At 36.7% G+C, this 117634-nt stretch overlaps 4 protein-coding genes and 1 long non-coding RNA gene across 6 annotated transcripts; 1 reads left to right on the forward strand and 4 right to left on the reverse strand.

The window, feature by feature from the left end:
- Nucleotides 1-6343: 6343 nt before the first annotated feature.
- Nucleotides 6344-12989, reverse strand: LOC120463649 (chitinase-like protein 3). The gene is made up of 11 exons (XM_039652907.2): nt 12745-12989; nt 12088-12147; nt 11185-11217; nt 10820-10988; nt 10500-10547; nt 9747-9912; nt 9557-9648; nt 9407-9464; nt 7775-7963; nt 7588-7668; nt 6344-7502 (listed from the first exon to the last, which is right to left on the reverse strand). The coding sequence occupies exons 1-11, from the start codon at nt 12758-12760 to the stop codon at nt 7164-7166; spliced, it is 1251 nt and encodes a 416-aa protein (XP_039508841.2). The 5' UTR covers nt 12761-12989; the 3' UTR covers nt 6344-7163.
- A 752-nt stretch (nt 12990-13741) lies between these two features.
- slc48a1a (solute carrier family 48 member 1a) lies at nt 13742-18074 on the reverse strand. The gene is made up of 3 exons (XM_039652622.2): nt 17825-18074; nt 16897-17064; nt 13742-16781 (listed from the first exon to the last, which is right to left on the reverse strand). The coding sequence occupies exons 1-3, from the start codon at nt 17952-17954 to the stop codon at nt 16645-16647; spliced, it is 435 nt and encodes a 144-aa protein (XP_039508556.1). The 5' UTR covers nt 17955-18074; the 3' UTR covers nt 13742-16644.
- A 1761-nt stretch (nt 18075-19835) lies between these two features.
- Nucleotides 19836-56594, forward strand: rapgef3 (Rap guanine nucleotide exchange factor (GEF) 3). 2 transcript variants are annotated; one of them, XM_039651645.2, is made up of 28 exons: nt 19836-19992; nt 27058-27128; nt 33060-33104; nt 41587-41693; nt 41900-42021; nt 42205-42385; nt 42877-42961; nt 43055-43115; nt 44527-44603; nt 44728-44874; nt 44955-45067; nt 46120-46202; nt 46316-46394; nt 46516-46666; nt 47737-47819; nt 48271-48301; nt 49593-49671; nt 49799-49936; nt 50045-50142; nt 51678-51803; nt 53167-53348; nt 54077-54167; nt 54599-54649; nt 54727-54814; nt 54897-54961; nt 55069-55123; nt 55497-55568; nt 55658-56594. In XM_039651645.2, the coding sequence occupies exons 1-28, from the start codon at nt 19950-19952 to the stop codon at nt 55774-55776; spliced, it is 2643 nt and encodes an 880-aa protein (XP_039507579.2). In that variant the 5' UTR covers nt 19836-19949; the 3' UTR covers nt 55777-56594. The 2 variants fall into 2 exon arrangements, with proteins under 2 accessions (XP_039507579.2, XP_039507580.1); XM_039651646.2 differs by lacking the exons at nt 19836-19992; nt 27058-27128 and adding an exon at nt 28867-29007.
- Nucleotides 29001-37169, reverse strand: LOC120462945 (uncharacterized). Its single transcript, XR_016148147.1, has 3 exons — nt 37059-37169; nt 30938-31070; nt 29001-30154 (listed from the first exon to the last, which is right to left on the reverse strand). It is a non-coding gene; the product is annotated as an uncharacterized LOC120462945 (long non-coding RNA).
- A 591-nt stretch (nt 56595-57185) lies between the features above and the next one.
- Nucleotides 57186-109110, reverse strand: itga5 (integrin, alpha 5 (fibronectin receptor, alpha polypeptide)). The gene is made up of 30 exons (XM_039651644.2): nt 108697-109110; nt 93569-93699; nt 87104-87207; nt 86513-86636; nt 86361-86422; nt 86214-86259; nt 84907-85035; nt 84741-84785; nt 84283-84326; nt 84037-84090; nt 82647-82699; nt 82354-82562; nt 81295-81495; nt 81163-81208; nt 80686-80799; nt 78962-79017; nt 77866-78023; nt 76766-76903; nt 73397-73464; nt 71377-71524; nt 70632-70724; nt 68485-68564; nt 67883-67963; nt 67656-67761; nt 66265-66423; nt 64803-64910; nt 61574-61687; nt 60395-60496; nt 60188-60310; nt 57186-58799 (listed from the first exon to the last, which is right to left on the reverse strand). Exons 1-30 carry the CDS (start codon nt 108891-108893, stop codon nt 58719-58721), a joined length of 3174 nt encoding a protein of 1057 aa, XP_039507578.2. The 5' UTR covers nt 108894-109110; the 3' UTR covers nt 57186-58718.
- Between the last annotated feature and the right edge of the window lie 8524 nt (nt 109111-117634).

Genomic DNA, 117634 nt, shown 5'->3' on the forward strand with positions numbered 1-117634 from the left:
AAATCTTTTGCCACTCCGTCAGGCTGAGGGGGGTTGTTCCGGCGGGAAAGTGACGTCGATACATATCTATCGCCGCCTTCACACTGGCAGTTGAAATCAGCTCCGTAATACGCAATACGTTCCCAACGGACGTCGTACTACACAGTGAAAAGCGTCGGACGCGGGTAGAACAAAAATGGCGGAGAGATTAAAGTTTGATTCTGTCAGTTCTGTATGATCTCTCTGATTAGGGTTATGCTGCGTGAGGAAGTTGCTCAGGACGTTGACATGTCAGGTCGGCTAAAAAATGTGATATAGTGGTCATTAGTTCAATGTCTACCTTCAATTTAATTGTATTAACTGCCCTTATAAACGTTAGAAAGTCATGAAAATAAAAAATGACATCACAAATTATCGTTATAAAATCAATATTTATTTTATTAAAAGTTAATAATTCAGGTTTGTTTATCAGTACCATAGCAACGCTCAACTTCCGCTGGAATTGTCGGATAGGAACCGTCCGTAGCTTTTCGCAAGAGTTCAAATTTTTGAACGCATCCGGATGACCAACGGACACGATTTTCTTCGCACCGCACTCGGTCGGACCCATTTCGGACCCATTCGCATGCGGTCTGCGAATCTCCATAGGAAATGAATGACTTCCGGTCGTTTCGCAGCCGCATCGGAGCTGATTTCAACTGCCAGTGTGAAGGCGGCGTATGGATGCATTCCCTATACTCTTTTGAGTACTGTGAATTCAAGACATACTTATGTCACAATTTTTCGCCTGCTATTAAGCCAAGGACGTATGAGATATCAGATACAGCCCAGCTCAAAGAAATGAAACGACTGGGAATGTGTACGGATATTCAAATAAAGTAGGCCTACCTACATCCGACACTGTTGTGAAAGTTCATGCTCATCTCATGTTTTGTTTTTTGTGTGTGTGTCTATTATGTTCGCTTTAATAAAAGGGGATTTCAAATACATGCGCTCCCCCCGCGAACGGGTCTCCAGGGAATGTTTAGTTTCATTAGATGATTTTACCTGATTTGTTCATAATTTCATCTTTGACATCTCTCGGGAACCCACGCGCATGTAACACAGACAAGTCCCGTCTGTAAGCCATCTCCCACTCACGTACACTGTTGAGATTACATCTGTGATTTAAAAGCAAACTTTTTCAACCTTATGTTTCTGAAGTTGTGTGGCGGCTTCAGAACACAAAGGAGTCTCTTCATTGAAGTTTTACTCAAGCTCTCCATGTTGACTTGACAGAACCACAGTGCCCTCCAGTGGTCCAGATAAACACTGCAGATCATATTTGATCTATTTTTTGGTTTGTTTGGTTTTTTTAAATATAATCTTACAGTGTGTCGCTGGATTCGCCAAGTAGAATTTTGGTTAAAACAATGTACAAACAATAAAGTCTAAGATGATAAAAGAGATGTGTCTCTTTTTAGAAATGTAGTCTTAGATTTCATTTTTGAATAGGCCGTTTATATTTTCTGCAAACTCAAAAAATTTGAGGGTGACCATCACGTAACCTAACGTAATCATTTTCATATTTTCGTAAGTCATATTAATGTAATTGTTTTTACAAATATTATGATTTTTTTTTTTTGTATCATATTCTATATAACGTATATTCTGCTATTGCTGGTTCACATCACTTAACACACTATTACTCAAATAACTGCCTCATTATCGGGTCTAAATGTCAGAGAAAATGAACTTTTATTGATTACCACAGCTAGTTTTGGTAGAATGGATTGCAGCCACAGAATCCGCCATCGTGACCTCACATGCAACTGAAATCATTTTTTTAAAGTAAATAGCTGCATGGCTCACTATGGTCACTCACCTCCATTGCCTCCTGTGCTCACTGCATGCAGTCTATTGCATCTAGTCATCCACAAAATATATAAGATGAACGATAATCAGATGAAGCTGTGCTTGACAGTAAAAGTGGACACCATGTGTGTGTGCATGTGCAAGATAAGCGTGTTGATGGGGAAAACGGGCACATACACACCAAAGCAGAATCACGCTGGACTGGTTAGCATCAAACAGCCATTTCATTATGTTTCAACACAGCTATCTGCACTCATTACCACAGTAAACTCGGTTATGAGCATGGAGACGGTTTTTGGAGCAGTGTAATAATGGAAATCACCCCACTACGTAATTAACCACTCAGCACATACAAGCATGTTACAATATTAGCATGCATGGAGGCGACAGAGTGTGCATTGACCTCTTCATATAGTTCATAATGAGATCCCTCGGGTGCATGTTTACAGCTTTACACGGTCCGTTTGAATTTCTGTCCGGCCTCTGAACAAAGCCCGGGCCACCATTTGCATTAATTAGAAGAAGATATCTTTAACATCTGAATTTCATGATATGCTGCCAATCCTTTCAGCTCAACTGAAGAAAAATGACATTGGGTTCAGTTCAGTTCAGAAAGACAGAGGCTCCTTGCCAGCTCTTTCTTCTCTGACGACGAGTTCTTTTCTCAAGGATTTCTCTTGATGCTTTTTTTTTTTTTTTTTTTTTTGTTTACACAAAAGTCAAGAGCTAGAGACACTGAGCATAATCAGGCACATGGCACTTTGCAGAGAATTATGTATCACAACGCATTCTCATCCTTGGGCGTCATCTGACGCTTTTGACAATGCGTCTACTCTACTCTATATCCAACGCACATGGTACCATTTAGCGTCAATATAACAGTCTCCCGTTATATTATGGGTAGGGTTAGGCTTAGACCACTAGGAGGCGCTTTCTGGCCCATATATATCTGAGTCTCATATATCAGAATGAACGAATCTTTTCCAGAGTCAATTCGTTCATTTCGTTCGTTGAATGAACCAAATGACAAGAAAAAAGATTCGTTCATTTTGATAAACAAGTTCAAACAGGAGAGTCACGAACGCGCATCACAGAACAGAGCAAGTCGACCATTTGAGCTTATAAAACTTAAACTTTGTTATTTTTTTATGAGCGATCATTTCGCTTGATAAGACCCTCATTCATCGTTTGAAGTCGTTTAAAGACCTTTGAACAGTTTGCAGTTTGCACTGAAACTGTCTTTTGGACCTTGAACCGTTTGAAGTCTATTATATGGAGAAAAATCCTGGAATGTTTTCATCAAAAACCTTCATTTCTTTTCGCCTGAAGAAAGAAAGACATTGACATCTTGGATGACATGGGGGTGAGTAAATTATCAGCAAAAGTGTTTTTAAATGTGAACTACTCCTTTAACTTTAATGTTTAAATGTGAGGAAACCCGTTGCCTTAAAATTAAGTAATAAACTTAATGCGTAATTGAAAAAAAAAAAAAGTTATGTGCTCATTTTCCTCACTTTTTTAATTTCGCTCAACTGAGCCTGTACCAACCCGATCTCAAGGCAATTTGTACGAATTTTACGAGGTGGCTAATTCGTAACAATTTGTACAACCTCACTCGTACGAATTAGTACGATTTTTGCTAAATATTTTACGAGTTGTCCAATTCATATGAATTCGTAAGAATGACTTACCCCTGACCCCGCCCCTAAACCTACCCATCACGTGGGTTTAGACAAATCGAGTGAGGTCGTATGAATTAGTATGAATTAGCCACTTTTTAATCATTCGTACGAATTGGTCGTGGGATAGCGTTGCCTGTACCTAGATCGTAGATGTTTCTCCATTCAAGTAGATTGTTGCATTACTGGAAACAGTTCCCTGGTGGTGTTTTCAAGATGGCTGCAGAGTAGACTGACTTGCCTTAAAGAGACCTTCAAACTCGTACCATGCGTTTCTGCCTTTTGAACGTGATTTCACAAAGTACAACATGTTACTGGATCAACATCTTTGTTGATTCTGGAACAACTTTTCCATCAACCAATCAGATTTGAGGGACACGTTCACACTTTATGTCAAGTTTTAGCTTACAATCACAGTTAGGTGCTTTTACATCAGTTATTGACATCATTTCTCTCTGATTTTAGGAATAACTTATTGTTAGGGTTAGGTTAGAGATAGGAATGTTTTACTTGGTGAAACCTCGTTCATCGCTCGGGCTACAAACATGATGAAAATCATTCAGCTTAATAAGGAAAGGTGTGATTTTTGGGAGTGATTCTTATGATTTTCGACTGCTAGACACTAAAAGAGGTGAAAAGTCTCACAGACGTACACTCTCTTCAGAACAAGTAAGCCCCAAAACACCACATAACATGGTAAAACGCCACTCGGAGCAGCATAGCAACTTCACATAAACAACCATGTCATAAATCCCTTTCCTCAGAGAATTTCATTTCTCATATTGGAGCAAACAGACAACTGAGTTAATTGTATGCTATATGATGCATGGCCCAGTTGCTCATGTGGACTTTAAGCAATTAAAAATCCTCTAACCAATTCCAGAGGCATTGCAATTTTATGCCTAAATGAATTACTAATACCATTCATGGAACATTTATTTGCAATCAGACCAGTGGAATGAGACAATGGACAACATAAATTATAATATTAGCCAACCAGCAATGTCCAGAATTGGTTTGTAATGGCCAGAGATTTATAGCACCATATTCTGTAAACAACAGATTTTGTCAGGAGAAGATCTGTACGATTAATCACACTAGTTGATCACTGTCCAAAGGTTGTTTGATTCTGTGTGTCATCTGTAAGTCTGGCTAAAATGAAGTGGTTTATTTATGCTGTCAGCTGCTTGTTAGGGTGCTGCAAATTGGAATTTCCATTTTAATGAAAGGACAGAGAGGACCATTTCTCAGTGCTGTTGGTTCGTTTTAGCCTTGCGTATGAGTTTAATGTACTTCAAACACTCAAAGACACAATTAAATTGGGACTATACTGTATCTTTATCAAAATGGCACTGGGCAAAAAACGGTCCCAGAAGACAATTATCTTGTCCTTCCAATTTCCCCTTCTCTAATTCACTTGACAGAAAACGGACAAATGGTTCAGAAGAAGTTAAATTGTTGCCTGGTTTTGTCATTTCACAGTGTCCTGGCAGAAACTATAATTTAATAGCTGCCCAACGTGGGATATGGATCACTTGCTCACACTGGGATATTGATTAAATAATCTTGTAGCTTTTTTTCAAAAGACATTTTGAGTCAAATGTCATGCAGATGTGAGAAATGAGGAGATATAATTGACATTATACTCTTAAAGGCATGCTGTACTGCAGGGTTATTCTCAAATATGATGGCAAACATCTCATTTTTCGCTTATGAATATATGTCAAGTATGGTTTGACGATGGATGGATTGAACCAACTACGGAGCCCCTAAAGGGACATGGTGAAAAATATGAGATGGGAGGGTAAATACTGTATATGTAAATGCTTTTGTTTTCCCCTGAGAATTGCGTTTGCTCACAAAACGTCTGTATTTGCGAGAGATCGGAAGGTTTCTCGGATGAACGCAAAACATTTTTGCGAGTGAACGCAATTAGCCTTTTCCTACCATCTCATTTTTTTTTACATCACCATATCCCCCTATGGGCTCCCTATTACTCATTTTGTTTTCACATGTGAAAAATAAGTGTAAGGTTTAACAAATGTGCAAGTAATATTAATAATTACTGTAGTAATAAAAACAATAAAACACTTGTCCTTTGTTTTTTGTTATTTCTCCATCAGTGTTAAAAAAAAATGGAAAAGTAATCTTAGAAAACACCATCTTAGAATTTTATTTGAAAAAGTACTTGCTTCTGTGTTCCAAATAAGAAAATAAAGTAAAATATGATCTAAAAATAAAATATGAATATGAAAATAAATAAATAATCATAATCATTTTTATGGGAGAAAACTGAACTGAATTAAAAAATGTGCATTAGCACAAACACATTCTCCTCTAAAAGATGCTAAATGACAATCATCAGCCTGTGATGCAAGGAACGTGTTCTCGCACAAGGAGAGAATGGCCTGTAATTTACACGAGTCTCCAAACGCTCCCAATTAAAGCCTAAAGCAGCAGGATCCTTGTACATACCCACTGTGCCACTGCACTTCTGAGTCACAGGCAGCCAGAGAACCAGGTGTGTGTGTGTGTGTGTTTGTGTGATGTACCCCAGGACGTCCAAGTAATAGCCTCATAAATCTACTCATGCATAAACTAGCAGTTCTCCCCGCCATTGGGCCAGCCATGCCTACACCAAACGCAGAAGCCAATCGGCCTCAAGAGGCTCGATCTCTGGATCATCCAAGCCTGGTTTTAATAAGCTTTTGCTGGAATTTCGGTCACACAATTATAGCTTTGTGGATGTTCCTCAACTCAGATGACATGCACAAGCATGAAACTCTCACAGCTTTGCATTACGGCGCAATAAAAGAATGGGAAACCTCTCAGACTTTTGGGCTATACGTATTTATTTCATAATGCTGTATTGATCTGTTATCAAGCTCTCTGACACACAATAACACAATATCTGTGTTATAACACTGAAAAGCATGATTATATTGTTACATTCTCATATTAAACAAGGTTAGAAATGAGGGAGGGTTGGGGTTAAAATCCAATGAGTGAATTTCAAGAAAGGACAGGCGTCCAGTTCACCATATAGAGGATTTCCATATTTTATGCAAATTTCATACATAAACAAATATAGTGGGATTTTCTGCATTTATGGTTTAAAAATACGAAATATGTCCCCAACAAGGGTTCTTCAATGAATCTCAGCCATTTCCACCACTGATAATAAGCAATTAGTGAAGACATTAAAACAAAAAATCTCATTACCATAATGCAAAACAAAATGATTCTAATTGCTTTGAAGCAAAAAACATAATTCTACACAAAACTACAGTGCATAAAAATGATCATTACAGTAATGCAAAAAATATATAATTTACATTACCACATTGCAATGTCATTGACATAACTAAAACGCAAAAAAAAAGAAGCTCATCACTATAATGCTGAAGAAGTAATATTTAAATTGTAATTTTTTTGTGATTTATAATTTATATAAAGTTTGATTATTTTGCCTCAAACTTAAACAAAAGTAATATTCAGACGTTGTATTATTAATATCATATACGTATTATATAATACATATATTTGGTTATTTATACTTACACTTGCCAAACTTAAAACACCACCTTTGGATGGATTTCATAAACTTACATCCTATGCAATTTCACTCCATGCCCTGCTATTCTTCCCGGGTCATTTGCTTTGAGGAGTTATTGGATGGGGGTGATGGTGATGGCGATGGCGATGATGACCATGGTGATGATGTCCATCCCTGTGGGAATGATGTCTGTGGTGATGGTGATGACCAGTATCATGGCTGCCATGAGGAAGATGGGAAGAGCGATGATGGTGGTGGCTGAGGTGATGTTCCCTTCTGTGATGATGATCATGACGCCCATGATGTGAATGCATAATCACTTTTGATTCAACAATTCTCCTTTCATCTTGATTAATGTTTACACATATGGAGTTAACAAAGACATCAAGATCTATGAAGACAACCCCTACGCCACCAAAGCCTTCCTGGAGCACCTGGACATTAATAAATACAATATCATTACTTGTACTGTTTAGAAGTTTACATTATGTTACTGATTTCAAAATATACTTAACTTACCTCCTTAACAAGACTATGCTCATCTGAAAGAACTGTTAAAGTAATAAACTGCTCTTGTCCACTTTTAATGACCTGACAGACCTGAAAGGATAAGAGTTTCAGATCATTAAACAATTTTGCTTAAGCTCTCCCTGAGGAAGCTAATAATTAATGCTAAGCTAATGTCATCTATGGTTATATAGCCTACCTGACCACCCATGTATAAGCCCAAAACATGGGTGTGATTCTTCTTTCCTTCCTCTGAATTCATGTCATCGTGTGTGGAATGATGTCTATGATGATGCCTTCGACGTGACCTCCGGAGAAATCCAGGCATGACTAGATTGAGCTTTTGCAGGTCAACTTGCTGATCCTGCCAGTGTTGGACTGATTTGTTCTATAAAGTAAAAGAAATAGGAGTTAAACACAGAGTTAGAATGCTAATGTGCTAACCAGGAACGTTCTCAGAACTTTGGCTAACGTTCTGGCAAGGTTCTCTCAAAGTTATGAACAAACGTAACGTTAATAGAACATTAGTTCTAAGTTATCTGTTTTTTAATAATGATCACAAAAAGTTGACGCATAAACATCATTTTTTTAATCATTCATGGAACTTTTTTTCTGAAACGGCATAGTGTCGGCCCAGATCCGGGCCACATCTGGTACATGTGGATTTCAACACGTACCAGATGTGGGCCGTTTTTATTATTATTTTATTTTTATTTTATTACTTGTTTTAGAACGTTCAGAGACAATTTAAAAGTAACGTTTCCATAACGTTTGCAACATTTCAAAATGGAATGTTCCTTTAAAGCAACAACAAGTAACTTTTCCTCTGCGGTCGCCCTACAGGTTGGAAGCGGAATTGTTCATTACCGCTGTCGTACATAATTTAGCCTACTATCGCACGCACACACACGCACAAGCTCTCTGTTTATACAGCACCGGCTCAAAAGCTACCCGGCTGCTAGGTATCTTACATGTAGTTGTTGTCTACTGTCGAGTACGCTCCACCTATCGTGGATTGTAACATTTGCCGTAAAGCAAGTAAAATTTGTAGTTTTCTTATGTCGTATTCGGACTACATTAACGCGACCCGATCTGACAATCTTATAGTGTGGATATATCAGATAAAGGACCGGCATAAGTGCATTTCACCATGTCGCGACTTGATGAACCACTGAAACGATTTCGAAAACATTATTTTAAAGTAAAAATCTTACTTAGTGTTGCTTTAAAATTCACATAACCCTTTGTTGTTTTTCATACATTTACAAAAAACTGGACATTTTGAATAATTAGAAGTAGCGTTTTACTCTTAGAACATATTTTTGTTAACTGGGTAACAACAAAATAGGACTTACATGAATATTACAGATCTACATACTACTTGATCCTGCATTAATATTTAGGCCTTGTTTCCACCTGATATTAAGATGCGCTTTGTTTGACCGAATCACAAGTTCACGACACTTTCGACCACTTTCAGAGGCATTGCTTTCATAGTGTAAACGCTTTTGTGGTCGAACAACCACAAAAGACCGCCTCCCCTCCACCTACTGACGTAAACACTAGCCTCAACTTTGTCGGCTGGAGACCCAATTTTGGTTTGAAGATGAAAAATATACCAAGCACAATGTTCTCTGATCATTCCTGATTTGTAACACACACTCTCACAGCGTGAATAAACAGTTACAAATGCAATTTTTTCCTTTTGGGAAATGCTATTAGTGGTAGAAATGGTCTTTGGCCTATTTTGGCCTCGTTTATCCCGTGGGATGCGATAGAGTAAAAAATAAATGACTGTCATAGCAAATTGTAATAAATGTGAGCAATTTACAATGTATAGTCCATCATTTTCAAGATGAGCAGGCAGAATGGAGATGAAGTCCACATACCTATAAAAAGAAATGATAATAATAGAAAAGAATTATAATAATAACAACTGAGCAGAAGTGAAATATGAATGGTGCATAAGAACGAGACTCACTGTGAAAGTGTTGTACTGTTGTCAATGGCCTCTAGTACAGACACTGACAAAAGCAGAGGCTCTGTTTCTTCATCAAAAGCGCCTTTTAGACTCTGCAGACAATATGGAAGTTTGTGATTGAAATATATATTTGTTGTTTCTAACGTAAAACTCATTAAATGGGGATTTGTATGAAAATAGTAGTCCTTGCCTTAAGGAAATTTGAGAACAGCTCTTTGCTTCTGGTAGATGCGTCAGAAGTGAGGCCGTCCGGCCAAATCACGTCTAGACCGTCTAAACTCTTGTCCTTCAAGAATGTCAATACCGTTTGAGTGAAATTCTCAACACTGCCCTCATTAGCAGACATCAGATCCAACCTAAACAGCACCAAATGGAGTTTGTATCAGGTGATGCTAATGTGAAAAGTGAATACTTCATCCAATGAATCCAATCAATTTTTTAAAAACTCAATTTTTTTTCATCAGTAAGTACATTTAAAGTGGTCCAAAAAACACCGTTTTCAATCTTAAGGCCTGTTCACAGCAAGGATGATAACTATAATGATAACAATAAAGACTGTTTTAAAATCATTTGAAATAAAATAAAAATCAGATGAGTCCACCAGAAGTTAATGATAACGACAGAGAAACAATCTTGGAATCACTTTTACAATACTTTCTGATTCTGATACTTGCTGTTTTTATTTATTTATTTTTTCTCCCTTGTTATTGTATTTTATTTTGTTTTCAAAAGCCTCCCGTGGACAGGTGTTGAAAATTAGCATGTATACTATAATCACTAAAAACATAAAAAAATGCATATGGCTCGTCCAATGTAATTGTATGTCCATTTCAAATAAAGATAAATAAAAAAAATAATAATAATGACCTGATGAATGATAAAAAGCTAATATAGTTACTGTTACAGTTATTATGGTGTGATTTTAGGTTGAAATTTTTGGTACCTTGATGATCTCACTTCCAATCCAAGCAAAATCTTCAAAGTTGGATTTCTAGGGAAAGATATATATTTCTATGAATATATATATATTTCTATGAATATATATATATATATATATTACATTAGTTGTGGTCAAAATGGACAACTAACTGCTGAATAAAGTTTACTGAAAACAATACATGCAAAATATATACAGTATGGATGGATGGATATATGATTATGTTGCATGTGGAATTGAACAAGTGGTTGTTTTATAGTCAATTTGTAAAAATGTCAGAACAGCAGTCAAATAATGAGTCTAGAAAGAGATATCAATAATCAGACCTCTCCTTCATCGATCTAAGGATAATGCGGTCATCTTCCTTCAAGCTTTGGCGGTAAAGGTCTTCCTCACTGGAGATCGAGGGGAGAATGATATGAGTGCATGGGCCCTCACGTGTGCGGTGTGTTAAAACATCCAGATAACAGGTCAGTCTGTGATTCCTCTGCGCACCTGAGATGGACGAGTGAAACAGAACATGTTCTTGTTATTATCATCATCACTCTGAATGCCTTCAGCCGCAGCCTAAGGTTACTATTTCAGTTAAAGCTTGTTCTGCCTCTCAAAAGTGTCCCTCTCCAGTACTCTCTAATCTAGCAGCGGTGTGTTTGTACCAAATACAATGTTCTCCTTGAAAGGTGGCACTTACCCACTGAAATCACCAAGCAAAGGAATGCAAAAGCTGAAAAAAAAAAAACAATAGGAAAATCATTATTAATAACTTGATACATTCATCGATATGCATGATTTTCTATGAAAGATGTTAAAAAGTAGTTTGCAACAGTTGTTTTTTAGAGCCTGTGGCTGTTCCAGTGTTCCGGAAACCTGCATTAATAACCACTTCCTGATGTCAGTGTGAGTGCTTTTACAGAAAATATCCAAATGCACAATTTTGTTGCAACGAATAGCCAAAAAATAAATACACCATATTAGATGCAATACCTTTACTGAGTCATTTTATGTTATTTGATTATATTTTGTGGTATGTGACATAAGAATCTGTTATTTTTTCATTTCATTGCAGATTCAAATTCAATATCAGTGAATAGCTACTTTAGATATTAATATATACTGCACTGTTCAAAATGTTGTGGCTGGAAAGATTTTTGTAGACTCTTATTTAAAAAAAGTATTTGCTGTATATATTTGTACAGTAAAAGTAATATTGTTAAATATTATTCAAATTGAATGTATTTTTTTTTCTATATAATATATTTAAAAATGTAATTTATTCTTGTGATGCAAAGCTGAATTTTCAGTATCATTATTCCAGTCCTAAGTGTCACATGATCCTTCAGAAAACATAATGATTTGCATAAAAACAGTGCTGGTTGTTATTATGGAAGAATAGAAAGTTAAAAAAAAAATCATTTATTTAAAATTGAACATTTGATAAATGTAATGTATTAAATTTACTTTTGAACAGTATTGTGAATTTAAAATATGTGGTTTAATAACAACATTTAAATGTCAAAGGCACAATGGTTTGAAGATCAAAAATAACAGCCTCAAATTAACATTTAAAATACAAAACAACGCAGAGTATACTTGCCTCTGATGAGCTGCATTATGCCTGAAGTAATCGTCTGGTGTATGGTCTGATAAAAGCAAACTGCAAAATAAACATACAGAAACCACTTCCTGTCAACACTTGTCCCTTTTACACTTTGCGGATGACAAGCCCACATCCTGAAGACTAGTGTTGCACATGCACGCCAGGCCTGTGTTGTTTCTACACGTGCTACATGTTAAAACAATATGATGATTGCATTTGCAAAAATTGCATAGTTACAGCACAGAAGATGACATTTGAAACTAATAAACTTAAGCATTTTCTGCCAATAGATTTCTGATTTATTATATTAGGTCTGCAATCTCTTCTCATGCATTCATAGATCATGTATTACGTGATTACATAAAAAAACTTGCAGTGCAATTTCAGTTTTACAACGTAGGCTAGGTATCTTGAAATTATGTCATGATTCGATTACACTTCATTTTAAGGTGTTTGTGTTACAGTGCAGGTTACTGTGCAATAATAATTTACTACGTGTTACTTACATTAGGGTTAGGGTTTGGTGTTTTCTTAGGGTTGCATGCCAATGTCTAGCTATTACTACAGTAAATGTAACATGTCATCATGTGTAACCAGGACACTGTAAAATAAAGTGTTACCAATGATTCTTTAAGGAGTAGCAGGCCTACTTACATGTAGCTTCTGACATTTAGCTCATTTCGAATGGTTTAAGTGAGAGATTTCACATTCAGGGTTGCCAGGTGTGCGTAACAAAACAAGCCCAAACAAAAACAGACCACATCCCAACAACAAAGCTCAAATTAAGGCTCCCGATGATCCTCCTTCACAAAACTTAACATTAGACACAGTTTTATCTTTGATAGAATATAAAACCTTTCAACACAAGCATTTTAGTCGAAAGTAAATGACGCACTATGTCAAACATTTAACCCGCGGCGACAGTTTAAAAGTAGACGAATTCAGCGGGAAAAAGCCGGGTTTGGCAACCTTTCTGATGGGCTTAAGGACGGTGATCCCTTCTTCACTCCACATTAGGCTTTGTGTCTTGATACTGCTCGAAGAGCAGTATATCGCCACCCCTTGAAAAGGGGGTGAAAATCTGTTTCAGCCTGTATACATCCTTAATGTAACTATTTGTATTTAAAGTTTACATTTGAGGCACAATGGTGCGTCAGTCCTACAAAGCTATAACATAGGCTACATCTGTTTAGTCAATGAGTCTGCAGATATAAGCCGCAATGTAAAGTTATTTACAAGCAAATGTTTGAATGCTAAAATTTAAACGGAAAACATTTAGCCTACCACAAAACACTCATGTGGAAGCTTAGGTGAAGTAAAATAATATTATGAACTACTGCTCCCTGCTGGTAAGAAGAGTAATATCCTCAAACATACAAAACATTACATTTAATAGCCCACTTCAGACATTCGACTGACTATAATTAACTTTACTTTGCACACAAGTACGTCAATTTATTCTACTAACCGTTAAAACGTTACAGTCTACTAGTACTCTAATAAGAGTTGCAAATTAGTTGATGTAGTTGCAACGACTAAAGAGGACTATCGAAATGAAGTGTAATCAAAATTACTACTACAAAGTGCATGACTTTAGATCACTTTGTACATCAGGCACTCTCCAAAGTGAAAAATGAGGCAACACACAGGATTTGTGGTAGAGATTAAAACTACTTTAATCCCCTTAAATGTCCCAATGTAACAAGTACTGTGCAAATTTTTAAACTGCAGGGAGTTTAACTGTAATCAGGAATAAATTTGCATACATCTGGTTAAAAGCAAACGTGATACAAAACTGCTTCACATACATGCTATAGAGTAAAATATTATCTGAAAAAAAGTTTGTTTTGAATGTGACCTTTTCTATTTGTTTAAACAAATAATACATTTAACATTTCTATGTGACCTAGTGCAATGTGATCGTGTTTTGTTACTTTCTGGCTCGTAAAAAAAATTATTATTTGACTATAAATTGTCAGTTCACAAACCTTCAAATCAAAACAATGTTTTTCTTCTCATTGAGATAATTATCAGGGGATACCAAATTAAACGTTGGTCTGTTTCTCATACAAAGCTATATAAGCTATATGTATAATATTGTACTTAGAATTTGAATGACATGACAGTGAATAAATTACTGATTTTTTTTAACTATTTCTTTAACATCTCAAATCAGACTCAAGCAACCACAATTAATATCTGCTCAAGAGACAGAACACAATCTTTCAAAGCACATGAATAAATAAAATAAAAAAACATAAACACATACTTGTTTTGTCTGGCAGAACATTGTAAAGAAAAGTAACATTTCAGATGACATAACATGGATATTTAGCATTCAACAATATTGTGAATTCAGCTACAATTTAGTGATTTAGGCCTATATGTAACTTAAAACAACATCTGCAGATGCCCAAGCACCAGTTAGTCCTTCATTCAATTTCTCCATCACCCTCACTAGTGGCAAAGAGAGGAACTGCATAATAATAATAATAATAATAATAATAATAATGCATCGCGCGGAACGGAATGCTAGTCATACTGCCAAATATTTACAGTACTATGCATATAAAGATAGTATGAAAGAAAGTATGCAAAACAGAAGGCATGATGCAATAATCAACTTGGAATGCTACATTGTCTTACATGAGCGAGTAATAAATAATGCATGATCATTTTCATTTTTGCATGCCTTGCCCTTTAGTAATCTGATCAAATAATGAGTCAAGATGTTAAAAAAAATGCCTTTTTTTGGGCAAACGATACTGTTCAAAAGTATAGGGTTCGAAAGAATTTATTAATACTTTGATTTTTTTTATAGTACTTTAAAAAAATCTTTTCTTTTTATTTCTTCCACAAGGATGCATTAAAACGATCAAAAGTGACCGTAACGTTTTTAAAATTGATACAAAAAAATGTTTCTGTTTTTAAAAAAAGCTGTTCTTTTGAACGTCCTATTCAGCAAAGAATCCTTAAAAAAGCAACAAAGTGTTTATAATGAGCAAATAAGCATTTTAGAATGATTTCTGAAAGATCATGTGACACCGAAGACTGGAATAATGATGCTGAAAATTCAGCTTTGAATCACATGATTAAATTACATTTGTTCAGCATAAGAGACTTCTTTCATATTTTTTTTAAAAACATATTACCGCCCCCCAAAATTAAAATTGGTAGTGTACATACTGTAGAAATAGTAGTACGGTAGTATGCTGTTCCAAACACAGTCACAAATAATTCTCAACTTCCAATCATAAATAAAACTAAGTATAAACAACGTTTAAAAAGCAATGATAAATGTCAAACAATAAAGAACACTGTCTGAAATCTATAGCAACATTAAAACCAACATTAAAGTCAATTTCACCATCGCTCCTAGATGGCCTAACAGCTCTGCAACAACTTGTCACAACAGCAGTCCCCTCAAAGCAACTTTTTTATACATTATATCTGCCCCAAATGGGTTCACAGTAGTAAACTCCATATAATTTGTGTGGTTTCCTATGGCCAGTGGATTTTTTTTTCAATTCTTTTCAATGGGAGCACTGCAAATTTAAGAAAGCCAGCAGCGTGACGAGGCGGGGATTTTTTCTCGTCGCAGAGATTTGAAAAATATTTAGGAAAAAAAAAAAAGATGCCACCACACTGCACAGCCTTGTTGCAAAAACTGCAGAGATTAAAGTTCCCAAATGGGATAACCTTTCACGGGTGAGAATGTTTGTGTTTTAATATGGATTAACTCAATATTACAGGTTTTTATGGTAACTTGGCAAATATGGTAAGTTTTTAATGTCATGTTAGCTGACATTTGCGTCTTGTGTTTGTTTAGCAAAATCATCTGCTGTGCTTTGCAGACATAGATATTCATATATGCATATAACTACGATTGCAGACCCAGTCAACTTGCTCTTGAGAGTTCACAGACCAGCTTTGATCATTCCAATATGGCGGACAGCTTACATATAGCGGCCCACTGAAACAGCCACTAATGAAGAATCTATGTATGTCTATGTATATGGATGGACACATGAATAATCTTCAAAGATGCCCACCATGTAAAATGACTAGCCTTCAAGGGACTTTGCCAATATGCATCAGGGGTAAATAAGATACAAAGGTGTCTCTTTAAGAGTACTGACCCAGTGACAAGTTTTTGCACCTCAAAATGTTCAACCTTTGCATTTTTTTTCCGGCAGAAAAGGGGAGCCATCACTTCACACCTGACATTTGTAAAGAAGTTGCCCTGAGTAAAGTAACAACTACCTGTGAACACATCCTAGTGTATCCACTGGCTTCGAAACACTTTGACCCAATGTCAATATCAATCCCCCTATTAACTCAAAAAGACAGGAAAGAGGCAGATCACCAACTTCTTACTCCAGGGCCCGGATCTGAGGGGAAGGAGGGGCTGAGATTTGAAGTCTTTTCTGTGAAAGCAAGGAGGCCGTTAAGACGGTATTAAAAAAGGAGAACCATCAATCCATCCTTCATCTCCACATCGGTGGCTTCACCTGCCAATCGCAACTACAAATCCTTTGCAGCTGAAGCAGCCAATCAAAAGTCACTAAGGATGCTGATGTCAGCAAACTCCTGGCGGTAACGGAAAGAGTACATGCCCAGCAGGAAGGCCCATTTAAGAGTCATGAAGCTCCACACGGCCGACAGATAGAAGCTCTTGGGGTCAGTTAATGCTGAAGACAAAAACATACAGAACGGATTACAGCCAACACTATAATCTTGCATTATTACAGATTTTGAGTGGGGAAATATTTTATTCGACAAAGATGTCCATGTGAAGGTACTTACACTGCTTTTCTATAACGGCTAGAGTTATGAAGGTGGCAAAAGCAGAAACAGCCAAGAGGGAGAAGACAGAACTAACAAACATGAAGAACTTGAGTCCCTTCAGCCATGTGCGCCAGTAGTCCTGAATGTACATAATGTGAGTGACCAATGCCCAGAGTGCCAGAACGCCTGTAGATTTAAACACATACACACTTTATGAGATTAATAACCTATCTATCTATCTATCTATCTATCTATCTATCTATCTATCTATCTATCTATCAATCAATCAATCAATCAAAGGTTTATCCAGTTATAACACATTCAGCAATTACAATTACAGTGGGACCCAAAAGACATTTTTATCTCCGCTATTTCCATTTTTATACCATTTCATATTATAAATAATATTCAAAACAGCATAACAATTTGAGTGAAAATAAAACTCACAAATAAAACTTGCACAAACACTGTTTATTTGAGTCGTTGGTGAAAATTATTTAATATACATTATTAAATATTGTTGATTACTTTTATCATAGCTTATTTTTTTTTAACATTTTCTGTTCAATCAATGACTTTTGCAGCACTGCATGTAACGTTACTGTGTTTCTTTAATCGCCTCTCTGTCTGCGTAGGCTACAGATGGTCAAATATCTGCATATTTGCGGGTTATTATATCCAAACTCAATCTAAGAATATAGCAGGCTGATTTTTTGAAAGACATAAATAATATAATCACCAGTTGTATCTGTATTGGAAAGGCAAACCTTCCACAGCAGACTTATTTAACACAATCATGTGACAGCAGATCGTGTCAACCGCAAGATCACACAATGCATGCAATTCACCATATTAAAAAATCATGACAGTAACAGAAACACAATGTGAAATCTTTATATTTGACAATGGATATGTGAAGGCTGTGGCCTTGAGTTTATTTCCAGACCTGATAATCCGCCCATCGCCGCCGTCCACGGTTGTTTATAAACCACATTCCACACGATAAACGCTGAAAACCCCACCAACATGCCGAATGTGGCATAACCTACACTAATATAAATTCTGTTTGGACCCATTAATGATGTATAAAGTAGCGCAATAAAGCTGTAGAAAGAGACTGGACAGAACGATTACAACATCGACGAAGGATTATGCAATTCACCGCTGCTTATTCGTAAACACGACTTTACGACCCGGAAGAGGTCCGCGTATCACCAAAGCAACCATAAACAACCATAACCTCGCAGTCCCCGGATGTTCAGTTAAACAAAACGTTTTATTGTATTTAAATATGCATTTTAACCAACAAAATATGTTCTATATAATATCACGGAGTCCTTAATTCCATTAGTCAACATTGGCTACTCACAATCTGACAATGTGCAATGACGCATTAAGTTGGTTCATTACTGAATTTAGTATTTACTCGTGAAAATTTAAATTTACAGGTTATGCATGCTCATTAAATACTCATAGTTTATTTTAGATAATGACATTAGGCTATAATAGCATGGGTATAAAATGTGACCGAAGGTTGCAAAATAATATAATAAATAGTAGGCTATTACAAAATAATACAATATTTATGAAATGTGGTAAGCACTCTTTTTTTTTTTCATGTTTAATTGTATGAATGCACATGACAGCCAGCCTATAACTTTATGTTCTTTCTAGGCCTAATGCAGAACAAACATACAAAAGGTGATAATCTAAAACTGAGGAAAAGTGTGTCAAAAATGTAGTAATTTATCAATAAATGCTGCGTTAGAGCCAATAGAGTTTCTCAACCGGTGGGGGGCAAAGGATGACTTAAATTATTCAAATTATGAATTTAATTAATAAATTAATAAAAAAAAACAGAAACATAAAATGGAGACATCATATTTCTTTATTTCATTTCACCTCAATAACTATTGTCTCCAGGTTTGATGATGAATGATTTTTTCATAATTATTCCAAGAATACTTTTATTTTAAAATTGTGTTGCACAATGGTGGGCCTTTAAAGATTGAGAATTACTACAATAAGCAATGTCGCACATTTCTCTTGTTGTTTGTGCCGCACTGAAGATGGTGGTTTTAATCAGTTTGATCTTTTCTCAGTGGTTTTAATCTGAAACTCCCTCTCAGAACAACAGTAGGCTAATTGTGAAACGAAGCATTTGCAAAAGCATGTTGTAAAGCTGCAAGTGATCATTGTAGAATAGAAGAAACACTATACAGATTTTATCACAGCTGACATCATTCACAAATTTTCCCTCGTGCATCTTCACTATCCTTCAAGCATATGCATACAAAGAGCAGAATGACATGCCTTTATACTATATTTAAAACACAACAGTCAATTAAAAATGATTAATTAAACAAAAAGTGATATAAAAACTGGGGAAAAGTGTGTATTATTAATTCATTAGCTCCACAGACACTATGACATATAACAAAGTAGCACTTCGTTTTATAGTCCTATTCCCCACTTATAATTATGAGTAATAACTTACCCCTAAACCCAAACTTATGTTGTTACAGTACTTTATATACCCAATAACGTACTTTCTTAGGTATAAAACAAAGTGCAACCCAACAGTATAAACAGAAAAGAGTCAGATCCATTCAGATTCTAAAAATCTAGTAGTGTTGACCATGAGCACAACATTTTTGGGTGCACATGTAAAAAGAATGAAAGTCCAGTGTGAAGCGAACTAAATCAAGGGGTCACAGATGTACTTTGGCCTCACTTCCCCCAGACAGTCACCGTGGATAACTGAAATATTAAGGCTTTTACCCCTAATTCGAGGAAATGGAAGACAACAAGTGTCATCAAGCTTCTCGACACACCTTCTCAAGTCAACCTTTATGAAATAAACACCAGGCCACATTTTATGTCACCAATGAGAGCGCAGCAGGATGCCGGTAACTCGCGTGGCTTCAGTGATTCCAATGAGATCAAAACTCAGTGGTTTCCTCTGTCTGCTTCACAGGCAACACAGAGACACGAAGAGATCACACAGAGATATATGCATCGCCTTAAAGACAAGAAACCCGAGACTGTCCAGACAAAAACTATTTGGAGAAATGAACACACTGCCAACATCAGATATACCAGACATGGATACAGGTAAGTGTGTTTCTGAAATATATCACTGAAAGATGCAACCCTTTACTTTGTGTTTGAGACAATGTGTGATTTTGTGTAACATCGCACTCTTATAAAGGTTCTTTATTGGCATTGGTGGTTTCGTGAAGAAGCTTTAACATCCCCTTTCGTTCCACAAAAGGTTCTTTATAGTGGAAAAGGGTTCTTTAGATTATTCAAATGTTCTTCAATCACACCAAGACACAAATTGTTATTTTACTGAAATATTATTAGAAAACCAGAAATGCTTCTTAATGGCATTGCTTTGAAAGCTGCCTTTTGAGAGTGTACAGTAACTTATTGACCCTGAAAAATGACTCTAGTTAAATAATGATTAGATCATTATCATATTTTTTGATTAGTGTTATATGTAAGGTTTCATTAGTTAACTACATTAGTTAACATGGACTAATAATGAACAGCATTTATTAATCTTTAATGTTAATTTCAACATACAGTACTTATACATTTTTTAAATGAAAAGTTGTGTTTTTAATATGAGCTAATGCACTGTAAAGTAACACGAACAAACTATGAACAGCTGTATTTTTATTAACGTTAACAAAGATGTATAAATACTGCAACAAATGTATTGCTCATACTGTAGTTAGTTTGGTAATATTTTAATGGGACAGTTACACGTTACTATATGTATTTACTAGTAATAACAGTAAATTAGGCATGATTACAGGTAACTAACCCTAAACATAACCCTAATCGTAACTCTATAGTACGTAAGTACATATTAATCTGTTATTTGAGTACAATGTAACTGTCACCCTAAAATAAAGAGTAACCGTTAGTTAATAGTTAATGGTTAACAAATGAAACCTTATTGTAAATTGTGTTTACAGTGTTTTTGACTAATTTCAAACACATTTAGAATAAAATTAATTTAATTTAATTAGTTTAGGTGTGCCTATGACACATGAGTACTTGACTACAAAATATTTTACAGTGCTGATAGAAAAAATGGGCAGATTTGCCAACATTTATCCTGAAACATGAAACAATTGTGTCTCAAATTGGTTGAAATGTTGCCCATGTGTGCGTATTTAATAATCTTCAGTCCATCAGATGGCTAACTGTTGGAAATTCTGTGGGCCAGTGATTCATCGTGATGCTGGGAAAGTTAAGCGGCTTGTAGGTGACAGGTGGGCACGAGAGAGAGAGAGAGAGAGAGAGAGAGAGAGAGAGAGAGAGAGAGAGAGAGAAAGAGAGTGCGAGAACTTGCAAAAGCCCCCTAAATAGCACACAGGAAGCAACACGATGGTAATGTGAGATAGGTGTGCATTTAAAACATCTCCCTCCCAATGCTTTCATCGCTTCATATGTCACTGGACTTCCAATATAAACACTATATCCTTCCTGCATGGGCGCTGAACATGGGAAGGAAAGGCTGATTTGGAATGACAGGATTTATGAGCATGCAAAATCACACAGTGTTCTGGAACTACAGACGGATGGCCGAGAAACCGAAACAATCTTCATGCTCATGAGTGCGATGCTCAAGATTCCAGTGTGCCAGGACATTAATGTGTGTGATTTTTGTTTCGTTTTTAAATTGTGTCTACAGGGAGCTGATGATTGATTACAAAAGGCTGTGATTTGTTGCAGGAAGTCCTACACCCTTTCCCATAGGAACTGTGTTCTTTCTGTGATGGGAAAGGTTTTATATGTAGGTACTGGTCTGCCAGTTAAAACTAGCTGTATGTGTATATTCTGGGTTGGGTGTTTTATGCAAATACAGAATATAAGATTCTTAAGACATTCTGTAAAACATCTTCACAAAATTGGCTCCTATTTATCAAGTGTGTAAAATGTAGTAGCTATAAACGCACACTAGAGGGCACACCAAGTTGTTCAATTGCTCATTCTTTTGGTTATTGATTTGAACGAACCCCTAAACTCCCTAATTGGCCCATAACATAACCTGTTATGCTACCAACACTGTAATAAAACCTCAAATTGATTATCTGGCTTAATGTTGTGTTCAAATTTTCAGTCACACATAATATATTAAAATCTCATTTTAAAACGATATGTATTTAAATATATTTCTAGTAATAACACTGCAAAAAAATCTTTTCATGATTAATAATTTATTTAGTTCAGATAACATATAATTTTGAGTTTCTGATGATTAAATCATTCTCCTTCATTGTATCAACTCACTTTTTCCATTTCAATGAACTTACATTTTTAAGGTAACCAGGTTACTTACTTTTTTAAGGTAAACCAACAATATATTTTTACAGTGAATAGATATAAATTTCAAATGATTAATATTAATTTAATAAATTAAATTTTATAATTAAATAAATACATTAAATTTATATTTAAGATAAATAGGCCTATGGAAATACATTTAATTTTAATTTACCGAATAAATAAATAAATTGATTTAGTCAAATAAATTATAAATAAAAAATAGATTGCCTATGTTTGACCTTTATTCACTCTTAAAAATAAAGGTTCTTTATAGGCATATATATGTTGTTTTTTTGTTTTTTGTTTTTTTTTAAAAAAAAAAGGTTCTTTGGATGATTAAAATATTACTGTTCAGTGTTCACTGAAAGGTTAGGGAATCAAAAACGCATCTTTTTAGAGTTGCAGTGAAAATAATGGTTCTTTTATGGCATCGCCTTTCTGAACCTTTATATTTGAGAGTGTTTTACCAGGAAAATAAAAACTATTGATATATTTAAAATGTCTTTTACAAGAGTCCTGGCCAAGACATTACAAAAAATAAGACACGATACATGAAAACATCAGCACAAATGTCAATAAAATATTTAACATCACGGTCACCTCAAACAGCGGTTTGAGACAAAAATGGGCTTTGCTAAACATTTCTTCTATTTCTAAGTGAACTAGGGTGTTAAAAGCCTATTGTCTATGTGTGAGCTGATCTAAAATATCTTTTGTTCTCATCGCAGAAACTACATATCTAGAAAAGGCATCCACATCTTTACATCTCACCTCCACACAAACACATTTTGACCCTCTAAAACAATGGCAGACCAAGTGTCTCTATCTGATCTGAGTTAAAACTCTTTATCACTCTTTATCAGATACAAACTACCACGTTCAAGTGCCTTGTGAGGGTCACATGCAGGAGAACTGGATTCCTGGGTCCTGTCATAGGCAACCACTGACACACACACACACACACACACACACAAACATGCAGAAATACACTTTGAAATATGCAGAGAAAGTCAGGCGCACAGCTAAAAGGAGCGATTGTGGATCGCCTTTCTTTCATTTACTGAGGCCTTAGGGTTTATATCATAAGTTACTGTGTGAAGTGAGAAGTATGGAGGATATACGTGCCAGAATGTTATCGAATTCTTTAAACAGATCTTGTCTGCCAAGAAGAAAAACGGATTTGGTAAGAAAAATCTGATGCTGTTCTATTGAAGTGAATGCCTGTGCATGATCAGTTCACATAGCAATGAGTTTTTCTACTTGAGTGCACAAATGCATGTACTGTATGAGTACTTGCGTATAGCACTTTCCTCAAGCAGGGTACAAAATATGACTTGGTACTCAAAATAATAGTCTAAAATAGTCTGTAAAAGCAGGTACTTAGACCTCCTGATCACCAACCTAATATTATAAGCAGCTGCATGTTTTCATGCTTATTTCATTTATATGAGGTTTGAAATATTTACAATCATGTTGCCAGAATTCAGGACAAAATAAATATTTAATATTTCATTAAATGTATAAAATCTGGATGGATGGACAGTTTGGGGTTTATCTATATGCTCTGTAAATTAAAGAAATGTATATATTCATGATTGAATGGTTGAGCTTGACAAATTATTTATTGACTTTTGAAAAAAAATATATAAAATGGAATAAACTGAATTTGAATGGAATGGAATTGACTTGCCTTCTAGTTAAGTTATGTTGTAAAAAAAGGTAATTAAAGGAGCTAAACGCAAGTCTCTGAGTTTTTGCAGAACTACGCCCCCTCTGGCGACAAGCGAAACTGCAACCAGAGCTGTGCGCGTTCATGGAGGAACACACACACACACATACGCACGTTTGCACTCGCTGTTCATAACTAAGGAGCATCAGCCGCACACTGTGCGGCACACATCTTTTGTTACAGTCATAATGAGGTAATACAGTAATAAATCTGCAAGTCATTTAAAATATATGAAAGGAAAGGCATTCGAGTAAATTACACACTTGTGTGAGAGGGGGAAACGGGGGTAGTAGAAAACTTCGGTTTTTGTTTCCATCTATCTCCCTGTGCTTACTGTATCCACTTATGATTGAATTATTATGGAAACACGTTCAGTTATCACTTTGTATAGGCTATGACCCGTTTGAGCCCTAGAGACGACCGGAGATCTCTCCGTTTGTTGAAAGCTTCCCGATGTTGACTCTCGTCTTATTCCGACGCATGGCACTGGAGTCTGGACAGACAGAAGTTTTATTTTCTGTCTCACGTGGAGTTTGCGTTGGGGTTTGTAATGAGCTACAAGCCGGTCTCTTTCCGCGCCATATACAGATTTAATGAAGTGCACGTCACCGAAAGCAACAGATATGAGCTGGATTTTATTAATCATCGGCTAATTTCAAAATCAGCAAAGACAGCAATAAGAGAGATCGGCAACAGAACTGGTAAGATCATTTCATTTCTTTACTTTTAATGAAGATGGTAGTGTTAAGCGTCTGCGACTTACTTTCACTAATTCACTTTGATTTGCGATAGATTGCGGCGCTTGATGAAGGGGCTCAGCTCAGCTGCTCAGGTGATGCGCGTATATGACTAAAATATCATGACATATAGCTTGGTTTCAACAACCAGATGCATTTACACTTGTCCAGTTTCGTCTGGAATACGGCACAGACCACGTCCTCAAGTGGTTTGAGCGATCGAATTCAAATCCGTCTCGAATGCGTTTCGGAGGGCATTTACACCCTGGTCTTTTCACGATCGAATAGCTATCCGATCACAGAAGACACATGAAGTGACCAGGTGTAAACAGCCCCTTTGAATCCATCGTCTACTTTTGTGGAAAGCTGACTAGAGTTGTGTCGCTCGAGTTGTCTTCTCTGATACGGAGAACGGCGGCGAATAGCTACACGAACCTGCCAGACATAGCCAGGCGAGCGTGAACGCGCATGACGTCACGCCCAGTCTCAGATTCGAGCCCGAATCCCTCTTATATATTTCACTGTACAGGGTTATAGAGGCGATCGCAGTGATCAAAGAAGGGCTCATTCAGCCCATCAGGCGATTGTTTAAGCACGTATGGGTTAGAAAACGGCTATTTTTAACATGAAAAGTTGCGCAATGCACCTTTAAGGAGGTTACCATAGGCTATTCTTATGCAAAATCAATATTATATTCTTAAACAATTTACTTATCTAAAAATCAAGGTATAGGAAGCAAAATATGATCATTGAAACTAAATATTAAATTCAAATATTACTTTTTTGTACTTGCATGCACTTAGAGTGTACCTATAAAGTACTGGTTAATATAAGATATGTTTAGGGGTAAGTTCAGGGTTAGCAGCTATATTACCCAGAATTACTATAATAAGTACATAGTATGTACATGGGGAACAGGACTAAAATAAAGTGCTACCTAAATTCTTGTTAATTAGTTAGTCATTAAACTTGTTTTATGACATTTAACATCAGTTAAACAAATTGTGTCAAAATCATATTTTTGCATGATTTTGAATTCATGAACTCTTGACGTGTCCATGCAAAACACAAAAAATATAGATATTTAATGTTTAAAACAAGCCACTTTTCAGGTTAATGTAATAGGATTTGAGCCTCTAATTCTTTTTAGTCATAGAATTCAAAGTGTGCCATTCATGGATACTGTACATGCACACAACTTTGTCAATCTCATGCTGAAACACAGACTGCTTTATCTCCAGCAGTCTTGGAGAAAGATGTTGGTTTTGTGGGTCTGTTTCTGCAGTGCTGCCAGACAGAGATAATATACCCAGGGACAACAGTTGAGAAAAATTTTGAGGCCGTCGTTGAAGAAGGCAGGTGAACAGAGCCAGAACAGGGAAACTGCTAATTCAAGGAATCTTTGCAAACAACCAGTTACAACATATTAATCATTCATTACTCCCAGCCAGGAGTTTAGCATAACACATTATCACGTAATTAAAGCGGTTAGTGTTCCGAACTAATTTAGCGCAAAAAAATGTGAGACCTAATACACAGCGTATTGCGAGACACAACTTTTCTGTTGCTGTGTTTCCCCAAAGCTTCACATATCATTGCCTAATGAACATGCATATGCAAAAAAAGCATCAAAATAACTGGTATTGCACTATTTTGGATTGAGGGGTGGACCAGAAATGGCTGATAAACTCCCAAAAACAGTCTCTGTGTTGTTATATTTCACTCCTCCAGGAAGGGAAGATACTCCTGAAACAATAGCCGGGGTCTAAACAAATATTATGTAATGTTCCCTGACCTCCAGCCACATGGACATTCTCAAATTGAGACAGGTTTTAAGATCGCCCCCCAGCGTGACCTGTGACTATAGAGAGGGCGTACAGTATTGCCCACGTTGGGATGATGCCTATTGAAGTGAATGAAACTCATTCCTCAAAAAAGTCATAAATTTTTTGGTATTAATATTGGACATCTGGTTTAGTATAAGTGCTGTTTCAATCCTTATGTGAGCTGGTCACCTATGCAGCATATTTTGGCATTGCAGCATTGCTCCAAATAGTATATATATAGTTCTTTTTGTAATGGATTTTACATTAGGAAATCTGTATGATGTTTCTTTTTAGTTACAATGCAGTTGCTAGACAGTGCGATTTTGGAACAGAGCTAGAGTTTCTATTTTTGGGAACAACTTACAATAAACAATACTTTCCATCAGAGTTCACAATATCCATCCACTGGGTTTGTGGGAGTCATGAGATCTCACAAATCATGAGCATGAGATGGGAAATAAAATGATGTAACAGTAAAAGGAGAGCCGATTGAATCAAACAGCACTGACTTCCTTTTCTTTCTTTTGTGTCTCCTCATCCTCAGAGGCTCCTGCAGCAGTCATGTGTTCGGCAGACACAATCTTCCGGTCGTCCCTGCGCTCGTCCCTGGAACAGGTACAGAATACAGATCACTAACTTATTTTATATGTCTAATGTGTGGTCAGAGTATCTTTATAAAACATAAACTCAACTATTAATTGCTTTTTTACTATGCAATGGGATAATTCATGGTTATCTCATGCACCAACTCTAAATCAAACACAGCAACCCCAGTTGTGCTACATTGTAAACATTCGTAACTCATTTTGAAAAGGGGGAAGCGTGTTCAAATTTCAAAAGGATTTTAAGCAAAGTCGGGAAAATGTGTCCTATTCAAAGTTTGATTTCCTTTTAATTGACTGTTTCACCTCAACCTTGGCACCTGCACCATAAATAAGGTGGGTTATGGACACGCCCCCTGATCCTCAACCCCTCAAGGTTTATCATGCAGCTGGAACACACAGATAAGAGAGCTGAAGGAGAGACAGAGTGTGTTATTGAGTCAAACGCATTATTTTCCCTGCTCTAGCGTTTCTTTTACTGCTTGATGCAGGGGTCTGTAAAGCTAGGTTCTACATATCTGGATGCAGACGTAATAATCCTTCAGTCTATGAGACTACGTACATGGGAAGCTGTGTTTTGTTCTGCTTCATAACCTCCTTTTTCTGTCTCTTAAAATGTTTATTGCTATGTCCAAACATTTTATTATGCATAAGAGATTATTCATTCATGGCATGCACATTCAAATGTTTAGATGTGTCACACAACATATTGTAGGCCTATATTTTAATGTACAGTCTGTATAGGCAATATAAGAAATAGCATAATAGCAGCTGTCACTGCCTTTGTACCTTATTTACACCTTAAGGGTATAAATTAGTACCTTTTGAAAGGGTGCTACCCCAGTGACAGCTTTTGTGTAATTCACATTCATATTTTAATGTAGGCTACATAATTTACTGATCTGTTAAGCATTATATTCAGAGTAGTTTCCATGTTTTAATATATCATATTGTAACTGATTTAGTCAATGTAACGACCATAATGGTCAATACATTGTTACTTTAGCATCATTGTTTTTGCATCTTTTATTAATATTTTGAATTCGTTTTTATTTTGATATTTTCCATTTTAGCTAAAGTTATAGTCATTTTTAATGTTTTTGACATTTTTATTAGTTTGTGTTTTTATCCCTATATATAGCAATTTGATGTATTTAGGTAGTAGCCTACATATACCAACGTTAGACTACATGAAACAAGAAAAGTTGCCTTGGAAAGTAGCTGAATATTTCAAAGTTAACATTAGGCCTACATTTATTTAATGTAACAGAATGTATGTTACATAAATAAATGTTTTAGTAAAAGTCCCTATGATGTTTTTGGGCTTTAAGGATGAATGGTAACTAACCTTACTGTTGTTATCTAGACAATTCGCGTTTAAAAGTGTGCCTACATTTCCCACGAAGTGAATGTCATTAGGAAGTTTTACCTCGATTATTTCACACAAAGAATAAACACCAAACGAAAACAAAGGCTATATATACGATAGTAAAGTTAGTCCGAATAAATTTGATGTAAACAAACACCTGCGGAAATCAAAGCGGACGCTGGTTAGTGCAGTATGAGGCGCGCGCCCTGACAGGGGCGGGAGCGGGAGCGCGCAGGCTCGTCTGACAGCGAACAGCAGGTTTTTAATGGCATTCGCAGCCTGGACTCACACGCACGTAGGAATGCAGCGTGCCGGTCGGGTTGTCTATAAGCAGGGGTTGTCAAATCCTTATTGGAGATGTAGTTTTCGCCATGTGTTGCTGCAACAGATGATCTCGAAGTAAAATTATTTGTGATACATCGGACTTGACTGAAACATGCATCTCTTTCGGAGTTGTAATTACCGAATCTTTCCCGATCGCTGTTCCAATGAAAAAACACCTCAGATCCGAGGAATCAGCTGGGTAAGTGGGCATATAATACATAATAATAAACATGTAGAATTGTTATTCAAGAGAGAGGGAAAGGTTATGACAACTTCTAGGCTATTATCTGGTTATTTAACGAAATATGAAAAGGTTTGAAAAGATTTGAAACATACTTTCAAATCATTTTAAATGTTAATAAATTATAGTATGTGAAAATGTTGCTTTAAAAACCTTTCAATTTTGATTTAAAGTGCCAAATGTTATCGCCATGGAGAAAGAATATTTTGTTTACTTATTTTTTTTTTAAGTTTTTAATAGGCTACATTAGAAAATATTAGGTGTCTGCTTTTCTTCGTTTACACATATCCACAAAAGGCACCCCTTTCTTGAAATACCTCAAACAAAGTTTTCTATTTTTGAACGTTATAGTGCATTTTTTTTAGAGCACCATATTTACTGTGTTATAGCTAATAAAGTGCATTAGCTTGTGTGTTATGATGTGTTAAGTGTGTCAATGCCAAATGATGTAAATCCAGAGACACTTTGAACATGAACCCAAACAGCCGGAGCTTTGGATTTTTGTTGTAGCCTAAATGTTTTTCTGTTTACATGTTGTTAAAGGGTTAATCAAGGATGAGTTATTTATAGCGTATTGTTCATTGTCCATCTTAAGGTTTGTTCCCTTATGGTTTGGAAAAGAATGTGCACAGGAAGACCCACACCGCTGTAGACCTTAGTGAACAATATAGTGAACTTTAGTGAACTACAGAGTAAATATCATAAAATGAGCATGTTTTCCCAAAATGAAGGATGTAAATTCAAAAAGACGCTGATCTCTTTTAGATTACATTCATTTCTTAGTTTTGATAATTTGACTTTCGTGACAATATCAAAAAGAAAATACTCAAAACACGAGATCAGGAAACATAGGGCACTGTGTAAACCTTACGGGTGATTTCCCATTCCCATATCACATTAACACTATTAACTTGAACATACACTTTCATACTTATTCAAATACATGTCAAACAGATGATCCAATCAGGAAACTGTTTCTGCTCTGATGATTGTTAGTCGTGGAGCAGTGGTCTTGTATGTCGGGACCCAAATGTCCCTGTCCTATACATTCCAGCAATAAGGGTCGTGACTCGGGATGAAATACCTCACATTGCACAAGGACCCCCTGAGAAAGAGATAAAGAGGCTCATTTAAAGAGAATGTGTTATGTCAATGTGCCATGGTCTGCACTCCATCAGGGTTGAAGTGGGGTTTTTTTTCCTATAACTGATTTTTTTTAGTATATTTCAATTGAAAACCACCGAACCTCAGCCTGAAATATCAGTCTAAGACCATCCTGCACTGATCATACTATAATATATTTGTGTCGACCTTATAAGTAGGATTCTAATAAGAGTTAAGATAATTAGGTATTTAATTTAAATGATAATATCTATCTATCTATCTATCTATATAAGAAATGAAGGCACTTGTCAATAGCATTTGACGATCAGGTGATCTCAGACACTTCCCAGCACCGTCATTAGACTTAGAGTCAATATCTTTGTGTAATTTCCCTCTCGTACCGGAGCATGTGATCCAGTCGGCTGCAGTTTCACTCTACACAGTTTACTCAGTCAACAGAGCCACAGGGTGGAGAGATCTCCACGCTGGCTAACCTTATACAAAGGTAAATCAAGCATGAGGATGCAGTGAACCTGACCACCTGAGGATCATCCAACCATTTTTACTGTCTACTGCTGCGGTTGAAAGGGAAACCAAGCAGGGAAAATGCTGGGGGGGAAAACCAGATCAGCTTATCCCTATAAGATCTTATTGAGAAATGATACATCAGCCTTAAATGTTGGTGCTGTTGACTCAAAGCTGATAGGTTTTATGTAGGCGTCTGCTGTATTAACTCCCTGTGTGGTGTGGTGCTTCCAAGAATAGTAAAAAATCATTTACTCACCTGCATGACGTTCCAAACCCATGGCTGACTTTCCTCTGTGGGACACCAAAGGTGATGTTTAGCTCAAACTGGTCTCGTTTAGTGGAATCCTATTGGATTTGAATGACATCAGTGTGAATAAATCATGATAGATCTAGAACAAGAAAGGAGAAAGCCTTAAGTATTATCATAATAACCATGAGCCATTGTAATTGAGAGGGGAAAAAAAAGATTAGTTTTCACAAAAAACTATAAAGATACATTATCAGGGCAAGCCCCAAAATAGATGGATATGCTTCACAGAATTAGTCAGCAGATGCTGAGTAACACCTGCCATGGAACGGAGGCTGACAATGCCTCATAAAAACAGAGTTATGAACTCTCTGCCATATGAGCAGAAGGGAATCAGGTAGAATTTGGTCAGTTTAAGACTGTGGAGATTTTCTCTTTATCTGAAGTCTAGCAGCATCTCAACTGGTAGGTCAAGTCGGTTCACCTGACATCATGGTAACGCCCCCTGTAGCTATTTTCTAGTCGCACAAGTACAGCTCGCGTCTGTTTGAATAAGACTGAAATCTCCAAGCTTGCATTTCAGTAACATTTCAAATCAGAGTATCGTAAATTCTCCCTCAAACCAGGCTAAAAGGGCTCAGTTTCATTAGTGATTTTTTTAAAAATGTAATTGCATTGCTCATTAATGGTACTGTATATGACTTGGTTCTTTCCAAATGTGTCAAGGTTTTAGGCTGAGAGTTAAATTGCATACAGAGATTTTTTTCCATACAATACTAAACTTATGCAATTGTGAGGTTTTGACAGTTAAAGAGCTGAGAATACTACACTGGTTGATAGCTGATAGCAAAATAAAATGGTTTGGTTGGAATATTTAATAAACTTGCATGCTTTCGAGCATGAGGTGTTTATGGCATTCTGTGGTACGCCGAATCCATGTGGTCCTGGTTATCCATCTGTACAATGAGATATGATGCATTGTCCAGAGATAACCCTATAGGTCAGATCATTTCAGAATCAATCGCTGAAACGCATTTGGGCATCTAAATCACTAGTGGTTAACAGCTTAACATTAAATATTTAAACGCACTTCATCCATAATTCTCTCTTCAGGATTGATGCTCTATTTTCAACATGTAAAAGAGAGAGATGCTCTTGGCTCTTGATTGCAGACAGAGATCAGAACTGATGGCGATTGTTGTTAGTTAATAGCTGGACTGAGAACCAAAAACTTGATTGCCTCTTGAGCAGGAATCCCATCAGATATGCATGATTACAACCTGTTCATTCTCAAGTATGTGGTTCAGTTCAGATGGATGAAATCACTCGAATGCATCCGTCCTCTTTTTAAAGGCTCATTTCAGTGACTTGCATATATATATATATATATATGCACACATTTTGACATTTAGTTATTAATATATATATATATATATATATATAATAGGCTATTATTTTTATATTACTACCAAATATTGTATTATAAAATATATTTTTTTAATTGTTAAATGTTTAAAATTTCCATAATATATATATATATATATATATATATATATATATAATAGGCTATTATTTTTATATTACTACCTAACATTGTATTATAAAATATATTTTTTTTAATTGTTAAATGTTTAAAATTTCCACAAAATGCAGATTAGCCGTATTTAATTAGTCTTCTGTTGTGTAAAACAATGCCCTTATCTACCCCATTGTTTAATGTTTTGCATTTTGCACAGCACTCAGTCAAGCAAGTTGTATTGTAAAGACAAAGGCTAAACTTCTGTCCTTCCTCCACCTCTCAAACTTATGGAGCCAAACATTCCTCTTGAATTCCTATGTGAACCTTAATTACATTGTTGCTGTTAATTAGTCTTGCTGAGAGGGAGGCAGGTGGCAAAGATCTTGTGCAGGGCTAGTGTCAAATACCACACATGATGGCATTAGTATGGCATGTCTTCTGACATTCTTTAGCCTTCTGTGCCTTTGTGTTGCCGTGTCTTAATATTTGTGACGCCGTACGTGACGGACAAAATGGCATTTTGCCAGTGACGGATTGATCTTATAACCTCTATAATACTTTGAAACTAGATTTTCGTTAACACTAATTCTCTCTCTGTTTTCCTCCTCACAGACACCTCTGCCAGACGCTGTGGATACACAAGACACCATCAAACAGGTATGACGGTCTTTGAACAGTGGCTTGGGTTTAGTATATTTTAACAAGCCTTAAAGGGAGAGCTCACCAGCCAAAAATGTTTACACGACACTATTTTCAACTTGTACAAACTACAAACCAAAAACTTAATATCGCCATTCATTTACACAACGTCTCAAAGTACAAGTTTTTGAAAATTATATCGTTATTGTTTCAGTGTAAACTGCAAAAACTGTGACTTTGCATGCGTATTATGCGTTCGGTCTATAGGCGCGTAATGTTTCTTTTCAAATTGACTTTGATAACTATACTGGCCTGACAGCATAATACATCGTTTAGTTTTCGCGGATCTGTGTGAACGGAGATCGTTTCAACAACGTTGTCGTCTGTACTAATCTTTCCATTTTTAGTACATTGCTGTCATGTAAATGTACAGTACCCTAAGGGCCTTATTTTAACGACAAGTATCAAACGCGAAACGCAAGTAACTTTGTGGGCGGATCTTAAGATCGAAACATATTTACGGGAAATCGCAATGGAAGACGATTTCGATAGATCGGAATATGTTTAGTGAAAGGTAAAACTTCCGAAATTTTTCAAAAGCACCACACAAGTATCGTAAAAGCAGCCCATATGACTCATTCACTATAATCCAAGTCTTCTGAAGCCAAACGATAGCTTTATGAGGAACATTGAAGTTGCATTAGTCATATGGCTAATTTTTTAAATACTTTTAGACTTACACAGAGCTAAATGGTAATGGAATTTTTAGGTGATCTTCCTCTTTAAATAAGCTCTACTATGTTCCAGCGTGTTCCTACAGGGATGTGTGGCATTGCATACTCTATCTCTTTAACAGAAAGCATGCTTTTATCTACACACCTCTGACCTCTGTGTGTTCATAATATCATGCTCGCAGAGATTGTAGAGGGTGGCGCTCTGTACAATTTTCTTGAGGATATAAAAGGGCTGATGAAACTCTAAATAAGGTTTAAAACACAACATGCTAAATCTTGTGGAGACATTTTCCTGCCCTACACACCCATATGTCACAGAATTCCTCCAGAATGTGTGAGGCCACAATAAATAGATAAAATAGATTAATTTTAAACACATTTTGTTGCCGTTTTTGACAAACCACCACAATTACTCCTATGAGTGATCAAAACACAGGTCTGTCATTTCATTTCAAGTGCCATTTCAAGTGGATTTGCAATATTTTGTGCAATTAAAATGCATATGTAATGTTTTCAAACTCAATTTAAAACTAAAGTAGTATGATTACATATTTTACTGATCCTTCACAGCTATTTCACTACCCCAGACGATTCTAGAAATGCAGTGTCATTTTTTCTCTGCTATGATACATGTCCCTTCAGTATCATCATGTGAGGCCCTGAGGGAAGAAGCCACTGTAAATATGTTGTTCTACTGGTTCTGCCTATCTCAAATACAGTACATCTTCAAAATCTTGATAAACTAGGTCAGTAGCTCTAGATCAACTTCATGCGAGTATCAACTTCGTCCTGTTTTTCATAGGAGATATATAAAACCAATTGAAACGGTTGTTGAGAGGCTTATCTATCGTTCCTTAAAGTATCGCCAGTGATAAGTGAGACTTATTTGAGGGTACATCTGGAAAGCTATTGTTTTTATCCATTTTTTTTTTTTTTTTTTTATGATATTTTTTTTTGTTTGTTTTTTCATTTATTGTTTTTTATGAGCAGCTGCCTAACCCATTTTAAACCTCAAATGAGTCATCATAAACACTTATTTTCTTTGCACACACCTTTCTGTTCTTCGCTTGTTGTGTGATTCTGTATTGAACACAAAAGGGGAAAAATTTATAAACCTGAGCTTGCCGTTTGTTTTTCAGTAGATGATTTTAAGCAGACATCTGGGCTTGGATATTTGGGTATTGGTTGTGTCCAATGGGAGAAAAGGCAATATTGCCAAGGATTTGAATGTGGTTTATCAGGGCTCTGGAGGACGTTTCATCTGTGGAATGCTCTCAGGTCCTGGAGTGTTTTTTTTTTTTGTGGGCACAAGCGATTCCTGGAGTGTGTTTCTCTGAACAGACAGAGAACAAGGAAAGCTGTATTCATCTGAGCCCTCTGATCTTTTCTGTTATTAGTTGGGCTTTTTAAGGCAAGCATCACTATTATTATCGTTCTAACTTAGGGAAATAAGTAGGCTTTTCTAAATGAGGGTTTATTGTAGATTTACATTAAATAAGGAGGAACCTGAGACATTTCTGAAGACCAGGGGTGCGTTTCCCGAAAGCATCGTTAGCCAACTATGGTCTCAAGTTCCGTCGTTATCAGCATAGTTCAACGAGTCGGTGTTTCCCGAAACCATCGTTCCTTAGAACATTCGCAAACAGCATCGCAAAGTTGTGTGGTTTGAACAACAGCTCTCGAGGCATCGTTTCTATATTGCATGACATTTGGAGGTAATAAATCCTTATCTTGAGCAAAATAAGCAAGCTGACATTCAGTACAACCGGTGCCTTTTATTTAGAATAAATACAAATGGAATTTACGTCTTTTAGTTTGTCAAAAGATTTAAAGTAACGTGTTTGAAGAGTGCGCATGTGCGAACGTGCTCGTCTATGAGCCAAACATTGAGTCTGGTAATAAAGCAAAATAACTGAGAACAATTAGAAATAGTCCTCGCCCAGATAGCAAACTGACATTGAATCGACGTAGAAACGACGTTTCTCATGACATCGAAACAACGTTGATCTGACATTGTTTTGCTCAGCGAATTAACGTTGAACCAACGTCAGACGCGCCATTATTCAAAACTAACAGAAAATCGACGCAGTTATTTGCTTTCCTAACGTTGAAACGAAGTTGATTTTCCGTTAGTTTTGACTAAACTGACGTCTGACGTTGGTTCAACGTTAATTCGATGAGCAAAACAATGTCAGATCAACGTTGCTTCAATGTCTTATTTCCACGTTGATTCAATGTCAGTTTGCTGCAGATTACATGTTTGTAATTTAAATTAAAACATCTAGCGTTAATTGGATCTCAAACAGTTTCATTAAAAGCAGTTATTATTCCACCATGTGCGAAACCAACGTGGTTGAACGATACTTTGCGACCGGTTTCGGGAAACAGTCGTGACTAGCTAGTTGATTTCACCAATGATGCATTGTACTATGGTAGCGAAGCAGCGAACTACGTCGTTGTATGGAAACGCACCCCTGAATGTAAGAGATTTGAGGGTGGGTTTCTTTTGACTTGGGCCTGTAAGCAGAACATCTTAGCAATCAAATAACAATGTGTGTGTCTTAATAAGCTATATATTTTACTAGGTGGTGAATCAGTAGTGTTCACGAATTCGGGCACTGGTAAGGACCCTGGCTCACCACTATTTGGGTCACTGATGGCTCTATTTCCAATGGCATGGCAATGTCCTCATTGTACAACATAACTATTGGTATTTATGAACAACATCAGAACTGGTATCTTTTTTTTTTAATATGTTATCCAAAGTATATTATGATAAATATTCGTTTCATATACATTCAACATTTCAGCTGTAAATAAATTATAAATCTTAGCTAGGTTATGTTCATAATGATTAACGGATGCTGATCCGAAAACTGACTCAAAAACCGTATCATGATTAGAACCGTGGGTTTTGTGATCCGGTGAACCACTACTTTTTGGCTTACTTTATTTACGTTATTTTTTATTTTATGACACAATAACTTTAATCAACTTAAAATAAATAAAACATTTGAAATTATTCTTTGGCAACTAAATTAAATCAGTTTTTCATCAAATTCTTTTGATTTTATTTGAATTAACAAATTGAAATGTTTTTTTTTTTCTAGTTTTAGTTAATTCTAACATTCCTGATATGTTCATAACCATAATGCATCCTGAGTGGCCTCAGTGTTTCTAATGTGATTCCTGCCCACCTCTATTGTGAGTGCAGTGTGTGTTGTACGGAATGGCTCACCAAGGTCACGCCATCACGACTGCCTCCGCTGTTAACGTCGCCCACTGATGGAAAACACAGCCTGTTTCCTCCCCACATAACAGAGGTGGATGGGTCTGCGCTGCTGCTACTGTAAAAACCCAAATGCATGTGGGTGACTAACACTTGTATACAAAGGAAGCTCCAACAAAACTTAATAGATGAGGTATTGTGTTAGAGGTTTGCAAAGCTCAGTAGGGTGAGGCTCTGTTGTGTTGTTGAGCAGCTATTCATATTCATACAAACAGGGCTGAACAATACATGTTTTTTTCAGCAGTTCAGGTGGTGTAATGTACAGTTGTTGTGGTGAACAGTACTTTTTGTCAAATTATCTGAACTAGAACTACTTGAGCCCTGGTTTGAGGACATTTCAGTTGGAAAGTTCACACTATGTTTAGAAACCTCTGTGGTGAAACATTAGCACACATCTATGTTGCACAGTAAGTACTATCATGTTGCCTTTCTACATTGTTTTTGGTGACTGTTTGTATAGCAGTCTAAATATGCCACCCTCTCCCTCTGGACAAACCCTCACGTGGAGATGTCACATTAGCAGTGTTCAGTGTTGTTTGGTTGGAGCTTTCCTGGGATCCTTAGGCACACCTGAGAGAATCAGAAACTATATATATATATATATATATACACTATAAAAACCTGAAGGTTTTTGGATATATCTATTATTTCACTTCGCAAAATATTTGGCTTACAAAATGTGTTTCTGCTATATTTACTGTACACACATATACATATACTGTACACATACATGTATATATTACAGTATATATGTGTGTGTGTGTAAATACTGTATAGAAGAAACACATTTTGTAAGCCAAATATTTTGCAAGGTGAAATAATAGATATATCCAAAAACCTTCAGGTTGTCAAACATCTGTGGAACATGTCCAAAGTTAATGTGTTGAACTTATATACTACCTTTCAAGGGCCAGTAAAAAAAAAAAAAAAAAATACTCCTTTTAGCAAGAATACTTAAAATTGATCAAATCGGACAGCAAATAATTTTATATCATTAAATTTTTTTTTTTTAAATGCTGACTTTCTAGTCATCAAATAATCTAGAATCGTGATTTCCACACAAATATTAAGCAGTACAGCTGTTTTCAACATTGATAATAATAAGAAATTTTTCTTGAGCACCAAATCAGCATACTAGAATGATTTCTAAAGGATCATGTGACACTGAAGCCTGAGCAAATATGCTTTTTTATGTTTCATGAACAAATTACATTTAAATACATTACATTAATATTTTAATATTAATAGTTTGTGATTAAATAAATATAGTCTTGGTGAGCATGAGAGGCTTCTACAGACCCCAAACTTTATAGTATCCACTAAAGTGACCTAAGAAATTGAAGTTGAAATAGGAGATTGACTCAAGTGTAGCTCTTTGTTGTCACAGGTGTCCTATGATACGTGTATTCCCAGGTGTTCAGCAGTCAGAGTCAGTGCTTCACAGTGAAGTAATTATTCCCAAGGAGACTGCAGAATGCTGGGAATAGGCTGCCAGTTCCCATCTATACCCTGATCTCCAGGGACAGAATCATGAAGGAGGAGATGACAGGGGAGAGATTTACATGCTCAGGGTCTGCAGACACAGTGTCTGGGCACACGCTGTGTAAAGTCAGCTAGATGGAGAGTTCTGCTCTGTGTAAGCCTCGGAGGATACAGGCTAGATGGAGGTTGACCACATACTAATTAACTTAAATACTAATCACCAAATGAGTTACATTAACAGGCATCAAGAGAATTATAACTCTGAAATCGCCCCTGGATAATGTGGAGTGGAGAATAAGCACTGTTCTTGTGGAGCGTTTAGTGAAGTGGACTTGTGAGAACAGCAGCACTGTATATTTTGCCTCTTTTTGGACTGAAAAGACGGGTCAGCCGATCCCTCACGGGTCAGAAGCCAATTACATCACCGTGACTGAGCGACTGGGCCAGGGGCCTTCAAGAAGAGGCACACGTCACCGCCCTCAGCAACAACCACAACAAATAAAGTGTGAGAAATGAAGGCGATTCAAGTTTAAGACCTCATTCTGGGACAAACTGCTCTGCAGAGGATACAGAACAAACAAATAATGGTTCAAACTTTCCGGAAAATCACATGAAGAATGATAGGGTGGAGCAGAAGCGTGTGTCCCAAATCACATTCAAGATTGCAATAAGCGTTTTTAGGATATTGCTTGTATATTTCCTGAAGATTTTTAATGTGCTCATGCTTTTTGGGCTAATATTGCCTACAATGAGTTTGTGACTTTCTCTTTTGACTTTTGCTGAAAATTCATTGCTGAATAAATTACATTTAAAAATATTAAAATAGAAAATATTTATTTTTAAAATGTGGAAATATTGAACACCACTGTTTTTTTTTCTGCATTTATGATCAAATAAATGCATAAAAAGATTTTAAATAAACATACTGACCCCCATCTTCTGACTAGTAGTGTATGTACTTTTAATTTTGGACCAATAAGCAACCACATGGCAATGCCCTAGCAACCGCTCACAGCCACACATCACCCTTACATCATGACAGCCAGTTTTGTGGCCATCACAACTCTCATTTTCTTCAGTAAATGCACAGACAGTTATCAGATTTACTTTGGATGCAGTGCTGTTTTCGGCCTCATGCAACAGCTTGAGGCGTTTGGCTTTGAACTTGCAGCTTTTGATGTTCTGAAGCATAAATGTAAAAATTAGGTGTATTTTGGTGTGTGTGATCTCTACTAAAACCACTTCAATCACTTACATAGTGAAAAGACCAGGATATGTTTTGGATGCCGGTGTCTTTAAAATATTCTTAACTAGCTAAACTAGCAAGCTTTGTTTGCACCAGCACTAAAACCAGTTTGGAACTTGATGCATTTTTAGCATGAAAATCTTCCAATATTTAGCTTAATGCAATGCATACCATCCCTACTCGTTTGTCTTTGTGTTTGTCTCCACTTCGACAGTTTTTACATTGTCAATACGCCAAACCAGTCTTATCATTTTGTGTCTTGGCAGGCATGCAGAAAAAAACGCTGCGTAGCAACAACGGTGGCATGCTTGAGTAGTTCAATAAACCGTAGCCTCAATCAATGAGGTCGAGTTTTTACACTCCAGATTTCTCAGTCTGTTTGGTAGTTGGAGCGGGACGCGCCATCTGCGGGGGGTCCAACAGAGCTAAGGGTTGGAAGGGAGGAGACGAAGAATGAAAACAGAAGTCCTGACAGGGAGGGATGGATGAAAACAGAGCAAGTTATTAGAAGGAAAACAGACGAGCGGAGAAACAGCTTTCACACGGGGGAGGAGTGTAAACGGTAGCGATCTTTGGTTTGGTAAATTCAACTCCGGAGGAGGAGGAGGTGTTGGAAAAAATGTGACACATTCTCACCCGCCACTCACCTGTTGTGTTTCTATACAACTCGAAGAATCATAAAGGAATTTTTCTGTATGAACGCAAACAAGAGTAAACTTTCCCAGTCTTCCTATGGAAACGAGCAAACTTTCATCCAATTCAAAGACAACATGAAACCACAATTACACTGCATTTAATTCTTTCCCTGCTATTGGCCAAAATATCCGTAATTTGTGAGAAAACGCTTCCCCACCATTGACGGAATTGTCCAGGCTTCCTTGTTTTCACTGTTATATGTTAAGGAGCGCTAGTACGCAACTTCTGAAATAGCAATGAATCTCCTGATCAAAACACAGGAAAACAAGAAGCAGAAACAGGCAATATCACATGTAAGGAGATGCATATGTAAAATAACGCGATTATCATCATTAGACCGGAAAATCAAAACTGCCATAATGTTAAGAATGAAATGCGAGCTTTATGGGACTTTGCAAGCATTAGTGGTGTTGATGGACTCGATCTACTCCAGCTATGTTTTGATCATCGTTCTGAATCTGATCCAGATGTAGTTTTTTGATAAAAATAAAATAAAAATTTTGCTTCTTTATGTTGCTTTTTTAAAATTTTTATTTCAAGTGTTAAAAGAATGTATGGAAAAAAAGGTTTTGTTTAAAAGCAGGGGGTCTGTTCTTTCGTTTCATATATTGAATGTTCAGGTATTCATACAGCAATGTATTCTGGGGGACATGAAGTTAAAACCGCTGGTGGGGAAAGAGTTAACTTGCATAATGTGGCATACTTTTGAAAATTCTGCTGGAAATATTTATTGCAGGTTTTTGGGTTTAGTTTTTGATGGGACTTTTTAGTTGACTGGGTTGATGTTGTTTAATAGGATCAAACAAAATAATTATCATTCTCAAGTCATTAAGAAGGTCATTAAGAAGGTAAATGGTGTCCATTTTCATTTCACGTCTTTAAATATTATTCAAAGACATTCAAAACTTATTTGAAACATTTCTAAAACCTCAAGACATTTAAATAGTATAAAAAGACATGTGAAACATTAAAAAAAGTAAAGATATGGCTTAGTGTCACCAAACAAAATTACATAATGACAGTAAAAATGTTTCTTACCTTTTTTCTTGTCAGTTTTTGTCCGAACGAATCCTGAAGGCAGCACGGGTGGTGTACATCACTCTGTTGGAGCGTAATCCAGGCTTGATAAGAGACAGAAAACACCATCTTAAGACCTACAGGTGAAACTTCCACTCCGTATTTCATGTGCTTGTGCCAAACTTGTTACATTTCTGATCTAAGATTATATTTCATCTAACCATCCCCACTCAGCATCAAATAAATCAACTGATTCTGTATCAATCAACCACAAAGACACGCGTGTAAACACTTTAAAATCACCACTCAGCTTTTTGACAGCTTAATGGTTCTCCGGTTTGTCCCACAGACAGTGCAGCAGTGGGAAGGAACTTGTGGATTGGCTAATGAAACTCAATGATTGTTTCCAGTCACGGAGTCAGGCAGTCGGGATGTGGCAGGTTTTGGTGGATGAGGGCATTCTGGTTCATGGTGAGTGAGTATTAACAATTTCTTTAGATGTCTACATGTTTTTGTGCAAAAAAAGATGAAAAAAAAAATGGATTCCATCATTCATGTAAGTTGTATTTACCACAATGCAGCATGTTATGGTAGTACCATGATGTCTGAATATATTGACTAACTGACAACCAATGTCTCTGTCAAAATGAACAGTGAAACAGGAGTTAAACTTCCATGACAAAGACACACAGTTTTACCGCTTTGTGGAGGCCGACTTTGACCTTAACAACACAACTATTGAGAAAGACTCCAAAGACGATGAACTCCAAGAGAGTTTATCGTTACTAGTCCAAATGGGTCCAGATGCTCTTCTGACTATGATACTCCGTAAATGGTAAGACATGAGAAATTACACTAGAAAAGAACATAAACTTATTTAAAATTGTTTCGTTTAATTAAAATTGAAATACCCAATATGGATTCAAGGTTACACTTTCTTTGATGGTCCACTTTAGACACTCTATTAACTCTACTTACTTATAGTTAGTAAAATGTCTGTTGGGGAACCATCAAATATAGTGTTATTTGACATGTTATATACAGTTATTTGACATGTAGTTGCAAAGTTACCTAGTTATAGTTAGTAGAATGTCTAAAGTGGACCATTAAAATAAAGTGTTATATAAAGTGTCCATTAGCTTAGCAACATGCTAATATCAGACTCCAAACTAATTCAGTTTTCCATGGCAAATTCTGTGACAGTTATAGTTGTTTCTACATATTACGCTGGGATAGGAGAATTCTAGTAGACACACTTCACGTTTAATCTCTATTATAAACAGCATAAGATTTCTGTGTGTAATAATTTGTGTGTCCACGTCTTAGCCCGAACCAGAGAACTCCTGATGACCTGGAAGTTATTTACGAAGAACTTCTGCACATCAAAGCTGTGGCCCACTTATCTACATCTGTGAGTCAACACTCGCTGACACCCGTCAAGTTTGTTTGCGGCAAAACTCTTCATTCATCCCTCGTTTCTTTTATCCTTCACTCTTTCCCGTAGGTTCGGAAGGAGCTGGCAGCAGTGCTGGTTTTTGAAAGCCATGCCAAGGCAGGAACAGTCTGTGAGTGTGAAAGCAATGATGACATTTCATTAATGGTGGGCGGGATGAAGGAACGTTGCTAATATTGAATTAGCGCATAGCCAGAGTAAAAATGAGCAGCAAACCTTCTGGTTAGGCACTAATAGCAATGAGATGAATGAGATGATTAAATCATTTTATTGTGTAATTCCCTTGTTACACGATGAATTGGATGATTGACATCGTAATATCAAGACAAAGGAAAAACGGAAAGCACTTACTTTTCTGGCGTGTCATTCATGCACAGTGAATAGCACGAATAGACTCTGATGAATATCTACTTGGATTGTTTATTCTGACTTTTTAAAATCTGTCAAGATTCATAAACTCATATTATTGTAGATTAGACTCATTTTTTATTTTTGAAAGCACATTAACGCTGCATGTTTTATCCTGATATTAAGATTAAAAGACTTTTTAATTGATCCAGTGGACTCTCAGTGGAATTTTAAATTGTTAGTAATAATTGGGTTTATGAAACATAAAACTTTCTTCTATAATGGAACATACTGCTGAGTGAAACAGGATATTCAACAAGATAAACAAAAATTAAGGACGAGTCTTGATTTTATCCACTGGAATTTCCAACTTCGATACGATACCTTGAAAAATATTGATTTTTCGATACCACGGGGAAAAAACTGCCATACTAAGATATTTGTTATTATCTCACAGTCTTGACACTTTGGGTAATTTTGTTGCAACACACAGCTTAAACACATAACAGTGAGGATTTATTTGAATCATTGAAATAAATTAACAAAAAATACAAGTAAACAGACAGTAATAAAATAAGAAAAATCAACAAATCGCAAATGATAGCATAAAGAAATACAGTAGAAGCAAGAGACAAATGAAAGTTTTTTCAGGTGAGTCTAACAGAAATTAAAATAATCAAATGTGAAATAACACTGGATAGTCTTCATTATTAAAATTAAATACAGATTAATGCTTACAATTAAAGTTACAAAAGTTATTCAGTCAAGAGGAAAGAGTGACTTTCTCTTCGTCTTTTGTTCTCTGATTAACAGTACAGACAGCAGCAGGATTATTAGGCTGCTGTCACTTTAAGAGCTTACGCACGGATCCAATGTAATGTTACACAGAACATGCGTTTTCACATAATGTATGTATTTGATTGTTTAATAGCATTAGAAGTCAATTTGATATTCGTGAGCTATTTGAGAAGCAGCTGTATGTGAGCGCCACTAATATAGTTAATTGGTGCTTGTGCTTTTGGTGTGAGCACGAAACCTGCGGGAATGATTTAATCGGAGCGAATGAGACAAGTGAAGTTGCGTCATTCCTATGGAATGAACTGAAAACACTCACTCTGCTCCGCAAACTAGTTGCAAGTTTGTGTTTATAATAATGCGTTTTGTGTTTATGTCAGTGTTCAGTCAGGGGGACAAAGGGACTTCCTGGTACATCATCTGGAGAGGCTCTGTTAATGTCATCACACACGGCAAGGTAGAACCATTAAGCTGAGTGACTATAAAGTCATTGAGTTTAAATATAGATACTCACATTGTTTGAAGGTTATTCATACTGTTCCTCTTAAGGAAAGATGATCTTGTGTATGTGTGTCACACAGGGCTTGGTGACCACACTCCATGAGGGAGATGACTTTGGGCAGTTGGCCTTGGTGAACGACGCCCCTCGTTCTGCCACCATCATCCTAAGAGAGGACAACTGCCACTTCCTGCGGGTGGACAAGCAGGACTTTATACGTATCCTCAAGGTAGGTTTCGTGTGCATAGCCTAGCATCTGCGTGTGCGGATGTGTATCTATGGTGATCTATAACCTGAATGTAACTGCAGGATGTCGAGGCCAACACCGTCCGCCTGGAGGAACATGGTAAAGCGGTTCTGGTCCTTGAGAAGAGCTCGGCGCAGGAGTCCACCTATCAGGGAGGATCAGCAAGCAGCAACAAGTAAATGATTCTGTCAAATAATGTACTAAATTGCACATCTCAATGAATGTAATTTCTGCACCACAATTTTGTTTTATGTTCAAATTTTATGTAAATACTATATGAGCATAAACATTATACACTTTTAATTCTTATTATTACAGCATAGACTACCATTCAAAATTTTGGTCTCGGTATAATTTTTAAAAATGTTTTTCAACTTTAAGAAGTCTCTTATGCTCCCCAAGGCTGCATTTATTTGATCAAAATACAGTCAAAAATAATATTGTGAAGTATTCAAATGTAGTTTATTCCTGTGATGGCAAAGCCGTCACATGATCCTTCAGAAATCATTCTAATATGCTGATTTGCTGTTTAAGAAATATGCTGTTCAAGTGCTGATTAATATTTTTGTTTCAGGATTTTGTGATTAATAAAGTCCAAAACAACAGCATTTATTAAAAAAAACATATCTTTTGTAACATTATACATGCATTTACTGTCACTTTTGATCATTTTAATGCATCCTTGCTGAATAAAAGTAGTCTTTTTTTTAAATCTTACTGACCCCAAACTTTTTAACAATAGTTCATAAAACTGTGTGTTCATGTTTTAGCCCAAGCCAGAGGCCCTTTCAACATCAAAACTTAATAGATTTTAGCTCGCACAGATGATTTAATAAAAAAAACAATTACTTACTAATTTGAACTGCATTTATTTAATGTATGATAATAACTACTCACAGCATTAAGCCCATTTTAGCAAGCATGTGAGAAAATTAAATCAGCCAATTCAAACGCATCTTCACAAACCATTTATATAAAATCAGCAAGTGAAACGAGCCCTGAATAATAAATATCCAGATTAGGAGTTCACATTTACAAACGTCTGCAGTGAAAGTGCAACCACAGGTGATTCATGTAAATACTTCACCTACAGAAGTGCTTATTGTACAATGAAATGCAGGCTAAATCATTAGTCATCACTATTATTTGATTTCAAGTGCATTAAACCAATGAATGATGGAAATGCAGGACGCCTAATTATCGATTTGAATGATCCACCTCTCGCAGGTACACAGTAATGTCGGGAACGCCAGAGAAGATCCTAGAACACATGCTGGAGACGATTAAACTGGAAACCAGTGATTTTATAGGTATGGAAGACCCATGGTTTGTAACTTATGTAACATATGAGCTTAATAAAACTTAAAGAAGTCTACCATTTGTTTGTTAATGAAGTTTACGAGTCTGTTTTGTGCTTCTACAGATCCCAGTGTAAGTGATTTCCTCCTAACGCATCCAGTCTTCATGCCCTACAGTCAGCTCTGTGCAGCCCTCCAGCATCAATATCCTTCTTCTACTACAGGAAACACTGACAATCTGCTTCTTTTTGATATTTCTGTTTTGTTAATGTTATTATATTTATTATGTTTTGGTCAAATTCTACTCCTTAACCTGCATTTGCACCTACCAAGCGGAGCCATCAGAAGGCTCAGACCTGGAGAAGGCAGCGTATGCTCTCAACACCAAGCAAAAGGTTGTGAAACTGGTGGGTCATTGGGTGGCTCTGTTTGGTTCCTTACTGAGGGACAATCCTGTGGCCTTTGAATTCTTAGAGGTAAAAATGCTGTAGTACCATTTTTCATGTATTTTACGTTTCACAAGTTTAGATTTTGATAGCACGGTACTTCATTAAATCAAAACCAATCATTCTTAATGAATGTGCCAGGGCTTATTGTGCATTTAAAGGGTTAGTTCACCCAAAAATGAAAATTCTGTCAGTATTTACTCACCCTCATGTTATTCCAACCCCGTAAGACCTTCGTTCATCTTCGGAACACAAATTAAGATATTTAAGATATTAAGATCGCTCCTGCATACAGTCCATAGGCTTCTTGAGGGACTGGCTCTTGCCGTCCCCGAAAAGTCATAAAAGACATTGTTAAAATAGTCCAAGTGACTACAGGGGCTCAATCTTAAGTTTATCAAACGACGAGAACACTTTTGTGCGCAAAAAAACAACAAAAATAACGACTTTATTTCAACTATTCGTTTATTTCTCCCTCTGCGCGAGTCAGCTAACTAGTTTAATAGCGTAAGCTTCTGTTATTGTACGTCACATGCATCACACACACATGACCAGCGTCGGCCAATAGTGAGCCTACGTGTGACGTAGCTCTACGCAATCACACTACGTTAACTGACTTACAGGCTCATGGAGAAGGAAGTGAATAGTTGAAATAAAGTCGTTATTTTTGTTGTTTTTTTGCGCACAAAAGTGTTCTCGTCGTTTGATAAACTTAAGATTGAGCCCCTGTAGTCACTTGGACTATTTTAACGATGTCTTCAATTACTTTTCGAGGACAGCAAGAGCCAGTCCCTCAAGAAGCCTATGGACTGTATGCAGGAGCGATTTTAATATCCTAAATATCTTAATTTGTGTTCCGAAGATGAACGAAGGTCTTACGGGGTTGGAACAACATGAGGGTGAGTAAATACTGACAGAATTTTCATTTTTGGGTGAACTAACCCTTTAATAAAACAAAATGATATATATAAAACATTCAAGCCTCTGAAATGGCTTTTCTGATAACATAATGTTGCCTGGAAAAATATTAATCAACAATGTCATAACCTAAAATGTTGATCCTGAATTGAAATAGCTCCATCTTTGTGACTTTATGATAGAAATTCAGGGAAGGGGTGATGGCTGACTCAAGACTTTCCAGCATGCTCAAAGAACAGCTGAGGGACAGAAGGAAGACAAAAATGTGAGTAAAACATTTGCCAAGGTAGCCTACATTTGTACACCTGCACATATACAGTTCTGTCATGAAACTCTAGATGGTGCAGGCTAATTGCAATCGCATCATTCTTTATAGGGAACAACTGATTGGATCTTGCTGTATCAGTAGTCATAGTGTGTCGAAGTTATGACATCACTTTGTAGGACAACTCGGAAGTTAGGTTCCCTCGATCGGAAAGCTATGCGTTTTCCCCATAGACTTTTGGAAAATCGCAAAAAATAAGATCTGTGTTTTGTTCAACAAAGACTTGTGACCATGTGCACGTAAAAACTCATTTTCTTGTATAAATTGCACGATAACACACAATGCGTGCTAGAGACGCATTTACATGAGAACAGGCTGGTCTTCTACTGTATGTCATCAAACCTCTACTTAATCCTACATTTATTGCTACTCCCTATTTTACTCCTTACAGAACCGAGAATGGATGTCAAACTCTGACGAAGGTAAGAGGCACTGGTTTCTTAGTCTAATGTGAAACTTAAGAGACCAACCAATAAATCCTCCTTACTTTATGACACAGCATAATAAACAGACTCTCCAGTGGAAAAGTCAACATCTCTGTGGTCAGAGGTCTTTAGACACATTCAGAGAACTAAACAAAAGTAAATCCCTTTCTGACAGAGCATTGAATTGTACACTAAAAGTAGGTCAGCTGTATCCATGGTCACATAAAACCCAGCCATCCATTATATAGTTTGCACTGTATTTGGGAACAGGTGTTTAAATAACAATTACATATATGTGTAATACATATAGTGCAACACTGTTTCCTGCACCACTTTGCCCTACTTCTTACACTAAAAAAAACAGCATTAAGAAAAATAAAATCGCATATTACCTTAAATAGTTGTGAATGTGAGTTGCATTGTTATGCAAAGGAACTTAAATTCTTTAAAGTTTAAGAAAAGTTTAAGGAAGCTGAAATTGCAAATTTTAATTTTGTACTCAAACATTTGAAATATTTGAGTAAGCCTAATTCATTCATCATATAATCTCAACTTATTTTTAGTAGAGGAAACTTGGCTATGTTTAACTAGCTAATTCAGTAAATGCTCAAATCCCAGCCCAGTTTCAGTTAACTTTAAGTTTGAAAGAAACAAGTTCATTAAACTCAAAACAATGAAACAATTCAGATTACTTGAAATGTGTCAGTTTTGTGAACTCAAAAGAAAAAGAAAGATCTAAACTCATAAGTGTTCATTTGTTTGAACTAATTCGTTTAATTTAAGTTTACCATACTCAAACCAAGCGTTGCGCGTTAGGGTTTACGGCATGTTTTGTTCCTGAACGAATAAGTATTTTGGATTGATTAAATCCCTTGTTCCATTGCTAAATGAACCATCGTTTTTAAACACATCAGTTTCATCATTAAGACTACTTGCCACCACCCGTGTGATGTGGTATTGTGTTTATATGGTGTGTGCATGTAAAACAATTCAGTAGGAAACACTGTAGAGCAGTAATGTAAAACATTGTAGGAAGGCATCCAAACAAATGGTTTTAAAATGCCACATTGACCATCCTTCACTGATACCTGATCTTGTGTCTGATTCCTCGCATTCTTGGAATAAGACCCACACTTATTTTCTCAGGCACAGAAAGTCCATCATACCTAAGATCATAAATGCTGTCCATGTACTTCAGACACACAGTCTTTCTGTCAACACACGTTGAAAACTGCCTTTTGAAGCCCTGCAAGCTCTAAAATCCAATATCATCATCTGTTTGTTTCAGCTAAACCGAAAGTTTGATTGGTTTTCTGCTTACGAAGAGCCAGTGGGAAAATTAAGGTCGATTAAAGCTCAAGATAAAGGTTTGTAAAAGTAAAAACCCATATTATACAAAGAGCACATAAAACAAGGATAATATCCATGTGAAATTGCTCGCATTAATCAAAATGGAATTTCCCTAATGAAATGTGTTCAATTGTCCGTTTGCAGTCTTGTATGAGATCTTTAAACCGGATCATAAGGCTGTCACTGTAATGCTGCCAGTCGATGCTTCAGTGAATGACATCTTGACTACATTAGTGGATCCTGAGAGAAACTATGTGCTGGTCAAGATGAATTCCTCTGGAGGTAAGCTATGAGATGCCGATGATTTGGCTTCAGAGTTTCCTCTGACCGTGCCAGAACTGCTGCAGAATTTTCATGTGAGCAAAGTTTCTTCTGCTTTGCTTCTTGCAGACAGAGTCCAGCTCAAGCTGGAGACCACGGCAGTGTCTGCCTCTTTAGGAGTGAACGAGAGGCTTTTCCTCTGCTCTGCCAGCCAAGTGGAACAACTGGTGAGAGATGCCAATTGCTGATTCACAGTAAAAGATCCTCACACTAGTCATACAAGTCAGCTGTAAATATACATAAACTGTGATAAATTGATTGTTCACATAGGTTGAAACTTTGCAAAAACTTTTTTTTAAATATTTAGTTCACCCAAAGCAACTTTTTTTCATGTAATATTTGTTTATGATATGCAATTATAATGAGTGGGGACTAAAACTTTTAAAGTCGTCTTGAAACGCAAGTTGTCATAGTCTTTTATTCCCTATTGTGGCATATATACAAATGAAACTGCTTCTCAAACAAGAAAAAATGTTGGGCGGGACTTGATTTGATCCACCGGGAATTGATCAAATAGTTGGATTTTTGTGGTTTGCTATTGATTGATCTCATGTCATGGTCCCGCTCTCACGCCAGTAAACGCCATCAGACAAGAGATGTTGCTGCAATAGGGAGGGGATATTATTTTTGATAAAAGATTATGAGGGCACACAAATAAAAATAAAATAAAAAATTATGTGCACAGATACATTTTTACTTGACTTCAAGCTTCAAAAAAGTATGGAAGCTTGTTTCGGCCACTGAATAAAAAATAAATAAATAAATAATTGCGACTTTTTTTCTCACAATTGCGAGATATTATTATGAGAAATAAAGTTGCAATTGCGTGATATAAAGTCAGAATTGCGAAAGTCGCAATTGCGTGTTATAAAGTCAGAATTGTGAGAAATAAAGTCAGAATTGTGAGAAATAAAGTCACAATTGCGTGATATAAAGTCAGAATTGCAAGATAGTCAGAATTGCGAGATATGAAGTCAGAATTGTGAGAAATAGTCGCAATTGCGTGATATAAAGTCAGAATTGCGTGATATAAAGTCGCAATTGCGTGATATAACGTCAGAATTGCGAGATAAGTCACAATTGCGTGATATAAAGTCGCAATTTGCTTGATATAAAGTCAGAATTGTGTGATATATAGTCTGAAACTCTGAATTGCGAGATATAAAGTCAGAATTGCGAGATATGAAGTTAGAATTGTGAGAAATAGTCGCAATTGCGTGATATAAAGTCAGAATTGCGTGATATAAAGTCGCAATTGCGTGATAAAGTCAGAATTGCAAGATATAACGTCAGAATTGTATGATATAGTCGCAATTCTGAGAAAAAAAGACAGAATTGCAATTTTTTTATCTCACAATTCTGACTTTTTTTCTTACAATTGCGAGTTTACATCTCGCAATTCTGACTTTATAACACATAATTGGGAGTTTATATGTCGAAATTCTGACATCTTTTCTCAGAATTGTGAGATATAAACTCGCAATTGCGAGTTATCAGGCCAATTCTAAGGGGAAAAGCTTAATAATCATACTAAGTGATGATTTTTGAAAATGTAAAAGTGCAGAAAGTTTTCTGTGATGGGTAGGTTTAGTGTAAGGGGGTAGAATAAACACTTTGTACAGTATAAATATCCTTAAGTCTATGGAAAGTCCCCATAAAACATAAAAACACAACATAAATATGAATGTGTTTTACCCGACAGACCCCCGTGAGCGAGCAGCTGGTGCCAGAGAAGAGCACCATGGACACTCTGGAGCAGATGGGCTCCAAGGACATGGCCAGTCAGCACACCAGCTACGACTGGGAACTCTTCATGGCCATGCATGAGGTAACAGCCAAACCAACAAACAAATTCGTCACTGGCACAACAAAATTCATTGCACCTTTCATGGCAGTTTACCAGATAAAGAAGGAACATTGAACAACATGACTACTGGTAAAATCTAATCACTAGCATTGCTAAGCATAGTTAGAGCGTCACATCAGTGTGATGCTTCTATGACATAATGCTGTAAATATTAGTGTGTACTTGGCATCTCACACAGACACAAATTTCACGGTATCTGTTCGAGAATCAAAAATGTCAGAGAGATTGAGTCACTGAAACATTTTACCGCCGAGACGACATCTGAATCACATGCCTGACTTACACCTGCTGGGTAAACAAATATCTGGAAATTTGCAAAAGTGCATATCAGATGAATGCAAGAAGGAAATGAAGTGGACACATGTGACATTTCAATGACTATTTGTTTTACATTCAGAACAATCAAAAACATTCCAAGTAAAAAAAAAAATAAATAAATAAATAAAAAGCAACTCTTATCTTGTAGAGTTGTACTGATAGTTTATTTAAAGAACAAATCGTTTATGAATGGGAAAAAATGACAATTATTAATCTGTTTTGTAAATATATACTAGCGTTCACAAGATGTTTTTAAGGTTTTTGGAAAAAAGTATCTAATGCTTATTGAGGCTGCATTTATTTGATCAAAAATACAGTAAAAATAATTGTGTAATATTATTACACTTAATAATTTTTTGATGTTTTTTTTTTTATTTAATTTATTTCTGTGATGGAAAAGCTGATTTTTCAGCATCATTACTCCAGTCTTCAGTGTCACATGATCCTTTAGAAATAATTTTATATGCTGACCTGGTGCTCAAGAAATATTTCTTTTTATTATGAATATCAATTTTGAAAACAGTTGTGCTGCTTAATATTTTTGTGGAAAGAAACCGTGACTTTTTTTTCAGGATTCATTGATAAATAGAAAGAACAGGTTTTATTTGAAATATAATTGTATGTAACAATCTAAAATTGCTGTTACTTTTGATCAATTTAATGCAGCCTTGCTGAATAAATATATGAACATAATATATATTGTTATTATATATTTATTTTTAATATATTTACATATTATATTATAACACTAAGCACAATGCAAAGTGGAAAAATTGGTTGGAAAAGTAATAAAAAGTTCATTAAAAAGTTATCAATAAAATTAAAAGTTTAATAATAAATAAACAGTGGTTGCCAAGCAAAGTCTCAACTTTCCACATACAAACATAGAATATTTATATCGACATATAATGTACTCCAAATAATTTTAAAAAAATCATTAAATTGGACATTTTAATTTAATACGGAATCACGGATTGATGGTAAAGTACTGATTGCTGTACTACAGGTGGAGCTGGTCTACTACGTTTTCGGACGGGAAAAGTTCCCAGGAGCCACTACGGCTAACCTTGAACGGTTTGTCCGTCGCTTTAACGAGGTTCAGTACTGGGTGGTGACTGAGCTGTGTCTCTGTGAGGACCTGCTGAAGAGAGCCATACTACTGAAGAAGTTCATCAAGATGGCGGTTGTGTGAGTACAAAAGCAATTCACAAGACAGTCAGCTGCCATACAGTACAGCACACACACAGGCGGAGGATATTCCACATCTGTCAGTGGTTTAATCATTAATGCTACTACTACAATAGTCTCTCTTTACGTCATAGTCATACTATTGCATAAGTTCAGCTTCGCGACATCAATTTGACTCACTGTATCTATAAATTTACATAATCTTTAAACAAACTTTTTGTGTTCATTTTGTGTTTTGCTGCTCTTCAGCTAAAGCACTTGTAGAAGAGAATGTGCAAATTATACCAATAGGCTATATGTTAGTTATAAATATTTTTTTTTAAATTGTATATAATATATAGCATTTTTACAGAATTTATTTAACAATGATTGGTTGTGTTAAAAAAAGCCTAAAAATTCTGAAAACATTTATTTATTTATTTTTTACAAATAAACTAGTGTTAAAGTCAGCATGAAACTGAAGTTGCAATAGTCTTCTGTGTTGTTATGAATATCTGAGAATATTCTGCTTCTAGAACAAGAAAAAGAAATATAGGGTGGGACTTGATTTTGTCCACTAGGAATTGATTAGATGGTTGTGGTTTGCTATTGCTGTGATGTCCACTGCCTCGCACCAGTAACTGTGTGTGACTTATTCACAAATAACGAGTTTTGTAATACCACACCACCAATAATTTACAGTGAAACTGTACAGTGAGCTCATGGGCATCTGATTTGATCTATTTCAGTTTAAAAGAGCAGAAGAACCTGAACTCATTTTTCGCGGTGATGTTCGGCCTCAGTAACAGTGCAGTACAGCGGCTCAATAAGACATGGGAGGTAAGGACAAGTATCTTATCTTAGTCTAGAAAATAACCTTTTGCTGTTTTATTTCTGTGTAAAATACCAGCATCAAAATATTTTCAGTGATAACTAACACATATTGAAAGACCAATCATTTAAAAGTCTTTGCATTCACAAATGTGACTATACTATATTATCATAACCCTGCTCTTGAATAAGTTATGTCCAACTTTATCCACACAGTGTATACTCTATTACTCCAATGTAGCAAATCTCAACATGACTGTATCGTTGCAAAATGTAAACTATATTATCAGCCAGCTCTAATCTGCTAAATGCGGCTAGAACATAGACATGAAGATATCATGAGCATTAACATCATCACGGTTGTCTGTAAAGCTGCTTTGAAACAGTGTTAGTGTGAAAAGCTCTATGCAAATCAATGACTTGACTATCTTAATGAACAGAGACTCCCAAACAAAACCAAGAGGGTCTACTGTGCATATGAAAGACTGATGGTAAGAGCAAATGTTTACATGGTTTTGTAAAGATATGTCTATGTACTATTTGAAAAGTAATCATCTATGTGTTGTAGGATCCATCTCGTAACCACAGGGCCTACAGGTTGGCCGTAGCCAAACTCAGCCCTCCATACATTCCCTTCATGCCTCTGCTGCTTAAAGGTACTGAATCTCATTGACATTACTTACTATGTATGGTGGATAGCAGTCAACTTAATCATCACTTAACCCTGTAACGTTACAGATATGACGTTTATCCATGAGGGAAACCAGAACTACACTGATAAACTGGTCAATTTTGAGAAAATGGTGAGTTTGGAGTGAGCGTATTGCATTTAATTGAAATGATACTTTAAATTTAAACTTCACGCCTTAGAAAAAAAACTTTTAACAAGTGTTGTTTACCTTATTTTCAGCGCATGATAGCCAGGACATTGAAGATGATTCGAGAGTGTCGAAGCCAGCCTTACGGTACGGCTCCCCCTAGTGGAGTGAATCACAGGACGCCACAGTTTAAAGAGATAGTTCACCTAAAAACGAACATTTTGTCATAACTTACTCGGCCTCAAGTTGTTCCAAACCTGAGTTTCTTCTGTTAAACACAAAAGAAGATACTTTGAAGAATGTTGGTGATCAAAGAGTTGATGGTAGCCATTGACTTCCATAGTAGGAGGAAAAAAACAAGTCAATGGCTATAGTCAACTGTCTGGTTATCAACATTGTTTTGTGTTCAACCGAAGAAAGAAACTTTGGAACAACATGTTTAACTCCCTCACGTTCAACAAATAATTCTTATCCGAACTCTGCAACTAATAGATATTCTGTCAATTTTGTGCTTTTGCAGTGCCTTCATCTCCACAGAAAGGCTTGACCGAGAGAATGTTCTTGGATGCCCAAGCTATACGAATATCAACATGTATGTGGTTTATTTTTCCTCAAAAATGATTTTAAAAAACAGTGGAATAAATCAGCATGATTTTGATTTCCCTCTCTCATATCTTGTAGATTCAGAGCAGTCCTTGACCCTGCGCAGTGGAACCAATGTAAGACTGTACATCCAGAACCTTAAAGTGATAGACAATCAGAAGAAACTAACTCAGCTTTCCAGAGCCCTAGAGCGCTGACACACCGCAAAGACTGCTTTTCTTCTGTCCGTCCTGCTCCATATTGGAGAAAAAATGACTGAGGGAATCCATGATCACCTTATGTGTGGTTAATTGGTGTTAATGATCACTCACTTTGTCAAGTGCTGCGTGGACTGTGATAAGCCGTGAATTGGCTGAGAAAATGCTGACATTTTTTTTTTTTGGATGCCTTATCAGAAGTGTTCTGATCTGACTGATGTGACCGTCTAGGCCGTATCTGACACACTACACCATGAGCAAAGAATTTCACTTTAGTGCTGCTGGCATGAACTGTTATTTACTAATATATAGAAATATATATTGTATGACCATGTTGATTCTGACTACTTCTCTTCGCCATTCTTTCCAAACTAGCAACACTGGCTTAGGCGGTGTTGTAGATGCATAAAGTGGTGTAAAGAAGTTGTTTTAGGGACAAAGCACTGAAAAATGTCTTTGTAAATAAACATTATATAGACATTTCTATGCGCTAACTATGGTGTAAGCTGAAAAATAGACTAAACCACTGGATCATAGAAAATTAATGCACATAAATGCATTGTCTGTCAGCACTCATTCCATATGTAACAGTATTATGGCCTGTTTGGAATATTAACCTTTGAATTTCATAGCAAGCCAGCACTGGCAAACAGACTGTACAGATTTTAACTAGCTGCTGTATATAAAAGCCAAATAACACCAAAATATTATGAAGAGAGCACAAAAAGTTTTGTAGACATTATATATGAAAATATATATCTTATGCATTTTTTTCTAATGAAGTGTTTATTTTTTTATAAATAAATTATTGAACATTTGTGTTGCAATTTCTTTTTTGGTTTAAAATATATTGTGCGTTTATGCACTATCAAAACCCACATACAAATTATTGCCAAATCATCTAAAAAAAAAAAAAAAAAATCAGTAAGAAGTTGTTAAAAAAAAAACTAAAAAAAAATGAAAGATTTATTTAAAATGCAAACTGTAAATACAAATAATTACTTGAACATCCCTCTGATTCTCCCCAATATGGGGCGATGAAATACGTCAAATCAGTATCAGCTGAAAATTAAAATAATCTCCTCACCAAACATATTTACAACTCAAAAAAAAACACAAACAAGGTTTGGGGCAGTTTTTAAAAATAGAAACAAAAAAAAATGAAGACATACCCAGTGTTTCCTCCCGCCTAAAATACAAAAATCACGAGGCTAAAATCTAACTTTTGGAGGAATAAATAATTTGTTAAAAAAAAAAATGTACAAAAGAGATTCAAGTGGTGTCTGACAGTTTTTGGTTGTGTACCAATTCAAACAACCATATTTGGTTGCAAAAACCTGCATATACAATAAATGCAGTTCAAATTTTCACATTCTACCAATAAAATCTAGACCTTTTTGGCAATTAAGTCATGTTTCTGTATTTTTAGACTACATTACACTGTTTTCTAAACATCTGGGCTAATTTCAACCCTCGAACTGGGTGTTGTCTTCAAATAATCCTTATTTCTGAGAACCTTACTAAAATATAGTATTAACATACACGACAAAACAATTTAAAATGAACTTGGGAAAAAAAAAAAAAAATACAACAATATTGCACTTCCATACAGATTTTCCTACGCATCCCACAGTTCCAGCTGCTTTCCCTTTCTAGGCGACTCGCTGAAACAGGAGATTCACGATGGGTGATTGCATTTACTTCCTGTCCAATTCCGCCACTTCAGCACCATGATGTACGGAGGCGTTTCCACTCTGACTTTAGCACTCCACAACAATCTCTCACATCCATACGCACACAAAACGGACAAAACGAAAAAAGTATACAGGTGTATTTCAACATTCAGTCCCTGGATGAGGCCTGCTGCCTTGGAAGAGGTTTGCTTTCAGTTCATTTTGCACCAACATTTTGTGGAAAATCTCCGTTCAAGTCCACAGTGGTTCTCCCTTCACCCACAGACGTTTGGAGGGACGACCCTTCCGCTCTTTGGCCCAAGAGTCTGTTAGAGTAATGGCAAAGCACAGCTCTGCTTCAAGGCATTGGTGAGGTTTCACAGGCTCCAGTTGTGTCCCAGATGACTTTTAAAAGGCGACGTTGCCACTCGCTACCACCGAGATAACAGGACAGAAACGGCTGACATTCAGTAGGGAAGAACGGACGCCTTCCCGCGATGGATCCCGATGATATTTTCTGCGGAAACGCGTCACTCGATCCCCATCACCTGAGAGTGAAACCAGCTTGGCTTGTTTTCTTTTGAAGATACAGAGGTGACTGAGCTGAAAACATCTCATTCGAAGTGAAAACCCATTCCAATAGAAATCACATGACAAAACATAAAAACATTTCAAATGTCTTCATAAAAAAAGAAGAAGAAATAAAAGACAGCAGGTAAATGGAGATGAGGGTTCACTTTCGAAACACAATAAATGAACAAAACCTGTATTAGTATCTTTGGTTGATTGTGAAATACTGCATAGTTCTTTTTTTTTGGGGGGGGGGGGGGGTTTAAACGTGTGTGTGTGTTTAGTGAAATAGCACTCTAAAAATGAAAAAACTGTTATAAATTGAAACATAGTCTTAATGTTAGTGCAGGTTGTGTCTGTCTTGAGCATTTGCTGCCGGGCAAGGCAAGTGAACCTGAGCTTTGGTTTAAGATCAACACAAACTGTTTGTAAGTGGTTGGCTATGAGTGGTGGTTAAAAATGGAAACCCACATCAAGGAAATTCAATAAGATAAAATAAACTATGTCAACATTCATTTGGCTTTAAGTCCTCAGGGTCTCGTCATCTAGTGCAGTACAGTGAAGATCCAGTGATCTTTCCTCCGTATTCCTCTACTGCAGTCTAGTCTTTGTCTTTGTTAAACAGCAAGTAACCTTCTCTTTGGATGATCTGGTTAAGAACATTCTTTGGGACGAGGTCTCAGGATGCTCTTGGGTAGTTTAGGCCTCGGATGCAGCCTGAGGTTTGAGCTGGGCTTTTTCCATGGCGGTGCCGTATGGAGTTCTCTTGAAGAAGCCGAGCTACAGGAATCAAGAAGATGAGAAAAGCGTTATTTACCATTGGCTACATTGAGTACTGTCAAATCAATTAAATCGCGATTTATCGCATCTAACAGATGCTAGTTAAATTCTATTCCTATTGTGAAGAGTAAGAAATAATTTACAACTAGTTACTAGCTGGCCCAACAAAGCAGCATTATTTTAATATAATTGAGATACTATTGTAGTTTTTATTAATATATTGAATCCGCTTTTATTTTTAGATTTTCCATTTTCATTTGAAACTTAAATAAAAACTATATAGGCATTTAAAAAAATAAAAACTATATAGACATTTAAAAAAATATTAAAAATTACAAAAATACACAATAAAATCTATCTAAAATGAGTTATTTTAATAAAATGTATTTTCTTATATTTTATTTTATTTCCGTTAACGCGTTAACTTTATTTCATTTTTTTTTTTACAAATTAGTCCTCCTACGTATAACTGATAAGAACTTGTTTATGCTTAGTTATACTAGTCTAAGAATAAGATTTACAATTAGTTACATTTTTTTTTTTTTACAAAATAGCTGTTACAAAATAGCCCGACTACTTAGGCTGTCAAACGATTAATCGCGATTAATCGCATCCAAAATAAAAGTTTGTGATTACATAATATATGTGTGTGTACAGTGTATAATTATTTTATATATATAAATACACACACTTGCATATATATATATATATATATATAAGAAAAAAATATATAAATAATTAAATATAATATCAATTATATATAAATATATGTACACAGTTAATGCATGCAAATATTTCTTAAATATATACATGCATGTGTGTGTATTTGTATACAAAATAATTATACACAGTACACACACATATATTATGTAAACACAAACTTTTATTTTGGATGCGATTAATCGCGACTAATCATTAGACAGCCCTACAAAAGATAAATAGTCTGACTACAATAGATTCGTTTACAAGCTAGTTTAGCTATGGTTGATACAATTTAGTTTTATGGTTAGCCACAAGTTAGTTCCATTAGTCAATTGCACTGAATTGGTTTACGATTAGTTAAAAGATAGACTAAGAATACGATTTTTGTTATGATTAGTTACAAGTGTTTCTTAATGTATAGGATAACATTTAACTTAAAACTAGTGACTAACTTTTCTAACTACAATTGTCAACTAGTCTGGCAACAATGAACAAAAATTAGTTTACAATTAGTAGCAATCTACTTCTAGGATGAAGGATACGATAGTCCCATTATAAAAGTTACATATGCATTTATGATTAGTTGTAAGTTTTAAAATGGCTTTACAATTGGTTGCAAACCATAGGAAAATCCTTTGTCTATGATTAGCCATCTTGAACTAGAACTCAAAATGGCAGACACTGACCTTGTAGAGGACATAGATCAGCAGTGCGAGCAGCAGAAGGCCAGCGAGAATAGCCAGAATGATGATCCACAGAGGAACAGCGTATGTGCTGTCTGGCTTATTCCAGACCACAGGAGTCACCAACTACAAAACAGAGAAAAGATGACCATCACTGGATGAGTTCAAATAAGATGATGAACATGAATGAGAATAGATGAGGACGTTTACCTTTTTAGCACCGCTAGGAGTCACCTTGGGCAAAATGGCATATGGCATCTTTTCCACTTTGTAACTAGCAAGGCACTCCAGAATAAAGCTTTTATAAGTATTCTGCAAATGAAAGCACAAAAATTGCATTTGTAACCTCGATATATGAATGAAATCGAAAAATTAAAGTCTAGGTTTTACAGAAAATAAATAGACATTATGGATAATCTCTATGTTTTGAAATAAGACAAGAAAATAATGATAATAATGATATTATTGATAATGACAATATTTTATTTTGTACACTGTATAACTGTAATTTAGTTGTTTTTACAGTTGTTTTATATTTAAAACTTTTACATTACGACAAAACATTACGATTTAAGAGAAAATACATATTAAAATATATATATGCAAAGACGTACACACACGCACACACTACATTTATAACACCAAAACGGGAAAGAAATAAAAAAAAGTCTAGGTTTTATAGAAAATAATACATTTTTAATAATATTCAGAAATCTCAATTATGTTGTTGAAATAAGAAAATAATAATAATACTGTTTTATTTTGTATATTGTACAGCTATAATTATGTATTTTTACTATGATATTTTTATTTACATGTTTAATTCAGAACAGTTTTTTAAAAACAAATATGTAAACATTACAATTTAAGAGAAAATACAACTTCAAATCACACACACACACAAATGGTAAGCATGTAAAACTGGCTGAGCATTAATTTGAATGTGCCTAGTTTCATTTATCTAACAATCCCACTTGCATCCAGATGGGGGCGTTATTGCTTCACTGAATCCCAGTGTTTCAGCCTGGCTTTGGTTCTCACAAAACCCCTCTGACATTCCAATCCTCTGAGCTCTCAGGATTTCTCCTAATGTATTTTCAATGCACTCACTTATAAGCTTTGTATTGGCTAGAACAGCAGAGAGCATGTTAGGCGTCTCTCAAAAGAGCTCCTGTTTGGAGACATCATCTGACTCTCTTTAACATACATGAATAGAAACACTCACAGGAAGCAGTCACACTATACATTAAAAACTATAATAATCGATTTAACCTGTATAATCATGTTATTTGAGCCTTAAATAAGTCTAATAAGCTTGTACATGCTTCTATTGCAGTATTAGTAAGAGACGACAATTTTGGACTGCTTGCGCCAAGGTTTTCCGCTCACCTCCATAAATGTTTCTGCCCAGATTCGCGAGCGAACATGCAGTATGGCACTCGTCCCTCGCTCCAACAGGCCAACGTTACACGTAAGAGTCCAGCAATCCACACTGGAGCAAGACTGGCACATCAGAAAAAAACAGGATGACAGAAAAAAGTTAATAATCAGTTTACAGAACATTTTAGCTCATGACATAAGCTTTAATAACTGCAATTGACACTGAATTGCAATGATGCTAAAAAGACATGCCCTTTAAACAAACACAGATCATGTGAGTTCAATTTCCAGCCAGAAATAAATTAAATTACCATAAAAGCATGCCTGGCTGTCATTTGAGACACAAGCATTAATTAAAAACCCAACAATAATTATGAATGTGAAGATCCGGATGGAGAGATGGGACCATGGGACAGGCATTAGCGTCACGAGCCAACGGCAGTGACAAAGGACCTAATGTTAGCGTCTTGTGCATCGACTGCTTTAAATTAGTGGCGAATCGCTAGAAGAGTCACAGGACTGTAAAATCCTGCATACAGTTGCCTGAAGTCAGATTCCAGCCCACAGATGCAATAACATTTAGCTCCTTGGTTTTTACAAGCTGTGCATCAGCAGATCCCTGTAACATCAAATTCGTTTCATTTGCCAATAAGATATAATATAATGGTCAAGTCCATTTATCTTTTTCAATTTTTTTGTATATTTGGTAACACTTTACAATAAGTTTCCATTAGTTAGTGCATTAACTAACAATAAGCAATTCATGTTTTAGTATTTAATCATTTTTGTTAAGGTTAGCTAGTAAAAGTATAACTATTCATTGTTAGTTCATGTTAGCTAATGAAGCCTTATTGTAAAGTGTTAAGATGTCAATCCTAGGTGGGACCTTTTGAGTCCTGTAACACATCTCCACTGTTCACTAACAGAACATGTCAGCTCTCCCTCCACAAAATTAGCACAAGGCGAAGAAATAAATAGCCCTCTAGGAACACTTCATCAAGCAAGAGATGATAAATGTGGGCGATTGAGCGCAACAGGCGACAAAGCCCTCTTTCTTTTGGTCAGGTACAGCTACCTACAGCTGGACTACACAACCAGCTGCTGTCTGAGAGAGCCGGTAGCTGGAGCGGTTAATGACGCAGAGAACTACGGGGAATTAGAGGGTAGAGCGAGGACATTTCGGCAGACCCATCACTCTGGAGAGTAATGAGGTCATTAATGGTCACGCACATACGCAAGCACACAAATGCGCACACATGCACCTAGACCGACCAAGCAAAACATCTTTAATGGCGGCCAATCAGTCAGAGTAGATCTTTGACCCTGTGTGACTTGACCTTCTTCTGAGTTAGTACACTAGTGAACGAAAGGGCTCGCTGCATTCTCATGACCTCAGACGCCATATTGGACGTGTTTGTTCAACATTTGCATTTCTCAGTGAAGGAAATCCTGAATTTATGCATGCAAAATGGTGGCAAATATTGAGATAAATTGAGAAAACGACATGGGTTATGAGTGAATGCAAAAGCATTGAAACATTTTTCCTCCAATTTCATTTTTTCATCAGTTTGTTGCTTTGGGATCTCCGTACATTTAACCCTCAGGTGCTCTTCGGTCATTTCTGAATGATTTGAATTTCTAAAAATTACAGCTTCATCGGAATGTTATGAAACTTGGTGACTTTTATGGCATTATGTATGTGAACACACAAAAAAATTGAGGTCATGATCCGAGCATGCTAAGTGGTCTTAAAAAAATAGCCACACTTGTTGTCTTTGGTCAAAAATGACCCCCATAGGAAATGAATGGGAAATTGACAAAAACACAAAAATTCACAAATATTTATTTTTTTATTTTTTTTAAATAAAAAATCGTTTAATAAAAAATATATATTCAAATCCACCAAAAAAAAGTGTTCATAAACATCTGGGGAATTCACATGCTTCTCCAAAGAGAGCTGTACATGCCATCTAGTGGTTACACCATGATTCTACACTTTTTCTCTATACTGTAACCAGATGGTGCTAATTTTCTTCACATTTTTTTTTTCTGAAGGCCTAGACTCTATATTAAACTAAAATACTGCATTAATATATTTTTTTAAAGTAATATATATATATATATAAAATATATATATATATATTTCCATGGAAAAAATAGACCATAAATATTGCATAAATATTAATAAATTCAATCAAATTGTCTCAAAATTCTAAATTACAAAGAATAAATATTATAGAACAAAAATAAATTGCATTGGTTTTACTGGGATGGAAGAAATTTAATTTTTAGGTGTCCGGTCACTTTTGACCGGGAGGATAACAAGTGTGACTCCGAAACGAAGAGCACCTGAGGGTTAATACTGAAAAGTACTGATTAAAAAAAAAGATTGACCATTTTACCTAATATTTGTGTGGGATATATATATTTTATAATTTTTTTTAAGTTCTGGCTTCAAGTTTTGTTTGTGTTCAATACATGCTCTGCATTAAATCACTGAGCCATTTCAACTTTTGCTGATGATAGTTCCTACTCTTTTGTTTTCTGCCTGCGATACGTCACTTCATCATTGTGTATCAGACATTGCAACCTTGTGGAATAAAGGTCAGTTGCCCTTATTCAGTCATCAAACATTCAATTATTGTTGAGCAGAAAAAAATATATTTACACTATTACACACCTCGGGTCATTAGTGAGTGACCCAATACAAATTTGATTGAGGAAAATTAAATTGATTGAGGAATACTAAGAAAGTTGATGTCTAACTAAAAAATGCATAAGGAGGAGGGTAGTGAATGACGTCCCAGGTCACAAAAGACCTGAGGTATGTGTTTAAGGGTCAAGAAGGTCTCTCAGCATGGCCGAGCTAGTGTTTAGCTGGTGTCCCACTCTGACCAGCTGAAAAGTTTCCAAAACCCACTCCAAAATCAGCCAACAGACCAGACGGACAAGGTTAGGAGACCAACTAAAACCAGCAAGCCAGTTCATGATGGTTTTAGATGACTTTTCAGCAGGGAAGTCATTAGTTTACCAACTCTGGAATCAATTGCAAGAAGTGCTAATTGGGTTCTTTGAGTTGCTGACTATGCAGAGTGTTTCAAATTACTCGCTTATGAGGTTTTGGTTGAGAAGACAGCTCCCCATTTAGGCATCTGAACAGAGCTAATGTTTCACTTGCTTTCTTTGTGTTTTGCCTTTTTATAAACTTTTTTCCCTCTTCACATTGAAGAAATCTCACCAGATTGGTCAGCTGAGACAGCTCGCCCTTGTGCGTTTCCCTCTTCTCGATGTGGTGTTCCCGTGCCGCGTCTCGCAAAGGAGTCTGCTCGGTAGAAGACTGCTGGAGCTAAAGACAGAGTGAGAAAGAGGAAACAGAACATTGAATGGAAACTCGCACACGGACATCACGGTTCAATCTGTACTGACGCCCTCTGACTCAACACTGACATTCAGCCGTGAGCTCAACGGGAGGGACACAACGTGCAGGACACAAGGGGTATTTTGCAACAGATGTCTGAATTTTACTCAACTTCTCCATTGTGTAGACTCATACACTCCTCAAAACCAAGAAAACACCCTAAACAGCATGAGAAACTGAACAAACAACCACTTCGGAGAGGAATTCTGCACAATCCCAGATGTAACAGCATTTTTGTTTTACTATTCATCCAGACGCCCGTCAGATGGGACAGAAGTGTTGTTGAGGGGTCTTTCATAAGAAGCTCTGATTAAGCTGATAGCTGTGTTTATATAGACAGCAGTGGAACGTGAAGAACGAAGGGAAGCAGATTGAGATGGGAGTATGGCAGGAGGATCAAAGGCTGGTTTAATGCCCTTGGGTGGGGCTGTTCTAGGGACAGGGAGGACATATTAGGAAATATGGATGGATGGGTGGTGTGTTCATGTGTTTGGCATATGTTTTTGAGACTGTATTGGGACATACTGGGTGTTACTGACAGTGGATGTCACTTGAGTTCAAATTTAGCTTGTCATCAACAAGCTCTGTCCCCTTTAAAAGCAACTGTTCTCCTCATGTGACTGCAAACGAGTCTCATGTCTTATATCTTTACAGCTTAAATTGCTACAAATTTACATCTTAAAAAAAAATAAAAATCTCAAAAATATTACACAAAATATTTAATTTTTCTCCTATGAGGAAAATTAAACATTTTTGAACGGAGGCTTTTTGCATGGCTATTTTCATTACAATTAGGCACACTTTTAAATGATCATTATTGTAATTTACTCAGATGTTTTAAATGTAATTGTAATAGTAACAGTATATATATATATATATATATATATATGTGTGTGTGTCAACAAGGCCAGCAACAAATACAACCATGGTATATTATAAATCCTTTTTGTTGTTTTTTTTTTTTTTTGGTTTGTTTTTTTGTATTACAATATAATAATGAGAATGACATTTTTCCATTGCGTTAATGAGAATTCTCATGAAAATAATGTATTCAAGCCTAAGGGGTCAACAAATAGGCTTCATTTTTCATTTTGACTGATATATGACCCAGAAACACGATCCTAATAAATTTAATTTGATTCACACGTAAACAGTACTTTAATTGAAAAGCCTGATAGATCAAAGTCATGCACATAATGACAGAAAGCACTCCAGAATTAAGCTCTTCATCAGGTGAACCCTGATCAAATCTCTGTCCTGCAGTTAACCCAGGGCGTCTTACCTTGAGGTTCAAGGGGTTGACTATGTTGTGGGTGGTGCAGTTAACAGGCCCCTCCGTCGTGACCTCCAGTGGGTAAATGAACCTGTTACTTTGAAGTCTCATGGGGCATCTGAGCTGAAGTAGAGTGTGACTGATGCGGCTCGGCCCGTTGTTCACCAACTGAGAGAGAGAGAGAGATGAGTCAAGTGTTGTCATAATAAACCCTTTCAACCGCATTGGTTTAACATCAAGGTTGCGGCTTTGTTATTTTCATAATTACACGTACGCCATCACAACCTACAGATTTAAGTCGTGCTCCACAGGTGTTTCTGTAATCTCTGCTCATCATAAAAGGATGACTTGATGCCTTGTGCTATTTCAGGACCTATGTGTAACTGTTGGAGATTCTCCATGACAACTTCCCCATGTATAAGTTGTTTGCATGACTCATCTGCAGAATCCTGGCAGAGAGTACTTATAAAGAAACCAAACTGCAAGCAGCAATTACAGCGGCACTCACTGACATAAAAAAAGATATATATGAAATGGACTTAAAAAATATAAATTGCATTTTATATTATTTTTTTAATATTAAATAAAATAACCTAAAATAAAAAATAAAATTAAATGTGAGTGTTTATATCATCTTTATAGCATCTTGCAGTTGATGGAGATTTGTGGGATGCACATCCAGGGCACGAAGCTCCAGATCCACCACATCCCCAAGATGCTCTATTGGGTTGAGTTCTGGTGACTGTGGGGGCCATTTTAGTACAGTGAACTCATTGTCATGTTCAAGAAACCAATTTGAAATCATTTGAGCTTTGTGACATGGTGCATTATCCTGCTGGAAGTAGCCATCAGACGATGGGTACATGGTGGCTATAAAGGGATGGACATGGTCAGAAACAATGCTCAGGTAGGCCGTGGTATTTAAACGATGCCCAATTGGCACTGAGGGGCCTAAAGTGTGCCAAAAAAAACATCCCCCACACCATTACACCACCACCACCAGCCTGCACAGTGGTAACAAGGCATGATGGATCCATGTTCTCATCTACCATCTCTACCATCTGAATGTCTCAACAGAAATCGAGACTCATCAGACCAGGCAACATTTTTCCAGTCTTCAACTGTCCAATTTTGGTGAGCTCTTAAAAATTGTAGCCTCTTTTTCTTATTTATAGTGGAGATGAATGGTACTCGGTGGGGTCTTCTGCTGTGTAGCCCATTCGCCTCAAAAAATTATAAGGGCAGACATTTTAAGTCCTGCAAATTTAACTGCTAGTTGCTAGGCAGCCATACATCCCAAAATTGTACCATAGTGATTTATAGCCATTACTCTGGATTCCTATCAATGACAGGCCATTCTGGCTTCAAGTCCAACTGAAGGATTCAGACAAGGTCTTTACCTCGTAAGTGTGCTGTACGGAGGGTCCGACATCCTGTTCAACCATTACATTCTTGGTAAACTTCCAGTTTGGTGGGGGAAAGAAGACCTTGTCTGGTCTGGAAACGCTGTAAAACGAGAGATAATGAGAAAATGAGAAGGTGAGGGAACAGGGAGAGCTTCATAGTGAGAGTTCCAGAAGAGCTATGGTCTTGTGAAGCACTAAATGGGTTCTGCATGTGAACTCACCCCTGCAGAATAACATCAGACTGGACCACCACCTCCAACTTGTAGGGGACGACTTCACTCTGGGAGTTATTCTCATTCTTACTGCAGATGGACAAATGGAGAGCTTAATAAAGAGCAAATTTAAGGGCATGTGCAACTAACCTGACCGTATAACAGATGCATGATATAATGATGCATAACAGTCTGACTTAATGTAAAAAAGAAAAGAAAAAAACCTGTATTAATTATATTTTTAAATAAATCATTAAATAAATTTATTTAATGTTGTCAATCATATATTTTTAAAATATTAACAAAAACGTGCATTTATTTTATTTCTTAAATATGTACATGTGTGTGTGAAACTATATAAACAAAATAATTTTTGAATGCAATTATTTTTAATGCGATTAATCGTTTCACAGCCCTTATGGATATATTGACATGTATACATAAACTATATTATTTTTAATATTTTATAATTCAAGCAGAATGATCTGTTACTAACAGAATTAAACAGTTATCCACGCTACTGTATAGATTTGATTTACTGTACAGTATAGTGTGAAAATAGTATTTGTTTATAAGCTGTGTTTATTTGCGTATATTCATAAGTTTCGTACCTTCGGATCTGTAGGTCAAACTGCACAAATTTGTGTGTGTCCTTGAGACGTGGTACAGTGAATCGTAGTCCGGCCCAAAGCTGCAAAAAATTAAATAAAAAACATTTCCAAATCATATTATCCCATAAGGATATCCCATCAAATCAACTTTTTCCACCATAAATATATATATATATATATATATATATATATATATATATACACACACACAATTAATTCATCAGAAATTGAGCTAAAACGACCAAAAAATTGGAGAAAACACAAGCAATTTATCATAAAGGAGCCAACAATATTTGCCATGTCACAATACTGAATTTCAGCCGTCCGTGAATTACCCCAGAGAATTCTCTACAGCACGCAGAACATACAAATCACCCATAATGCACTGTCTACCATAGCAACAGAATGGATATTGAGGTTGGTGGAATGTTTCTTTCCTGTACTCCATCCAAAAAACACAAGTGGAAACATTAAAATGTATCCTCTCTCATTCATCTTAGTGATGTCATGTTTAGCTGCACTGTCAAAAGCACTCCAGTTAGTTACTACCCTCATCCCTAAAGTGCTGAAGTCACCTACACAACTCCAGACTGCATGGGAGTTCCAGCCTCCCTTTTATAATTGTGGTTTTATGCTCCCACCGCACGCACACACACAAACTCTGGCAATAATACACGAGCTGCTCGTTTTCACTCCACTCCATGCGTGAGAGTTTGCGTGTGGGTGTCTGTGCGCGTGGGGGTAGGTGTGATTTCTAAATATCTCATTTAAATAAGATACGATTACAGATACAGGCCAGTTGTTGCGAGAAACCTCTTTGGTGGTCCTGGAATCTAAAAATAATGACCTAAATAAAGCTAATAATAGAATTGCTGAGTAAAAAACAGCCAGGTGACCTGCCTTGAACTAATTAGAGGAGTGTTGCTGCACTGACGGAAACATACAGAGGTCTCTGGAAACATATTGATTTGGAGCAGTTTGAACAATCACCCAATTATATTCCATCTCAGCAGACACATTAAAAAAACACAAATCCCTCCATCTTCACACAGTGGCATTTTGGAAAGGGGAACTCCACTCAGGGTAGAGCCTATGACTGTCACTTCCTACATCGCTAGTGGGAACTTCCTGCCTGTCCAAACATGATCCAACACAGTCCTTAACAAGACCCCCAGACAGCACTATGAGCTGACTAACAGGTTAGGTGACTAATAAAGGTTACATGACTAACAGGACACAATTATGGTTGCTGGAGGTCTGGATTTTATTTGGGAGAATGCCAGTCGTCAGTAATCGGAATTGCCACTTTTCCAGATGTTTTTGATTACTGGATAATGATAACTGGATTGTTAAAAAAAAATAATTTTATAGAAATTGCACACACAAAAAGCAATTTCTAGCCAAGGAAAAATTGTATAGTTCAGAATAAATAGAACTATAAATTTAGAGACAATAGAGATATATAGATAGATGTGGATATATATAGGACGACAGACAGACAGACAGACGGATATAAAGACATAGATAGATAGATATAGAGACATGGATAGATAAATAGATATAGAGACAGACAGACAGACAGACAGACAGACAGACAGACAGATAGATAGATAGATAGATAGATAGATAGATAGATAGATAGATAGATAGATAGATAGATAGATAGATAGATAGATAGATAGATAGATAGATAGATAGATAGATAGATAGATAGATAGATAGATAGATAGATAGATAGATGAACATACTGTAGAGATGAGAGAGAGAGCAATAGAGAGGTAGAGAGAGAGAAAGAGACGATAGAGTTAGAAATATTTATAGAGAAAGACTATAGAAGTAGATATATAGAGAGAGAAAGAGACGATAGATGTAGATATAACGACAAAGAATGTAGAGATAGATGTAAAGACGATGTATGTAGAGACAGACAGACAGATATTCTCTATAGAAATGTATTTTCCATGACATCATACGATTCTACACATTTCCATGACTGTCAAAGTAACAATTTTACAATTTTCAAACACACTGGGAAACTAGTCTAGATTCAATCACATTTGATAAAAGGTGCTTTTTCAATCACAATGTGAAACCTCAAGTCAATCTAGTGTGTAAACACACAAACAGAAAAGATTAAGTGTCCTTACGCTGGTTCCTGATTTCATGGGGTTCCCCAGGTCACAGCTGAGGTAACGGGTCTGATTTTCCGTCTCATAGCTGCAGGTCAGCTGGGTCAGACTCTGTCCAGAGAAATAGAGAAAAAGACCTGTAAATTTCAGAAAACACACTCACACCATACTCCAGACTTATGTCTTGACAGTTTTGCTCTAAATTATCCTTAGGAATGAAAATATGTTCAGGACAAGTAATTCATTAATTAGCCCTTTTCAACGCCCATGATCCAGACACTCCTTCCTTGAATGGTCATCTAAATTTTAATGTATAAAGAAAATAATAGTATTTATTTTTTTAAAGACATCTTGTTCACCAAATTAGATAACTGATTACTTCATTGTCATTGTACTAAAGCAAAAATAATTATTCAAATTTTAATATATTACATTTTATCTATCATTTAATAAAAAAGGATTATTGATAATAAAAATATTTTCATTAAAAAAATCGTGAAATTAAACACAAAAGACTGAAATTGTCCCACGGTTGCCCAAACCGGCGCATTAAAACACCGACCGCTGTCAAGTTTTGCCTCACTACAGAATTTCTCCTCACATGTCTGCATTAATAAAACACACATCTTTTCTTGAGTATCAAAGTAACAGAACAAAGGTCTTTCTCAGCTGAAATGCTGAACACATGTAGGAGTTAATGGACGGGATCTGGCACACGTCCGTGTAATAGGCAGCACCTGGAGGGAGGGTCTCCATATCTCACCTCATTATTGCGGGCTATTCCGCTGTAGTCGGCCTCTGGTGGCAAGACCACATACAGCTCGGCTTCATAAGCTCCGCCTCCGTCGTTCTTCGCGTTGAAAGTCAGGGTCAGAGAGTTGTCATCGCCCATGTACACTTCCTTCCTGTCCCTGCCGTAGCCAAAACATGAACAAAACATTAAACTCTTGCCTTGGCAGCTAATTTACCTTCTATAGGGTCTGGGTCTTCTATACAGCTTATCAAGTGCTGATTTAATCTTAGAGCAATAGTACAAACATTGTGGGAGGAGTTATTGGCCAATGTTTATTTATACAGGTAGACTTTTGTTTAAATCTCTAACCCTGAATATAAGCAATAGCTTTAGTGCGTTAACAAGCACAACTAATCAATTAAAAAGATAGATATACACCTAAATTTAGAAATTTTGTTGTAAAGTATAAACCATGGTGGAAATAACCATTCAAAAGTTTGGGGTGGGTGTGATTTATGCTCACCAAGGCTGCATTTATTTGATCAAAAACACAGTAAAATATGTAAAATATTATCGCATCTAAAATACCTGTTTTCTATTTGAATATATTTTAAAATGTAATTTATTCCAGTGATGCAAAGCTGAATTTACAGCACCAGTCTTCAGTGTCACATGATCCTTCAGAAATCATTCTAATATGCTGATTTGGTGCACAAAAACATGTCTTATTATTAACATCAAATTTTTTAATGACCAGAAAGTTCAAACAGCATTTATTCTCCTGTTTTTGACTAATCTGTGCTAAATAAAAGTATTAATTTCTTTCTAAAAAGAAAGTGTAATTCTGCTGATCTAGCGGTGAAATATCACCCAGATCTTTCCAACAGGAAGCCCTTCCTCCTGCATTACACACACATTTCCTATTAAAAACCCCTAATTTCCATTGTAGCAATAAAGTTCAACATGCAACGACAAAGACTGTGAAACATTCCGCAAAGTTCCCTTTTTCTATTCCTACATGTTCCCTCCCCCCCTTTCTTTTCTCTCTACATCTCAGACACAATGAGAAATTCCATGCGAGGGCCACACAGACGCTTCCAATTACCGCCTGGCCTCGTAAAGCCATGCTGGGGAAGCGGCACACACTGAATTCAAACACTGGCACTCGGCTGGTGGGAGACTCCAACCTACATGGAACCCGTCGCTTGCTGCACTTTCATAACAAACCCCTTCAGATGGGCACATGTGAGGTTGGGGTCATGTCACAAGAAGGTCAAGATTTACATTCAATTGCTAAATATCACGATCCTCACAACAAATTAACACCAGTGAGCTCTAATAATCACATGGAAGTGATTCAGCGCAAAAAGTTCATTTGAGTGAAATGGAGAACTTGGCTGGGTTTCCTCAACATGGACCTGGGAAGCAGATGCTGACAGTGGTACTAAAGAAAAGCCATGTTGTCCCGGGCATTCTCTGGGAAGCTGTCGAGATGTAGTTTCACGTTTTCTCCTAAAGAATAAGCGCTCCAGGGAATCGCCAATTCGCATTATTCCCTCTGCTTGTTGAATGTCAATCACTCTGCGAAGTGAATTAATGCCCTACGCTGTTTCATAAATATGTGACCTAAGACAAATGCAACAAATATGTAATGTTTTTGGTAAGGCGCATTTTTGCGGTCGAAGAATAACAGCAAATGCAAACAAATCGGTGTATAAAAGACTGCAGGGAATTTTTTTGTTTTGTTTTGTTTTAGCTAGGTCAGCCAATCCCAGCACCTGTTGCTTAGCCTTCCTTCCTGTTCTTCCCTGAAGTCAGTGTGTATCTGTGCATGTGTGTGTCACTATTCTCACCTGGGAAAACTGGGATTTTCTAAAAGCTGTAACTCATCACATATTATCTAAATATCTTATCTAAACAGTAGCTGGAATAACAATTGTTCATTTCTCAAGCCTAAAATCATTCTACTTTATATGTGTTACTGCAAACTTGGCAACAAGCAAAATAACCCCTTTGTTTATTTTTTTGGATTTCTTGCTAATCATCTTACCCGTGCACGGAGAGTTTCAGGTCAGGGACGCAAATGTTGTCCTCTCCACAGTCCAATAAAATCTGGGTCTAGAGCAGAAGCCAGAAAAAAGTAAAGGCAAGTTACTCCATGTCAGATTATTGTATTGTCAATTTGCAACCTATTATACTTTTGTAATGTGACTTATTTCTGAGTAAAACAGGGTATTACATGAGAAAGAGAAACCGGATTTGGTCTTTCAGAAATTGTTTGGATGGTGAATATTGGGCAACCATAAATGAAAACAGGCAGCAGGGTTGCCAGGTCTGGTTGCCTTGACCCTTCCCCAAATATCAAAACTCAAAATATGCCACTCCCTAGAAACTAGAAACATATTTTACAGTTGCTGTATGCGTTATGCACAATTCAACTTGAAAATCACTATATAGCAGGAATGAAATGCTGTTTTAAGTCTGTTAAAAGTCTGTTTTCATAAAAGAGCTCCCTATCAGTGCCCTTACTCACTTAACTCATCTAGCACAGTTGTATCATTGTTAGAATGTAAAATATCTTAATACAAGCATTTCGGTCAAATAAAACTAAAAAAAAATAATATTAATAATCAACCCGTGGCAAGTTCAAAAGTATACTAATTCCGCGTAAAAACATCTGACATGGCAACCCTGCCAGGCAGATCTATGTAAATTCAGAACAAATGTAAGCTTTTAATTTTGTTTATTACTAATTATTTTGTTTATTATTGTAATTACAAATGTATTCCAAAATACAAAAAAAGCTATTCATGCCAGTGTTTTAATATATATCTGAATTAAAATTAATTTTGTTTCCAAATTTGAATTTGGCATAATCTTTATTATTATTAATATTGTAGAAAAAATTAAATAAATCAAAACACAGGGTCCATTTTAATTTCATGTTGGCTTTAAAGGTAAACGTAGTAACTTAGCCATTCATTTATTTATTAAGATTGTGATCTAAAAATAAATAAATAAAAAGATTCTTTAGCACCATTTTTTCCCTCATCGAACACAGAATGACTCCAATGTCATTCAAACAGGCATACAATTTGCATAACCAATAATGAAATTAAACATCTCTGTGCACTTCACACAGAAAAAAAAAAATCCAATAAACCTATTACAACCCCCTATTAAACAACTGCAGCTATTTTCAAAAATCCAAGCAAAGTACTCATAATAAGATATTTGTCAGTTGAACAGATGTTTGTCAAGAGCAGATGTGTATTGGCTTCAATAATGTATAGAGCTCATTTAAAGGAATAAAAAGCTATGGCGGTTCGGTTCTATCTACCACCAACATCCACATCAGAGGCTGCCAGTGCCACCCCTAAACCGCATGCTAGCTGCAGGCGACACCACCCAACTCTCACCACACACACAAATATATTGCATAAAGCACACACACATTAAAGAGAGAGAATCCATATCCATATACAATTTATGAATGAATCTAAAACATGGAGAAAAGGGGAAAGTCGTGCAACGGCTAATTGCTTCCACCTGATGCCGTATTTCCAACATGTGCGAGGATGACGCAACATGACGATGAGGATAAAAAAATAGAATGGGAGATTAGAAAGGGCAAAGTGGCTTCCCTGTAATCAGCAATCGCTGAGCTCTAATTACAACCCACTCCTTTCCACAACTCCGAACCTCCTGGAGTGGGTTGTTTGGGTTCACTAAAGCAACCAAACAATTAGAAGCCCAAGAGGAGATACAAGAGGAGGTCTCATGTGCATATGTCCAAGCTGACCCCCAGCCAAAACCACCGTCAAGTGTTTACGGAAGTGTCAAGGTCTGCAAACAGCATGATTGGGTCAGCAAACTGGAGGGCGCCGAGCAAGATCACTCACAACATTTATCAAAGGAGGCCCAAAACATCTCTCATCAAAAGGCAAGATGAATATGGAGCCTCACATTAATAGTCCCATGCAAATAAAAACCACATATAAGCTTTTTTTTGCCATATATATTCATTTATTCCATTAATTCTTTAAAAGAAAAGCCTTAGAAGTTCGGCATTATCTCTTACTTTTTATTAAGAAGAAATATAATTTAATTAAGAAGTATTTTATTACGTTGTATAAATGTAATGCTCTATTATATAAATAAATACCCACAATGTTTTAGAGTAATTATAATTAATTATTCATATTAATAATATTGTAGTTACCACAATATATTTTCATGGAGTATTAATATTGTAAATATCTATACAAATAAAAAACATACACATATATACATCCACATATATATATATATATACATCCACACATATATATATATATATATATATACACATATATACATATATATATATATATATATATATACACATATATACATCCACATATATATATATATATATATATATATACACACATATATATATATATATATATACACACACACATATATATATATATATATATATATATACACATATATATATATATATATATATACACACACACACACATATATATATATATATATATATATATATATACACACACACACATATATATATATATATATATATATATATATATATATATACACACACATACATACACATATACATATATATATATTTATATATATATATATATACACACATACACACTTTAATTTTCACAGTATTTTTTGTTAAACATATGTAATATTCATAATAATAGTGTAATATTCTTAATAGTACTCCTAATAATAATAATTATAAATAACAATAAATAATTACTAAATGATATTTTTAGTGTAATCAAATTTTAAATTGAAAATAGTTTAACAGTCTATTTTATTTATGTTTATTTATGCATTTTAAATCAAATGAAACCCACATGAACAAGAATTTTCCTTTCGATTATCATGGATAAACTCGTTTATCTTGAATGAAAGAGCTTCCACTTGGCCCGAATAAGCGAAGGTTTCAGAAGTTCGCTCCATCTGCGATGTTTCCAAGACCTCTGATTAGATTGACCATATGCAGAAACACAGCGGCCCATGTGTTCGGCACAGTCTCAATGACTACCGAGAGAAAACTGCCGCCCAAAACGTTAAACCTAAACAGACGGCATATGGCCTGTGAGGACCCGCCCGGAAAAAAACAGAAATCTATTAACCCTTTATACACACAAACACCTCTACGGTGGAGTTTCCACAATGCCCAGTGAGCTTCTCCTGGTGGGACAGTGAAAAGTAGTCCGCTCTACACGCTACACATTTCCTCCGGCTCTCAAACGGCTTTCCAGACAATTTGGAGAACATCCAAGATGTATGTTTTGATAATCTCATCATGAAAGGGGAGAAGAACACACCGCACCATGCAATATCTCGGTTTACTCCTGCAAAGAATTGTGGGATATGTACGTACTTTCTGTTCGATGAGCTCCGCCGTCTGGTAGTTGAGGATGGGCCGCAGGCCGTGTCTGTCTGCCGCGGATTGAGGGTTCAGGCTGAAGTTCAGCGCAACGAAGATGGGAGACAACTTATCCCTGAAGTCCTTCTCATCCTACACTCCGAGGAGAACAGAGTGGAAGTTTGTGAGAAAGGTCAGAATGCAGGATGAAATGACACTCTTAATCCCTCGCTGCATTTTTTTGTGTGTTGCCGCACTTATCTTACTTATCTATACTTTAAACAATTATCTTTTACTAAAAAATGGAAAAATCACTTCAATGGTTTTCAAATTTCCATTAGTTAAACCCCGCCTACTCTTAATTCTCATTGGCTCACAATCCCCTTGTTTATAAAATGTACATTAATCAACAAATGTCTTCTGAATGCCACATTAGGACATGATTACATGCCTAAATTTAATAGATTAGCAATAGAGAGTGAGTAAAATCATGACAGTGAACTATCCCTTTAAGTTATATCATGAGATCAGTATCGTGTATCGAACCAAACCATGACATACCATAAAACTTCAAATATTAGCCGAGTCCCAAATAGAAGCTTGTCTCTTTTATAAAAGCTCTTTTATAAAATAAAAGCTTGTCTCTTTTACACCCCTGGTGTGATTGCAGGTTTGGGTAAATAAAAGCCGGTCTCAAATAGAGGCCGGGTCTGTTTTTTCAGTTTCGGCTTGTAATGTATTTAATCTTCTAAAACTCGTCAGATTGTCCGCCAAAGCAATTTTTTTTGTCCCACCAAAGCCTTTTTTGATCGGTGAGTGAAGTAGAATAGATCCATCTCCCTCGCGCATATTAATCAAAATCATTTGATCCAATAGTAAACAGTTGGAAGCCCACCGTTTCATGTGGAGCATTAGGAGATATTTAGAGACTCTAGGCTTACACTCAATGAACAACATCTCAACACTAAATTATAAAGGCCTGTCTCATATAGACGCCCGTCTCAAATACAAGCCGGTGCAGTTCGACGATTTGGGAAAATTAAAGCCCGGGCTATTACTTGACGTTTTACAGTAAGTGGATTGTTATATTTCTAGTTTTGTAGATAAAAACTCACCCGCAAGTAGATCTTAGTGTCGCTGCAGATCCTGCCTCCATTTGGCACAGTCATAGTCCTCTTCTGAGCGGGAAGATGGGTGTCTAAAAACAGAGCTCTCCGTACGGCCCCCTTCTGCTGCTGCTTCAAGCGGTCCAGCTGAACTTCAATGTTAAACTCTAAAAAACAGACCCATTAACAGATATATTTAGAAGTCTTTTGGTCCGCACACAGGTGCAGGACGGCACCAAATCTCAAAGCCGATTGGTCAGATCAGAATTTTGGCAAGAGTGGAAAATTCCCCCAAACGTTTAGGTTTTATCATCATCCAAAACTTGAAAAGAAAAGCCATTATACTTTTGATGGGCATGAAGGAATGTGCATGCCATTTAGATGTATGTTGGGCACCTGTGCTCAACATACTCTCAAGTGTGTGTAGTGGGTGTTATTCTTCACACATAGTCTAGGCCACTAACGCCAGGGCATATGGTGGTATCATTAGCACGGGGGGGAATAGAGGTATGGAAGGCATTTTCTGCCAATTAAAAAAAATTAAATGATAAAAATGAAAACTAAAACCAGATTAACCATTTCATTATAGAAAATTGCATGCTAAATAGAAAATTTAATTAAATGAGTTTAAAGGTGACAATACATCATCCTTATCAAATTGAAAAATAAAATGCAATTGGTGATTTAACAGCATGATGATGCATTGTCACAGTGAACGTTAAAATGAAAGCTAAACCATTTCATTTTCAATTTCGTCACATATTGTGCGTACAGTTTTCCATAATAAAATTGTTATTCTGGTTTTAGTTTAATTTAATTGATTTATTCAACATTGGCATAAAATGCCTTCCATACTGAATAAATACATTGTGAAGGTTGCATATGGACAAAGAAAGGCTTATGGATGGGAAACAGAAATATTAAGCAAAGCTCTGCAAAAAACAACAACATTTATTTTAGGTTGTGAAGAAATTAAACCTATATTAACTTTCCGCTGCAACGCTTGGGTGTTGCGGGTGGTTGCTTATCTAAAAAGGAATATTATTTAAGATAACTTTGTAAAGAGGATCCTATAGGTACGTGAACGGGAGCAGATGTGGCTTACCGAGATCATTTGGTAGGTGCTTCCCATTGGCTGTTAGGCAAAAGCTCAGGTTGACACTGTAAGAATCACAGCAGACAAATGATGAGAAATGAAGTGGACTTATTACAATGAAGCATTAGAAACACATTGGTTGCATCGCTTTGGCTGTGAAATATTTGCTTTTATCGTTTTCTCATGCCAAATGGCTTGGCAATCTGAAGAAAGGACGGAAGGAAAGGGGATTTAACTGATGCAATGTACCTTTCAAAAGTTTGGGGTCGGTACGATTCTTTCATGTTTTTGAAAAAAGTCACTTATGCTCACTAAGTGTGAGCATAAATACAAATCAAAAATACAGTAAAAAAAAACATAATATTATGAAATATTATTAAAATTTTAAATAGATAAGTAATCTATTTTATTTCATTCCAGCATTTTTCAGCAACATTACTCCTGTCCACAGTGTCAGAAATCAGAAATCATTCTAATTTAATATTTAGAATGTTAATATTTAATATTTTTGCGGAAACCGTGATACATTTTTGTCAGGATTCTTTGATAAATAGACATTATGTATTTGAAATAGAAATATTTTATAATATTATAAAATGTCTTTAATATTACTTTTGATAAATTGATTACATCCTTGCTTAATAAAAATATTAATTTAAAAGAAACTGACCCCAAACTTTTAAAGAATAGATGACTATCTGATTAAGTTAATAGCAATGTATCCCTCTATTTCAGAGTAATAAATGGTGGTGTAACTGAACGCAAGCAAGAAAGAAAAATATTTTGAAAATGAATGACAATTTTAATGAAAGAATGAAAACCTTTTAAAAAAGTACTAAAAAGGTTTAAAAGACAAGTTTCACAAAATAAGAGAGAAAATGAAAAAATACAATAATAAATATATAAGAATAAAAAGAATACACAAAACAAAGAACACAAAAGAAACAAGATACAGAAGGGGAAGAGTGAAAGAGTGAAGAAAAAAAAGAAAAGAAAAAAAAAAAATCACAATCCGGGCTACTTCTGACCTGTGCAATAAACACAATGTGTTCCCATGTGTGTTTCTAAGCCTCAGAATACATCTGTGTATGTGTGTGTGTGTGTGTGTGTGTAGCTCAGTGCGTCCTGATGTTTCCCAGCTGTTCCACCACTTAACAATATCTCATTCAAAGTCGCTGCTAGACCTCTTTCTCTCTCTCTCGCTCGCTCTCTAAATTCTCCCAAAAGCCTCTGTGTCTAGGCAACGACTTGTAATCAAGACATATACAATGTATACAAACTTTCCCTGTATAAAACAGAACAGGCGGAGACACAGACATTTTACGTCAGATGGAGGCCAGCCCCGTGGAGTTTCCTTTCACTCCACAGATTGGATGTATATTTCAAAAACACACGTAAAAGACCTTCCTGGCTCGTTCTCAACCAGCATAGCAAGTCCAAACCATTTGGAAAAGCATCTGCAGACAACATAACTACACCTTTCCATATGCTCGGCCGAACACACAAAGCCCAACTGTGGACGTAATGAAGTAACCTTCATTTACTAAATTAGATTTGTAAAATTCCAACATAAGTGCACTTCAATGGTGCTTAACTGATGTTAAATGTGAAAGATCGTGATCTTGTACCATATTATTGCTTGTTAAATGCTCAGGCTTTATTATTCAAATCCTATTTGCTGAATTGGACCAGGAATACAACAAATTCTGTCCGAAACAAGATGGCGGACATACCAGGACACATAGAGGGTCTCGTTCCCACGGCTTATGGGGCAAACTTTCTCCTCAGGATTAATCATAGTTGGGTAGACAGTCAAGGTGGCACTGGTGTTCACAATAGGACGAGACCTGGAAATGACATATCATCAGTATTTAGCATTTTAAACAGTTTTATGATTACAATTGAAATAGATTTCCATAGGTACGCTACCCTTCAAAGGTTTATGACGGTAGTCTCTTCTCCTCACAGAGGAGTTTATTTGATCATAAATACGTTGTGAAATATTATGACAATTTTTTTCTATTTCAGTATATTTTAAAATACAATTTATTTCTGTGATGCAAAGCCACATTTTTAGCATCGTTACTCATACTCATTCTTATATCCTGATTTGGAGCTCAAGAAACATTTCTCACAAATCAACAATGCTGCTTAATTTTTGTTGAAACTGACTTGTGACTTGTAAAATATCAAAAATGTCTTTGACTGACCGGTAAAGAAAGGCTGTGTCCTGACCAAATGCACCAACAATGAGATCTGCAAACAACAAAAACATGATATCAGACTAGATTTCAAAAGTAATGGTGGTGGATATGGTAGCTCAACAGACAAAGCTTTCTCACCAGGGTAGCCATTGTTATCCAGGTCTTTGCCTCCACGAAGGGCGTAACCAAAACTCGCAGGTAGAGCTGACGGTGTGGCAGAAGCCCATTGGCCAGTGATCACCTGAGAGGGCTTTTCCCTGAGTCCTCCAGCATGTCCGTTATAGATGAGCACCAATCCTTGTTTATTTTCCCCACCAAACGGACAGCTGATGGCCACATCTGTTAAGAGCAGATTGCAGAATTAGGGGTGCACTGATGTTACATTTCTGCCTAATAAAACAAATGTGTGATCATGATAAATGATAAACAACCGATATTAATTGTTTTATTTTTGAAAGTAATCATTTTAATCAAACAGATAAATGACAGACATATTTAATTGTGACAACTCTATATAATTGTGTCTTAAAAAGTAATAATAATAATTTTAAATTAACTGATAAATGACAGATTTTAAAATGCCATATTATTATAATATTCTCTAAATAAATTAAAAATAAAACACTAAAAACTAAATGCGATAAATGATAGATGTTAAATTTCTAAATAATTTTGTCTAAAGCTAAAAATGAATCGCACACACAAAAGTATAATCTTTTATATAAGTATAATAAAAAGTATAATTCTTCTAAATTAACCGATAAGTGATGGATTTAAAATGCTATATATTTTTGTCAAAATAATTCGAATAAATAAATATATATATATATATATATATATACTGTATATACACATATACAAGTATATGAAATATTTTTAATTAACCGATAAATAAAATTTAGGCATAAATTTAGGCATCATGACATTATAATTTACAACATGAATGATACTCAATTTGAGATTTGTTAAATATTATATTTTACAAAAGAAAATTAAACTTAAATGAGTGTTAGATGACCACAAAGGTGCAAAGTCTGCAAACATTAGACAAATAGGCATGCACAATAAAATATTGTCCGATATAAACCTAATAACAACCAAAACTGATAAAGAAACTCCAATATCGGCCGATAACCGATTTGGTTATTTAAAGACCGAAAGATAAACAAATGCAAAAAATCTGGGCAAATCTCTCACCATTGTAACCATCTTGGTTGAGATCTCCAAGAGGGGTAATGGAGCTGCCAAACCGGCCGAACGTCTGTGTGCCGGTGAGGTGAGGTAGCTGAGGTGTGAGATCCAGAGGTCCATTCTGCAAGTATACGTAGACCCGACCCAACTCCTCTAACCTCCCATCAGAGTCACGAACCATGAACATGGGAGCGCCAACCAGCAGGTCTGTCATTCTGAAGGTGATATGAACCACAAACTTAACCACCGACACCATTCCTGTGGCACATTCTTGTCTAAACCTGGTTATGATTACCTACCCGTCATTGTTGATGTCAGTAACAGCCACCGAGTAGCCATAGTAGGAACCCATCTGAAAAATTTGGGAACATCTGGTGAATTAAAATCTACTGATCTGAATCATCACAGATACTAGTCTCACATTTTTACATTGTACATGCAAACAACATGTAGGATCTTATGAATGTCACATTTTCGCCTTAGGCATACACTGCCATTTACTCCAGTTTGTGGTGTGAGTGAGTAAATGAAGAGAGCTCTTTGATGATTCAGATGTGGCTCTTTTTCAAGCCCCCCTGAGGTGGGCACACACACAAATGCTTTTTGATTGTATTTACTCAGCTGAGGCAATCAGAGCAGTTAAAGGCCTCCAACAATTTCCATTTGCAAAACTGTGGCGCTAGTTTAGGAAAATTGCCCGTAAGCTCTCGCCTCACATAATCCGTTCTTTACTGCTTACCACAGAGCACTCTAGCCCAGTTTAAAGAGACTTGTTAAAGGAAATTATTTTTGCTTATATCATCAGTGTGCAACAGTTTGAATATCATGGTGGGATGATGTTTAAATGCCACGTTCAAAAATAGCTGCCGTCATAAATTAGACGTTTTGCACCACAAAAGCCTATATAACAAATTAGAAAATATAGATTAGAAAAATAGATTTGGAAATATCAGTTAGTAACAAGGCCACAATACAACCAAGTTTAATCATCAATGCACCAATGTATATTTCACCAGCAGTGTTGTAGTCGAGACCACCTCACTCGAGTCCGAGTCGAGACCGAGACCAGAGAGAGTCGAGTCCGAGTCAAGACCGAGTCCATAGAGAGTCGAGTCCGAGACCAGAGACGGTCGAGTCCGAGACCAGTGAGGGTTGATTACCTAATTTACTTTTATTTACTTAGAGAAATCCTTTTTTTATTTTACTGAATTTACTTAGAGTTTAAAAAATATGATCAGTTTACGGTAAAAAGGCCACATAGTAGGTGGTGTTAAAAGTAATTTTATTACAATTTGTCATGCGCAATTGTGCACTAGAAAATCACCAATCACTGGGCGTGTCAATCAATTTAAAGAAATATTTTATTAACATACATTAATAATCATGAAAAATATTTTGAATTGAACTCGAGTGGACTCGGGAACAAGTCAGAGTCCTAAAAAAAAAAAATGTTCGAGTAGGAGTCAATTCCGAGTCCAAATGCACACGAGTCCATGACAAGACCAAGACCATTAAAATATGGTCTCGAGACCGAGTCCGAGACGAGTCCGAGTCTCGAGTACTACAACACTGTTCACCAGACAGTGTGGAATATGGTATGTACCAAAAGTTTAAGACTACTACAATCCAAATGTTGATCTTGTTTACTGTTTGTCATGGTGGAAATTAAAAACATGGGATCAAATTTACCTGCTCTCCAGTAAAAGTCTTCAGTAACTCCAGAGAGCCATTGAGAATGGAAACCTGATAAAAAAGGCAACACACTATCATTTTTGTTTCATTAAGTACCATCATATGAATCTCTGGGTTAATTTAGGGGATGTGTAAGGGATTTTGTGACATGTATCACACTGAAAAGTTGCTGTAACCCCCCAATTTGAACAAAAAGTTCTCTGGCTAAATGTCACAGTTGATAACACTACTGCTTCTTCTCACCTGTCCATGGAGTCTGACTCCCCTGGGAACTCCAGTCACAAAGTCTGAAAGCAGGCAAGCCAAAAAAAAAAAAAAAAAGGAGGAGGAAAAAGAGACAGATTTAGTAGTGGAAACATGGAAATGTGTTGGTTCCTCAGGAACTCAGAGAATTCTGGTGATCAGAGCCACTCCAAGTGCTGTTTTCAAGTTTGTTTAAGTGAAATGGATATAATAGGATATGATCATAACACTTCCTTTGAATGGTTCTACATACAATGCTCCAATTTAATACTTCTGTCTATGGTTATTCAAACAACAGATGATGTTAACTCATTTATCTGTGGTAAAACACTGTCATTGTATTTCCATTTTTAATAGATAAATTAAAAACGACACCAAAACAAGCTAGTGAAACTGTAACCTAATTGATCACGCCACTATGATGTAGAGGTTTTATTTTTTAGAGTTACGACACTCACCTTCATAATCATCACCACTGAACTCGCCGACAGCCAATGAATAACCTGTTAAACCAATGAATGCGGAAAAAAGAAAATGTCGGTGGTGACAAACAGGAAACACCCTGTGATAAGGCAATAATAAAAATGACTCTACAGCTAATAAAAGGGGGATGGAAAGACATACCCATGTAGTTGTCATCTAATGAGATCTCTTTTATCTGTTTGGTCTGAATCTGTCCATCCACTGATGTCAAGAAGTATCCAGGGTAATAGGCCTTGACGATTTCTTGTTTAACCGCGGTGATCAATTGGCCTAGAGATTGTAAGGAGAAACGGATCTTTTAATTGCACTTGCATTGAGGTCACAGTCGATGCAAATAATAAATGTAAATATTCACATTTTGAGATGAGAAAATTAAATAAAGCATAAGAAAAGCATCTGAACATAGCATGGATGAGCTCTGCAATTCGGCACTCTAGTAAATTCACGTAACGTTAATTTATTATTACTCCAGTGTAGGGGTGAAACGATTTTCGAACCGAACCGAAAAGAAAAACCGCGATACGGAACTTGATTCGAATCGCGATACTGTCATTGCGTACCGAACACGCCCCGCCCCCTGCTTCTGTGTATGCTTTTACTCACAGATGTCCGACCGGAATGGACTTAAACGAGACTTCAATACGATTTCCACGACGCATGCGCGAGAACTGAACTGAAGTAGTTGAAGGAGATCGCAATTCTCGCGCATGCGTCGTGGAAATCGCATTGAAGTCTTGTTTCAGGCCAACAAGGAAGAAAAGAAATAGTCGAATAAAGTCGTTATTTTTGTTTGTTTTTTCGCACAAAAAGTATTCTCGTCGCTTGATAATAGTTGAGCCACTGTAGTCACATGGAATATTTAAACATTTTCTTCATTGACTTTCTGGGCCGACAAAAGTCATTCCCTTAGGAGCCTATGTGGTAGTTATACAGCTCTCAAATTTAATAAAAAATATCTTCATTTGTGTTCCGAAGACGAACGAAGGTCTTACGGGGTTGGTACAGCATGGGGGTGAGTAATTAATGACTTAATTTTCGTTTTTGGGTGAACTAACCCTTTAACAGAGGATATGAACCAGAAAAGATTTCCAAGTGAAAGGTGACGGAACAAACATCCGCGCACACATGCACATTGCGTAATCGTAACGGACCAATGGTAGTACAAAGGTGTTTACCAGCCATACCAAACATTGTCAGAAAGTGAACTCCCAAAACAAACTCCAATCGAAGCTTGTTTCGGCCCGATTTTGTTCAAAATTACATCAAATAAGTTTGATCTGTCACCTTTGATTTACTGCATACTTTCCTGGATAAAAAGATTTGATCTTTTTATCCCTTCCATTACAGACCCCAAATTTTTCAATTAAAGTGGTCCCACCATACTTAACATAAATGCCACATACTGATGATCTTTAAAAAGACTAGTTTTTAAATTTTGAAAGCCAAACCTTGCCAGAAGTAACTGCCAGGTCCTCCAAGCACCACCTTTCCTTCCTGTAACATAGCAACAGTATCCAAGTGAGATCAGAAGTGGAAAACAGCAGATATGCATTACATTTTGAAATCTGTTCTACTCAGTTTTAACAATGTCTCACCTGAGTAAAATCAGCACTGAATCCCCCTTGACAGTAGCCTTGTCCTTTTCTTCCATGAAATTCTGCAACGGACAACAAGTTATGGTCCTCTCACTTCAAAACAACTTCTATTGGACAGTGCCTTAACAAATCATCGCTGACTTCAAGCCCACCTGTGCGACACGGAGCGTATTCCACAAACTTGGTGAAGTTTTCGACGGCCAGAAAACATGAGCCAGTAGTATCAGCACGAGGTATGTCCGCCATGGTTCTCCATGAGTAAAGGGGGGCACAAGCCTATGGAATGGATAATGCTAGAAGTTAAAGGTCAACTCTATAAACACAAAACCCACATGCTAGCGGAGTGCAAAGAAGACACTAAGAGAGGTCAACAGTTAGTTCTGGAGTAAAGCAACCATGACCATAAATCCAGGTCACGGTTTGATAATCCATGAAGAACAGCACCTGGGCTTTTGATGTTACAGACAGTAATCCTGCATTGTCCACCAGACAAAGTTCGAATTCAGAAAGAAAACGAAGGAATTAAGGAATAAATAGAGCTGGATCTGATTAGTTTATAATTTGAAACTTACACAGACAATTTAGGAGCGTTGTTAGACTTGATTCACTAAACATTATTCGTGTGATCGAAGGCAATGTGATGCGTAATGTAATGGCAATGTAATGTTTTTTGAATGAGTCCAAACTATATATTATACTGACTATTTTTCACACGGTCAAAAATAGAAGTAAAAAGACCTTACCAGCACACTATCTTCATGCACTCGTACTGTTGCTCCAAACCACTGATGGGATTTGAACTCTCCTTGATGCACAGTTGTTCCATTTACAGTCACGTTTAGATCTCCTACAGCAAGAAAAAAAGAATTATAGAAATATACATATTAATATATTATATTGATTTAATATAATATATTATATTGAATTTCATGGAAGAAAAGGACAAGGCTACTGTCAAGGGGGATTCATTTTACTCAGGTGAGACATAATATATTGTATAAATTTTAATATACATGAATATGATGATGATACCACTTATGAACAATAGAATGAAAGGAAATAAGTAAAATAAATAATCAATTAATTTTGTTGCCCAGTATATTTACAAAAACACAAATGTAATAAATGTGAATGTTGTTATTGTGCACAATCCATCATTAATTGTCTTTATAAAGAAATAATGTGTTACAATAATAATAGGCAAGAATAAATATTAACTATGAATATCAAATCACATTTCACAATTCTGTTACACTCAGTAATGTCACATCCCCGTTAAATGTGTTGTGAATGCAGTTCCATGTTGATTCTAAGTGCATTAAGACCTTTAATAAAATGAAAAGTCCAAGGTGAAAAAAAAAGAACAGACTGTACAAAGCAGGCTCAGGTGTCTACTGAGGTTAAAGGCCATATCATGAAGGAGGCACAAGAAGGAGAAAAGACAGATGGTCACATATGGGCTGAAATGAAAACAAAGGTGACATATCCTGACCAACATGAGGGGTGGGGATTCAACAATAAGATCCCTAGACCAAGACCATCAGTGCTCAGGTTCAACTGCCACTAGGCCAGAACATCTAAACGCCTTCAAAACACTCCGTTCCCATCCCTGACTGCCAAACTGAACTGGGCCACAGACATTTCTCAAGTTGCACCATAATTACAAGCATGATGCAACAGGGTTCTGTGGTGTGATGGAGGGGAAGGGGGAATGAGATCTTGAGGAAGAAGAGAAATGAGTGAAAGGTACAACTGGCGGTAACACAATTCTCAGCTGGCTCTGAAGAGGGGCTGGTCTCATTCGGAGAGAAGAAACTGCGCCAGGAACCTTCATCCAAACAAAACAGGAGCTCAAGTTGTGTGGGTTAATATTGTGAAAACTGTCAAGAAATGTCTGGATCATAGTGCAACCCCAAATCAAAAGAAGTATAGCCAAAAGTCTATAATTAAATTAGCCAAAATATTATTTTCATAAGTAGGCATCATCATTAGATTTTATCATAAAACGGTAATGGGGAAGAAAAATCCAAGAAACAATTGTCACTAAAATAATGTCATAATACAAAAGTAACAATGGTACTAAAATAGGCCTGATAAAATATTTATGCAAAAAATCAATTTCAATTCTAGGGTGAAATACTATCCGAACATCGCTTTGCGTGATTCATCCAATTGGTAAGACCCAATTTTACGGTCTAAAAGAGAGGAAAGTGCCAGGAATCCTCATCCAAGCAAAACAGGAGCTCAAACTATCTGTCAGATACACTCCTACAGATACAAACACACACACACTCTCTCAGCTCATAGCAATCCTCACCTTCCTCTTCCCTTTCTCAAAGTCTGTCATCCCTTTCTAGGAATTCCACTTCATTATTTTCTCTGTTTAAGTCACCAACTCCCACTCATTCTTTTACTATCTTGTATGGTTTCTTTATCTCCCTCCACTTGTCATCTCTGTAAATTGTCCTATTCCTTTCCAAACCACCCCTTAACCCAGATATACACACACATACACGCCTCCTTTTCCCCAGAGACCTTTTGTTTCCTTCTCTCGAGGATGTTTGGTACCCCAGTAGCAAAGCAGTGGGGATTAGAGTCCTCTAATAACATTAGAGGATATATGCCTTATGGTCACCTCCAGGGTGATGGTTTTCTCTTTCTTTTCCTCCCTGTCTTTCCCTTTCTCACTGCCAAAGTAAAGAAAACCAGCAGCCCTGCCCCAGTGAGATTCCTTACAACTGAAAACTCAAGTGTGTGTAGAGCGCTCCAAGACACGGCATATGGAAGACGCCGTGTCCTCCTGGTGCGCAGTTGGGGAGGACAGTTTGTGGGACGAGAATCAGTCAACGTCAATGGAAGTGGACCGTTAAAACTAACAATTATCTCACTTAACTTTCCACATCATGGGTGAGGTGGGAAGATAAAGCTCACTGGGGAAGGTGGGGAAAATGCTGTTGTTTGGTTACAGTTAGGGGAGGACTACCCAAAACTGGATGAGATTTGTGTCAGAACGACGACCATGATTATTTAAGACTTGGATGCAAGATATCGTAGAGTTACAGCAGTTGGAGATTGAATCTAGGCATTTCTCCCCAAAATTGCAAGCTCTAATCTAATTGGCTTTATACACAGCTGCACTACTTCCTGAACTTCAGCCAGCTCCTTTGTTTCCTGTCTGCCATTATTGGACAAACTGATTAATCCAGGTGTGTCTGATTATTGTTTATATTACTACTGAGGTCAGGCACACCCGAATTAATCAGTTTGTCCAATAATGGAAGACAGGAAACAAAGGAGCTGGCTGAAGTTCAATAAGTAGTGCAGCTGTGCATAAAGCCAATTGGATGGCTTCACTCAAATCTAGACTACATTGTTTACACGAGAACGCTCGCGGGTGAAAACGTAAAAATATTTTATCGGATGTGCCTTTCGTTTACACGGCGACGGCGTTTTTGAGGCTTAAAAACGCAAAAAAGTGAAACCACCCTCCAGAGTGGAAATCTTAAAAACGCTCCACCGCCGCGTTCCCGTGTAAACGGTAAAAACGCAAAAGTCTGATTGACAGTGAAGGTTGTACGCAGGTGCGTGGACTTGGTGTTGTAGTATGCACTCCTAGCCGCCTGAAGTGCATACTACATTGAATTTCACACACTTTTGCGTCGCCATTTGCACGCGGTCTTCTCTTCAGAATCGTTTCCGTGTAAACATAGCCTTAGTTTTAAAGTTTATGTGGTGAGGTCTTTATTTGAAATATTGTAATTGTATGAGTTTGTATGATATTGTATGAGTGCTTCTATGAAATAATTAGTAACTTGATTTGGTTCATGATTCATTGAACTGAATCTTTGACAAATATTCAAGCGTTTTAATTGTGGAAATTAAACCAGACATTCTGTTTTGCACAAGGTTAAATCCAATTTAATCTTAAATGTAAATGAAACTTTTACATGTCTGAGTGGGTGGTTCTTGGCCGGAATAATCTGCGATTTAGACCTGACGTTAGTCTGGTAACATGAGACGAATTCTGAGGTAACCTAGAGGATTAAAGAGGAAGTTTTCCAACAATTAAGGCACCTTAGGAGACACCTCTGCTGTGATATACAGCCATTTTAATCAAAATTCCCCCGATTGCTAATCCTATGAGTGCTCTCAGATCCTGGAGCCAGGCCAAGATGACCCGGCCGACTCTCTCGTGGGATCGTGGAGGTGAGGAGGTCACACACACACCTCTCTCTTTCCGCGATGAGAGAACCACCCCATTAGTGGAGTATCTAAGATCTGTGTAAGAGAAAGGGAGGGTCAGGAAGGGGTAGCGGAAGGCACGAGCCACATGGCTAAATTCAGTCATCACATCAAGTGTCTCTGGGGAGACGCCGAGAGACAGGGAAATGATTCGCTCGCTCTCCTCTCATTCCCACCCACTCTCTTTTCTCGTTTTCTCATTATTCTCTGTTATTTTCTTATCAGAGAGGAAGAGGAAAGAGGTCAGATCTGAAGACACAAGCTAATGCTCTCTCTGACTAAGGGATGTTAGGCAGGAGGAAGTACAGTACTATGGCTTTTCTAAGTGGCCCACAAGAGGTTCACAATGACGCATCAGTGGCCGCAGGGTCAAGCCCTGATTTAAGTGGTGAGATCTTTATTTGATATACGGTATTTGCAGTGACTGAATGGCCGTGAACTAAATGGGTAAACTATTACAACAGTCATAACATATAAACACGGAAAGACCTAACATGAACTCTTAAACAATGACATATACTTTCAACTGTAAAAATGATAATAATAATAGGGGGGAAAAATAAATAAATAAATTAGGAAAACAAACCAACACAAAACAGGAAAATAAAGGGAAAATTAACCTATTCTCCTAACTTCTGAGGCTAGAAAGGCCTAACACAACCTCTTAAGAAATTATATATTTGCTAATAATAATAATAAAACACAATCAAAAAAAATATAAAAGCTTAAAAAGGTGCTTATTGTCATGCTTTATTTCAGGTTATTGCTGAGACTAAAGAAAATTGCATAAAAACCACTTGTCAAAATATCAACCATTTCAGATCTGTCAGGAAGTATTGACATCTAATTGAATGATCATTGGATAAGCATTAACCTCCAAAGCTAAACCAGCCCCAGCCATGCATCACACGTCACGGGGTATTAGCGTAACTCAGTTACACTCTTCTGCCAGGCTATCGAGTTAAACCAAAACAAAATTATCTTTTAATTAAAGTCAAACGTAATAAAAAGAAGAGCATGACGTTTTACATGAGTCCTAAACACACAGCACGCTTGCAGCCCTACATAGCAAAATCTGCTATATGACGACGTCGCTGGCATATGCAGTGCATCACGAGAGAATAAGTCTGTAAAAAGTTTTTGCTGGAACATTTGTCCGTGTTTGAGTAATATGCAGTAAATCACAGCTCGAATGTTCAGAGGAGACTGATTCCGCAGGAAGAAAGCCAAGAGTCTCTCACTGAGATTGGGAACACTTCATTGTCCCTTGACATGTGTTCTACATACTCAGCAACTTGGATCAGTTCTTAAGACTCTGAAGTCTGATTCAAGAGAGACAATTCACAATTGATAGAGTGCTTCGTGTGGTCTCTGCATATTCTTTTTCTCGGTTGCTGTAGTGCACAGAAATCTGAATGCATTTTTTATGTTTTACGTCACCGCCACAACAGAAATTAGTCTGGCATGGTAAGTAGATCAATGACCAACAATGCGAGCAATGTCAAGATGCAGGCACTAACAAGACAGCCACAAAATAGTTCATATAAAGATTGAACATCAGATTTTTTCAGTCACGTGACACCATTCCAGATATATTTTTGCTCTAGATGTGAATACATGACTTCCAGAAACAAATGACATAAAACCATCTCTATTTAGCCATTAAGCAGTTTCTGCCTTCCATGTTAAGAAAATCAAATATTTTAAGAAAATCTGAGCCTGCATATATATCAGGAAGTCTGCTCGAGCACTTGTCTGCCCTCTCTTCCTCTATATCCCATCTTCCATCACCCTCTCAAAGCAAAGTCTACACAAAGAAAGGCAACCCAAAACGTTTCAAGCTTTAAGGAAGCCACATAATGGAAAGAGCAGATATCAATCAACACTGGGATTGTTTTGGGGAGGATGTCGAAACTTAAGTCAAAATACTGGATCCACTTTATGTTCCGGTAAACAATTAGCAGTAGACATTGTGTACCAATTTAGCTGCGCAAGCTTAAGCCTAGTTCACACTACGTGATTTTAAGCCCGATTTAAGCCCGATTTGCAAATCGTTGAGTCGCCGACAAGTCAGGGTGTTATCGCGTGCAAATCGCGGGCGATTAGCGGACGATTAACGCTCGCCAATCCGATAGTGTGAAAGAGCCAACAACGCATCAAAGACAGCTCGCAGACAGCTCGCAGACAGGTCACCGAGCTCAGAAAAATATCTAGCATGCTAGATATCTCGAGCAGTCGCGCGACTCAATCTCAGTGATGTCATGAGTACAGCCAATCATAGCAACGCATGGGTTGAGGACACCAGGTAAATCTTACTTTTTCTTTTTTGCATTTTTTTTTTCTCAGAGCATATCGTCGAGCAAACAGTGTGCAGCACTAGTTTCTGTCTGACGTCCATATTCGCGTGTTGTGTTCTTCTCTGCAGTTTCGCGTCATTTCTGGTTCGTTTTATTGCGTGGTTTTTCGTGACAAAACATGGTTTCTAGACCAGATAGAATCGTGTTGTTGTCAACTCGTTATTTGTTTGATTATTTTCAGGATTTAGACCGTACTATAGTACTCAAACAGCTCTCATTGAGTCACAAATGATATGCTCTTATCATGTGATCGTGGTTGTATCTCTATGTAGTGCGTTGTTAACTCGTGTAGTGAGTTACCTCCTGTTGTGGATCAATCACGCTGTGTTGTGTGGTGTGAACAGCTAAACAACTTGAACACTCATGATTTCACTGAGAGCAAGTCATGTAGTGTAAACTGCACAGTTCAGCCCGACATTTTAAAATCATGTAGTGTGAACTAGGCTTTAAAAAAACTTGATTTAAGGAACAAAACCATAGTGTGTATTCTAGTGATGCACCAACATTTCACTAAAAAATCAATTTGGTGCATTTAATCCATCTACACCCAAATCACATGTGTAATATTGGTGTTTAAAAGGAGTACAACGACTGGTTAGTGAGACTTACCCTGTCTATCGAACTCTATGCTGCTGCATTGTGATTGGCTGAGGCTCCACGGACAGTAGAAGACTGATCCTCCTTCTCTGATGTTGGGCTGACTGGTGTTGGCTTTGGGTGCTCCAACTATAATACTCACACTGTTCAAGAAGGGGAAAAAAAGATGAAGGAAGATGGTTAGCATGCTAATAAGACTATGATGAATATTTATAAGAGAGCAGGAAGTACAACAGTGTTCCAATTCACAAAATATCTATGGGACAATTTGTCAAAAGGTTTGGATTCAAACATCAGAGCTGTAAAGAAACAATGCTTCTATGTAAAACATCAGGGTTGAGAAGCCATTTTATAACAGTAGCTTGTTTAAGTTGAAGATCTAACAGAATTCATTGAGAAGTCATTGAAAATTAAAATTTTTGGGTGAACTATCCCTTTAAAATTAAAATATAATCTTTGAGGAAATGGACTGTCTCCTACCATACAGAGAGAAATGATGTAACAGAGTGGCCCTACGCAATGGTTGATAACCTGTTTTTAGACATGTGACCACCAAAACGCAACCACACACACACCAGTCCCACTGGGTAATAGGTCAATGAGAAAACAAGAGCCAAGCCTGCTAAAGTCGAGTTAGCTCTGCTCACAGCTGTTTTTCCCCCTGGGTTATTATAAACACACCAGCTGCAAATATTTGAACACATACAAACAACACACAGCCACACACTAAAAGCATGTTCTCTAATTAATGTACATGTTAAAACTTCACAAACTAAAACTTCTCAACAGAGAGAATGAACTTGGAGGTGGGACATATGTTTAAAATTGCATTTTTACATTCTCTGAATATATTGTGCCGGGACATTGCTATGTGGTTTCTAAGGTGTTCTGATTGGTCTTTAGCAGGATACCATGTGGTTGCAAGGTGGTTGTATGCCTGTATGATATTCTGGTCTCTAAATATGGCTAAATTCCCTCCCTTTGTTTAAAAGTATGGAGTCAATACATTTTTTTAAAGAAATTAATACTTTTATTCAGCAAGGATCCATTAAATTCAACAAAAGTTATGTTAAAGAAATGTATGATTAAAATTTTAAAAGAATGCTGTTCTTTTGAAAGGTCTCCTCATATTTCCACAAAAATATAAAGCAAACTGTTTTCAACATCTTGAGCATCATCATAATTAGAATGATTTCTGAAGGATCATGGAGTAATGATGCCGTCAGAGGAATAAATTACATTTAAAATATATTAAAATGGAAAACACTCATTTAAATTGTAATACAATGTCAACAATCACTGTTTTTATTGTATTTTTGCATAAAATCTACTCTCTAAAAATTGCTGGGTTGTTTTAACCCAACTTTGGGTCAAATATGGACAAACCCAACCATTGGGTACCCAACGTTCGGGTTTGTCCATACTTGACCCAAAGTTGGGTTAAAACAACCCAGCATTTTTAGAGTGCATGCAATCTTGGTTAGCAGTCTTTTGAACGGTATTGTAAATCTATGGGATTTTTTCCATGCATTCTTATATCTACGGAGTGAAAACTATAAAAATGATCATTTAGAAAGGTAATAACACATGGCATCTTGAGATTTGACATTTGAAACAATCTCTCTGAAAAGTACCCAACAGTTAGAGAGCCACTCCCACAGTCCCTGCTCTTCTAATCTGTGTCTAATTTTCCATGAGCCGGCATGGATTGGTGCAGTGCCGCCATGACCTCATTGTCTGTAAACTTACTATCATCTTTCCTGTCATTAAGGCCAGTCCATTGAGAGATGGGGGGTGTGGTGGAGGTGTTTGTGAGAGGGCACTGAGGGCATCTCCAGGGGGGGGGGGGGGGGGGGGTCAAGGTACAGGAAGAGAACACCCTTTCCTGCCCCCTGGGCCGGTCTCAGTGACGCGGAACAGAGGACTTCCTTACAAAGGCTGTATTCAGAAAACCCTCCGGTCAGCCATAGAGACTCAAGCCCACTTTAGATGGACTGTCGAGATAGAGTTATATAGGTAGGACCAGATGACCATTTAGGTCAAAAACAGCAGAGCAAACAAGAGACAGTGAGTTGACCGCATCATAAATGAGAGGGCTGGATTTTCTCAGCTGTTATTTACAAAAAACAATGTCAAAGAGTTGAATAAAGAGTATATCATCATCAAGGTCTATAGCTTCATGGCCATCCTGTACTATGGAAATATATGCCATTTGTAGCTTTTAAATATCATTGTCGTTAATTGAAAGCTGGAAACAAATTTATATTGAAATATTAGATGAAAAACACTAACTAAAAAAAACACTTGGCAAGTTTTTGAAATAAATAGGCTTACAAAAAAACACAACTAAAATTATTTTTAAAAAATGATTTAAAAAAATAAAGGACAAGCATTGCTTAGAAAATAACACATTTACTAATTAAATAAAAAAATCCTGTAAATATAAAAATTAGGGCTGTCAAATGCGATTAATTGCATCCAAAATAAAAGTTTGTGTTTACATAATATATGTGGGTGTAGTGTGTATAATTATTTATATAAATACACACACATGCTTGTATATATTTCCATGTATATACTGTATATAGATTTATATTATATATAAATATGTCATATACAATTTTTTTTTTATTTAAATATACATGCATGTGTACTATTTATACATATAAAATAATTATACACAGTGCACACACATATATTATGTAAACACATACTTTTATTTTGGATGCGATCAATCGCGATTAATCGTTTAACACCCCAAATAAAAATAAAGGTAATTAAAAATATTTGGAAGTTGACTTTAATCGCTTTTTATTTCATGGACAGTTTCCAAATCCTGCACTGAGAGGAATACCAGACAAAAATGAAAAGGCCTGAACACTTGACTGACGGATAAATAGGCAGGACATTAAATGTGGAAATGTTTGTTAGGGTCACGACACACCAGATTTCAAGGCCACTACAAGTGGAGCACAAACACACACATTAAAAAAAGCAGACACTCCATGTGTTTTTATAAAGGGGAAACCAAAACAAAGACCTCTTCCGGCTTGGAGAGAGTATCCAGTTTTTCCACCATATGTGTGTATGGACAGAGGGAGTGTCCCAGAGGTGTTACAGAGCACTAGCTGAGGTGTAATGTCAATCCCAGATTCCCACGATGGCTTTCTCCAGGGAATTCGTAATTAAATAGTACATCTTGCAATATTTTCCTACTCTAGATATCATCAAGAACACCTTAGGGATGTCCAAAACTAAAATGTGAACAGAACAGGCTTATCCACCACCTCATTTGAACTCAAGCACACTATGAATGAACTCAAGTGCACTAGTCTGATGAAATGTTATGTTGCTATGATGCATGTGAAGTGCGTCTAACAGCTGCAAATCCACTAACTTTCCCAAGCACTTTCACTCTTTTCCTTGAGTTCCTGGAATGCTTTACACTTACACTACCGCTTTGGCTGACTGCTCAAAAGTGTACAGTTACAGTAAAGCTACAAACGTTCCACTTTTGTTATGATGAATTACACAAGTTCAGTCTCACTATAGTTGAGTATTACCTTGAATGCCATTGGTAGTTTCCAAGCAATGCAAAACCAGTACAAAAACTAGAAACAACAAGGTTGCTGTTTAAGTACGATAACCGCCGTTCACTTGCAAGACAAAAAGCTAATTACATGGCACACATTCCGGTACATTAAGACCTAATCATACAGTCAAACGTGCCTCTTTAATTGATGTAAAATTATAATATACAAAACTCACCATCAAACACATGTATAAAAGGAATTTTAGAAACAAAATTGCTTTCATCAACAAGTGGAAATAACTGTGTCTTCCGCCTAACACTCAAGCTAATGTAGCCTAAACCATACCATTTTGATAATGATCTGAAAGAACTGTAAATAAGAAACAATTAGCATGTAATGGGGGCTTATCTTACGGGGGGATCTCGTCTCTCCTAAATTTCCTTCTTTTCTCCATGCACTGAATGCTTAAACGTTGGGTTAACATTAGCATAATGATAAGAGCCAGATTGCTCTTGGCTTAGATGCTAGCTTTTTGTAACAGCTCCACATAAAATGAGAAAAACTTCAGGAGGCCTTCCAGCAGAGAGATTGCCAAAGTGAAGCTCACTTTAATTAAAACAATCTGGCCTTGTACGAGAACAACAGAATGTTGTTTCAATGCAGTTATATGGAGAACAAATTTGGCTTTAACTGTTATTAGCATCTGGTGATCAGAATTATTTGGTAGGTCAGGTTATTGTCTTTGCAGGCTGTTGTCTTAAAGGGATATTTCAGCCAAAACTGACAATTTTGTCACCATTTACTTACACTCATGATATTGCAAACCTGCATGGCTTTCTTAACACATTCTCATCCCAAGACGTCATCCAACTGGCGCTTTTGACCATTCGTCAACATCCGCTGTTTTAGGGTACCCTTTAACGTCAGTTAGATAACGCTATCCTGGGGCGTCATCCAACTGACGCTTTACCTTTAATGTCAGTTAGGTGACGGGGTAGGTTTAGGTCTGGGGTAGGGTTAGGATTAGATAACGTCATCTAACCGACGTTTAAGGGTACCCTAAAATGGCGGACGTTGACGTATGGTCAAAAGCGTCAGTTGTATGACGTCTTGGGATGAGACTGGGATATTTCGAAATTTGTTTCTGTCCATCAATGATTTTGTTTTGGGCCCATTTCACTTTCATTAGGACAAAAAAAAAAAAAACATTCTTCAAAATACGAAAACACCAAAGAATCATTCACTCAATAATGCAAGGAACATGCATTAAGTAAAAAGAGTTAGTTTGATTTTACATTGATTTTTAAGAGTAAAAACAACATTAACACCCTTTGTGGTATCTCTAAAACAGACTACCGCTGACTCTAACCAAGACGCAAACTCCATTCTTAGTGTGGCTCTAATTAAGCTAATTGAGTTAGTCTGAAAATCAGGCTTGAATGCGTTACCACTGAAATGCTAAGCTTGCTAGATACTCACCACTGAGGCAAAGTACGTCTTAACATTTAACCCATCACTTTTGAGGTTTGGTAATCAGACCAGAATTAAAGCTATAAAAATAAATTGGTGTGCCACATGTCATCTGATCTACTTAAGTTGTGGCAAGAAAATACTGGGTGAAAGACGCTGATAGCGCAAAACTAAATGGCATGAATGGTTAGAGGCCATTAGATGGCAAATGCCTTCATTTCCAACATCTTCTGCTTAAAACATTCTCCCAGCCATTTCACACTTCATTATCATCACCCAGCTGTTTAGCTTATGTCACTTGAATGCTGTTATAAAAGCTTGAGCTTGCCAAGAAACCACACTGGTTGCTAATGAAGGTGCAAGAAAATCGCAATCAGACAAAACACACAAATCCGTGGTCTGCCACCCTTGTGAATGGCACAGAAATCTGCATGTGTTAAAGTGCAAAAAAAATCCAGAAACAGGGAATTTTCTGGGAAACTTAGAAGTTATGTACACCGTTTCAAAAAGTTTGGGGTCAGTAAGATTTTTTAATACTTTGAAGGACAACTCTGGCGCAAAATGAACTTTTGGTCTAATAACACATTGGTACATAGTCGGCCGTTCCCTGAGATTTGTTTTCATGATAATCGAAATGTAAAGAGTTTTATCTCTAAAAACTGTTTAGCGTATAACGCTAGTATATAGGGCAAAGTTAATGCCACTAACAAGGCTCAAAATAGTCTCACACTAACACGGTAACATAATGAGGGTTTCTACATGCAAACCGAAGCATTGAGAACTTTGTGACAGTTTAATAAGAAGATACTTTATAAAGACAGATCACTGAGTGTATACAGACAGGAGCCATCTTTGGAAAACAGTCTCAACCAGTCAAACCATGAATAATTTTTAACCCGAAAAAAGCTAAGGACTACAGCTTTAACAAATCAGAATATTAGAATGATTTCTGAAGGATCATGTGACACTAAAGACTGGAGTAATGATACTGAAAATTCAGCTTTGTCATCACAGAGACATAAATAAAAATGTATACATATTAAATAAATTACTTTAAATGTAATATTATTTCACAATATTACTCTTTTTGCTGAATTTTATTCAAATAAAAGCAGCCTTGGTGAGCTTAAAGAGGGTTTTTCGCCCCTAAACTTAATAAAAAAACAAAATAAATCAAGCTAACTGCAACTCAATATGTGCGCCAAGAACAATTCATTACCATCAGACTTCTGTGAGTACATTTATTTGTGATTATCCCACTTTTCCCGTGCCAAACAGATGTATATTACCTGATTGCAGTTTGTGGCCTTAGAAACATTTCTGAAAATCTATGCAAATAAAGTCGAACAATTATCAGGCTATTCAGAGGCATGTTGTTATTAGCAAAAACGGTTACAGTGATAGCATGCCACGTCCTCACAGAAGATGTGGAATGGATCCAAAACAAAGCATACACTGTTGCAACTCTTGCATCTCAATGAACTTACATCCTCAAAATCAAAGAAAAGCCAAAGTGAAATTCAAGGCCCCGACGGTTCGTTTTTGGGTCTTTTGCTCTTTGTGCGACGCCAGCGAGCTTTAACTGGGATGCCAGCCTGTCTCTGGATCGTTAAGCAGCTAAGCGGTTGCGATGGAAGCAGCTAATAATGAGACGGATAAAAATGGGCCAAAGAAGCCCCGTCTGCTCGGTAGACCTGATCTGCACGTGCTCTATCCTGCTGTCTGGGAGCTGAGGCCCAAAGATGATGAGCAAAGCAGTGACCGCTGGGTCAGCTGGCACTGAGGGACGACAGCTCACTCAACTGAACTGCATAGTAATGGAGGAAGACAACAGAAAGCGGTCAGTAAATCTTCTATTAATACGAAAATGAAACCGGCTCATGTGATATAATGCAAGAAAATGAAGTGCACTCAGACTGTTGATGTAAATTAATTCATGGTCAAACTGTTTGAAAACGTGCAAAATGCATTCAAGATACGACAACCATCTACAGTTCCAACAGTAAAACATCACGGCCTTGTAAAAAAGTGCTCACATGCAATGTCTGCTGAAGTGTTGTGCTGGTCTCTGGAATAACCGTTAAATTTGCACACATGCCCGTGACTGTTGGTCTGATAAACGCTCCACCCAGTTTTACACAGGCAAATTTTAAAAGTCACCACAAACCCTCTCAAAAGATATGGTTCAAATGAACATAATATACCAGGTGTGGAGAGGTTAGCCAGATATATAGGGCACTTGGGTTGACTCGCAAAAGAGCCAGCTCTGCATAACCTGCTATTAGCCCTGGGCGATATGGCAAAAAAAAATAAAAAATTCAGAATGATTGACCGATTCACAATTTCGATTACGTTTAACTTGTCAACTTAAAAAAAATAACTACAATATGATTCAATTAAAATTATCTTTCAATTATATTCCAAGTGCACCACACCTGAAGTGATTGACATGGTGTATATGTAAAACAAAAACTTTGTTAGATTTTGTTCAATATCTTTGCAGAAAATGTGCATGAAATATAAAGGGAAATATTGTACAAACTCATCTAAACCATATCCTATACATACCTGTAAGCCAAAAAGTATTAGCAATAAATATCGCCATTATTAAAAGCAAATGTTTTGTAAAAACAGAAAATAACAGCACCTTTCAGCCAGTCATCATGGAAAAATGAAATATCAAACACATAGTAGGCATAGTTCTTTACAGGTTTTAGTATTCCATTGTGCTATTTTTCCCATTGTTATATGGTTGGCGAACGTGTTTGACTCATGTCTCGCATCTTTTGCACTCTCATCCATGAAACAGCATTCGAAAAACGTGGTGCTCAAGTTAAAATAAGTTCAACTCGCGTCTAATAACTTTAAATCTGAAAAAAAAAATCTGAAAAATCGCCCTACCAGCACTACCTGCTATGATAGTTACTGTACTATCTATGAAACCAAAAAGTTATCTGGACGTAATACATTCACCATGTTATCATTGTCATGTGACCTACATCGTCAGTCAAATCCCCTAATAGGATTGTAAAGTATCCATCGGCTATGCAATTCAGAATCTTGGCGAAAGCAGTAGGTCATCCAGGTACTTTTCGTCAAACATACTACTCCTTTTTAACAATGATTTTCACCTACTATTTAATATGGATGTGACTTCGGATGCAGGTATTAAGCTGATTTTAAGCAGGGATTTGATGTCCCCACATTAACAATGAACAAAAGTTATTTTAATTTTAAAGCCTTAAAGTTAAAGAACAAACTACACTTCTTTTAGGAGAAAACAGTCAGTAAAATCATGCACAAGCCTTGTCATTCATTGGCACGCCACATTTTGTATGTGACACGACAACATTTAAAGCACCCCATGACATTTACATAAACACAGAGTGTGGTTTTACCTCTTAAATCTCTTTATACCAAATTGTAACCCCAGCCCCCAAAGAGCTATAATTCACACATTCGCACAGACCAAAAAACATCCCATAGCGAGTTGCAACTGTTGGCCGTCGACACCTCCAAGGGAGCTTTCTCAGCATGGAGTCCCATCTTCACACTTGAAAAGAGTAGCATCAAACAATTAGCATCAATCGCTCACCTTTGCATGCTATGCCTCACGTCCTTTGTTTTTTAATCCTGCAGGCAATAAACAGGCCATCTAAGTGCCGGATGATTGGACATTCATTGTCGTTGGCAGCCCAGCAGGGGCCTGGTAAACCAGAACAGAACAGATCAAGATGATAATGATCTACCCAAAATGTACATCAGGAATAATGGAGGTCTGCAGTACTCCAGGTGGTAACTGTGGAGCCCAATGCCTAAACGTCTGCAAAGTTGACTGGGGCATTTGTTCTACCGTGATCGAACACATGCCTGTTTTTCCACCAGGGCACATGTACAACATTGCACACAAGAGCCTATTATATGAGCCTGCCAGGTCCCACGAGGTCATAAAAAGCAGACAACTTGCCATTGGTAAAGACAACCTAACTCACAGTCCCAATCAGCTAAGGTTGCACCCATTAAACTGCAAAATAGAGGACTATAATTTTACAACAGGCCAATGTGATTGACACCACCATCAGAGCCAAATGGCTTCATGTCATGAAGCCAAAAGAGCTAAACAAGGCTTTATCATGAAGCAAACGAGCCCAAAACATGAATAAATAAATAGAGATTTAAGTCACATGGAAAAGTTTTGCTACTGAAAACAGCAAAACTTTCAACCGATGCACAAAGGCCTCTATTGTACCGACTCCATGGAAAACACTAGTCGTCGTAGGGAGAACCTGGGTGAAGAATAGCTTGGCAGCCAACGTACACACACCCATCTCCAGCTGGATGCAAGACTATGGACAACAGACAGCCTAATCCAAGGAGGAAGAGTAGAAATGATAAACAGCAGACGAAACCCTGGTTTAGCTAAAGTGGGTCCTCTGTATTTAGCAAAAGCAAACTGAGCTCAAGGTCTGAGGTAAATATTGATCTATCAATGACCTTCTTAGTGAGGGTAAACTTTGTGAGAATGATGACCTACTCTATATCACTGCCAAACCATCTTCCAATTCCAATATGCCGTTAAACAAGACCAGGGACAGATTCATGAAACATTCTTAACAAGAAGACTTTTTAACAAAAAAGTGTATTTCCCAAACTACTACTTCAAGAATTAGTTCACTTTAAAATGAAAATTAGCCCATGATTTACTCACCCTCAAGCCATTCTATGTGTATATGACTTTTTTCTTTCAGATGACTACAACGTGCAGTGTTTTAAATGGCATTGGATATCAACCAACAGATTGAAGCTCAAAAACATGCATCCATCCATCGTAAACTAACTCCAAACGGCTCCTGTGGGTTAATAAAACGGTCATACGCAGTCTACTTGTCCCTAATACGCAACTTACAAAATTTATGACATTAGAAGTAGCGTAGTGCGTCATGACGTAGCGTAAATATCAGCAGTAGTTGCAATCGCATTACTTGCATAATTTGCCCTTTACACTTAAGTGGAATCTGTATGTTCGTTTGGCCGGAAGATAGTTATTTTACTTTGTGAAGTTTTAAATATTAAGATTTTTTTCTTACACAAACTCATTGTTTTGCTTCAGAAGGCCTTTATTAACCCTCTGAAGCCATTTGGAGTTTGTTTACGATGGATGGATGCATGTTTTTGAGCTTCAATTTGTTGGTTGCAATCCACTGCCATTTAAAACTTGAAAGAGCCAGGATATTTTTGAATATAACTCCGATTGAATTCGTCTTAAAGAAAGTCAGATACACCTAGGATGGCTTGAGGGTGAGTAAATCATGGGCTAATTTTCATTTGAAAGTGAACTAATCCTTTAAGAATGTTGTTATCTTTCTCCTTAAGTTTGTTCTTAAGACTTAATTTCAAAAGAATTGAAATCCTTGAAGGGAATGTTCTTAAAATAATCGTAAATAACTTTAGGTTCGGATAACTTTCAACTTGTTTAATGAATTTATTGGGTTGTTTCAAATATTAAGAATGTCAGCATAACACTAGCTACATATAAAACACATTACTACTACAAAATTAAAAAGAAACTAAAGATTATGAGGTGATTGCTACTTAAAGGTTAAGAAATGGACAAATATGTTGTTAAAACTTACCAGTGTAAAGTTTCGAATTTGTTGCATTAGACAAGGCAACCTCACCAATAAGATGGTTTACAATCAGTACTTTAGAATTTTTTTTTTAAAGAATTGCACTTAGGGATATTCTTATTATTATTATTTTTTATAATTCATCCACTTACTATATATTTTTTTTTTTTCGCAATCAGAGAAAACCTTGGTAACTTGGTAAACCTCAACTTTGTGAATCTTCGGGTAATAAAATACACTGAGGCAGGTGAGAAAGTTTTTTTATGTTTTTACAGTAATATTCCTGCCATTGTGGCTGTAAATTTGTTGCCTTTGGCTGCTAATGCAGACAGTCCAGCTCCTTGGATTCAACCACAAGCTTCAACCGCTCGCCAACAATCATCAAACACCAAAAACATCTTTTTGAACATCATAAACACAAAAGGAATTTATGCGTAGTAACTCATTATTCTCTGAAAAAAAAAACAATCATCCGGAGCCACGCAAATCCCAGCAGGAACATGGATGGTGATATTCGGTTTCTATTGTTTCTGCAATATAAACATTTCAAATAAAGCTATTTAGTTTTCTGACATCCAACCCTACATCCAGACCCTGATCTTTGCCCTTTCACAGTACAGAGGATCATCTTCTTATCCAAAGGTAAAGAGAGACTGAGGAATGTGGTGCACATCCCTATTTATGTTGGTAGAAGAGTTTTAACTTCACTGACATAGAAACAGTCGGATCTCTGATGAGAACATATAGAAGGAGACACGTGTTGCGGTAATCAACTAGAAGATATTTCAATTCAGCTCAAATCTAGTGAATGAGTGGACTTTTAACATCGAGTCACAATTCTTCAGGACAAATTAGGTTTATATACCAGACCATCCGGAGGAGGCCCCAACATAGGACCAGTGCTGTTCTTCTCTCGACGTTCAAGAACCATAAATTTCTCTTCCATGTATATAGCTGTAGAGCCCCCCGACACCAAGATCGTGAACTCTGTCCTCGGGCAGTTCTCTGTGGTGGTCTGCACACTAGCTAATTCTATTAGTGCGTGCCAAGGAGTGCTATTCTCCTCAGACCTATACATGCCCCTTTGAGGCCAGACTATATGGGAGTCTGTGGACGAGGCGATGAGTGAATGTTTTGTCAGAAAGGAAGATATAGAGAGCAAGAGAATGAGAGAGAACATGCAAGACAGATTTTTGACTGATTTTACCATCAAACCTCTACTTTTTGAAACCCACAATAATATGGAAGAACTACAGGACTGTGTTTCCCAAAAACATTGTTGGTCTAAATAGATTGTAGAAACCATGCATTTGGCACCAATCTAAGCTTACAATGCTTTTGGGAAACGCAGCCAGGAGCTGTTTCTAATGAGGTTTTCCATAAAGGACATGTTCTTATGTTCACAATTAGCTGGAAGACAAAAGGATTGAATCATGGGTCAAAGATGATCGTCTACATGTTTACATTCACTAACCCCTAGAACAAATAATTAAATCAATAAATGCACAGCACAGCCATTAAATAGTCTGGCTAACCGTTGTAAATTCAACAAATAAATAAACCAAAAAGAATAGAAATGCAATGAAACAATTCTTACTGCATAGAGTAGACTATCTGAAGACTAATTGTCTTGTATTAGTGAATTTGGTGAATTTGTGTCCAAAAAAATGCATTTGATAGCAGTGGTGCTTTAAATTGGATAAAATAATATGACTTATTATTTTTAAGTAAATAACATTTTGTCTGGTAAAAATGCAAGCTTAAAAATAAAAAATTATTTTCTGGATCAGTTAGTCAATTTCAATACCCAATAGACGACCCCAACCCCAATTTCAATACCCCGACTAGTCAACTAGTCATCACATACAGCACCGGAAAACTTAGAAATACACATTCTATCAAACTCCTGGGAAGAAAACTCTTGATATTGTGCATTCTTTCACCCCTTCACTCAGCCTCCACTTTGAGGCCCATCCATCCTCCTCCACAACGACATCTCGGGAGTGAAAAGTTCAGATGAAGTCATTGCTGAGAGAGCTGCCTCTTGCCATGACTTCACAGTTCATAAGAAAGAGGCCAATATACTGCATATAGGAGTGGGGGGGGGGGGGTGCAGTCTAGAGTATTAGACTGAAATAGAGGGTGAGGAGTTTAAATATCATGCCGAATTACATCATCAGAGACCCACACGCTTGTAGGTGCACACACACTCCTCTGACTCATTCAACCATGCGTCATGCTCTAAATCATCTGCTGCTTCTGAAATTCATCTATGCCAGACAGACAGTCTATGGCAGACTAAAAAAAAGCTGGAGGGTCTGCTTTAGAGAAGGTGAGCAATGTTAGAGGAAAGGAAAGGGCTCCCTGAAAATAACAAGAGCCAGCATGAGCCCACTCCGACTAAAGCCCCTCTACAGCTGCACGGCCAGACACAGTCCAGCAGACAAACACAGATGGAGATGGCTGATTGTGGTGTGTTCTAGTCAGGGCATGAGCGAGTTAATTATTACTGCAACCTCCGAACAGTGCCGCGCAGCTGTCTACAGCTTGAAAAGAGAGTTGTACAGCCAAAGGGCAGGGAAACCCAACAGATCACCAGCGTGATTGAATGGCATCCCTCATACTCTGTGATTTCCCCTTGGATTTATCACCTCATATGCCAAGATAATATCTATGGGTTGAAGGTAATCATATGGTCTTTCCATCACAGCTAGATTATATTTACGATTACTGCTGCTCCATTCAACAAAATTCTCCATTCAAAACTGTGGCGAAGGCAGACTGCCGGTATTTGGGGGGTACATATAAAAGCACCTTATACCTCATACTGGCTTCTAGGGTAAAATGAATCAGTAAACTCTTAAGGGATGGTTTATCCACACTTTTTTTTTTTTTTAGGAAATTTGTCATTTACTCATGGTATTTCATACCTGCATGGCTTCATTTCCTTCAAAGATATTTATGAAAAAAGTCAGTCCTTTCCATATATTAAAAGTTAATGGGGCCCAATGTTATTTTGACACCTTCAAGTTTTAAAATAGACAAAAACAGGTAAAACATTTTTCGAAATATCTTATTTTGTGTTCTACTGAAGAAATAAAAGTCATACATATTTTTGCCAACATGAGTAATTTACAGCATTTTAATAACTATTCCTTTAACATGAAAGATATCACCAATCAGCCATTCATAAGGATTTTAGCTAAGTAATGAAGCATAACTTGTCTTTGAAACTCTAAAAGTGAGTTGTGTGACTTACCTACATCACTAAAAGTTTAAAACGAACACCAAGCGGATGACTACAGATCTGAGATATTTAACTTTTGGCTTTCCCCCCCACATAATCTAGCAAAGGTCATCTTTGAATGGTTGGATATTCTCATGCTAGATTATGCAGAAGACTTTAAGTGACCATAACACATGCAATCAGAGATAATTATGGGGGGCAATCTTTGTATTACTCTTGATAAGACCTGGTACCATACTGTGACTTCATCTTAATAACCACTAGTGAAGCCCTATAAATAGAAAAACCACCAGCGATGCCACTGACAGATACATGTGTTGTCATCCGCTCACATGTAAACATGCACAAACACTTCAGGCTTGCACTACACAAACACTAAACCACACTTTTAGGACCATCGCTCCCCAACTGTGGTGATGTGCTTTGATGTAAATGGCAGTGCACAGACAGGGTTGGGATTGTAAACAACAGTTGGGGGATACCCCTGGTTTCATTGCCCCTGGACTGGTCAGTGTTAACACTGAGCTCTAGAAGACTGTTATACACATTTAAAGAGAATTACATTGAATCAATGAATGAACAAGGTTAAATTTAGGACAATGGTTTTCAACCTTTACAGACCTAGACCACCAACCCAAACTCTCAGCCAACCCAGGGACCAAATGAGCATTGAAAAAAATCTAATCTTGTAGACATTAGCTAACATTACTAGAATAAATATGTCAAAAACATTTGTTAGAATGTTAGAAATCAATTAGCTGTTAAAAATGTCCATCTATGATATACTATATCTTCTCTGTGGACCCATGGAGAACAGGCTACATTCAGAGACCATTGGTTGAAAGCCTAGTCTTTTTCCATCACACTGATAAGACAGTAGGCTACCTTTCTTGGATTTGAATGACAATAACCGTTCATATAACCGTACTTCATACTGTGGTAAAACACTCACAAATGTGTCACTACATTATAATTTCTAATTCCCATTCTAATTCTTTAAGGGAAAAGTAAGATACAAGTGCATATGAGTAAAAAAGATACATACAAACAGTGATATCAGGGTGTACAGCAATATCAGGGAGGACAAAACACCTATAAACAGTGATGTTTGACATTTAAAGTTATCAATTAGCTTTTAAATGGTAGTACATTTCGTATATTAAACAGCTAGGGTGGGCAATGATCAATGAACTTGGTCTAGTTGTTATTTTCTTTGAATTCTCGCCAAGCCTTTTCAAATTCAATAAGTTAAATCAAACCTACCTTGACCCAGTCATATAAAAGTCCACCGAGTACCCGAAGTAACTACCGTTGGGTCCGTTATACACCGATGGGTTCTCCACATCCAAGTTGAAGGCAACAGACAAAGGTAGAAGAATCAAGAGTGAAAGTCCCATTGGAGAGCATTTCGGGTTGTGTGAAGACGCTGAAATCTTTGAACGATGCCTTTTGGAGCCCATTGTAATCGTTATGTCACAAGCCACTTCTTTATTAAACTTCTTTCAGAACAAAAGGGGGCACTTGAACGGAATCCTCCTGAAGATGCTGGCTCACGCAAATCTCATGCCTCGGTGAAGTGTATCAGCTTGATCCTTATTTTTCCAAGCGCTCTAAACGCGCCTCCGTCTATCTGTCCCCTTCTCTCCTTTCTGCGTCCTCCCTCAAGCTTAATTGAAGGGGTATTAGGAGGAGGAGGTTCACTTCTTCCAGTCATGACAAACTCCCATAGAGGTGGAGCTAAGAGCACAATTCACAAAGTGGGGAAATAGAGCGGTAGAATATTGAGATTGATAACTTCATCAAATAAGGGGAACTACATTGCAAAAGCAGCAGGATGGCTACAACAAAGACACAAATAGTTAACTATACAACTTGTGAACTTTTTAGGGCTCATTTCTCGAAATAAATCCATTTTACAAAGCTTTTTTTATATAGGCTAATAGAGTAAATATTTGGTTTTGTAAAAAAAAAAAAAATACTTATGTAGCCTAGCCTAATTTTTTATGAAGAATTAGGCCTACTGATAAAATCATGTCTATTAAAATCTAAAAAAAAAAAAAAAAAAAAATCTTTAAATTAAAAATATTTTTAAAATGAAAATAAAAAGAATAGCCCAATATAAAGAAACGCAGAAAACTCAGACTTGTGACATGTTCAGCAGTTCATCTGTCCACTTGTAGGACTCTGCATAGTTGTCAAAGATAGCTAAATAAATGATTAACCCTTTAAACAACGAAAGAGCTGCTTTCAAAGTCCGTTAATCCTCCAAAAACCGATCTCCAAACTGTTGCCTTAAACATGAACCTTCTCGGCATCGAGACGCTGATAAAAGCTTCGCAAGCCATCACAGAAGTATTGAAGCAATAGCCTAGAGTCCGCGTGTGAATCTGTTTTAATCATGGTTTTAATTTGGAGATGATAGCCTACACAAGCGAACACTGAGCAATCCCCATTTATAGATCTGACACATTCAGGACACACCGAGCTGGGAAATTTCGCGAGCTGTAAAAAGCCACTCCATAGACTGGAATTAGAATGTTGTTTTTTTAGTTGATTCAGCCTCTGCCCAAGGGATTGAAATGGGGAGCCAAATTTGGCTGCATGGCTACAGGGAACTCGCCGTGAGAAGATTTCTTTTTGGGAAAGTAGGGTGTGAAGGGGGAGCTTCACAGCTGTCGAACCGCAACACTTTCAAGCAACTTCTTCCTCTTGCTCAAACTGCAGTAATCTGTATTTCAAGAAATAATTGTCCATTTCTTCTAACGATGCTGATGCTCGATTCGTGAACTCAAAGAACTTCCAAATAACGAATCTCAACAATTCGTTCACGAGAGTCAACTCATTGAATCAATGAATCTCTTTAATCCGATCATGCACAAAACTTTGAGTTATTATCAACATAGATACGAAACAGATGTGGTTTCAATAAATAACATTTTATTAAAATTTGTAAAGTTTTTTTTTTAATGTTATATTAAAAATTCCTTTATGTTTAGATTTACGCTGATAGGCTGTCCATGCCTATATAACAGTTATCCTCGTTATTACCTGAGAGGCTCTAATTCTTGACACTTCTAAACACATTAAATCAGCTGTGCACCTGAACATCTGGAAACATAAAGAGAATGCATGGTGTTCATTTCACAAATCACACCACAAATGAAAGCATCCAGAGAAATGCAAAAGGAAAGTCTTATTGGTAATGTAAAGGAGTCATTTTAAACCCACGGTATGAGAGGCCTTTGTCCAGATCAGCTATAGCAAATACTGAGTTAGAATAACAGGAAAAGATTAGGTAATGGGACTGGATATGGGTCAGCTTTTCTTTTCATGGGCTCTGCAAAGGGGTGTAATGTCTGTAGGATATTGCTTGGATGTTGTCATACATGAAGGGGCATTAACAATGGTGGTAGCCAAAAAATGTCTTAACTAGCGGTGCTACATATGCAAGGTTGGTATGCTGCCTTTTTTCCCAAAGCCCTCCAGCAATAGCTAGAACACAAATAGGCTGCTTTGAACACATGTGCTCTTTTTTCACAGGGTGTGATGACTTAAAGGCATAGTTTACCCAAAAATGTAATTGTTTGCAATCCACGATGGCTTTCTTTCTTTTGATGAACACAAAATTTATAGCAGAATGTCCAAGCACAATACAATGCAAGTCAATTGGGACCACAGGCCATGCAGTCAAGCAGGATTTAACGCAACTAGATTAAACTTAAATTTCAATCCGTTCCTCTAACAGAAGATTTTTAATGTTGAGTCGTATCGTATGATATGCTTTTTGTTATTTTGAGAGCTTGTCAGCCCCTATGCACTTTCATTGTATGGAAGATGCAAATTTCCATGGATGAAAGAAAGTGGTACATGTTTTAAATGACATGAATGTGAATAAATAATGAAATAATTTATTTTGAGTGAACTATGCCTTTAATTTTTCACCATGCCACGGGTATATTTAAAGATCTGGGAGTATGTCAGAAAGTGATGGATCACTATTTGGTAGCTAAGTGACTTGTGGAAATTTGCTGTCCTTGGTTCTTCTGAGTCAAGAGGTTTGTCATGCATGACTGGAGTCTAGACAACATTCAAGTAGTCTTTGAGTTTAGACACTACAAAATGTCTGTGTCTTAGACCATCTATTGAGGTTTGTCACACTAAAGAAAAAAACAATGACAGGATATCACACGTTTTTTTTTTTTTTTTTTTTTTTTTTTTTGTATAATAAGTTTCCAATGAAACAACAACAGGTTAAGATTTATTGTGAGGGAATTGATTCCACTTCAAAATCGAGTACTTATTTCCATTGTGGCCCGTAAATACCTTGTATATTTCTTAAACTAGGACAAATTTCTAGGTGGGGGACATTCATACATTGTGACTTCACAAATGCTAACATGGCAACCGTGAGCACAACAAAAATAGTGTGAGTGGCGCATGCTGTACACCAAACAGCTGGGGAGCTGTTTTAAGACAGAGCATATAAATATTGTAGCTACTCATACTCATTTGCATTTATAGATATATACACACAGTTATGACATTCAAAATCACATGGTGCCAAAATCATGTGTGGTTCATTTCAAGGCTTTAATGCATAACTGTTAGCAAGGTCATTTAACATTGTGATGTTTAGTTTCAATTGTTGATCTTACCATGTATGTCATATATATGCATTCATTTAATTTATGAAGGGATTTTCTAAGTTAAATTAATAAATTAAGCACCACAAACAATAATTTTGATTCATCCCTCAGTAAGTCTATCTGTTTTATTAAAGCATGTATATGTACTGTATATGTACAAAAATGTGCTTATTTAAAGTCAATTTGTCTATTTTATATATATATATATATATATATATATATATGGATGAGTGCATTTATACAATTTTCTGAAGTTCGGGTTGTAAAAATGTAGGAAAATAATGTAATAGTAATTTAGTAAGCTATTGTATCCCAAATTGAGTTAATTTTTCTTTTTTACAAAATAGTGGTATTTTGTAGTCAAGGATTTTATGTTTTTCCGATCTCACGACCAAATCGTACGAATTCGACGAATGATTAAAAAGTGGCTAATTCGTAACAATTCATACGACCTCACTCGTACGAATTAATACGATTTTGCTAAATCGTACATATTTTACGAATTGGCCAATTCGTATGAATTCGTACGAATGACCTACCCCTGACCCCGCCCCTAAACCTAACCATCACGTGGGTTTAGACAAATCGTACAAATTAGTACGAGTGAGGTCGTACGAATTAGTACGAATTAGACACTTTTTAATCATGCGTCGAATTCGTACGAATTGGTCGTGAGATAGTGTTGAAACCCTGAACATTCCATACATTTATAATTTAAGTATTTATTAGTTTTTAGTAAAGGAAATAAGTGAAAGAGACTCTTGTGATCAGATATTTTAAACTTCAAAAGCAACAAGAAACTGAGAGCCTTTTATACTACCACACTCGATTACTCTTATGTGGTTGTGATAACAAGAAAATGCTCTTTCTATTTTTTCTGAGAGAGTGAAGTTGTTCACATTTGTGTTGGCAGAACGCCTTAATCTCTCAATCTCTTATCAGCATCTAAATACACAATCAAGTGTGCTCTCTTTTTCCTTCTCCCTCTCTGTCCAACAGCCCTTCACCTAACTTCAGAAAACTGATATGCATCACTCAGACAGGAAATGCCTCTATAACGTAAAGACCTGCCTTCACTTCCTGCTACTTCAACTTATTGCCTCTCTCACGTATAAAGACTCCGTGGAATGTCTTTCCCTCATCCTGGGCTTCTTTAACATTTTTACTATGAAAGGGAGGAAGCTTTGGGAGCTGATGTTGCTGATAGCTGCAGACAACCTGTTAAATTGTGAATTAGCTGATAGATGCGAGTTTAAGGAATGGGATTTTGGCTAGTGGGACAGTTCTCATTGGAAGCAGAGTGAAATTGACTCGATCTTTATAATTATAGAGTTTTTGTGACGATCAATATCTCAACAAACCCCAAACCAGAATAATTCAACTTTAAAGTTACTTAAAGTGATCTGATGTACAATAAAATTAGTTAAGGACTGACCTGAGTCATATTTAAATGAATTTGCACATGGTTTGTCTTAAAGCATATTAAAAACCCCAAATAGGACATATAAACAACATTAAAAGCTGGATTTTCACCACAGGGGGACTTTAAGATACATACCGGTATGCTCTTTTAAGTCAGCATATCCTTTGTGAATACAATCCCAGAATGCATTGCACAAGGTAAGTGAACTAACTACGTTTTGGAAAAGACTTTGCATCAGGAAAGCACTCGTGATAATGTCTATGTAGTCAGATTGTTAGGTTTATGTTAAACTGACGTTAACTTAAATGTTTGCTCTAAACATGCTCACCCTCTCACCTCTGCTGTCTTGTGGATTTTAGGTGACCCTGAAGGCCTTCACATAGATCTTTTTACACTTTCTGTCAGCATACCCGCTCTGCTGCTGACTCTGTCCAACCTCCCATACCTCTTCTGTGAAGTGATGTCACACATTTTATGTGATCCCTATAAACTAAGATGCATGTAAAATGGGTGACCTCAAAATGTTGGTAAGATCTTAATCAATACTTTAATGAGGTTGCATTTAAAATGTAGCCATTTTCATCACCTAACATGAAATTGAAAAGAATAGTATTTGCATGAATGACAACTGATCCTATATGCTAAGGCAACATAAGTGCGTTGTAAATGGCATGGTGGGATGTTTATGTGGCTCATTAGTTGTCTGGCGAACTCTGAGTGGGAGTTCAGTGCAGAATACTACGCCTAATGTCTCAGTGTGGGATCCTAGCGGATGTGCATTAAACACAAGCACGCGTTGTGAACCATTTTGTGGCTCTTTAAAGAAGGTTTGGGAACAATACTATCTTAGGTGTCGTCTTTGAGCGGATTCCTGTGGAGCCAGCCTGTGTTTGGAAAAGAAAATAGCACAGTGAAACTTTAGACACAACAGATGAGAGTTAGAGTACTTTAAGACAAGGGGTCAACCGCATGTAAACACTGCATTTTCTGTTTTCTAAATTTACAACTTCTGAACTTGACCCCAACACTTGGGACAAATGCCCCCACATGGGCTTTACAATATTATCCTCTGTCTTCCATAAAATAAACTTGGATGAGGTGAAATTAATTCAATTAAATTTATGTTTCCTACACTCTCAGAAAAAAAAAGATACAAAAGCAGTCACTGTGGCTGTACCTTTTCAAAAGGTAAACTTTTGTCCATTTCAGGTGCTAATATGTACATTTCAGGTGCTAATATGTACATTTTAAGCGTTAATATGTACATTTCAGGTGCTAATATGTACATTTTAGGTGTGAATATGTACATTTCAGGTGCTAATATGTACATTTTATGTACTAATATGTACATTTTAGGTGTTAATATACATTTTAGATGCTAATATGTACATTTTAGGTGCTAACATGTACATTTTATGTGCTAATATGTACATTTTAGGCACTAATATGTACATTTTAGGTGCTAATATGTACATTTTAGGTACTAATATGTACATTTTAAGTGTTAATATGTACATTTCAGGTGCTAATATGTACATTTTAGGTGCTAATATGTACCATTAAGGTACCAATATGCAGCCTTTAGGTACAAAAGTGTATGTTTTGAAAGGGTACAGCCCCAGTGACAGCTTTTGTACCTTTTTTCTGAGAGTCTGTGGTGTGTGGCAGACAGCAGGGAAAAAAAATCAACTAACCATTTAATAAAAATATATAAAAAGACCTACCCATTTATTGATTGATTGATGGATTTAATGGGATAGTTCACCCAAAAACGAAGTGTCACAAAAAAAGTGTCATCTCTTACTCACGCTCAAGTTGTTATAAACCTGTATAAGTTTCTTTCTTCTGTTGAACTCAAACAATAAAGAATGTTGAGAACCAGAGAGTTGATGGTCATTGACTTCCATAGTGGGAAAAAAAATAAAAATAAATGGCTACTATCAACTGTCTGGTTACCAACATTGGCCCAGTGTTTGTTCCATAAACGTTGTTAGTAATTTTGCATATTCTGGGGTGACATATTTTGTTTTTCTTTTGCATGATATGCAATTGTCATGCTGCATTCTTCAATTCTGTTCAATTTTGTAAATCCTAAAGCAAAGCCAGTTGAGAGCCACTGCCCTCGCCTGTAATGTAATGAGGTAATGCAATAACAACACTTGGCGGGGAAATATTTTGTTAGAAATGAAAAAATGACTTAAGAAGCCAGCTCTGAATTTCTCCATATCTTGGTTTCTCAAATGACTTATCGTGACTTATGTTCTCCAAGTACCAATGAAATATACGAGACTGTGTTAATACCATACCCATCACCAGTAAGAAAACAACAGGGATTCCGGTGACCTTCTGTACTTTTAGACCAGAGTAATGAAATTACACAGTGTGAGAATTTATGGAGTCTGCAATGTTTCTCCAGGAGGATATAATTCTAATGAGCCTTTGAAGGGAAATGTAGTTCTGGAGCAAGTTACTCAGAGAATCTGAAGGAGGTCCAAGCAACACAAACTAAACATCAAAAAACAGAGATCAGAGCACCATCGGCAACATACTTTATCACGAAGGACTGAAAAACTGTTTCTCGTTCACAAAACGAGATTCACATTCATAAAATTGAGATGCTTTTAAGATATTTTGAAGAAAACGGAAGGAAAACTCTCCACCACTAAGCCAAGGTGTTGCTATGCAGTTGCTAGGGCGTCCAGGTGGTTGCTTAATGGGCCAAGTCCAAACTTATTTTTGCTTTAGAGGTCATCCATCCAAGGTCAAAAAAATATATTTTTAATATGTGACTGCACAGTCTCTCTAAACGACTCCTTTCCGTAAGCCTGCTCTGCCCTGATTGGTCAGACAGTCTCTGTTGTGATGGGTCTACTGCTATAGCCTATATACACATATATCACAGTACTGCTGCTTTTACTGTGTTTTGGTTAAAAAAATGCCTTAGTGAGTATTCATTTATAAAAATTAAAAAAATCTAGAGACCGCAAACTTTTAAGCAGTAATGGTATTTACTTTATTTCTATTTATGTGATAAAAAATACTCAATTCTGAAATATACCACTAAGGTAGTTATGTATATTTAAAATAGACTGTTTACCCAATATTGTTCTGTTTTTATTGTTAAGAGTTGTGTGTAGTTAGATTAACATGTTAACGGCAAACTCGATCACTTTTTGAGTTGTTGAGTCTTTAAGCTAAAGATGACAACAATGTTGTCCTGTAAAGTCTCTTAATCTTATAACGATCTCTGGTCACTTGCTAATGAGCTCCTTTGAATTTGTGCAATTGAGTCAAACACTTAATGACATAGTTGGCATTTTCCAAATTCTTTTAAACAGGGTTCATTTGAATAAAACAAAACAAGCATATTTGTATTGTCTTAAACCAGTTTTGTGATATTTACATTTATTCATTTTCCAAACGGTATTTCCATGGCTCCACTGAAGTTCTTCTACTATGCAAGCGTGCAGTTTAGTATTTACTTATACTCTGTCCATCGGTCTCTTAGAGCTCTCTGACCTCCTGTGTTTTCTCATTGGGTTAAACCAAGTCGGGGGCAGGCATGAGGCCCAATGGGGGAAAAAATAGAGTATGGGTAAATGTGTTTGCGTTGGTGTGTGTGCGTCCAGGGCTCTTGAGCACAGAACAGACAGGCAGTAAATCAGGCTTTTAGGGGGATCCCACAGGGGAACTCTGTTCCCTCTATCTTGAACCCCGACACACATACTCATGCACACATAAATAAACAGATCACAAGTGCAGTTATTCCACATTCATGAACTTCTAAACATAGAAGCATTATGCTCAAATGTATTGCTTGCTGTAGTCCATAAATCTTTCCACACGCAATTAATTGCCAGTCCTCAGATTGAAAACGGCAATTATGGAGGCATCGGTGTACGATTAGGTCCAACTAAATGATTTTTAACACATAAAGATACTCAAAATACTATGAAAAATTGCCATGAGTCATTTTCACAACATGATATGGATGGAAATTACTTTTCAAGCATTTTTTTTAATTAAATGGCTGTCTTCTGAAGGGATAATTGCCCAAAAATGAAAATTCTGTCATCATTTACTCACCCTCAAGTTGTTTCAAACATGTATGAAAAACAGTTGATGGGCCCAT

This window comes from Pimephales promelas, chromosome 20, assembly GCF_988280905.1.
Source record: "Pimephales promelas chromosome 20, fPimPro1.hap1.1, whole genome shotgun sequence".
Taxonomy (NCBI): Eukaryota; Metazoa; Chordata; class Actinopteri; order Cypriniformes; family Leuciscidae; genus Pimephales; species Pimephales promelas.

What these genes read in the sequence shown, in the direction of transcription:
- LOC120463649 (XM_039652907.2), bottom strand. An exon ending in TTGCTTGGTGATTTCAGTGG is followed by an intron (nt 10,989 to 11,184) that starts GTAAGTGCCACC and finishes CGTCCATCTCAG; the next exon opens with GTGCGCAGAGGAATCACAGA. An exon ending in CTTAGATCGATGAAGGAGAG is followed by an intron (nt 10,548 to 10,819) that starts GTCTGATTATTG and finishes ATCTTTCCCTAG; the next exon opens with AAATCCAACTTTGAAGATTT.
- slc48a1a (XM_039652622.2), bottom strand. Translation starts at nt 17,954, where the DNA reads ATGGGTCCAAACAGAATTTATATTAGTGTAGGTTATGCCACATTCGGC. An exon ending in GGCGATGGGCGGATTATCAG is followed by an intron (nt 17,065 to 17,824) that starts GTCTGGAAATAA and finishes TTAAATCTACAG; the next exon opens with GCGTTCTGGCACTCTGGGCA. An exon ending in AGCCGTTATAGAAAAGCAGT is followed by an intron (nt 16,782 to 16,896) that starts GTAAGTACCTTC and finishes TTTTGTCTTCAG; the next exon opens with CATTAACTGACCCCAAGAGC.
- rapgef3 (XM_039651645.2), top strand. Translation starts at nt 19,950, where the DNA reads ATGAACACACTGCCAACATCAGATATACCAGACATGGATACAG. An exon ending in GACAGAAGGAAGACAAAAAT is followed by an intron (nt 47,820 to 48,270) that starts GTGAGTAAAACA and finishes TACTCCTTACAG; the next exon opens with AACCGAGAATGGATGTCAAA. An exon ending in CATGCCTCTGCTGCTTAAAG is followed by an intron (nt 54,815 to 54,896) that starts GTACTGAATCTC and finishes GTAACGTTACAG; the next exon opens with ATATGACGTTTATCCATGAG.
- itga5 (XM_039651644.2), bottom strand. Translation starts at nt 108,893, where the DNA reads ATGGGCTCCAAAAGGCATCGTTCAAAGATTTCAGCGTCTTCACACAAC. An exon ending in TGCATGAAGATAGTGTGCTG is followed by an intron (nt 86,637 to 87,103) that starts GTAAGGTCTTTT and finishes TCCATTCCATAG; the next exon opens with GCTTGTGCCCCCCTTTACTC. An exon ending in GAGTCAGACTCCATGGACAG is followed by an intron (nt 84,091 to 84,282) that starts GTGAGAAGAAGC and finishes CTTTTTTATCAG; the next exon opens with GTTTCCATTCTCAATGGCTC.